This window comes from Chionomys nivalis, chromosome 14 (genome assembly GCF_950005125.1).
Source record: "Chionomys nivalis chromosome 14, mChiNiv1.1, whole genome shotgun sequence".
Taxonomy (NCBI): domain Eukaryota; kingdom Metazoa; phylum Chordata; class Mammalia; order Rodentia; family Cricetidae; genus Chionomys; species Chionomys nivalis.
This window is the reverse complement of record NC_080099.1, coordinates 15,697,693-15,819,588: the sequence shown is the minus strand read 5'-3', so window position 1 is coordinate 15,819,588 and position 121,896 is coordinate 15,697,693. Positions and strand designations below refer to the sequence as shown.

At 41.5% G+C, this 121,896-nt stretch overlaps 1 protein-coding gene across 2 annotated transcripts; it reads left to right on the top strand.

Moving 5' to 3' along the window:
- The first annotated feature begins 15,673 nt into the window (after positions 1–15,673).
- Mbd2 (methyl-CpG binding domain protein 2) lies at positions 15,674–68,929 on the top strand. Of its 2 annotated transcripts, XM_057789005.1 has the most exons (7): positions 15,706–16,367; positions 26,382–26,541; positions 39,529–39,666; positions 56,423–56,513; positions 57,773–57,950; positions 62,539–62,677; positions 65,558–68,929. In XM_057789005.1, the coding sequence occupies exons 1-6, from the start codon at positions 15,823–15,825 to the stop codon at positions 62,663–62,665; spliced, it is 1,239 nt and encodes a 412-aa protein (XP_057644988.1). In that variant the 5' UTR covers positions 15,706–15,822; the 3' UTR covers positions 62,666–62,677; positions 65,558–68,929. The 2 variants fall into 2 exon arrangements, with proteins under 2 accessions (XP_057644989.1, XP_057644988.1); XM_057789006.1 differs by lacking the exons at positions 56,423–56,513; positions 57,773–57,950; positions 62,539–62,677; positions 65,558–68,929 and adding an exon at positions 40,677–40,800 and having other exon boundaries at positions 15,674–16,367.
- Positions 68,930–121,896: the final 52,967 nt, after the last annotated feature.

Below are 121,896 nucleotides of genomic sequence, written 5' to 3'. Positions count from 1 at the left end.
ATAGTCTTTGATTGCAGGCTCGGCCTCCTCTCACGATTTAAAAAAAAATGAATGAGATGGAGAGACATAAAAAGTGAATGCCTTGCCTTTGGAGTAGAACAGAATTCCCTTTGATTATTAAAATGCTAAGGAGCATGTCTGCAAAGTGCCTCGTCTCCTCTCACAGCAGCGTGAAATGGAAGTAACCACAATGCATTGGATGTGACTCCAATTTTCATTTACTTTATCAAATAACGTAAGTTTTAATAATCAATTATACTTATATCTCATCTTAGAAATAGCAGTTGAAAAACCTAAAGTGAGGGGCTCCACATGATGGAGGTCAAAAACATACCCTGAAAATGACCGAGCCAAGAGTTCAATTGTTTTAAATTACCCTCTGTTGTTTTTAAATCAAATATTCTAGGCAGGTTTCCATTGGATTTCCACTAGATATACCTTCACTTGTTGATACATTTAGAGAGATGTATTGCCATTAAATAGGCAAAATAAGACACACAATAGCCCATTTTTCATTTGCAGCAAGGCCTTCAGTAACTCCTGGTCCAGGTCTAGCACTCACAGACCCGCCTCAGGTATCAAGCATAGCAACCATTAAACCTGGCATCAAATTGCAACTGAACCTTTTAACAACGAACACATGTCCTAAGAGGAAAGATACAAATGCAGAAGTGGCCTCTGTCATTTGGATCTAAAATGACCTCCGAAGGCTCATGTGCTGAAGGCTCGTGTCCCGTGTTTCCAATGGCCCCTGATGCTATCTTGAGGTAGAGGTAAGAGATGGTACCTTGCAGGAGAAGTTGGTTCATTGGAAGCATGGCCAGGAAGGAAACACTGGTACTTAGACCAGTTTCCTCACTCTGTCTGTTTCCCCGCTGCCCAAGCTAGGTGAATAGTCTACTCCAGCCTCCTGCCATGCTGCATTCTGTTGTCACAGGTCAGGTGACCACAGACTTAACCCACAAACCACCATAAATGTTCCAATGGAAGACGTAGACAAGCATTTTGCCACAGAAGCTGACTGGCTCAGAACATTTAACAAAAGAGGTGATGGGATTAAGCTGCATGGAACGATTTCTTTTGGTTGCCTTGATTTGTTAGAGACCGAAGTGGTTGGCTAGCTCCTTAGCCAAATTTTTAACAGGAGGAAATAGATTTTTTGAGAACCAAGTCTTTCCAGGTATTGATTTGAAATGAACTCTCTTCAACTTGGCAGGAACGTGGGCAAAATTTTAACAGATATTTAAATTTAAAAAAATGTACAAATGACGAATAAGCACACAGAAAAATTGTTGAACAACATTAGTAACCAGTGAAATATTTGAAGCCACAATGAGATAACACTACATACTTCAAAAAGGCTAAGTTTTGAAAAAAAAAACATGTGGAACAACTGGAATCTTTACCTATTCTTGGTAGAAATGAAAAATAATCCAGTGACTTTGGAATGCTACTCACCATTTCTTAAACAGTTCAACACACATCTGCCTGGAGAAAGTGAGAGGCTGGGTGGAGGACACAGTGCAATGGTAGAAGGCATGAATATAGCACATACAAAGCCCTGAGTTCGAGGCCCAGAACTACACAAAGAATCTCATGTTAAAGATCTGTGAAAGCAGGTTTCCTGCCTGAAGACATGCACTGAGGGTAAGCGATATGGCTCAGTGGTTAATGGAACCTACTGCCTAACCTGACGACCTGCGTTTGATTCCTGGAGCCATGTGACGGAAGGAGAACATCACAACTCGCACGGTCTGTCTTCTAACTTCCACATGCGTGCCATGGTGCGTCTATGACCAAATAAATAAATACACAACTTGAATATACTATCCACTTCGGGCTTTTACAATCTTATTATTATTATTTCTTTAAGTGGGTATGAGTGTTTTGACTGCCTGTGGGTCTGTATACCACTTGTCTGCCTGGCGCCTGTGGAGGCCAGAAGAGGATGTTAGATCCCCCAGAACTAGAGTTACAGATGGTTATGAGCTATCATGTGGGTGCTGGGAATTGAACATGGGACCTCTTGAAAAACAACCAGTGCTGTGAACCCCGAGCCATCTCTCCAATCCCATACCTCAGACTTACCCTAGAGAGATGCAAAACAAACATCTAGTCACCCCAGATAAGGCACCAATGACAGAGTAACCCCCAAATGATTACACCCTCATCTAGCTTAGTGGATTAGCAAGCCCACTGAGGTTACCTACAGGGGTATGGGTGAAAGATGCTTACAGAGCACAGGCGGTTCAAAGGCAGCTGTATCGGGGAAAACCCACTCCACTGTGGGCGCAGCTCAAGAGACGCCTCCCTGGAGCTCCTCCCTAACACCCCACCCTGCTCATGCTGTGGGCAGCCTCCTTTCTTGAGCAGTTATTACTGTTTATAAAACCCTCCCGGGGGAGGAGGTGTCCAGGAGTCTTTTAAGTCTCAGAAGTCTTCTGAGATTTACAAATTGGATTTACTTCATGAGTCTTATGAGCCCCTACCCCTTTAGAAGGCCATATGTCAATCTGGAGGAAATACAAAACAAAGACTGTCCACTGACTGGGTAGTCAGGTCATGCCACACTCATATGGTGGAATACTACTCGGCAATGGAAAAGGAACAGAGTATAGCTGTGTAACACTCAACCACGTGACGACCTGGCTTGAATAAGCCCACCAGCATCCACTCCCAGCATGGCCATTAAGCTCATGGAACTTAAAAGTGATTTAGAATCTAAAAAAGAAGTAGTAATAAGGAAGTTGAAGCTTTTTCAAGAGAAATGGAGTTACCTTCGTGGAAACTTCAGTCAAGACTCTTCCTAACATAGAGGACACAGTAATGCAGCTTCCTTGATTTATTGGGGGAAGAACAAGGACTCTGCTATCTCTCAGCTGGCTGCCACAGTAACGGAATACAATGGATTCTGATATTTGTGAGCGCAAAACCGGAACAAGAGTGGCTAAGGAATGAAGGGCTGGAGAAAGACGTATTCCTGGCAGCAGGCAAAAAAGATCATGGGAGTCATTTCCAAAACTATGAGACACACTGGGATCTTCCCTAAGCAGCTGATATATGTCCATATCAAAGCAAAGCAATTAGCACTATCGGCACGTGTCTGAACATGCTTGTATTAGTAGTACAGTCTGAGTATGCATATTTTAAGGTCATAGTTCAAGAAGTTAAGGCAGTAGACACATTTTTGGTCAGGCTTAGCTCAATATCCAGGTGAAAGTGGTTCAATGGGTGTGAGAGTCTGAGTTCAGATACGTATCACCCACCCAGAGCGCATCTGCAGCGCCAGTGCTGGGGACAGAGACAAGTGGACCCCAGAGATTCACTGGCCAGCCCGGAAGACGAAATTATAGGCTCCAGGTTCCGTGAAAGACCATGCTCCAAAATAAATAACTAAATAATAAATAAGGTGGAGAGCCATAGATGAAGACAGAGTCGGCATTGCTTCTCCTCCCCTGATCATCGTGCTATCAAATTTGACAAACACCAGCACACAGCCAGTACTAAGAAAACAAACAAATGAACAACAACAACAAGTCTGCAGTTCAGAGTTATGGCTGAGCATTATTCCCGAAACTACAATCCTTCAAAATGACACACCAGGGACTCTAAGGATGTTCTAAGTCACCAGCCAAAAAACGCTGAAATCAGGACCTAACAAGTTCATGGAGCCCATACAGGGAATAAACCGTTAACATGGGCAAAACGTGAAATTACACAGAAACAGAGGAAGGCTGTATTTCATGGGATGTGCAATCCAAAGAGCTCAGGCTTCAAAACCAGATGGACCCATGTGGCTTCTCTCCAGCTTTGTTATTAGCAGTTGTGCGGTCTCTCAGCGGTGATTTAACATCTGGTTACCTTCGTGTCTTTATCTGTAACCTGAGAAAAATGTCTTCTATACAGTGAGGTGAGAATTAAAAACAATGCATAAAAAGCGTCCAGTCCAAGGACAGTCATATAATAGGCGCTTGGGGAAAATGACAATTATCTTTATTTCATGCGGTTGTGAATGAGAGTACTACAAGATGAGTCACACTATCCACCCCTTCTCTTTCTCTCTCTCTTTCTGAGACAGATCATGAATCTTTGTCCTCTTGATCCCCCTGCCTTCCCTGCCTGCCTGCATTCTGGGATATTAGGCAGGTGTCTCCATACACACCACCCAATTATTGTACTTTTAGTAAAAATACTAGATGCTCATGCTTTTAGCGAGTTACATCTTCCCTAAGTCTAAGGAAAATATATGCTTCCTGGCCCAGCCCTCTGCCCACTCTCTAGGGGCAGCAACGACTGCTTCTTCAGCTGGGGTTTTTGTTGTTAAGTTTGCCTTCCTACTTTTTGGTTAAAACATTCAAATATTACCATGTATTGTAGAACACTCTAAAATTATAACCATGATTATAGTTATTTTCCTTTCGCCTGAAGTTAATGATGCCCTTTATTTTGTTTCTTAGTGTTCTTTGTAATTATCACTGATTCCCCCCACAAAACCTCTAAGAGCTTTTTTATATCATTTCCTGCCGCATCATTGAAATAGACAGTCAAATTTTCTTACTTAACTAAGTCTTCCTAGAAGCAAATGTGTCATTTATCCTCTTTTTTCTTCCTCCAAATGTGGTCCATGATTTTCTAGTCCCGCTTTCCAGCTAAACACTGGTCTGATCGAAGGATTTAATATCACATAATCTAAATTCAAATATCTTCTTTTGTTACATTTGATTGGTATGTGTGTCTCTGTGTGTTTAATGAGTGTGGTGTGTGTGTGTGTGTGTGTGTAGATCAGAAGACAACTTTTGGAAGTTGGTTCTGTTCTTCCACCATGTGGGACCTGGGGCTTGAACTCAGGTCATCAGACTTGTCTGCAGGCACCTTTATGTGCTAAACTATCTCACCAGCCCTAAAATATTATTTGTTTATTTATTTATTTTGACAATGAACAATTTCACATTGTCATGATTTTGTTGTTGGACTTTTTGTTGTTGTCTTTTTGTTTTTTTGACACAGGGTTCCTGTGTAGCCCTGACTGACCTAGAGCTCTCTCTGTAGACCAAGCTGGCCTTGAACTCAGAGATCAGCCTTCCTTTACCTCCACCTAATTTGTCATGATGATCATAAGAGGTTCATGTTTCAAGTTATATTTGGTTATTCTCAGTCTTTTTTTTTTTTTTTTTTTTTTTGAGACAGGGTTTCTCTGTAGCTTTGGAGCCTGTCCTGGAACTCCCTTTGTAGACCAGGCTGGCCTCGAACTCACAGAGATCCGCCTGCCTCTGCCTCCCAAGTGCTGGGATTAAAGACGTGCGCCACCACCGCCCGGCGGTTATTCTCAGTCTTAACCCATCTGAGTATTTTCCAGAGTTCTCACCCAAACATCCTTTAATACAAAATTTTGAAATGTAACATTCAAAGGGACACTTTTTTTTTTTTTTTTATTTTTATTTTTTTCAAAGGGACACTTTTCAGCTCCCATAGGTGACATGACTATTGTGGAAATGCCTTTCCACTCTTGCTCCGTGCTCTTTCTCTTCTTCATGCTCCTAGTGACTTGCAGCAATGAAGAGAGAGGGAATGGCGAATTCAGAAAAGAAAGTATCTTCGTACTTCATTCCCTTCTTATCTTTCTTTCTGATGTGCTTCCCTAACCCATTTGCTCTTTGATTATTCTAGACACTATAACTACAGTTAAGAGGGAGAAAGAGACTTTAGACAGTGTCCTAGCATCCTTGGAGACTTGGATAGTACTCATTGAGTGGGAGTGGGACCCGGCTATGGGGAACCTAGAACTGGACCATCTAATCAGTGCTGCCTAATCCTTGAGTTTATCAGAAGGCTCGAGTCAGTTCCTGCGAGGTTTAGTGAGGCGTTCTTTAGTTACGTTCCTATTGCTCTGCTAAAACACCACGACCAAAGGCCACTTATGGAAGAAAGAGTTTATTTGGGGCTTATGGTTTTAGCGATTAGTATCCCTGATGGAGAAGAGGATGTAGAAGGCAGCTGGTGTCTGACGCAGCAGCTGAGAGCTCATATCTTGCACTGCAAGTGGGAGTCAAGGATGATACACTGGGACTAGAATGGTCTTTTAAAGCCCCCAGACCCACCCATTGTGGCATATCTCCAACAAGGCTATACCTTATAATTCTTCCCAGGAAATGCTTCCGATTGGGCACCAAGCATTCAAACATGTGAGTTCACCAGAGTCCTTTCCATTCAAAACCAGCACAGAGTGACGGGACCAAGGAAAATGTGTGGAATGGGCAGAGACAGCTACAGCATGACCTGAGCTTAGGAGTGAAAATGCGGGCATACCTGGCACCTGACGGACTGTATTATGAAGACATGACAACAGTGAGGATGAGGACAAGGCTGAGGTGGGTGGCCTACTTGCCACCCAGGACCATGGTGCTGTTCAGGCCTGAGCTGCTGCCAAGGGCCATGTCTGCACCTGTGACCCTGTTGTAGCCATGGTCTGTGTTGATGTCCTTGGCTCCTGTTACTACTGAAGGCCAAGAGGACAGGGCTGCACAGAGGTGGATCTCTTCCTCACTGGCTCCAACCCAGGGAGAACTGGTCCCACCCCTTGCGGGCTGTATCACTGGAGAGAGTGAGCGGGTCCCTCACCTCACCTGGGCAGCATGGCAAAGCTGACCCAGTTGGCAGGGGCACAGGCCAACAGGCCCTGAGGGCATGAGAGTGGGAGGGCTCACACCAGGCCAAGGGCTCAGTGCAACGAACACTTGCAAGTAACAATATAAGGACGAAAGGACTGTGTGACTTACGGTGTCCTTCTACAGTTTCCACAGTGAGATTTTTTCTTTTCTTTTAAATTTTATTGTTTTATACCGGGGAAGGGGTATTGCAAGGGTAGAGGGTGGATGGGAAGAGACTGGGAGATGAGAGTGGAATTGAGATGCATGATGTGAAATTACAAAGAATCAATAGAAAGTTAAATTTGAAAAAAAAAGAATAAAAGTTCATGCACTTGAGAGAGAGCAAGGACCACATGGGAGGGAGGAAAGGGAAAGGGAAAATAATTTTATATTCTAATCTCAAAAGAGAAAAAGAAAAAAGAAAAAAATCAAAATATAGGGATCACAAGAGACAATTTCTTAGAACTCATTGAATGTGAAGGATTTGTAATTGTCTTTTTTCTCAAATTTGAAAAAGACATTACTTTTATAAGGAAAAACAATAAATTATTGAGGACCCCTTTTCTTAATTGTGTTAAATGATTATTCTCATGTTGTTTAAGTATGTGACATTATTTTTTTGTTGTTGTTTATGGCCCTTATTACTTATGTAAAGTCTGAAAAAAATTTATATAAAGTACAAGAAAAAAATCATATAAATATTTATCAAATTAAGGCAGTTTTCTGTTATGGAGGATTCCTCTCAGCAGAAGCCCATCACTTAGATGTCGATAACAGTCATCACCAGCGTAGGTACTGTCTTACAGATGACAGGGAGTTCCAGCTACCTGTGTTGGGGGGAAATAGCAGAGCTTATGTTCTGTGTACTCTGCCAAAACTTTACCATTCACATTTTATATGGCATCCGTTCCTTCTGTCAACATCACTCAGAGTATCCTGGCTTCTTGACAATTAGATTAAACTCGGGCAGTGATGGTGTGGAGGGGCCTTCTACACATGTGTTGCTTTTATTGGTTAGTGAATAAAGAAGCTGCTTTTGGCCAATGGCTTAACAGAATATTGCCAGACTGGAAAAGCTATAGAGAGAGAGTAGGTGGAGTCAGTGAGAAGCCATGTAACCGCCCACAGGAGACAAATGCACCAGAATCTTGCTGGTAAACCACAGCCACGTGGCAATACACAGATTAATTGAAATGGGTTAATTTAAGATATGAGTTAGCCAGAAATACACTTAAGCTATTGGTCAAACAATATTGCAGTTAATACAGATTTCTGTGTGATTATTTTGGGAGTCTGGGTGGCAGGAAAATGAACAAGCAGCCTTCCCCAACACAGTGAAACAGGGTAGTTACTGCTAAATAGGTCTATTGTGATTGCATACTATGGTTTTAAAAAGTGACATTATTGTTGAAAAGAAAAAATCATGTTAAAAATATTTCCAGGGGCTGAAGAGATGGCTCAGCAAGCAGTTAAGAGCACTGATTGTTCTACCAGACGACCTGGGTTCAGTTCCCAGCACCCATATTATGACTAATAGCTATCTGTAGCTCAGTCCCAGGGGACTCAACACCCTTACCCATACATACATGCAGACCAGTGTGTGTGTGTGTATGTGTGTGTGTATACTTAAAAAATTTTTAAATGTTTTGATAGAGAGTTGGAAAACTGAGTCTACTGTGTATTTCATTTGTAAAAACAATGATCATGGGGCTCTTTTGGTAGGCAGAGAAGAGGACAGTTGCTGTGATGTAATCAAGTTCAAAGGTCATATTTACCTTTTATTTATTTATTTATTTTTTGGTTTTTCGAGACAGGGTTTCTCTGTGGCTTTGGAGCCTGTCCTGGAACTAGCTCTGTAGACCAGGCTGGTCTCGAACTCACAGAGATCCGCCTGCCTCTGCCTCCCGAGTGCTGGGATTAAAGGCGTGCGCCACCATCGCCCGGCTCAAAGGTCATTTTTAGTACCATAATCTCTGAAGCTTGAGCTTTTTCAATGTACCAAACTGGAGATTAGAACCCAGACATAAATGGTCTATTGGAACAGTTTTTTGCTTCCACCAGGGGGTGACAGAAAATCCTTCCTGTAGACAGTGACTACATGTTGGTTTCGCAGCCACTCAGACCCAAATAATCACACAGAAGCTATATTAATTACAACACTGTTTAATTTATTATCTCAGTCTTCTTATTAACTAACTCTTACATTTTTTAAATGAATCCATTTCTATTCTTTTATATTTTAGCACAAGGCTCATGGCTTGCTACTTCTTGCTTCTTGGGCATCTGCCTAACTCCACCTTCTTTCTCTCTGCATTCAGTTTTGTTTTCCCGCTTAGCTCTATTCTGCCCTGTCATAGGCCAAAGCAGCTTCTTTATTAATCAGTGGTAATAAAGCATTCACAGCATTCGGAGGGGAATTCCACATCACCTTCCGGTTCTGCTAACACCTCTTAACCACCCTTCCCTCTCCTCCACCCAGTCCTCCCTGGCTGCCTCCTCTAATCTAGTAGTTCTGAACCCAGGAGCTCACACTACACTTGAGGACTGTCTGAACCATAGCATGGCTTGCGTGTTAGCAAATAAGGTGTTTGGTTGCATGTGCCCATGATCATAGCTCCCAGGTAACAAGAAGTCTGGAGATAACAGTTGCCAGACGTCATTCAGTAGCTTTATAATGTCACTGACTCTTCATCTTTGGTTCTGTTATTCTTCTATCATGGGTCTTTTATCTTTGTGTTCTTTGCTTCATAGTTGCAAAATGGCTGTCACACTATTCAGAAATCATATCTATTACTTTAGTAACATACGGAAGAGGGCAATGCCATCGTGTCTTCTCTTATTTTAAACAAAGAGGGAAATGCTTTAAGCCTTCCCACTTCTCTTCTGAGGAACTCATCTGAGCTACAGTGAGAAAGCAATTCACATTTTCTGGTTATCACAGTGGAGGTGGGCAAGGGAGCTAGAGTTTGATACTGAGTGCTCAGTGTTGCTCATTATTGTGTCTGCCACAGATAGGAACAGAAAAGGTGTTCTCCTCTTCCTCCCCGGGGGTGCAGAAGAAGGTGTGACAACAAATGATGCCTGGAGGCAAGCAACTGTGACCAACAAGTCTCCCACCAAAGAAGCTCTTCCAATCAAGAAACCAGTAACTTCCTCTGGGGCTAGAAGAAGAGTCTAATAGTAAAGTCGCCCAATACCTAAAATACATGTACTGTTTTGTATTTAGAATATTGGGAAGACAATGCACTTTTCATAATCCTAGGGAAATGCCTTTTACATCACTTATTAAAGAAGTCTACCACCATTGTGAGGCTGTGACCAAATTTTGAGATTTTTGCTTTTCTTTCAATGTCAAAGATCTTGCTGGTTTATATTAGGGGGAAAAACCATAGACCCAAGATTATGTATGAAATCTGGCCCATTTGTCAAACAATAGAGTTTTGCCGACCTCTGCTTTCCACTCCCCAGGTGGACAGGCAAGAACTAAAACACCAGCTGTCACCCTGAAAGACTATCCGCTCTTTCAAAACTGTTCTCTTTGTTTACCAAGAGGAGGTTAAGCCAATAGCAAAAAAAAAACTAATTAAAAAATACACTGTTGTTATATTTTATTACGAAAAAAATAGAACGATTCAGGGACCAAAACCTCACTGTTAGGAAGGGAGGCCTGGTTTGAGATCTGTGCTCTTCACTGACTAGCAGACACTCTCGAAGGGGTCTTCCGGAGTAACAAAATAACCAAAGAAGAACTAGAATATCGAAATGAGAGTATCTGTGTCAGTTGAGAACATCATTGCCCCTTTCCCCCCCCCCCCCCCGCTGCCTCCTGAGCTCAGAGGCTAAGGACTAGAAATTGTAAGACATTGCATAAGAGGGGAGAGCGACCAAAGAGGCGGCCTCCAGCTCTAATTAGCAGGTCTATGATTCACTGAGTTGGCACAACTACTGTTCACCTAATTTCCAACGAAAACAAAATGCTGCTGGCGAGGCCTGTCAAAGGCCTAATGACACTTTCAAGTACCCATGGCATAAATAAAGTTATTTTTTTTTAAACAACCATCCACTTGGAATGACTACAGAGCAATTTCTCCCTGAATAATTCCAACTAAGAAGAGTCAATTATCTGAAAAGCGGGTGAGAACAAGAAGGGGTGAATTTTGAACCGCAGAAAAATCATTTACGAAATGACTTACATATCTAAAATTTCTGCTGCCTGTAACATTATCCGTGAGCGCTCGTGGCTAATGCACAAGAGTATAAACGTACACACTGCCAGGAGACGAAAGTGGATCGTTAGGTGTAAGGACCATGAGGCAACACTTGATATGCCAAACTGTGGTTTTGAACCATTATCTGGCCTGCAAAACACCAGAATGTTCTGACACATGATCCACCTGAAATCATTCCTGGCAGAGACAAATGCTGAACACCTGTTATCAATGCAAGCCACCCCAAGATCTCTGAGGGCAGAAGCCCTTGAGCCCAGGGGTCCCAGTCAGTATAGTAAAAGTCTGTCTCAAACAACTAAAAAAGGAAACAGGGGCTGAAGAGGGAACATTGGGTAGAGTGGTAACATTGCGTCAGAGATTACATCTCAACAAGACAGAGTTCCTGCCTGCAACTGGCTCTCCCAGGGTCTCAGTGTCTCACATGAGAAAGTGCAGAAGCGGTCGCCGGATCCCGAGCTCAGAGCCTGGTTTGCTAGGCTGTCTAAACCCTCCCTGTTTTCCCTGGTTTCTTCACCTGCACACCTCTGCCACTCAAAGCTGCACTTTTCATCTAGCAGAACCGGTCTGCAACACCCCCATCCCATTTCTCTATAACCCCCGCTTTGTTCACAGAAACCGTCCTTACCGCGCCAGGTCTCCACATCCGCATAAACTCCCTACTTTTATCCCTTCTGCTACTCGGCCATAAAGGCGCGGCCCTCACCCACATGCTGGGCTTTATTGGGATCATTTAACTTTTTCTCTCATCGGCTCACACATTTCACGGTTCTTAGTTTCACTACGGTCTCCCTAGAGCCTGTTGCTGGGCCTTCCTGACACCTGCGAAGGGCTCGTCAGGTACCTGTTGCGTGCACTGGACGAATGCGCCTCATTTTAAAGTGTGTACTCTCAAGAGTAGCATGCCTACCATGCTATGGACTAGGAATAATAAAAGCAGTTAGCTGCCCTGGGAAACATGTAACACATATTTTATTTCATTAAAAACAGACCTCAAATTCAGTTTATAAACATTTCGGTGTATGACAATAACTTTTTTTTTTTTTTATGTAGTCCCTTCTCCAACAGCTTTGACTCAAAGTGTCCATCTTTCCCTATAAATGGTACAGGATAAATGTCATAAAATAGGTTCACGAAACTAGACTCTACTTCACAACTGTCCCTGAATTTAAATATCTGTATCTGTGTGTCTGCTCATTTGACTTCAGGTTATTTGACTCCTAACAGTCTCTAAAATTATATGCACACACATTTTTATTTTTATTTGGAATCAGGTATAGATTTCTTCTGGGAGTACTTTGCTTTATATTTGGCTAATTTATAATTTACCCCTAAACTGTGGCATTTTTTTTTTTTTTTTTTTTAGCATATCTTTTAAAAGCATCAGCCCGTGATTTGGACTGATGACCCTAGTACGGGAGCCATCTCTCTGTATTAGGGAGTAAATGACAATGTTGGTGGCACATGATAAGGTCCTGCCGTGAAAACTGCTGGTTGCTCACACTTGTTCTATGGAGAACAGAGGCTGGGGTTAGAAGGAAGATTAAAGACTAACATGGCGAAGGCTGAAACCCTGAGGAAGAAGTCTTAGAGTTGGATGTGAAACACCCAGACCAGACAGATAGGGGGACAAGGGCTCTAGGCCAGGGAGGCCGACCGCTGTCCCCTCCCACTTGGACCTGCCCTACTAGTTTCTTGTCAACTCGATACAAGTTTGAGTCATTTGAGGTGAGGGAACGCTACTGAGAAAATGTCACCAACAGACTTTTCTGTATGCAAGCCGGTGGGCCGTTTTATTGATTAAAAATTGATCTGGGAGGGCACAGCCCACTGGGTGGGGGGTAATGCCATCCCTGGGCAGGTGGTCCTGGGTGGTCTAAGAAAGCAGGCTGAGCAAGCGGTAAGAAGTAAGGCAGTAAGCAGCTTCTTCCATGGCCTTTGCTTCACTTCCTGCCTTAAGGTTCACACCTTGGGTTCCTGTCTCGGCTTCTGTCAATATTGTGACTCGGAATATGTGAGCCAAATAAACCTTTTTTCCTCTCCAACTTGCATTTGGTCATGATCTTCTATCACAGCACTAGAAACAGACTAAGACATCCCTCACACCCTCGAGAGCCATATGTACGCCACCATTGGTTTCTCTTATGTCCTGGCTTGTTACACAGCTAACTGTAATAGACTAAATTTTAAGAACTGCTTCTAACAAAAGACTTCCATCTCAGAAACTGCAGACTACCCTGTAGACAAGGAACTGAACATGACACAGCCAAGAAAGACTGAAGCTACATCTTGGTGGCTGTGATAGAGCTAGCTCTCTGCCCCAGGTAAACTAAAGGCTGGTCACGTAGTTGTGGGGACAAAGGAAGCTTAGTTTAATTAACAGCACTGGCAAGACACCTGCAAGGTCAGGCGATAGTAACACTGTCCAAGTGACTAAGAGTTATCAGTCAATAACTAACAAAGTTGGAATAAGAGATGGACAGAGGAGAGGGTCAGCCACCTCTAACTGGGTAAGCACCACATGAACAGCTCATGACCATCTTCCTGGCTGGGCAAGCACGGCATGCATATAGCTTGTGATTCTTACATTTTCTCAGCCCATGATAGCACAGATTAACCGATTTCAGTAGACATTCTCTCAGTCTTTGTCCAAATTCTGCCATTGCCCTATGAAAACCTCCCAACAAAGGAGTTCCAAGGCTTTTTTCTTCTCTTGAAGCCCTCCTTCTCAGGGAGATTTCTCTCACTTAATTGATTCCTTTTCTATCAATCTTCTCAATAAAGTTGAAGCTGCTTTGCACAGTTCCATGAGAGCCCACGTCTTTAAGTTTTATTCCTCCGAGACAAGGAAGTCTATTCAGCGTTTCAGAAAAGTCTTGCCTTTGGTCACTACGTAAGTGAATGGCCAACATCTCGGGTCCCTGGTTCATGCCAACTGGATTGTAAAAGGTCTCATAGCTCCCAACCCTGCATTAATCCAATTCTGAAACATTCCTAGATCTTATGAGCCTTTATATTTCTTCCAACTAGCTCAAGACCCCTCCCCCGTAAGTCTTAAGGGGCCTTTAAAAAGACTTGATGGGATTATAGTAGGAAAAGTCACATGTGACAATAAAGCTTCTGAAATCCCTAAATGTATTTTTCTTACTAGAGGAACACTAAATGGTATTTGCTGGAATTGAGTAAATTGAATATGGTAGAAGTTAAAATAATGTCCTTAAGTTCATGTGACTTACTCCATTAAAATGCATTTATAGGCATGACATAGGTACAAAACGGAAATGTAAAAGTTTCCAGAAGTATATATTTTCCCATTTATGGTCTCACTACTGCTTCCAAAGAGATTTTGCTCGTGTCTTTGTAGTGCTGGGGGTAAACCCAGGGCCTCATGTACGCTTGTTTAACACAGCGCTGAGCTGTATGCCTAGCTCGGCTGTCTCTTTCAGTTTCCACCCAGACCAATGACTTTGAAAGCATAGTTCCAGGACTGACCTCTCTGTGACCACCCAACTCTTTGCTGGCTATATTTCCAGATAGTTTACCTGCAGGGAGTTATTATTTAGTTTATCTTTAATCAACTACATTAGAAGTTTATGATTGGGCTCAAAGTGAGGTTTGTGTGTATGAGTTACTGTTTGCATGCCAGACAAACCAGTTTTAATTTTCTATTACATTACATTAAATACTCGTTTTTATATGTTAAAATTGGTCTTAAGTTTTAGGTTCTCTATGTTCAGAAACCCAACTTTATCCAGTCTGACATGGTATATTTCAGTCTTCCAAGTATTTCATAGCGCATCATCTTGGATTTCAATAGCACATCTCTGGAAAGAGTAGACAGTTATAAAAACCTAAAATTCTTTAAGCCTGTCTTGGAGTGGCATATACCACTGCAGTTCTAACTACGTGGGAGGCTGAGGCTGGAGGATCATTTGATTTCAAGAATTTAAGGCCAGTCTGGACAATACAGCAAGATCCACCTCTCAAATATGAGTAAAACATAACTTTCTAAAACTTAAATCATTCTTTAAATAGAGTTCCATTATCCTTTAAAATTACTCCAGAATAATGAGTTGGCTGACTTAGAAGAATTATACCCAGATTCCTGAAGGTGTAGTTTTGTGGATTAAATTGGACTTTCCACAAAAGATATATTGACCAAGTGAGAGGCGACGGATATTTTTATGTGAGACAAAGGTTTTAAATCAAGAAAAGACCCCCGACATGAGATCAATTCTAGATGAACTCAAGGATTTTAGACATTCTACGGAGAATCTAGAAGCCAAACCCTTACCACTGAAGAGAGTATTCCAAATTTTCCCCCTTCCTATACCCTGAAAACGTCCTAGGAGAAGTAGTGGCCCTGACCCCAAGCGCTGGAGGGCACTGACAACCGTTTCGTGGGGGAAACGGCTTCATTCGTGCAATCTGAAGTCCTTGGGGAAACCACGGTGGATAGGAGGCTATGGCGTTCCAAGAACAGCTGAGTTTGAAAATACAAAATGAGACCTGTTTTGTTTGTTTACCCCTTACTTGAGGGAGCAAACCCAGGTAAGCGCTCACGACGGCTACAGTTTAACCCTACTTGAAACAAAGTACCCGGGTCACCCAGGACACTGGCCAGCGCGATTCCACCCGACCAAGGTCCAGCACCCCGCGCGCGCGTCCAGTGGGGGTTGGGCCGGAAGGGCGCGGCGGGGGCGGAGCCGGTGGGCGCGGAGGGCGTGGCTCCGAGGAGGCGGAGACGACAACATGACCGGGCCTAGAGCTTGGAGGACCTAAGAGGCGAGGCCGGGGCCACGCCCCGGGCGGGAGGGCCGCTCTGTGCGCGCCCGCTCTATGATGCTTGCGCGCGTCCCCCGCGCGCCGCGCTGCGGGCGGGGCGGGTCTCCGGGATTCCAAGGGCTCGGTTACGGAAGAAGCGCAGAGCCGGCTGGGGAGGGGGCTGGATGCGCGCGCACCCGGGGGGAGGCCGCTGCTGCCCGGAGCAGGAGGAGGGGGAGAGCGCGGCGGGCGGCAGCGGCGCTGGCGGCGACTCCGCCATAGAGCAGGGGGGCCAGGGCAGCGCGCTCGCTCCGTCCCCGGTGAGCGGCGTGCGCAGGGAAGGCGCTCGGGGCGGCGGCCGTGGCCGGGGGCGGTGGAAGCAGGCGGCCCGGGGCGGCGGCGTCTGTGGCCGTGGCCGTGGCCGGGGTCGGGGCCGTGGCCGGGGCCGGGGCCGGGGCCGGGGCCGCGGCCGTCCCCAGAGTGGCGGCAGCGGCCTTGGCGGCGACGGCGGCGCGGGCGGCTGCGGCGTCGGCAGCGGTGGCGGCGTCGCCCCCCGGCGGGAGCCTGTCCCTTTCCCGTCGGGGAGCGCGGGGCCGGGGCCCAGGGGACCCCGGGCCACGGAAAGCGGGAAGAGGATGGACTGCCCGGCCCTCCCCCCCGGATGGAAGAAGGAGGAAGTGATCCGAAAATCAGGGCTCAGTGCTGGCAAGAGCGATGTCTACTACTTCAGGTACCTCTCTGAGGGTGTGGGGGTGGGGTGGGGGTGCAGGGTCAGGTAGGGGTCAGGGGTCACGAGCTGGCCTGGGCAGGGGTTGCAGGATTAGAGCAGAGTCCTGAAGGTATATGACAAGGACCGGGTGAGCTGGTATGGGGAGGGGGTGCTGAGGCCCTTGACAGAGGTTAGACCTCAGTGGAGTGAGGGGCACAAGTGTCTGAAAGGTGAAGAAGGCACGTTCTGCAGGAGACTTCCGGGAAAAATGGTTTGCGAACGAAGGGTTAATGGAAAGGATGGTTAGGCTATGAAAGGGTTAAAAGAAGGTGTAATTCATCGAAACTCTAAAACCCAGTCACTGTTGGCGCCTGTCCCAGCATGTCCTAGATTCATCATCAGAAGTGCGTTTAATCGTGCCCGTGTGGAAGAATTAGCCATCTACAGGAGGAAAGTTTCAGTTAACTTTGTAGGATCCAGGGAGGTCTCACGTAGAAGTCGGCATTTGTGACTCCAGGAGCCGTGTGGAATGCTTTGGCGTGGCAGTCTGTCCTCGTCGTTGGACAAAGGAAGTTGTCAGACTCCCAGACCAACATTTGTTTCCCCAGTGAACATGGGGCAGTGTCTGGAGACATTTCTGGATCTCACCTGGGGAGAAGGTGCTGTTGGCGTTGTGAGGGAAGGCCTGAGGTGCTGCGGTGCTGCAGTAATGAGCTTCCCCCAAGTGCGAGCCAGGAGTACAGCTGAGAAATAGAGCCGAAGTGCTTCAGGGTTTTTCACTTGAATGTCATCTTGCAGTACTGTGGTTACACTGTTGACGCCCTTCATTTGTGATGGGTGGCAAGCTCAGGAAAGGGTCAGTGGCCACAGATACCAGTGGGATTATGAACAAACTAAATGTTCCTCCACACTTTCCCATTTATCATTGAGTACAAACGTGTTATATTCAGTAGCTTGGAGGACCCTGGGTGGAATGGTTTTCAGGCAGTGTAATATATTTGAGTGTTTGGGAACTAGTTCTTAGTCGTTCAGAAGCTGGAATAACGTGAAAATTTTCCTATTGGTCATTCAACTGGCGCCGGGGAATATTGCTTGGGTATAGTAGTTCCAATTCATACATGTGAACAGCGTTTAAGGGGTTAAAAAGTTGTGTACAAGCATGCATCAAAATACATGAGTGTAGTTACTGCTGATGTACGCATAGATATGAGCATATTGTTTTCCCTTTCTCCTTGGTGGTGCTGGTCAAACCCAGGGCCTGGTCCATCTACAGACAAGTGTTCTGCCACTGAGGAGCATCGCCAGACCCTGAACACATTCTTGCCCGATGCTCAGATACAGGAATGATTAGCTTAGAAGTTAAAAAAAAAAAAGTGTTGCGTTCCAACTCATTCATTATGTTTGAGACAACTTATTTTTAGTGCTGGGGATTGAATTTATTCCTTGCACTCGCTGGGCGAATACTATAAACTGTGTTACGTCCTGTTCCCCTGCCCCCCTCTGAAAATTTTGTGGCAAGCGCCTCACCGAGTTTCTCAGCTGGACTTGAATTTGCCTGGAGCTGGTGATGCTCTTGCACAGCCCCCTGGGGTCGCTGGGATTACAGTTCTGTACCAGCAGGCCTGGCGTTCAGAAAGCTCCAAGTATGAAGGTGATTGTGTGGCTTTCAGTTTGTCCATCACTGCTCAGTGCAGTGCTATCATGTTGCTAAAAATAAAACAGTAGCTGCTAGCTAGATGTAGTGGCCCACGCCTTTAATTTCAGAACTCAGGAGGTGAGGCAGGCAGAGTTCCTAACCTGGTCTACAGAGCAAGTTCCCTGCCTAACAGCCAGGATTACACAGAGAAACCCTGTGTTGAAAAACAAAACAAGAAATTAAAAGCAGCTGCTGTTAGATACATTTGTTTCATTTAATGCTGCTTACAGTTCTTCTTTGCTTAGGGTTTGTTTTATTGTTACCTTTTCTAGTAGGCAGGCTGCACAGGCTTTGTGTGAACTGCTGCTGATGTCTTGGAGGCAGTTATATTCGACAGGAGTCTTTTGTATCTGGGATTGAATCTGTTCTCAGTTGAGCATTGTAGAATTTGTATTTCATTGCTTATGGAGCTTGTCTTACGATATAGTTTGCTTGGTTTTGGAATGTATTTATTCAAATGAACTTTGCATTATAGAAAAGCTTGTTTTTTTTTTTTTTTTCCTTTTTTGGATACATAGCTGGAAAAGAAATTCAAAAGTCAAACTGGGTGTGGTTGCGCATGCCTGTAGTGTCAGCTACTCAGGAAGTTGAGGGGACAGGATCACTTGAGCCCAGGAGATTTGATCCAGCCTGGTTAATGTAATGAGACTCTTGTTTCTAGAAGCACAACTTTAGAAGCTGGTGAGATGGTTTGGCAGGTACAGGTTCTTGCTGTCAAGCCTGATGACTGAGTTTGATCCCTGGAACCCACCCGGTGGAAGGAGACTGATCTTAGAGGGTGTTCTCTAGCCGCCTCCTCCTTGCCATCACTACACCCTGGCCACCACATATACACCAAGTATTAAATACACACACACACAGACACCAGCCGGAGCTTTGGACTGTTGTGCTTATTTAGGGCTAAAAGACTGTTGTCTGTGGTTTGTTGTCCTCTTGTGAGATGTTACTCTGTTGCCTGCTGTGACTCTCTTCAGAGGCTGTACTATGGACGCATAAAGTACAGCATGAAGCTTGTACCGCATTAGTTTCTTTACTTGTGATGGCAATTTTCTGTGATGGATTATGGTGATGGACCAGTGAAACTCAGTTCACACTACTTTTCGGCCTTAGTTTTACATATTGGTGTCTATGTGGTACCTGCCTTAAACCAGGAGCTCAGAATGTCTGCTAATGGTAGGTTGAGTGGGAACCCTCCTGCTGGTAATGTGAACACCGTCACCCAGCTGTTCACATAGATTCTAACATTACTAACCCCCGAATTAGCCTGCTCCTGGGGAGATTAATTTGAACTAAGCCATGCCTATTTACTGAGGGTGTGCCCAACACTTATTAATATTGGCTGACTTTAATGCACAGGGAAAGCCTCAGGTTTTGGTGGAATATGTTTTGGCTGCGTCTTGAAACTGTAATAGAAGCACTTCTGGTTGCCAGTTAAGCACTGTAATTACGCCTTCTGTCAGGATTACTGAGATAGTGCTGTGGCGGTTCATATATTATCATCCAAAGCATGTTTTCAAAAAGGGTGTGGTTTGTTAAACTACTGGGTCCACTGGTACAGGTTCTGAAAAAAATTCATTGCCACATTTGAACCCATAAAGCAGTAATTTTCTTATTGGCCTTGTGATCCTTCATTTCCAGGATTTGGCTTTTTGTGCAACACATACTGGTTTGTGTTTCTGAAATACTTTCCTCTTCATAGGGTTCCTTAGGACCTTGTTCTCTCTCGCCTTCTCCTTTCCCTCTGTGCAGCACTTGTTGGCCCTGGTACTAGGCATATAATCCCAGGCTGGCTTTGAAGTCGTGACAGTCCTATCTCCGTGCCTCCCAAATGCTAGAATTGCAGGCACACACTATCGTTCTTGGCTGGCTTCACTTTCTTGAACTAAAACGAGCAGGACTCAGGTGTTGCTGAGGTCCATAAAAATCACAAATGATCTAAATAGAAGTAGGAGTCTTCAGAGGAGGCAGCTGGGTATAAGATTAGATCTGGGCACGGTTCTCTACCTCCTGGGTCTAACAGTGGTGCACTGGGAACAAACCACAGTTTTCCCCATGCTCTTGTTTGTCCACTTATCTGATTATCTGATTGTCACACGAACCTCAGAATATTTGACACAAGGATTAATACTGTCCTTGCTCAGGTAACCAAATAGGCAACACATTCAGTAAGGAGATACCATTAAGTTTCTTTTTGCTCACAGTTCCAGAGGCTACAATTCATTGTGGCTGGGAAGGCCCAACCTTCAGTATTTGAAGCAAATTTAATACAGTATAATTTCATTCATAAAGAACTTCTTCAGTAAGTTGCTTGTGTCCGTAAGACTGAAACATGGAAATTTTATAACCACACATAGTTCAGTATTGCAAAACGAGAAGAAAAGTCAGCAGTCACATCACGATTACTCCTGCCACAGTGGTGCTCTCTCCATGGGTTCAGAGGAGGGAAACACATTTACTGTGAGGGATATGGGGTCTTCATGGCAGACAGAGGATGTTAGGTTTATAAAAGTAGGAGTCTCCAGAGGAGATCTTGGAGTTTGGAGTGTTGCATCATAGACCAGGTAAAAGATGGGCCATTCAGCTCATTCTTGACAGAATGAATTAACTAACATGGTTGGAACAAAGGTCATGGGGTAAGAGAAGTGGAAAGTAGGGTTGAAAGGTTGAAGGAGCCAGGTTACAGAGCCTCAGATGCAGTGCTAATGGGGAAAATCCACTGAACACTATCAGTTTTATATTTTAAATTTATTTTAAACTTACATAAAATATAAAATTATGTACTTATATATTCTAAAAACTAAGTCTACGTTGAAGGCTTTTAAAGAGTAGCTATGGTTCAAGTGCCCTGCTTTAGGATGGACATTAGGATACTTTAGAATGCAGAAGCTAGCAGATAGTCTGTCATGGCGACCTGAGGTGGTTAAGAACATGTTGACTGTAGCCTTGTGCAGGATGGGTTCAAAGGTGATTGGTAACCGATCAGACATGGAGAATAATATGAAAGTCGATAGCAGTCTACTGGGACATGCTGTGCTGCAGGGGCTTCTGAGTGTTCATTTTGGGGATGAGTGCGTGTGCAGGGGTGCAGAGGAGCTGTGAGGAATAGCTGAGTCAGTCTTCCTGTCACTGCACAGTGTTTTTGGAAGCAGGAGTATGCATTTTTAAAAAAATTATTTGGCAATTTTCTGACAATTAGGATTTATACTTAAGTACAAAAGATAATTCGAGGTTTACATTTTAGCTTCAGATAAAATTTGGTTTCTTGGGGAGTTGTTTTTTAATGTTACAGAAATCTTTTGCTTTGAATGTTTACTCAAGTTTGAACAAATTAAAGGGGTGGGGTAAAGAAACAACTTAGAAAGTTTAAGGGGTAGAGAGATGCTCAGTGGTTAAGAGCACTGGCTGCTCCTCCAGAGCCGAGCGTTTCCTTCCCAGCTCCACATGGTGACACTCAGCTGTCTGTAGCTACAGTTCCAGGAGCGACAAGGGCACTGCAGACATGTGGTACTCAGACGTACATGCAGGCAAAATGTCCATACATTTAAAAACATAAAAGTATTCTTTTAAAAACTTGAGGTTTTGGTTAATCTTTTCCAGTGTTAAAATATATAGAAGTTTTGTGTGTGAGAGGGTTTTCCTTAATTCCTTACAAAGTTCTTGATTGTGGTGGGTAGCCCTGTAGTTCTGAGCGCGTTCTTCGTCAGTGTCACTAGCCCTCTACCTCTGAGAGGCCCTGTGCCTTACAGACTGCTGTGTGTCAGTCATTCCACTGGAGAGACTGCCATGCCCGCAGCTCATCTGTCAGAAACGGCCTTGAAGATAGGGTTGTGTGGTCTTTGTAACAGCTACTAACGCTGTAGCTCACTTGTCATCAACATGTGTCCTGCTGTTAGCAGAGGGGCTTCCGAGGATGGGTTCAGTTGCACACTGCAGGTCTGTGGAGACGGTGGCACAGTAGAATGCAGTTGTCTGCTCAGGAGATGACGGTTCCCGGTGGGTTCACAATGTGACAGAAATGCAGATGCCACTAAGCATTCTGGTATCTCAGGTACAGTTTCTAGATTTTCTTTTACATAAAGTTTCTGGGTAGTTATATTTAAGAATCTCTAACATGGAGTTATGTTTAACAGTCACTTTAAGCAGTTTGACAGAAATTAAAGGAGTCTGGGTTCAAGTGATGAAATGTCTTCATATGAACTGAGATTCGACTCATAGTTTGATTTTTAATTAAATAGTGGATAACAAATTAAGTGCACGATTGCAAGTTAGTTCAGGAATGGGGTAGGTTAACAGGGAAATTTTCTTTGTGGTTGAAACTGAGATAGTATTCATTACTTTGGTCAGAGCAAACTGAAAATGACTAATCTATTCACCAATCTACTAGTGTTAAAAAAAGCAATACTGTAAACTTAAGTTATGAATTGATATTTCTAGAATAAGTAATTGACATCCTAGAATAAAAGCTTAGTCACTTTGCAATTCCTAGTATTTTTGTGATGTGGACGGGTAGCAGTCATCTTAGAGGGTGATGGGAATGTAGTCCCTGTCTGTGCTCAGCCGGGCACTCAGGGTCAGTGCTGCTGTGCAGCTGGTGTGAATCTCATGAACACATTTCCTACTTAACTGTTCTCTTGGGCCTTGTCCCTGTCTCCTACAGAGCAAGGTCCCTAGTGTTCAAATTCCCTGGGGCAGGCAGGTTTACTTTCTTGAAGCTTGTTTCTGAAAGGACAGTGGCTTGTCCTGAGTTTCTTCATGGCACAATCTACCAGATGCCCTGCAGAGTCTGTCTGTATGACAGGAGTGAAGCAGAACTTGGGAGGCACCACTTGATATTGCTGATCTTGCAAATTTCTGCATTTTACCCTTCTTGGATTGTAATTAGTGGAGTATGTGAGAGTTTCATCCTGGGCCTTGTGCTTGCTGGGCCAGCTCTGTACCCCTGAACTGTGTTTGCAACCCAGAATAGTCTTGAGAGTGAGTCCTGTCCTTGGGTATTTACATCTCTGGAGGCCGAGGCGAAGTGTCCAGAGTAACCTCCTTAGTGAGTTTTGCTCTGTGGAAGCCTTGACACTGAGGTACTGGCATATTTTTTTTAAGCAACTTTTAACATACAAGGAAACACCTCTTGCACATTCAACTTTGAAATTCATTGGTTCTTCCCAAAATGACTTTCTGTTTATCTCAGCCACATGCTAAGCAGTGTGGTGCTTATCTTTTTGGTAAAAGTTATACTGCCTGAATATTTTCAAGTTCTGAAAATAAGTCAGCTGAAAGAAGATCCACACTGGAGCTCAAGTTTTTATTGCATTAAAAGGATCTTTAGGCGGATATCTGATTAAGAATTGTCATTTTATTTTGTAGAAATATATTTTCTTGTTCTTTTTTATATACTGGAGATACTGAACCTAGGGCCTTGCAGATGCTAGATGAGCATCCTGCTACTGAGCTATATCCCTCTTTCCTTCTTAAAGCCACTAGGCTGGGCTTGGACACTCTCTTGTTCAGCATCTAAGTAGCTGAGATCACAGCATGCATTACTGGCTTAGCTTCCTTCCTCTCTCTCTCCCTCCTTCATTCCCTTATTCAGTACGTGTTAAAGATAGTTTATCAGGATGTTCTTTATCAGTTACATGACTATTTGATAACAAGGACTTCATGGGTATTCTAGCTTAATTAAAATTATAATCATATAGATGGCTGATAAATACAATAATTATAATTTTTTTAGATTAATTTGAGTGATTTAGTAAGATTTATGTAGTAAAACTGACTAAGGTGAAATTTTTATTTTTAATTTTAAGTATATGATTCATTCCAGCATTCCTGCAAAAGAAAACTACATTCTTTCTTACTCAATTGATAGGTTTCTTGCTCTCAGTTATTTTGTTCAATGGTTGCCTTTGTATAATGACTTTTGAGAGTTTATCAAAAGGGGTTTATAGCCAGGCGGTGGTGGCGCACGCCTTTAATCCCAGCACTTGGGAGGCAGAGGCAGGCGGATCTCTGTGAGTTCGAGACCAGCCTGGTCTACAAGAGCTAGTTCCAGGATAGGCTCCAAAACCACAGAGAAACCCTGTCTCGAAAAACCAAAAAAAAAAAGGGGGGGGGTTATAATATTTGATTGTTGGAAATATATAGGAATCAAGGAAACATACAAGAATTGTAATGAAATAAAATTTCAGAGGACTGCAATTGTTTTTCGTTTGGATTGGAGAATAACAAGGCACATGATGATTTAGGTGGGCTCGAAGGACATAATATCTCATTGACAGGTTCATTCCATCTGGAAAGATAGATAGACTGTACCTTTGGAATCAAAGGTACATGGCATACTTCAGTGACTGAGGTTGTAATTTAGGATACCAATGTCGACAGGATAAAGTCTGCAAACAGTAAATTTGATTGAGTTCTTTTGATGATGTACTAAGGAGGGGAAGGCATTTTGTCAACACTGGGGAATCTGAGAATTTGAATTTGGTGCTGGATGGGTGGCGGAGGAATATGGGAGATGAAGGTTGTTAGTGTTCATCCAGCTTGGAGGAGTAGATGCTACATGGGAAGTGATGCCACTGGCAAAGATTGGAAGCGTGTGGTTGATAGTGATGATTGAGCTTGAGGCAGTGTTGAAGTACCCTGATGGCTTCGCTTGTGGTGCTATGCCTGTTTTCCAGTGTAAAATGCAGTTGGATTTGAGATAGTCTGTGTGTGATCATATCTTCTTTCCCAGACTGGATTTTGGTTTTGGCTACTTTACTTACTCTCTTACGGTCTGGTTGGTGTTGGTTGTAATCTTCATCGTTAGTTGAATTATGTAACCTTTGAATTGTATTCCAAGAGTACTTAAGTCATGGGATTGTGAACAGCAAAGGTTAATAGGTCTTCTAGCCGTCCGGAGTCTGTGTTGACAGAATACCATGCAGTGTGACAGATGACATGCTTTGTTTCTTAGACCTGAGACTGAAGTTAGTTCTGTTCAGCATAATGTTGTGTTGTTTTGTTCCCCAGTGTTTTAAAGTTCTTTGTTGACTTATGTTTTACTTATTTTGACTAGTTAGTGCAAGGTTAAATTCTAGGTGTGGTATGCCAGCCTCTGTGAGATGCTTTCTGAAGTTCTAAGGGGTTTCTTCTGCAGAAACAGTCACAGTTTGTTCTAGCTATTTGGTTTATAAAAGTTTTTAGATAAGACTTTAGGGATATTGCCCCTAAAAAGCAATTTCTTACAGATTAATGACACAGAAATCCTTTTTAGGGAGTCTGTTCTCTGCAGTTCTGGCACTTTTACAGTTTTCCATCTTTGGCAGTTCTTGTTTATAAGAAGTAAATTACTTATTTATTTATTTATTTATTTATTTATTTATTTATTTATTTTTTTTTTGAGGCAAGGTCTCATAGCCCTGGCTAGACTAGAAGTACCCTTGTAGTTGAAGCTGACGTTTTGCCTCCATCTTAAGTGCTGGGATTACAGGCCAAACCTGTGCCATCACACCTGGCTAAAAAGAAATTATTTTTGATAGGCTTATTTTACTTATTTTTTTTCTTTCTTTAGATCTCTGTGCTTTTTAAAGTTTTGCTTTTGAGATTATAATATAATTGCAACCTATCTCCCCTTTCCTCCTTCCAAATCCTTCCATATATTCCTCTCAGCTCTCCTTAAAATCCATGGCCTCTTTTTTGGTTAGTTATTATTGCATGCATATATACATTTATATCCCTAAATATAACCTGCTCACTTGATATGCTTATTTTAGACAGTTTGTCAAACAAAAGTCATGTCAGAATTGTATAAATAGGTTCACAGATGTTCTTGTTTTTCTTTTTAGTTGTAGTTTTAGTAGAAGCATTTACACATCAAATTTTTTTTCTATTATAGATACCATAAGTTTATGCCAGATTATGTGGAGTCCAAATTCATATTTTAAACTAGCTACTGACTTTAACAGTTTCTGAGCTCTTGACATTGTGCATAAACCAGTGTTTTCAAAAGACAGTTTGGAAAGAAGTTGGTGGGAATGCAGACTCTTGTAGGGAGTGTGCTTCATGGGCTGTGCTCATCTCTCAGGCAGTTAGCTGGGTAATCTGTAGCAGTATGTGCAGTGTGCTCCAGCGTGCACCAGGGAGAGCTGTATTGAATGATACACTTTCTCTCTGCAGAAAGTTAAGACGTTCCTTCAAGACTTATAGTAATTCCAAAATGAAACTCAACACATGTAATTGTAATTTGTAACAATCAGGAACAGAAATTACTGTTAAAAAAGGTTATGTAGGAATGTATCTTTAAAAGGCTATATAGAGGCTATTAATATTTCCTTTTGTACAAATAAACTTTTTTTTTCTTTTAGCCCGAGTGGTAAGAAGTTCAGAAGTAAACCTCAGCTGGCAAGGTATTTGGGAAATGCCGTTGACCTCAGCAGTTTTGACTTCAGAACTGGCAAAATGATGCCTAGTAAATTACAGAAGAACAAGCAGAGACTGCGGAATGATCCTCTAAATCAGAACAAGGTTGGTGACTGTACTCTAGCATAGAGGTGCGCTTCCCAAGCTCTCCAGACCTGTTTCCTGTGCCATCGAGATCTCCCTTGTCTGAGTTTCTCTCCCCACTACAGAGTATTTTAAAACTTACAAGTGGGGTGTATTTTTCTGTATTTGGAAGTGCTTGAACAGAGAAAGTGTGATTGTACACAGTAGAGAACAACGTTTCAGTGTGTCGATAGACTACCAGCCTGTACTATACATCGTGGTTTTTAAAAAGCATATTTCTTCTGTTTCCTAAAAAGAGGCAGCATTACCACATCGTGTGTAACTGCATAGTAATTTGGAAGTTCAGAGTCTCAGGAGGGCAGTGCGACACTGACTTTGATGTTGACGATACCGACTCAGACATTACTGTTTTCATCCTCAGAGATTTGTTTCCCTAGCCCTTAATTCTCTGGAACTGCTTGGTTGATTATTATATAGCAGTATAAACAAGTCATATTTGGATATATTAATTTAATTTGATTAAAGCTTTAGTGTCTTAAAAAAAAGGTTCTATTCTTCCAAGAACAACTGGCCTTGTATGACCCACAGACAACTCATTACATGGTTCCTCTAAGTAGTGACCACCCATAGTGCTGAGTTGGGAGTTGAGGGGGACATCACCACTCCTGATGCCTACACCAGTGGTTTTAATGACTTTGTTATCAGTTAGTTGTTAAAGGTTTTCATTCCTATGTATTTTAGGAGCCTGTGTCTGTGCGTCACCATCTCCACTTTCTCAGGACAGTCTTGTAAAATAGAGTGAAAGCAGAGTCATTTCATACATAGGATTTGACTGATGTAACCCTGCCGGACCCTCAGGAGTGCAGCATTCAGACAGGAACCAGACTTTGCACTCCGGCAGGCATGGGCTTGGTGAGCTGGCTGTGCTCCGTGTTAGCTGATACAATCTATCATAGTGTAATATCTGATACAGATAAACAACTTTCTGAGGTTGAAGCCTCTGAAGGCCTGAGACCTTTTGGAGAGGGTAATAAAACTTCTCCCATAGTGTTATTGTGAAAATGAAGTGGGGGTTTACATAAAAACATTTAGCAAAATATTGACCTCTGCTATTTCCTTTTTCCCCCTCCTAAATTGTCCTTTCCCTAAACTGCAGCCAGCTTTCTGAGCAGCACGCTACCCTGCTTAGCATAGTGTTCAGTTTAGGAAGCTTTCTGACGCAAGCCCTTTTCCTTTCCTCAAGCATATACACACACTAGTGTACGTGTGTATACACGACAGTTAAGATTTTCTAAAACTGCCCTTTTAAACTCTAGCACAGTAACACTTGTGTACCTACAGAAGGATCTAATTGTTTATGAAATGACGAGAATGCTTGTAAATTTTCCTTTTGTTCCTAGAGTCACATTTTAGCCTCATTTAATGCAATTTAAAGCTTTACTTCCTGACAGTTGTGGTTCATTAAAAACCAAATGCTAATTTGTCTCTAGTTTGTGTGCATCTCTCTGCTCTAGCTGCTCTGGACCGCTCATCACCGCAGCATGGCATGCGCTTTCAGGACCTGCTTGCTTCTGTGCAGCTCCCTCTGCTTGGAATGTGCTTCCCCTCCCCCTCCATCTGGCGAACTCCTCAGCTGAGGCTCTCTGCTCCATTGCCTGCATCTCTGAGAATCCTGTCCCTTCTTCCCTGGTGACTGCTGTGCTTGGCCCTTGCATTTGTGCCTGTGCTTCAGCTAGACTGTGAGCTCTTTGGGAGCAAGGACTCTGGTTGGTTTTGTTCTGTACAGTAGCCCCAAACCTTGCACATAATAGCCTGTTAAATAAACACTTGATGTTTGATTCACTAGCCACCTGATTCTAGAAGTTTATAGTGGTAATAAATGTTATTTAATAAATTCGTGTAACACAAGTTTGAGGTGCCTTTCATTTTCATTGTTTTTGACATTCTGTGTGAAGTTTGTGGTGCCTGGTCTTGCCTTGATCTGAGTTTTAGGTAACTACAGTGGGAGTTGTTATAATTTGAAAAGCAGACTGCCTTTGGAGTAGCACTATTATTACAGGCAGAAAACATATTTGTGGTGTAGTTAGCTGAATGCTGTTGTTTTTAGTGATAGTACCGTATAAAGAAAGCTACTGGGAAATGTAGCTGACAGGAGTCTCTATATGCGATTTAGCTTGGCTAAAGTATATTACTCATTTTTTTTTAAGTTTAAAGAAAATTAAAACTGGGGATATAGTCAGTGAAGTAAGGTTTTAAATAGGATTGACCAACCACAAACTGTGATCTTGACATATGTCTTCTATATTAAAGAGCTTATTGCTAATGGGTATTTTCAAGTGTGATTGGAAAGACTGCTTGGAGGACCTTTGCAGAGTGGGTTTAATTACGTTCCAGCGGGCAAGTAGGGTGGAGTAGTGGGCATTGACTTTGGGTTCATACGCACTGCAGCTCTTGTACTTGTCTCTGCTTTTCTCAAATTTTTTCTTAACCCCCCCCATTGATTGCATTCTTGGTTTCATTGTTCTTTATTGATTTTTCTTGCCACTGCTGTAATTATTTGTAGGCATCCCCATCTCTCAAGGTGATAAAATAATTGAAATACCAAGTAGATTACTGAAGATGTCTCTGGAGCTAATGGGGGCAGGTAGCTCACAGTAGTGTGAAAGTGACCAACTGGCATGTGGTGAAGTGATGGCAGTGTTCTCACAGTGGAGCATGCTGGGATGTAATTGTTAGCTATAGCCACACATGTGGCTTATGTATGGTTACATGTGCTTCGTGCTTACCCTGTTGGACAACACACTTTAGAATGAAAAGACGAAATCTTAGCTTTACATGTAAAATACTTTGTGCGTACACACACACACACACACACACACTTAGACACACACTTTCAAAGATACCTCAAAGTTTCAGAGATGGCTTTGAACATTTTAAGGAGACAGTCGTGACAAGGTGGTAATTTTGGGTGAGTGAGATGGCTGAGCAGGTAAAGACCCTGGTGCCAAGCCTGACGATCTGAGTTCCATGTCCAGGACCCACATAGAGGTGGGAGAAGAGGGTGTGTGTGTGTGTGTGTGTGTGTGTGCGCGCGCACAGCAGGGAGAGGGAAGTGGGAGAAGAGGGTGTGTGTGTGTGCACGTGCGCGCATACAGCAGGGAGAGGAAAGATAGGGAAAATAAATATTAAACATTTAAGACAAGATAATTTCTAAAATTTAGTTGGATTTATCCTGGGATGCACTACATTAGGTTGTGAATGCAAAGCATATTTAGGGAATTTAGGGAGCTTGCTTCTGTTCAGTTCTACATTAGACTAAATTCTTTATGTTTCGTTGTTTAATGCTGTAATATAAATGTTTTAGAAATGAAGTGCAAATAACCTGGTGTTAATATGACCTATGATAAATTTTGCATATTCCTTACAATAATTACTGTTTGGAACAAGTCCATTTCCAAGTTTAACTTAATAGCATGCCACTACCTTGGAAGGACACAGTTCTTTCATTGCCTTCTTATGCTTTTTCAGACGTGGTACTTTGAAAAATAGAAATAGAAGCTTCCAATTTTATTTAATTTTTAAATTATTTTTTGGGAGAGGTCAATTCTGTGTCAGATCCACTGTCTTGAATTCCTCATGAATTATCTTGGGTGGTAAGAATAGTAAGTTATTGTGATTTATAGGCATAGGCTTGGAACTGTATGACTGTACTCTAGATCCCCAGACACACCGAGAAGACACTTGCTTCAGTTATTCTCACAAAGTTATCAGACATATAGTTTATAGCTCAGTAGTGTCGCTCAGGGCAGCAGCTGTAAGGTTTAAAAAAGCTTATAAGTTAGTGGGTAGTTGCACTTCAGTTTAGACTTGTGTGCAGTTTGGAGGATGGATTGGAAAGGCCTGAAGCTGGACGTAGGCAAGCTAACTGGGCCGTTTTAGTCTAAAAAATTAGTGGACCTAAATTAATGCCTTGACCTGAGGTGTAGAAAGAGGAGAATCAAGAAATCAGTAGGTTTAGGTGCCTGCTGGTCACAGGGAGAGAGAATCAACACTTTCTAAAATCGTGACTTTGGTCACTGCTGTGTTCTGGTCATAGTTTGTCTCCTAGAGGTTCTTGTCTGGAGACTTGGCCTGCAGTACTTTGGTTCTGAGGTGGAAGAACTGTTGACAGGGTGGAAAGTAAGTAATACGGTTCCACTTTTATAATGGATTAATGGCCAGGGTTCTGGAACATTGTAGATTTTGTAGGCATTCGTATTGCAATGGGTTCTTCCCAAGCCTAGCCCTTCCCTGTCCGCTTGCTTCTCTGTACAAGCTCCTTATACTTGCAGACCGCTACTCTGACCTGTTGTTATGGCCAGAGGCTCACACCAGGGTGCTGGCACCATGCTTCGGATTCTCCAGGAAATAAGATTGTGAGCTAAATTAACCCTTTTTAAGTTGCCTTATCCCAGGGTATTTTGTTATGTGCATGCATGTGTGAAGTTATCCATGGGATGGTTGGTGACAAGGGAGAACCTGTGGGTTGGGATGAAGCTGATGGAGTTACAGTAGCTGTGTTTCTTGGGCTCTCATAACTTCATGTGAAGATTCCTACCCTAGTTTGTCATTTGTCATTTATTGTACTCAGTGTTTAGACAAATAGGAAAGGTACTTTTTCATATTGCAGAATGCAAATGAGATGAATAAAAAATATCCTGTGGAAAAATGACAAGAACTTTCCCAAAGGTAAGAACAAAGTCAGGAAAATGTAGTATTACAGAAGCATGGGGAAATCAAGGAAGGTAAAGACTACATCAGAATTGGAATGGACCTGGTGACCTTTATAGAGCCAATTTCCAGGGACTGGAAGGGTTAGAAAGCAGGTTTTATGCCATGTCTTTGAAAGTTTTATAATTTGGATTTATTGTTAGCTGAAATAGCGTGGGTAAATAGTGAAAGGCTAGCCAGCGCAGAGTGTTGCCCTCCTGCTAATGTGTTTCAGCTCCTGGCTCTGTTTGTTTTTGTTGTTCTTCCTCTTTGTATGTTCTTTTAGGTCATATGCAAATATAAACATACTATATTTGTATGTTATTATATGTGCATATTTTAACTTCCCTATAAAATGGTTAGAATGACTTTTCCTAAATATTGAAAGACAGCTTGGAAGGAAGCAGAACGAGGATGGAGGGTTGTAGCTTGAGGATGCATGCCTTAGAAACTTCCAGGATCCTTTGGATTCAATGCCATAATTTTTTTTGGGGGGGGAGTGTTTCTCCTACAGAAATTTTATCTCCATCAGAATTTCAAAGGGATCTGTACCTGAAAAACTTATCCATTGGTTTGTTTGTGTTAAAGAAGGAAGGAGAGCAAGGTGTGAGGGGGAAAAGAGGGGCCAGGCCTTTGATGTGGTTCAGAATAACCATTTGCTTGATTATGGACTTCTCAGTTATTGAGTAAATGTCTGAGGGTTCTATGGTCAATTCGTCATCATAACCATACTTTGTATCACCATACAAATACTGTGGTAAGAACTACCCTTTAGGTTCAATATTCCTAGAATTTCCACTCTAGTTGAATACAAAGAGAATATGTCTCCTGACCTGTAAAACTCCACCCACTGGTTCTGTTCCATGCTCTGCTCGTTACGTGCTATGGGAACTAGGCTGAGAATTTAAAAACATACACAGATAGACGGGGACACAGGTCATCCTTGATACAAGAATGCCCACTTTATTGTACTCAGGGGCAGCTTATATAGGGCTCTGGCTATGCCCCAGCTCTTGGGATCTTTCGCTGCAGACTCATCAGAACCCACTCCACTGTCGTCAGGGTCTCCTGCTCAGAGCAGCTGCAGGCTGCTCAGAGCAGAGGAAAACAAGTTGTTTACAGGAAATTCAGGGTCTGGTAGTCCGCAGTCCCCAACACTGACCTATAGAGAAAGTGACTGAAGTCTCTTACAAAGATCCCTGTGCTCTGTATTTCTTGCTGGTTTGAGTGTCTTAGTGCCTGTAGGAGTATAGAGACTGAATGAGTACTCCACAGGTGATAGAATTAGTAAGACAGGGAAGTCTTTGCAAGGAGTTACTAGTGTTTATATTAAGTGTGGGTCCATATCGAATATAGAGCACTGTTAATTTGATATGAAATGGAGAAAAGTGGAAGTGAGGAAATAGTTTTGTCTAGTGAGGAATGGCCAAGGCTTGGGAGACGTGTGATGCTGAACACAATGGAATTATTAATGGGATTTGCTAGCAGATTGGATGTGGAGACTAACAGAAGACTTGAGGTGAACCCTTGCATTTAAATGGAGGGGGTACTGAAAGCACCCTAGGGGAAAATAAGGCTGGATAGAAGTGAACTGATAATGTCAGTTTGAGGTTCCTGGAATACTTAGATGCAGATGCTGTGTGTAGTGGGCACACTGCTAGAACAAAGGTAAGCTGGAAAGTCACTGGCACACGTGATATTCCCAGTAATGAGACTGGTGAGTCCCAGATACAGGCAGGGATCCAGCCCTGAGAAGCTCTGGAGTTTGGCTAAGGTTGATGGAATCAGCAAAAATGGGTAGTAAAAAAGATTACTAGTTAGTAAGGTGGGGCAAGAGAAAAGAAAGGGAGAGCAGAAACCTGCTTCCTGGTCCTTAACACACTGTTTGGAGGGGCCCGGGAGGGCTAGAGATGGCTCGAGGGTGAGTACTTGCTTTCTCTGTAAGCCCAGTGATCTGAGTTAGATCTCTGTAACTTATATAAGCATGAAAGGAGAGAACTGGTTCTCTTCTGACCCCTACTCATGTGCCATGGCACAAGCACCCCTCCAATAATAATGCAAATGATTTAAAAAATTAATAAGAGAGGTTAACATGTAGTTCAGTGATATAATGAGTTTAGGGATTGTTTCTTTTATATTCTAAGTTGGAACAGACAATGCTTCTTATAACAATTTTGCGGCAGATCTTATAGGTTACATTTAATTATATTTTCCTTTAGTACTTTCAGGTTCAAGACAGAAAACGACTACTTAGACTGGAGCTGTACAGTAGGACCAAATGTGTGGTGGCATTTTGCCTCTAGTTAGCTTATTGTATGCAATTTTCAAAGTCTGGGCAAGCATGAGTCTCAGTTTGGAAATACTGTAGAGGAAGTCTCAGGTGGTTATATTTGAGTGGGATGGTAAGTCACTCATAAAATACTAACTATGCAGTGAGCTAAGTAATGCAAAGGTGACTGGGTGATATTTTAGGCTGAGTGATGAGAACAGGTTTCTCTGCTGGTAATTTTCAGACTGAGCTCTGGGTTACAAGTGGCCATTCTTCAGAAGTTGAGAGGGAAGTATTCTGTACAGAGGAAAGAGCCAGTGCTAAATTGTTAAGAAAAGATGCCCCAGTATGTAAGGGCAGAAAGAAGGTCAAGATGCTGGAGTTGAGTGAGTAGAGAGGTACCCAGCTGAGGGTAGAGAAGCAGACGGGTCTACTGGGGCTTTATGCCGGCACAGGAATGGTGAAGAGTGCTGTGTGGAGGTCCTGGTGGAAGCTGACGGTGTAGGAAACTGCATTGGTGTCATCACATACCGTTCTATTTGACCTGTAGATGAATCTTTTGTAATAATTATCCTCATTAACCGATAAGGAAATTGACCTTAGTGGTACTGAATCTTTGTTTCCCAACTGGGATGTAAATATCTCTCTGGAACATGTGTATTAACAGCTACAGAATTAAAGTGGCACGTGAATGATACTTTGCAATGTCAGTTGTATATGTATATTGGGTAAGTAGAGCAAAAATTTTCACCCTACAATAAGGTGAATTTTTTTTTTTTTTTTTTTTTTTTTTTTTTTTTTTTGTTTTTCGAGACAGGGTTTCTCTGTGGTTTTGGAGTCTGTCCTGGAACTAGCTCTGTAGACCAGGCTGGTCTCGAACTCACAGAGATCCGCCTGCCTCTGCCTCCCAAGTGCTGGGATTAAAGGCGTGCGCCACCACCGCCCGGCTTAAGGTGAATTTTTAAAAGTGAAAAACTAACAATTGGAAAGTAAAGTCTCAATGCTTTGGTTATAGAATCTGCACAGTGTCTTTTATATAGCTTTTCTCAAAAAACGGACAAGACTGGAGTTGGCGCTAGGTTTAAGAGAACCTCCTGCTCTTGCAGTGGACCAGGGTTCAGTTCCTTGCACCAACAAGGAGACCTGATCTCTCTTTAGGCCTTTGTGGACACTATACCCATGTGATGCATGTATATTCATTCAGGCAAATACACTCGGACACACGAAACAAATCTTTAATAATAATAATAAATCTAGCCAAGGAATGTGATATTTAGAGTTCAGTCACTGTGCTATATGATATGTAAGTTTTACATGATATCTGTCTGAAGACGTGGTGTTGGAGGTCAAACCCAGGGCAGCTCCCTTGTTTGCAGTGTTACAGTGGCTCTAAATGGTACACTTTCCACAGAGGGGCAGTTGGAAATACTGAGTTGAGAAATGAATACTTGAAATGAATATTGAGAAGTGAATCTCTTGATAGCTTCTTCCACAAATAAAATCCTGTTCTTTTAATAAAATGCAGGAAACTTTGTGTATCTGTCTACTGATTATTAAAGGTTTGTTTCACTGATATTGTAGCACAAACTCTTTTAAAAGCAATTTCAGGAAGGTCTGAGTCACATAAGATGACTTTCCCTGCCACCTCACTATTGAAAAGGGAATAAGAATAGAAGTGATGCTCGCGATTAGTAAGACTTATAATCCAGTCACTGGGAAAGGTGGGGCAGGAGTTGGGAGGCCAGCTTAGGCAATATAGCAAGAATCTATTTCCATAGCAAGAGGAACAGAAGACCCCCCACCCCTTTCTTTTGAGCTCTTTTTCATATCTGAAGTTATCATTTATGTTTAGTAATTATGTTAAAATTATAAGACACCATCTTTGGTAAACCAGAGAGTTTATTTTTTAACATCATTGAGAACTTTATGTGATAATGGGAAGTGGAAAAAACCCACTAAATATCTGTATCAATATGGATAAGATTGTTTATTAATATTAATACTGGTAAAATATCAGTAAAGTTCAAGTATGAAATTGGAAATAACTTTAAAATGGAAGATTTGATTGAAAAGGAGTATATGAAATGTAGACCGCTGAAGTGTTGGCTCATAGGTTGCTAGCAATCGATCAGTTTGTTACAATGTAACTAAGGATAACTTGTGATAGTTGCATTTGTAATTATCTACATTAGATAAAATACAAACTGATGTCATCTTCACAGTGCAGTGAGCTGCATGTATTCTTACAGTCCTAAGGGGGTCAGGATGCAAACAGTAGGAGATACTGGTTTATGAAGTCCTCTTCGTCACGCTCTGTACAGGGTGGGTCACTAAAGTGTTCCATGGTATTGAGACCCCATTGTTCCATCCCCTCCACAGTCACCTTTATTGCATACTTCTCTTTCTGTTGTTTTTCTTTTCAAGACGGTTTCTCTGTGTAACAACACTGGTTGTCCTGAAACTCTCTTTGTAGACCAGGCTGGCATCCAACTGACAGAGAACCACCTGCCTCTGCCTCCTAAGTGCTGGGATTAAAGGCGTGCGCCACCACTGCCTAGCTATTGCCTAAGTCTTACATTACAGGCTTTTGTGGAAGGTCATTGAATGTAAAAGAAAAAAGAAATCTGCTTGCAGATTGTGTTATTTAGTACCACAATTACTTCTAGATTGAAATGGGACATCTTTTTAGAATTTTGAAGTTTGTGAGCTAGGCTGTTTACAATTTTGCAGTGAATTTGCTGGTTTAGTTTGTAATGTAAAGGAACTTCACTTTTTTATATTTAAAGAGATGATTTTGATTTTGTGAACAGCTATAATCATGCTTCAAGCCAAGGTGATTGTTCTAATGTCGAAGCTTATGGCAGAGTGTCAGTGGTTTAGGACAACTTGGGTAACAGGTGGTCAGGAATTAAGTCACTCTGGCAGTCCTTAGGGGAGACTGGTAATGCAACCGGTTTACTGGTTCTGTAAGCTTCCGGGAAGCTGGTCAGTCTACTTTGCAGATTGCTCAAGAGAATGTTTTAAATACAAAATTGTAAAAAATGTTAGCCAGTCAAAAGTAAAAGAAATGTTTAAAAATGTTTGAGAAGAGAAGAATGATGAGGTACATTCTTAGTGTTCCTTACTCTATGCAGTTGTCTTCCTTAGGAATTAGGCTAGGGTTCTTTAAGATAGAACAGAGTGAACCATCTAAATTAGACAGTGGAATCTAACAATGTATCTTATCTTAGCAGGTTCTTCTAATTTTTCTTTATTGGTCCAAGAGCATGCACACACACACACACACACACACACACTCACACACACTCACTCACCAACCTTAGTGTTTGTTTCGTTTGGTTGTTAGGTCTTTTGTTTTTGTTTTGTAATGGTGTCCTGAAACTCCTCTGTAGACCAGGCTGGTCTCATACTCAGAGAGATCTGTCTGCCCCTACCTCTTGAGTGCTCGGTTTAAAGGTGTGTGCCACCTCTATCCTGCCAACCTTAGCATTTTTAACACTGCTAATTTCAAATGTTCCATACTTTCAGTCTTTGTGGATTTAAGATTCATAGTTAATTATAGTGAAGAGTAGGCCCAGCTTTATCCTTTCTAGAATGAGTCTTGACTTGGATACGCTTGTGTATACAAACAGTCACAGTTAACTTCTGTATCTGCTCATGCCGTATTTGATCTAGTACCAGCAAAGCATATTGTTTTTTATTAAAGAACATAAATGTTAACCAAACATGATACTGTTTAGTGATGTATCTGATCATCTTAATGACAGCAGGTTGTCATCCGTAAGAATTAGGTTAGGATTCCTGAAGACTGAACATTGGCCTTAGGTTGGATGACTTTGTTGTTTAGGACCTTGGTGTTCTAAATGTTGTTGGCCAGAAATGCTTGATTCCCTGTATGTACCCCAGAATTACTTCAGCAGTTTTAAAAAGTGCACACCCCTAGACTCCACAAAAAAGCACCAAGCCTGTTCCCCACCTGTAACTCCAGTGCTAGAGAGGCATACAGGAGGATCCCTGGCTCTTTCTGGCCAGTCGGTCTAATCAAATTGGTAAGCGTCAGGTTCAGTGAGACATCTTGTCTATAAAAGTAAGGTAAAGAGAGGAGGACTCTTGACACCAACTTTTTACATCTTTTGTCAGTATCAAAATAGCAATAGTTTTTGTCCCGTCCTTTTTGTTATCATTCCATTGGGTTTTGCAAATGAAGTTAAGAGCAGTTCTGTTTTACAGTTTGACTTTACTAAAACGTGTCTGACATTTTATTTACTGGATGATCCAAATTTGAATAACCTGTCACATGGCTTTCCAAAGCTTTGATTTTAAGTCTTCCCAAAAGCACGAAGTGTGACACATAGCAGAACTAAGGACTGGCTGTCAGGCTGGCTGTGTGCTTGTCACAGGCAGCCTGAGCTCCGTAATGAGTTTCTGTTCAAGCCTGGGATATGTAGTGAGAGATTGTTTCAATAAACTAAACAGGAATACAGGACAATTATTCCTTATACAGAATACTCCCGCCAGACTTTTTTAGACTGTGGAGTATTTCCACATATGTAAGTGGGTAGGCTCACATTATGGTCAGACCCAAGTTGGTAATGCAGTCTGTTGGTTTTCTTATACATGCACCAATTGCGTGTGCAGAGGGCAAGCTAATATTAGCACTTTCTGGAATCTTTGCTTGTTTGCACCCAATTGTATGAGATCACATGTGAAATTTCCATTTTTATTAGCAGTGCTCAAATTTTGATGTTTTAATTTGGCCATGTCTTATTTTATCAACATTTTCTAGAATGAATTCTGTTTACTGGAATCAATAATTTAATGTTATTTTTTTATGTTAAGTCTGGTCTCATTGCTAGTCAATCAAGTTAGGTTTTAATGCTTAAATATTTAAGGCTAGTATTTGTCCTACTCTTAGAATATAGAAATAACTGTTATCCTGTTTGCTATTTTAAAGTTCTTATTCTTTCTCAGATATATTAATGTCCTTAGTATTCTGATAATTAGATAATTAATATTATACAAAGAATTAAAAGTATACCTTAATTATGAAAAAAATACATAATAAAGCGCTTAAAATGAACTTTTAGAGGAACTGGAGGGATGACCCAGCAGTTAAGAACCCATATTGCTCTTTCAGAGGACCCCAGTTGAGTTCTCAGTACCCACACAGGGTCTCATAACTGTTTGTGACTCTAATTCCAGGGCATCCTAACATTGCTTCTGACCTTTTCATGCTCTTGCATGCACATGGTTCACATACATACACACAGGCTCATACACATACAAAATTGTTGGCGGAGGCTGCTTGTTTGCTTCCTAGCCATCCAGACCCAAAATAACCACACCGAAACTGTATTAATTAAAACACTGCTTGGCCTATTATCTTAGACATATTTCTGACTAACTCTTATATCTTAAATTAACCCATTTCTGTTAATCTGTATATCGCCACATGGTTGTGGAACGTAAGTTTCCATCCGGCGTCTGGCATCCCTCTTCTGCATGGCCTCTCTCTGACTCCGCCTACTCTCTCCTCTATCTGGTTGGAATTCTACTTTGCCCTATTCTGTGCTGCAATAGGCCCAAAGCAGCATCTTTATTAACCAGTGGTATTCATTGCATACAAAGGGGAATCCCACATCATAAAATAAGTATTTTTCTTTAAATGTACCTTTAAAATATTCAAAGTGCTGCCAGGCGGTGGTGGTGCATGCCTTTAATCCTAGCACTCCGGAGATAGAGGTAGGTGGATCTCTGTGAGTTCAAGGCCAGCCTGGTCTACAAGAGCTAGTTCCAGAACAGGCTCCAAAGCTGTAGAGAAACCCTGCCTCGAAAATTAATCAATCAAACAAACAAAAAAGTACTGACACAGACCAAGAGTTGGAATAATTGTTATATATATTTTTTTTTAATTATGGATGTTGAGTTTAAAAAGGTATTGATCCAATTTTCTTTACATATTGTATTAATGAAAACATTTCTATTTACAGGGTAAACCAGACTTGAACACAACATTGCCAATTAGACAAACTGCATCAATTTTCAAGCAACCAGTCACCAAAGTCACAAACCACCCCAACAATAAAGTGAAGTCAGACCCACAACGGATGAATGAACAACCACGTCAGGTAAGGGGCTAATTTGTCCTCTAATCATAATTTCCAGAAAATGCTGGTATTTTTATCAAGCATAATTCAAATAAATTCTGATTATATTAGAATACATTTGAAAAAGCTTTATGTCTATAGAGAATAACCATAATAATATAAGATTTAATAAAATACTCTAGAAGTTAATTAAAGTGAATCTAACCAATATTATTGGCAACAGTTTTAATGCTCTCTGTGTTAGAATATTCCTGAGACTTGGTTGTACTAATCTTAGCTTTTTAAAGATGATTTTTCTAGGAATAGTGTTTCCTAGAAAGATGAATCATGTAGCTCTTGTGTTTGGCTTGAAAACATTTTCTATTATTTGGAAATTGCTTCTTCTCCCCTTCGTTTCTGGTTTCTAATTTCAAGGAATCTGTCCCAAATCTTTTGAAAAACAGAATCAGATATAATTTGCTAGTATGGGTATATCACCGTGATTTTCGTTTTTATATAAGTTCAGTGCATTTTTCTCTTTCATTATTTCTTCAACTTATATCCACCAGAAACTTTTCTTAGACAAGGGTATTATCTGAAAGGCCTCCCTGCTGCTTGACAAGGTCGCACAGCCAGGGATGAGACTGGACCAAATGCTTAACAAGGTCGCACAGCCAGGGATGAGACTGGACCAAATGCTCAGCCTCCCGGTTGTTCTACTGACTCCTCCCTCATGTGGTCAGAGGTTAGGTGCTCCATGAATTTCAGTCACAACTGGGGAGGAGGTGGAGGAGAAACACTGCATTTTCTCTTTTTTTCTATTTCCTCCCACTTAGTGGGTTAGAAACACTGATTGGCCTACAATGAGTAGCTTTTGCTGAAATATTCTCCACTCCATCTTTTCATTTGAAATTATTTTTCACTAGTCCTTCAAGTGTTTCATCTCCAGACTTCACAAAGGACAGGGCCAAATCTCTCAGACAGTTGCTCTAGAAGAAACTACAGAAAGAAATTCAGTTCCCACATCCTCTGTAGTGTTTTTTCCTCTTCAGGTGAGCCAGGAAAACAGAAGATGTTTGGAGCCACATTGGATCAGCATCTTGCTATAGATGTCTCAAGATTTGAAGTTCTAAACTTGCTTTACTGTTGGTCCCCAAGAGATTCAACAGGGGCCATGTAAGTGTATCACATCAAGTATAAAAGATGCGTACCTGCATGTGCCATTAGGTTCTTGTCAACACATAGGTTTTCTTTGGGCCATTCAGCTTTCTGTGTGAGGCTTTCCCCTCTGTTTTAGTACCATGTGCAGGATAAAAACAAAATGGATGGTGGTTTTAGTGTTTTCAGTTCAGTTCAACAAGAAAGGGATTCTGCCATCTTGAACTCTGCCTGTCTTATCAAGCTATTCTCTGGTTGTATTCTTTTGTAGATGAGGTATGCAGTCTTGAATATCTGTCCTTTGGCTTTTTGGTAACTTAAAATTGTTTCCTTACTAAATTCTTATTATTTGAAAGTTTTGTGTTTATAACTGATTAAAATGCTTCCCAAATCCCAAAAGACAGAGGTAGAATGTAACCTTTAATGAGATCGTGGAAATTTGAGTTGTCCTGTGAGAACAGGTATTATTTAATAGATTTTTATCCTCTCTCTCTCTCTCTCTCTCTCTCTCTCTCTCTCTCTCTCTCTCTCTCTCTCTCTTTGGTTTTTCAAGACAGGAGTTTCTCTGTAGCTTTGGAGCCTGTCCTGGCACTAGCTCCTGTAGACCAGGGTGGCCTTAAACTCACAGAGATCCACCTGCCTCTGTCTCCCAAGTGCTGGGATTAAAGGTGTGTGCCACCACTGCCTGGCTTATCCTTATTTTTTCTTTGCCAGACCTCACACTATAAACCTGTGTGCTTTATTTAAAGATCAGTTGATTGACAAATTCTGATCATTTTAGCAGTGATTTGCCTGGACCTGAGCCCAGCTTTACACTATAAAAGTTGTGGTGCAGGACGGTTAGCTGTCTACGGAGATCAGTAATGGAGAAACTTAAAGCTGACATGAACAGAATGGTATCTCTCCTTCTTTGCTTTGTTGAATAGCTTTGAATTTTCTCTCTTTTATTATGGTTTATAGAATTACTCTCATGACAAGTGTGTGGTTCCTTTCCCCCCATCTCTTGTCAGAGAATTTTAGCATCGTTCTAACAGAGATCTTTTGAAGGTTCTTTCTTTGAGCTAGTATAGGCAGGTGGTATTGTAATAATTTAGCAGGTTACTTCTGCATACCTGGATGTTTTTCTTGGTATTCTCATGTAACTTGAGAATAACCTAATCTTTAGGATTTTTTGGTTACACCAAGACAGTTATCTTTTCTTCTTCATTTCTTCAACGTAGTAGTTGAAGAGACAATTTGAGTGTGGTGTCACCAATGTGAAGATAGTAAAGAGGGAATTTTAAAGTTGTGTCATCTTAAAAGTCTAGTTTAGAAACAGGTTTGTTAATAAAACAATGCTGGTTTTAATTATATTTTGGTATCTGTATGACTACTTCACCATTGTTGGGTAGATAATTGACAAAAATGTATGAAGACAAAAATAATTCTAATTTTGCTACTCATTTGGATCCAGTAAAATAGGTCAGCAGTATAAATTACCCATTACTCAACCTGGCAAAGTTATTTTTATTAGACAGTGAATGAATGAGATTTGTATTTCTTAAGTTCCCATAGGGAACATATATTTTTTTCTTTAAATATATAATTCTCTTTTAAGGTATTTAAGTTAGTGGTATGAGCACTGAATTTTAGGCCTAGAATAATAAGATTTGTGTATGTTAATTCAGGTTTTACTCTCAGTAGGTGTGAAGTAATAGGTGAGAAGAAGAAAAATCAGCAGAAGTATTTTATGCTGAGGTCATTATATAATTGTCCATATAAACTATGAATTCATATGCATTGACTCTTTAAATGCTTTGTCTTTAAATATGCAAACTAGTGTATTTAAAGAATGCATTAAAACAGAATTTAATAGAAAACAAAGTAGTTATTTGTGCATAAATTAAGATCATAAAGTAGAAATGGGAGGTATTGACTCTGGTTATAATGGGGGTAAGTGGCAGTCATTTTTGTATGTAGTAGCTGCACATTTATCATTTCATAGCTGGAGAAGATGGACGGAAGGGTTCTCTCAGACATCTGGATATATAAGACACATTCATGTTTTTAAAAAAATTTAATTGAATTGCAGTTTTATTAAGGTTGTCTTTTCTGTTTACTTCTTTGAATATGTGGGCAACTCACTGTTTTGAGTCTTTTTTTTCTTTAATACTCTTACCTTTGATGCTTTCTGGTCTCATGTATTTCTTTTATCTTCAAATTGAAGTTTCGTTTTTGAGTTTTTATTTCCTTTTGAAATAATTGTGAAATTATCAGGGCTGAGCCACTTTTAGTGTTTTTCTTAAAGAGTAATCATGGTTTTCTTTAGGAGTTAATATTTGAAGCAAGTGAAGATGTACACTTGAGTATCCTACTCAGTCTATTTTGTCTTTTGTTCTTCTAGTCCTTCTTTGAAATGATATGTGGCTTTCCCTTCCTCTCTCCTGGGAGTCTGCCCCCCTCTTCTGTTAGAATAAGGGGTTAAATTATATTAGACAAAACTCCCAGATGAAAGAAATTTATTTTATTTTATTTTATTTTATTTTATTTTATTTTATTTTATTTTATTTTTTGGTTTTTCGAGACAGGGTTTCTCCGTAGCTTTTGGTTCCTGTCCTGGAACTAGCTCTTGTAGACCAGGCTGGCCTCGAACTCACTGAGATCCGCCTGCCTCTGCCTCCCGCGTGCTGGGATTAAAGGCGTGCGCCACCACCGCCCGGCTATGAAAGAAATTTAAAACCAAGTGCATGTACAGTTGTATATGAAAGGCTTATGAGGCGATCCAGTGTGTGTTTAGTTGTTATATTCCAGAAATGACCCTTCATTGCGGGCATTCAAGCCGTCTTCTCCTCTGTAGCGTCAACAGTTCCTTCTAGAATGGCTTTATGACTGAGCCCTTTAAGTATATTATATTCCTTTTGTCTCCTCCAGATAGAAAAGCTGGCTGCTTGGGCAGATAATATGAATTTCAAGTGTTCCTCTAAGGAATTCTGGGAAGATGTCTTATACAGAGTGCTAGATAAATAAGTAGACTGGTGCTGTGTGTCGGGAAGAGCAGGGCTACTGTTGCTGGGAAATTTGGGGTGAGCTTTGAAAATGCTAGAGGGCTGAAGATTTAGAAGGACAGCCAGCAGAGCAAGGGGATGCTGCACTGGGGAGAGCAGCTTTTGTAAAACTGCTTTGGGAAATAGGCAAAGACCAAGTCGAAAAGTTAGAAATGAGGGTTTTAATTGGGAATAATAGAAACTGAAAGCAGTTCATGTTGCTGAAGATTCCTTAAATGCTGACCTTTAGAAGTTTAAACTACATTGTTGCTTGTTTTCTATAAGAAAAAGAAATTTGGAGTAGACAAAGAAAAAATTACTCATAATTTCTTTTTCCTAGTCAAAACATTTTTAAGCATTTAAAATACTTTCTTTTAGTATTTTAGTGCATTTTGAAAAGCATAATGGTGGTAGATGTCTTTGCGCTTTAAAGAGTTCCATGTAACCCTACACTCATAATTGTTTCGTTTGATATGTTCCTGTCATTTGTTAACTAGACTGTACGTTGTGCTAACAATTGAAAGTCACACTTGCCTGCGGCTTCCCTAGCTACTCATCAGTGTAAGATAGTGTCTGGAGAATTTTTGGTTACATATTAAGTCTCTTCTATATGTTACAATGATTTCCTGGGCTAAGTTCTCAGAAATGTAATTAGCATGAGTTCATGATTTTGATACCTGCCATCAAATTGATCTTCACTCAGTTGTAACAAGTTAAAAGACTATCCATTAGTAAGTTAAGGAGCTCAGTTTCATTTTGTCTTCTGTGACATGCTATTTACAAATGTGTTCCGTTTCAGACTCCTGTCTTTTCTACTATATAAACTGGCTTCTATTCCAAAGCATTTAAATGTATTCAAGTTGTTCAGGAAAAACGTTCACTTTACCGCGTATGCACTTTTATTATTTATTCTCCTTTTTCTCTTTGGCCAAATTTCTGTGTGTTTTCTGTATACTTGCATTATACCTACTTAGTTTTTGCAACTCTAAAACAAAGCTTTTATTCTTGCTCTGCCACTAGAACTGCTCTTACCATGCTTACTGAAGTTGTTTGTTAAAGGATAAAACACTCTCCTTAAATCGCCCCTGTTCTGCTCTAGTATTAGGCGCTGTTACTGTTTCTGTCTTTGCCTTCTCCCCCATTACCCTGTGTGTGCGCGCGTTGGTATTTGTCTGTTTTCATTCCCTCCCCTCCTTTCTCCTGTTCTGACTGTTGAGCTCCCAGGCATTCGGTGCGTCCTCCCATGTGAGTAACCTCCATGGATTTCCCCACCGTTCCCGCCTCCCGTGCTAAGGGTCTCCAGATCTGTCTTTTTCCAGAGCTTCAGTTGTTTGGCTCTGTCCATATGGAAGTGTCATAAGCCCCTCTGAGTCAACTTGTTTAACTCTGTCCTGTCAAACCAGCTAGTTCCTGTTTGTGCAGGATTCCATTAAAACACCACTGTTCATCTTGTCCTGGGAAGCCAGAGGCCTGCGTGTGTCCTGCTACTCTTAGATCTCCCCCAACCATCTAGTTAGCCTCGCTGGCCTCACCCTAACACTCCCCTTTAGAAAAATTCTTTGTAAGTTTTATTTTATCACTCTTATCGGCACACACCAGGAAGCTTCAGTGGTTCATTGCTTGGTGAGTCAGTTTACGACAAAACTGAACACACCAGTTGTGTTTGCAGAGACATTTCAGTAGACGTTCACAGCACAGCTGAAGGCATGGCCCACTTTCCCGCTGGAAGACAGTCTTCTGCTTCTCAGCAAGAAAATGGAAGTTTGAAAGGCTGAGATGGAAATCAAGAATTTAGGGATTTGGAAAAAGAACCTCTTGGCTAAGCTTGGTGACACACTCTTTTAAGGCAGAGGCAGGTGGATCTCTGAGTTTAAAGCAAGCCTGATCTACATGTGAGTTCCAGGACAGCCAGGGCTACATAGTCTCAAAGAACTAAAACTGGAGCCATAAAACCGCAGCAAACAAAAAGAGAACTTTTTAGTACTAAAGTACATCTGTCCACTTTCATTGTCCCACTTAAAAGAAACCAGCAAACAAACCCAAACACTAAGGTGTCATGGAGAACAGAGACCAACGGTTATTGAGACATGGAGTAGGAATGTCACAGGCCTTTACTTGCTGTGCGCTGTGGTAAACCAACAGGAAATGATCCCTTCTCTATTCCTGTACTACATAGTTACTGTTTATCTCGCCTCTGCTTTCTGTCTTATTCTTTCAGTTTATTCCTCATACTTATCTTAGTTAGGTTTTTTTTTTCCTGTGATAAAACACCATGACCTTAATGACTAAAAGTAATTTGGGGAGGAAAGTGTTTGTATATTTCAGCTTGTACTTCCACATCACAGTTGATCATGAAGGAAGTCAGGGCAGGAAATCAAGGCAGGAGGCAGGAGCTGATGCAGAGGCCATGGAGGACGCTGCTTACTAGCTTGTTTCTCATGGTTTGTTCCTCATGGCTTGCTCAGGCTGCTTTCTTGTATAACTCAAGATCACGTGCCCAGGGATGGCACCACTCACAGGGAGCTGGACCTTCCTACGTTAATCATTAAACAAGAAAATGCTTGACAGACTTGCTCATAGCCCAATCTTATGGAGGCACTTTCTCAATAGAGAGTCCCGCTTCCCAAATGCCCCTAGCTTGGTCATTTTTTGAGACATTAATTTGTGCTAGGCATTTTTCTAAACAACAAGGATATTGCAGTGGACAACACAGGTCCCTGCTGTACTGGGGCTGATTATCTGGTGTGATAGAGTTAGGTAGATGAATACTTACATAGTTTACCATGTTGTGAGTAAATGGGATGAGCAACAGGAGTGAGAGAGTGCATAGTCTTTAAAAGTAAGGCTGGAGAGATGGGTTAGTGCTTAGGAGCACTTGCTGCCCCTTCAGAGGAACAGCATTCGATTCTCAGTACCCACTCAGCAGCTCGAAACCACCAGTAACTAGTCCCAGGGAATCTAGTGCTCTCTTTGGTACTCAGAGGGCTCTAGGCATAAAAGTGGTGCATAAACATGCATGCAGGCATATACCCGTGCACATTCAATTACAAAAATTAAAGTAGAGGAATATTAGGAAAACATTCTAGACAGAGCCTGTGTTTTCAGTTCCCGTCCTTCCCTTTAGAGCTACCTCTGTGTTTAGAATTAAAGCACTTACAGGTGGTGCTTTTACAGTTAATTCTTGGTACTTTTGTTTGAGTTCCTCTGGTGGCAGATGATGCAGTTCCCTCTCTGCTGCTGTGCTCCCAACATGACTGTATCACAGCTTTAGGAACTGGTTGAATTAATAGTCGTGGTTTACGTTCTTAGGACCAAAAACATTCATAGGTGGGGCAAGCCATGTAATTCGTGTTTTGTAACCTTCACGGTAGTAGGCTAGACTTTCTACATAATGGTAATCTTCAGAACTTCTGACACATGCCTGTCAGTAAGTCTTTCTGTTTCTTGTTGGATTTTTCGGAGTTGTCTTTGTTCTGCTGCAGCTGGGTTAGTCCCTGGAATTTGCTGTGCAGCTGGAGCCCTGGGCTGTCTTCTGCTGAGCTTCTGTGCCCAAGTTTGTTTCTGCATTTCTGTCTTTATTTTAGGATGCTTCTCAAGTTTGTAATCAAGCCTAAGAAAGTTGCTAAGGAAGCCGGGTGGTGGTGAGGCACGCCTTTAATCCCAGCACTCGAAAGGCAGAGGCAGGCAGATTTCTGTTAATTCGAGGACAGCCTGGTCGGTCTACAAGAGCTAGTTCAGGACAGGGTCCAAAGTTACAGAGAAACCTTGTCTCAAAAACAAACAAACAAACAAAAGAAAAGGTTGCTAGGGAAATATGATGGGAGATGAAGTCTTTGAAAACTTGCATATTAGAAATGACTTTATTCGGATACACTCATTTTTCTGCTGATGAGAGCTTAGATTGGGAAAAAAATCATTTTCTCAGCTTTCTAAGGGCTTTGCCTCATAATCCTCCAACTTCAAGATTTCTGGTGGAGAGATTTGCACTTGCTTTTTTTTTTTTAATTGAAAAAAAAATTTCCGCCTTCTCCCAGCCTCCCATTTCCCTCTCCCTCCTCCCACTCCTCTCCCCCTCCCCCCACTCCTTTCCTCCTCCCCCCACTCCTTTCCCCCCTCCTTCTCCAGTTCAAAGAGCAGTCAGGGTTCCCTGCACTGTGGAAAGTCCAAGGTCCTCCCCCCTCCATCCAGGTCTAGGAAGGTGAGCATCCAAATTGGCTAGGCTCCCACAAAGCCAGAACGTGAAGTAGGATCAAAACCCAGTGCCATTGTCCTTGGCTTCTCATCAGCCCTCATTGTCAGCCGTGTTCAGAGAGTCCGGTTTTATCCCATGCTTTTTCAGTTCCAGTCCAGCTGGCCTTGGTGAGCTCCCAATAGATCAGTTCCTCTGTCTCAGTGGGTGGATGCACCCCTCGCAGCACCGGAATAAGCTCCCAAGGTCCCAATGAGGAGCAGAAGGAGGGAGAACATGCACTTGCTTTTATAGCTTGCATGCTTTTCTAACTTTTTATATGCGGATTTTAAGGAATTCACTCAAAAAGTAAGTATACGTACACACACACACACACACACACACGTGTTTTATTTAAAAGGTGGAGAGACGGAGATAGGCAGGCATGGGGTACATGCCTGTAATCTCAGCACTCAGGAGACTAATGCAGGAATATAGAAACTCTAAGGCCAGTTTGGGCTGTGTGAAGACTCTATCTTCAAAAGCAGAACAAAGGAAAATATCCCTGTGTGTTTCTAAGGTTTTTTCACTTAATCTGGGCCTGAGTAGGAGACAGGTGATTCCTGCCGTTTGTTGGGGACATTTCTTCTATCTTACCTTTCAGAATTTCCTTCTCTCTTGAATCTCCCAAGTTCTTATCTTTCTATGTGAAAGTTGGCTTCTCAGAATTTTCCTCTAATTTGCCTGTGTTTTTGCTTTTATATTCTTTATTTTGTTGTTTATTTTCTGAACTATTCTCTTGATTTTTAATTTCTAGGCCTTCACAGCTTATATTTTGATGATCATGTTTTTTATTTTTCATGACTTTTTTGTTGTCATTTGCTCTTCTTTTTCCTTGGATCAAATCTTTACTCCTAACTTTCTTAGCATTTTAATTATAAGGATGCTTTCATTTGATTGTTGCTAGTTTTTTTTTTTTTCTGTATTGGCTTGTTTTGTTTGTTCATCTTATTTTTTTTATTTTATTTTTATTTTTATTTTTTTTTGGTTTTTTGAGACAGGGTTTCTCTGTGGTTTTGGAGCCTGCCTGGAACTAGCTCTTGTAGACCAGGCTGGTCTCGAACTCACAGAGATCCGTTGTTTGTTCATCTTAGATTCTATTTTTTTCCTTTTCCTTTTTTTTTTTTTTTTAATAAAAACTGCTGTTTCTTAATACTGCTTCAAGTGAATACTCTACTGTGGTTTTTAATTGTGGGTTTAGACCCAGAGTAGAGCTGTTGGGTCATAGAGTGTATGTTCAGTTTGCTCAGCGGTTGTACATACCTACATGTTCATCAGAAATATAACTTGCACTTCAAGTCTTTGTTGGCACTTAGTGTCATTAGTTCTAGGAATTGTAAATGTTTCAGTGTGTACTCAGTGGTCTCTTATGGATCTTATGTGCGTGCATTTTTTTTGATAAGTAGTGGCTAATAACCAGTTTATGGTTTGATCATGTAGATAATCTCTTCTGATGTAGTACCTCTTCAAGGCTTCTCATTTGTTTATTACTTTATTCTTTGTGTGTGTGAGGGTCATGCCATCTGATTGCTGTGGGGGTCAAAGGGCAGTGCCAGACTCAGAGCTCTCCTTCCATTGTGTGAGTGTGGGGATTGAACTAAGGTCACTATTAGCTTGGCAGAACATTCCTTTACCCACTGAGATGTCTCATTGATACCTTTGCAAGTTTTTATTTGTTAGTATTATGGATTATGTTTTCCCATTGGTTAAAAGAGTTTTTATATATGTTTTGATATAAATCCTAATGTTTACTTGTATTTCTAGGTTACTGCTTTCTTCTTCCTTTTTTTTTTTTTTTTTGGTTTTTTGAGACAGAGTTTCTCTGTAGCTTTAGAGCCTGTCCTAGAACTAGCTAGCTCTTGTAGACCAGACTGGCCTTGAACTCACAGAAATCCACCTGCCTCTGCCTCTCCATTGCTGGGATTAAAAGTGTGCGCCACTACTGCCCAGCTTACTGCTTTACTCTTCTAATACCGTCTTTTGAGAAATATGTGCTCATAGCTTTAAGGACCTTGAGAGGTGGCTGAGGCTAGGAGGGCACAGAGACCTGGGTGCTGATAATGCCCTTTCTTTTGACCTGGTAGCAGTTACACAGTGTGTGTTTGTTAAACCTCAATCACTTCTTTCTCTTCTTAACTATTGGCTCACTTGAAGGTTATCGGCGTGACCCTGTGGGTTATCTTCTGAGAGCTTGCTTTACATTTAGTTCTCTGTTCACCAATCTTGACCTTGTGTTTGACTTAAGGTGGATTTGCTTCTTACTTTAAGGACATCCAACTGACACAGCACTTTTATTTTTTTTTAATATTTTTCCATTGCTCTGCTTTGTCATTTTTGTTGTAGATGAAATGCTGACGTAGGTGGAAGGCAGCATTTGAGCTTCCTTGTTTATTCATCATGCCTAGGATTTTTGCATGGGGATCTAAATCAAGTCTTTGTGCTTTCCCGGCAAGCATTTACTGACTGAGCCATCTCCCAGCCCTTGGATTCCTTTGTTCTGTTCGTTTGATATGTTTGTACAGATGGATCTATTTCGGGCTATCTGCTCTATTCTGCTTCTTTGTCTGTTCCTTTCTGATGCTGCAGTACCATAATTACTAGCGTCACAAAACCTCTTGATTTATGGCAGTGCAAGTTTTACTATTTTGGTTCAAGATGATCTTTACGTATCTTTCTTCCTTCCGCTCTTCTTCTCTTTCCTCCTATGTTGTGGATTAAACTTAGTGGGAGTAGCATCTGAAATGTTAGTGCTGTGGATGGTGGTCTCATTTCATAGGCATCTTAGGATGATCTTAGTCTTTCAGACATTTGGTGAATATATCGTGCTATGTGTAGATTAGAGAGTAGTCAGCAAAATGTAAAGAAACCACTATAGCAGGTAGTTTCTATTCCTTCATTTTTCATCAGCCTTGCATTTTCCTTTCTGTTTGTTCTTGATCTTTCTTTAGACCAAATGGTTATTTTTTATTTAGCCTTAACATGATATCATATTATTTTTTTTCTTTTGCAACCACACAAATCAAGCTTTACCTTGTTTGTGTGATAAGTTTCTCATCATTATATAGTCCCTTCTTCCTAGGACACACCTTGAGAAAATACAGAGTGGCTTATGTTTGTCCTTTGGTTTCTACATGTCATTGTATTTAAGCTGCCTTTGCTGGCTATAACCAGGGAGCTCAGATGTTAAATGGAACTGACTTTAAATAGAGCAGTTTAAACATTGAACAATGATTTTTTTTTTAGGCAGAAACATCATTGCCTGTATAATTGTAACCTAGTATCTTATGTGTTTAACTTTTCAAAAGTTGGTGGGTGTAAAGTGCACATTTTCTGGGTTTTGCTTTAGTTTATAATTATGTGACAAGACCTTTTTATTTTTTTTCTCCCTCCTTTATTTTGTTGGGTGGAATTCAGAGTCAAACACAGAGTTTTGTAAATTCAAATTCACTTTCTACCACCGAACTACATGTGTACTTCTAGAGAGTACTCTACCACTGAGCGTGAAAACTTATGATAGAAGTCACAATTACTAGTGTTTTTAGTGAACGAGTGAAAATACATCTAAGAGAGACTCTCCCCAAGATAACCCACGTGTTGAGCGCTGGACCAGGATTAAACATTTAGCTGCCAAGCTAGCACTCTTTCTGTCATCCTGTCCTTTGATTGGACGTCCACCGGTGTTTGTATGCCAGCTTTGCTACCTTGCTACTCTTGACCAAGTTAAAGACTGCAGCTTAGAGCTATTCAAAAATGACATTCTAAAGCATCTCATTTCTTTTGTGTGATAAAGGGTTAGCACTTTTCTTCCTGCATGCTTTAAAAGTTACACCATTTCCTATGCATTTGAGTATTTTGTTGGAAGACTACTTACAGTCCTTTTTTTCTTTGGTACTGACTTTTAGGTGTTTTAATAAGCTACTTAATCATAGTAGAGCATGCTGGGGCTAACAGAGAACCATCTTAAAGGTAGACTTCCCTGACAGCGGGTACAGGTGACAGTGGAGTTGGGCAGAGAGGTCTTGAGACAAAATTGGAATTAGAAAATTGTGTGATCTTAAGCAGTGCTAATATGATAGCAGGTAGGGGGGCAGAGTCTCGGAGAAGGAAACGAAGGAATGGCAGGTCAGGAAGTAAGACGGCCTTCTCTTCTGGGAGTAAAGAGGTGCTTTGAGAGAGGAGCAGCATGAACCAGGATGTGCTTTAGGTGGTCAGAGTTCAAGTGAGCCTGTTCTTTTAAAGAAAGAAACCCAAGCAGAGGAAGGGAGATGAGAGCAAATGTGGGAATTGGGTAAGGCAGCCTAGGAGGAGACAGTAGAGACCAGGAGCCTGGGTGTGGAGCTAGCTCAGCAAGGCAGCTGGACACTGTTTGCTTTGGAGGGGACACCTGAGGTGCGAGGACTTCACAGAGGCTCAGTGTCTGGCGCTTGTAGTCGGCCATGGGATCAAGTCTCATGGGCCCATTGGCTTAGGTGTTAATATAGAGCTCATGGTGTTGAAAATAAACAGAAAGAGGTAGAGTTTCGAGGTAGTTTTAAAAAACTTCTGCGTAGTTTCACTCCTGAACTTCAACACGCTTCTGAGTGTTGAGTTTATTCTTTTTCCAATGGAGACTATATTACAAAAGGGAAACTGCATTTCATGATGATTTGTGAGGGTCAAAATACCTTTTTTCTTCTGCATTGCTGAGTTTGAGGAGATGCTTTCGCTGTGGGTTTTTAGCAAGCTCGAGGCTACTGATAGCTGTACACTAGGATTTACGTAAAGCGTCGTGTCCACTAGTGGCTCTGCTATTCTGCTCTGTTGCTGTGTCTGTCCTTGAGCACCAGAAGTCACTCTGGTAGGAGTCTCGCCTTTCCAGTTGTCATCTGCGTCAGACTGCTGCATGTTCCTTCTAAATTCTGTGCATGTATTTACATTCCGATGTATGTCATGTCTGTAGATGGTTCGGACATTTGGAACTCCACATCTTCCAAAATCAACAATCTTGGAATGGTTCTAGTACTAAAGAATAGCCCACAGAACATGACTTATCCAGTATGTTTGAGTTATTAATAAGTGGTAATAATTAATAATTGCTGTGTATAGCCAAAGTTTTAGTTAGAATTTAACTGAATTTCAACTTTAAAAATGTTTTTATTAATGTTTTTCATGCACTATATTTTGATCATGTCTTTCCCTCCTCAAATTCTCCTCAGATCCTCACCATCTCCCTACCAGTCTAACATTATGTTCTTCCTTTCTCTCTCTCCAAACAGACAAACAAACCAGGAAACAAAAACAAATACAAAAAGTCCACAAGAAACACAAAAACAAAATCTAAACAAATGGACAAAAGACTAATAGGAGAAAAGCTGTCAAAGCAAAATAAAACAAAAAGTCCAGAAAATACCATCAAGCTTGTCACTTGCATTCTGTGTTGTCTTACTCATGCCGGCTGGCTTTCTGATCATTGCCTAGTTGTTTGGCAGTGCACAAAGATGCAGCCTGCTCAGGTGGTTAGGTGGGTATGATAGGCCCAGAAAGGGCGAGATGGAGCAGGGATCCCCTCAGAGTAGAGGGTTTAGCTGCTCTAGCTATCAGTTCAGAGATCTGGGTCCCCTAGTGGTAAATGTCCAGCCTCTCTGTCTCTCTCTGTTGATCAGAACTTTGCATCCTAAGCCAATTTGTTTCTTTCTCTTCCTCTCTGGCAACCTGGATGCCTGGAAAGGTTCTGACATTTTTTGGGTTGTTGGAAATGGCATGGTGTGTCAGACACCCAAAGGCTGCTAAAGATGCTCTGGAATTGTCAGAAAGCCAGGCTGGGAAGCCCTTCTGCTTTAGACCCTTGTGGCTAGGGAGGTCTTTGCTTTCCAAACTTGTTGATGATTTTAGCACAGAAACTGTCTGCTCCCTGCTTCTCTCTTGCCTGCTGTTCTGGACACAAGCTCAGCTCTCCTGAGGTTTCTCTGAGAGTTTACCATCATCACAGTGTAGAAATAGACAGACTAGATATAATAAGAAATTACAGTTTGGGGATCTCTTAATTAAAAGCTGCCCATGCCATCCACTGGACTTGAAGTAGAACAGGATTTTGAGTTTCTTGTAGGCTTCATTTTGTTCAGAAAATTGATAGGCTGCTTGGTGCGTCTTAGAAGGTCACAGTGACAACCAGCACCTGTGCTGCAGTAGCAAGAAGTTTGCAAAGCCAAGCCACCCACCACCAGCCACAGTGTCTAAAGCAGGGCTTGTCAAGACCAGGTGCTGAGACAGTTCCCGTGGAGCTTTAGCTTCTTGATGGTTTACACCCTTCAGGACCCATGGCACCATCCCATTCCCAACAACCTAAATATGTCTCTGCTCAACACATGTGTCCTAGGCTTTCCCTTTCCTGCTCACGTGGCTTTGCTGTGCAGAGCCTTGACAGCGGCCCCTTTACACTGTTCCTTCCAACATGGCGCTACAGTGAGAAAAACTCCTTGGGTTATTTTCATCAGGAACTTGGAGGTGGGAACTTTTTACTGTATAGTTCAGGCAGAATGATTTTCTGTTGTTCTTTTGAAAATTTTACAGGATGAAATCATGTTACAACATGTCCCCAAATACTGCCGCCCCTGCATAGATTTCTCCTTTCTCTTCCATCCTGTCCCCTGCTGCCCCATACCACTAACCTACCAGCTCCGAGTGCAGCTTTTGAGAGCCCTGGATTGGGAAGAGCTCCTTATTAGATGAAAGAGCCCTGTGCCTGGTTTGAGGTTGTGCTCTTGGTGCCTTGGAAGTCTTAACCCTTTTAAAGTAAGGGGTTTTGTGTTTCCATTTTGTAGTAGCTTTGCATATTAGGTAGTAGGTACTGCTTCTCAAGTATTCCCAACAACACCAAGCCCAATTGGGAGGAAGTCTGCATGAATGAGAGGGAGAGGAAGAAGAATCTAAAGATACTTGAAGTAGCAGAAATCCCCAGCAGGAAAGTTGGGAGAGAAGGACAGATTCTCATGCATGTGCTCAGGCTCAATTTTTTTTTTTTTTTCGAGACAGGGTTTCTCTGTAGCTTTGGTGCCTGTCCTGGAACTAGCTCTTGTAGACCAGACTGGCCTCGAACTCACAGAGATCCGCCTGTCTCTGCCTCCCGAGTGCTGGGATTAAAGGCGTGCGCCACCACCGCCCGGCTGGAGTCTACTCTTGCTGCTAGTTTTGAGGTTATTATAAATATAGCATATTATTATTCTGCCATAAGGAGAATTATACTACCACATCTTCTGGTTTATCTGACAGGTGGCTATCTAATACTTTATTTATTAAGTTTCCCAAGGCCCTCAAAGTAGCTAAATCTTGTTCAAAGTAAATGTAGTAAGTTTTATGACTGCTGTATTATAGGTGCTTGACATATATTACCTCACTGACTCTCCACAGTAATCTTGTGTGATAGCCATCACTTCCACGTCTGTAAAAGGGAATGAAAGCTTTTGAAGAAATAAAACATGGCCAGCGCTGTCCACCTCACAGGTGGTGGATCTGGAATTTCCACATGGGCTCATGTGTCTTTCACAACCTTAATTCTGTTGCCTCCATGGTTTCTCATTACAGAAATTGTTTTTCAGTAGCAACTATGCAATATGTGCTGTTATCTATGATTAAAGGAAGGGAGTCCTATAGAATTCTGTTTCTCCTTGTCTGCAGTAAATATGATAGAGATTTTAAAAGAAGGAGGATAAGCACCATTGCTGATTATGCATCTGAAGACAAGCATAGTATGTGATAGGAACTCAGAGACTATGCTACATGGATGGACACATTCAGTGAGACATAAGAATAAAATCTGGAAAGTATGTGGACTCCCTGGGGTAGGGAGTGCTCACTAAGGGCAGAACAGTCTTCTGGGACCACTGAGTGGTTTGGTGACTCAGGTACTTGTGCGACAGGGAGAAAGTGACTCATGACTGGTATTAAGATATTTGGGAAAAATTTATATTAACAATAAGTATAGTATTTTTCCCCTTAAGTGTATTAAAAGACTACATTTAAATGTTTTAGAAAAATCATGTTTCCATAAAGATGTTGCATATTTTTATTTGTTTTCTTTTTCTGGTAAATTTTAACATTGACATTTTATGATAAATTAATTTTCAAAAATTCAAATTATGACATTCTTTTGAAGATACCTTATGAGAATTATGTATAGCTTATAATGTACAACAACCTGTAATATTGTAACAGTTGAGTTTGCATAATCAAAACAACTCTTTTTGAGTAATTTCATCAGAAGGAGTTAGGATGTGCTGAAAGAGTTCTTGTTTGAAGTTTCATTTAGCATGCTGTAAGGAAAAAAAAATCAGAAAACTGGAATGACTTACACTGTGCTGTTCAGCAGCATCAATGTCTCCGTGTCTACTAATGGTGGAATTTTGCCTTACAGCTTTTCTGGGAGAAGAGACTGCAAGGACTTAGTGCATCAGATGTAACAGAACAAATTATAAAAACCATGGAGCTACCCAAAGGCCTTCAAGGTATCATCTAAGTTTAGTTGAATAGATATTTATTAGGTGCCTACTGTGTTGCAGGCACTGTAATTAGGTAGTGTGCATCTATAATTGGCCTGAACCAGTGCATCTATAATTGGGGGACATGCGCTTTGCTGGATGACATTCCTCTTGTGCTAGAAACCAAGGGAAACCATAGATGAGTAATGTGTCATAGGGATGCTTCTGTATATTATGTCACCTGGGATTTCTTTTTCTTCTGTGTGAAATGTTTGGCTTCAGGTTGGCCATGTCATCTCCCTTAACTCGTGTGCTGCTTTTAGCCTTAACTACAGATGAACAAAGGGTTCCCCAAGTTTCCTGCTTCCTAAGTAGCAGCATTCCACCCCAACACTTTCTTTTTCTTATCTTCTTACACTAAAAGAACTACTGCAAGACCTCCTATGTCTCTACAAACTGCTGCTGTAAGTTGCAGTAGGAATATGCACTTTGATCTTGATGTTGCCTAGTGGATTCTGGGGTAGGGGCCTCAGTGGCCAGTCTACTTGTCATTTCGTATGGTTATGCCTCATTTAAGAGTGGCATTATTTTTCAAGGACTAGAATTTCGGTCCTCAGTCTTGACTTAGTGTAGATTTTTCAAAAGACTTCCAAATGTATAGTTGTGCTATTATCTCATTCTTGTATTTTGTAGGAATTATTGCTTTAAATTATTTACTTAAATTTTGCTGTGGAGAGAGGTTCCTAAAAGCATGAAGGTATGCAGTTATTTCTAGGAATCTGAACTTTTTTTGGTCATCTGAAAAAACTGATTAAGTTTGGGTATGCCATGCTTGCATTGACATTCCCTGAAGTCTCAGGATAACAATAAGAATAGAGATCCTTTTGGAAATTGATATTAAAGCTAGAGGAAGAAATTGATCTAGGCTATGTTAATAGGGATGCTTGAATATAGCATAGTGCTTTTATAGGGGTTTTAAGGTATTTAAATAGTTGACCCTTCTTGAGAAAATGCACAGAACTTTTCCGAAGTTTAGGGCCTTCGGAAATGTGTTTTAAAGTTGAAGTTTTGTTTAAAGTACTTAACTGTTTTGTCGTTGTTTAATGTCAATCATTTGGTGCATAGTAGCTGTTAAATGGGTAAGTATTGTTCTTGGTTGCATTGTCAGGTGTCAGGTTTACCTGTATGACCATACATGAGCATAAGAATACTGGTTCTGTGAGGCAGTGGCCGGCGCACTGGCACAGGGATGCTTTCCTTTCAGCAGTGCTGCTTTCGCATTGCAGGAGTCGGTCCGGGTAGCAATGACGAGACCCTTCTGTCTGCTGTAGCCAGTGCTTTGCACACAAGCTCTGCACCAATCACAGGACAAGTCTCTGCGGCCGTGGAAAAGAACCCTGCTGTATGGCTTAACACATCCCAACCCCTCTGCAAAGCTTTCATTGTCACAGATGAAGACATTAGGTAAGGCACTGTAATTTAACTTTAAACACCTGAGTTTTGCTGCCAGATAAATTTTAGCAAAGCCTTACGCTCAGTGTCACAGTGGGCACACTTGATCATCCTGTATTCAAAACTTAAAACTAAGTTCAACATCTCAGGCTTTTGAGGTGTATAAACTCTATGTGAAGTATAAGTGAATTTTAAGTGAATTTTGTGTTCAGGCTTAGGTCCCATACCCAAGATAACTCTCTGTGTATGCAAATCCCCCCCCCAAAAAAAAGGGGGGGGGAAGAAATTTTTCTTTGGTTCTAAGCCTTTTAGATGGAAAAAAGAATAAGGGATGAATCTATCAGAAATCATACTTTGGGTTTCACAGAGTGTGTTGGCTAGCTTTATGTTGACTTAATACAAGCTAGAGTCATCTGAAAGGGAGGGTATCTCAGTTCAGAAAATGCCTTTGTAAGACCACGCTGTGTGCAGCCCTGTAGAGCAGCTACTGATGTGAGAGGGCTCAGCTCACTGTGGGCGGTGCCATCCCTGGGCTGGAGGTTCTAGGTTCTATAAGAAATCAGGCTGAGTAACCCATGAGAAGCAAGCCGGTAAGCAGCACCCTCCATGGCCTTCTTATCAGCTCCTGACTTCCCTCAGGGATGAACTGTGATATGAAAGTGTATGAATAAACTCTTTTCTCCCCAAGTTGCTTTTGGTCATGATGTTTCATCACAGCAATAGAAATTCTAAGACAGAGCTTCTCGGAAATGAATGGAATGTGATAAAGATCTTTGTAAGAAAAATATTCTTGAAAATAGGCTTTGAATGAGAGTGACCATCACAAGGATGGGTGTCATCACCAGATGAGTCACTCTCTCAAGGCAGCAGCTTGACAGCCTTGCCTCTGGAACTCTGCTCTAATGAGCCCTTTCATCCATCTGGCCTTCTATGCCAGTTCTTTTTAGTTTTGATTTGCCTCGTATAGTGCTTGAAATTGAAACCCAGGCCTCTAGCATTCAAGGCAGGTGTTCTATTCCCAAACCACACCATTTACTTTTTCCACCATGCTTTTATGATTCTTTGTGCATTGGTTTGTCTGCAAACCGGCCTTTCTTTAAAGCAGGTGGGAGCCTGCTGCCTTACAACATTTTAAAGTTTTATTTAGTTATCATGAATATATTTATTTCATTCAAGCTCAGTTTAGAGGTTTGTTTATAACTGCTTTATTGTTACATGTGAAGATTCAAATTGTTCCAGAGACATAACCCATCCATGCACACACACACACATAAATACATAAGCACCCCCCCACACAAGCACACACACATGCACCCACACATACACATGCGTATACACATATACATACTCTTATAGTAGAGCAGGGTGGGAAGCAAATGATAAAGACACAGCAAAGAGGTAAACAGAGTCAGGATGAAGAGAGGACATAGTTACCGCTATAAATATCTTTCAGTCTTTTTAGGACTGGGCCACAAAGCAGGTGTTTAGCAACTACAGTAAAAGAAAACCTGATTTGGACTGGCAGCACCCTGAAGTATAAGCCAGCTATTATTTCAGAGAAGTAACATACGGAATAGTGAGATCATGAGGAAGTTACTTTCTGAGACTTTGGGGTTTTGTACCATTACTTTATAGTGATGATAGTGATTACTTGGCATATTATGTTGTACGGTGTGTACGTGTGCTTCACTGTTTCTATGTGAAGTCAGTTTTCCTGGACTGTCATTCCTCAATGAAACCAGCAGATGGCAGTTTGGAATCATCCAATTTGAAATAGTTTTCTGTTTGTATTTGTTTCCATCTAAATCTATAAAGGTTGATATGGAAATGTTCCTAAATGTATGAGCCTATAATTGGAAAATGATCCTTTGACTTTAAAATAATATTTTTTGAAAAGAAAGAAAAAAATTCAAGTTTGTATTCATATTCTTTGGTTTCCTGAAATTGCAATCAACTTTACTTTTGAAGATTTTTAAAAAAGAAAATATAAAAAAGCAAGAGATGAGGTTGCTCTATGGATCATTGTGACTTTGAGGAAGATAATTATCTGGGAAACAAAGTATTTTTTCCTTTTTGGTATGATCCTATAGCGATCAGGATTTTCACTGAGGTGTTATGGGTTTGGACTGGGGTACTGGGAATACGAATGGCTTCAAGATTAGACCTTTTCATAGTAGAGGAATCTTAAAACCAGGCTTGGATTTGGGTTGTCTAACAAATCATTTGCTATAACTGGTGGAACAGGAATTATTAAGCAGCTTTCCTTGTTGAATTGGCGCAGCTTCAGAAGAGACCATGAGCAGAATTGCTGCTCTTCTTCTCGCTGCATCCGGCGGGCGTTTGTGCATCTGGCAGGCATTTGTTCTGTGAAGTTCTAACTAAAGAGCTCGCTCTTGCACGGGAGCCTGCTAATCCTCTCTGTTATTCTAGTTGTAGTGTATGCTTTCTGTGTGAGCACTTGGTTAAACATCTCAGCATTGAGTATACCTCTTCAGCATACTTGACTATATTTTCAGTCATGGGTATAATTGTTTTCTGATACTTAGTAACATTCTTGTGAGTCACAGCTTCAGTGGTTTACAAGCTTACAGTTTTGTGGTTGGACAGCCTGTGCTCTGCTCAGCCCCACTAGGCTGAAATCAGGGATATCTGGACCATCTTCCCTTCTGGAGCATGGGGTCTTTTGTTAAGTTCAGACACCTGATAGGAAATTCACAGTGTGCTCCGGGGCCAAGACTCCTGTTTGCTTGTTGACTGCTGGAAAGGGCTGCTCTGTACTGTTGAAGGTACCTGCAGTTCCCCACTATGTGGCTTCTCTATACCCTCACAGTTTTCTTTCAGGACACTTTGTATTGGGTTAGGTTCACTAGATTCAGCTTTCTCATGATTAATTAATGATTCTGTGATTAGTAACCAACTATAGAGTGATATCTCACCATGTCAACAAACGTCCCCCACCCGTACTGGGAGAAATTGCCCAAGGAGTACATATGGGATGTGGGAGATTCCTAGAGAACGTCATAGGATTCTATCTACCCCGACAGCAAGCCTGTTTGTTGTCATGGTTAAAGTAAAAGAAACTCAGCGACAGACATTAGAGCTCGAGATAGCCTTCTTACAAGATTCAGTGTGCCCCACCCCATCTTCCTTGATGCGTCATTCTGGCATCTCTCCTGTTCCGGCTTTAGGGATGAGACTGCCAACGTGACTTATATGTCATTTGGCATAAATTACAAGTTACTGGGCCAGAGAGGAGACAAACTATGTTAAGAAATGAACAATTTTTTTTTTTGGAGCCTGCTCCATTACATGAGCATTTGCTGAACTCCAGTTTCATTTGATGTGAAGAAACTACAGAGGTCAGATTGACCCGTACTGCCTTCCTCCTGCCTGCCCGATCTAAAGCTTCACTCAGGAACTGGAAGTCTGTTCTTAGAAATCCTTTGTGCTAGTTGTTTTAATAAAGAAATGTAGAGCATTTTCATAGCTGGAAGGTGCGTGCTTATTACTCCTTACCTTGGATGCAGTGTCATTCAGTCCTGGGCGTTAGAACCGAAGGGATTGCACAGCTGGCTAATCTCAGAGATTTGATGGAGTCCTCAAAACATGTTTCCTCTCCCTGTCAGCTCTCCCAGGTTTGCACACTGCTGCCATCTGTCTGCCTTATTGGAGGAAACCACTTGGTTCCCCCACCTCCAGTACAGTCCCTGGTTTTCCTTGTTCCTGCAGCGTCTTCTCCTGTTCTGCATCCATCCGACCATTCCTGGTCTCCTTACACAGGAGGGCACGACCTGCTCTCTGTGGAGCTGGTCCGCTCACTGCTTCCTCTGCCTCCTTATTTTTCACCCTGGCTTCCTAGCTTGCTTCTGGATTTCTTTTTCCTTACTCTCCCAGGAAACTGCATCATTCCCTGCCCGCTGTACTTCATAGAGCTACAGAGCATTCTAATAGCCTCTTATCCTGGGTTTTGTTTTTCTTCTAATGGTTTAGGACCTTCTTTATGATGTGTAGGTATTGTCACTTTGAGATCACCTTGCTGTCACCAGGCTAGGGAAGGTCATGATAATAGTCTTGGCCTACTAGGCTCCTCTCAGAAGAGATTGTCTCTGTCCCCAGTCATAGCCTTCAGTGGGTCTGACTCTTCTGTGTGGACCTGGCTTCCCAGTACTGCACTCTCCTGACTCAGCCCGGCCTGCTGTGCCTCTGGTACGTCTCTGTTGATGCTTCGCCTAAGAAGTTGTTCTCCTTTCTTTTCTGTGTTATCGTCCTCTCATATCTCTGCTTCCAAGTTATTTCTACTTATTTTTAACTCATCACTCCAAATCTTCACACACTTGAAAATCGTGAGGTTGAGGAAAAGGCCACTGAAGTTCACCTGTTCCTTCCAGACTCTCTTGAGACGAGATCACCACCCTTGGACAGCTAGCTGTTCTTTAATTTTTTTTTTCTGGAGAAACTTGCAGTGTTTGGTTTGTATGTGTAGAGGTAGACTTGGGAGTCTAAGCAAGTGTGCTTTTCTAAGTGATTCGGGGGTGCTCAGGGTAGTTTCATTTTATTACTTTCCAAATTTTCAGTTTCATTTCCTTCTGATTTTGAAAAGGAAACAGGAAGAGCGAGTCCAACAAGTACGCAAGAAATTGGAAGAAGCACTGATGGCAGACATCCTGTCCCGGGCTGCTGACACGGAGGAGGTAGACATCGATATGGACAGTGGAGATGACGCTTAAGAATATGACCAGGTCAGCAAACACAGGTGCAGAGACCACCGGCCGTTTCCCTTCGTAGCTTGCTCAACACTCTAGTGTAGTTTGTTCCCCTCATGGGTCCTCCACGTGTCCCCCTCTGTATTTAAGGACCCATAAGTTATTACATCTGTCCTGATTCTCTGAGGACATTCTTGCCACAGTGGCTACCTACAAGGGATCTTTGGTGTACTTCATATGGTTTTGATCAGTGGTGAAAAAATGCTGATGATGTTCTGAGAGAAAGCAGAGGAAAGAGGAAGGTCGGACTCTTGGGTTCAGAGGAATGGCTGGCCCCACTCGCCTACAGAGGGATGGCATGCTCTCCTTAGAATTATAGCAATAAGATGATCAAAATGTTTCCCGTTAGGTAGATCCTTCATACCACACGTTAGGTACAGAACAGACAGAACGGTGACAAGTATAACATGAATTTTCCTTAAAGATGCATATGTAGGCTCTGTTTGTGTGTTCTGTTTTGTTGAGTGCTCACACTCTGTGGCTTTGATCTTGCTTTCCAGCCCCCTCTTGTGTTTTGGCAAGATCTGTTTTAATTCTTGCCATCCTTATGCCAATGACTTGTTCCCTCTGAACCCAAATCTCAGAGGGAGAGACAGCAGAGCAGAACATGATGCCAAGGCTCAGCAAAGTTACTCTGAGGAAGGATCTTTTACCTTGGTCCTAAAGGGCGAGTAGAATTGAGTCTTGAGGAACATAGGTGGAAAGTGGCTTGCTTAGAGGGTTAACAGAGAGAAGGTTTGTTTCTTCAGAGAGAAGATGAGAGGTTGGAATGTCGAGAGTGGGGGAGGGCAATGTGTGGGCAGCAGGTCTAATCAGGAAGGCCTGGGAGTCAGTCAGGACTTCTTGCAGAAGGTATGATCATATTTGCTTATTTCGCAAGAGAAAACTTGGAGGCAAGGAGAGCAGTTGAGATGTTGCTATGGTAATCCAGTAAGGAACAGTGGCAGCTTTCTGAAGGTGATGGGAGACACAAGCAGGGAAGGGTAGATTTGAGATATGTATTTGCTGGTAGAATCAGCCTGATTGGTGGCTGATTGGAAGTGAGCTTGAGACAGCAGTGGAGAGAATCAGGCTTCCACTGGAGCAGCTGCCTGGGAGTCCTGTTCGCCAGAGTTGAGAGAAGATGGGTGTAATTGTTAGCGTCCCCTTCCCTTTCCTTGAGTGCCTCTCCTTATTTTAATAGTGTCCAGTACTGTGCTGACACTGCAACAAGGAGTCCAGGGCAGCAAACATCAGTCACATCATTTCCTGACCAGAAGTTTAGTTTAGATCCAGTTTAGTCCAGTTTTAAATGTTTTATGTCCTTACTAGGAGAATCTGGTTCAGTCATATTTTAAACTGTTTATTTACTCACTGAGGCTAGGAAGACACTGTGGAGACAGTTCACACTTTGTTTTCCAGGCTGAAAGGTCACACTGTAGGAATCTGATGTGTTCATTCAGTGTGTGTTATATCTCTCAGAGAGGGAAATCTGGAGCAGGCTCCTGTGCTCTGCGGCCCTAGCCACAATGTCCCTGCAGCCAGTGAGGGAGTCTGCGTGAGTGCTGTACCCATGATATAGTTTATGCCATCATGGCAAGATGTAATCTGGGGTGGCACATCTCTTCTGTCAGTTTGGCTTTTGTATGTTTGTTTTGTTTTCCTCTCTTTTGTAATTTACTCCTGAAATCAACACGGACAGGCAGAGCCCTGTAGCTAAGACATAACTAGACCTCTGCTTCCTTGGTGATTGTCTTCTAGATTGCTCTGTAGGCAGCACTCAGACTGCTCATATTATCAGCAGGTGTTAAGGCGCCCTCCGTGGACAGGAGCTGGCACCCGTTCATTGCCTCATACAGTGTGCATCTCTCACTAGTAACTAAGTACTGAAGAATGATTGAATTTTAATTAAGCCTTAAAAAATGACCATTATTTTATATATTCAATAACCATAGACTTATGTATATTATATTCTGACCTCAAGAAGACATTGTTAGACCAGACCATTAGACTTGTAGCTTGTTGAAAACTTAGAATACTTCTTAAACATTAAAATTACATTCACATGACCTACTTGTTTAGTCTATATGCATACAAAGTTCTTAAGAACCTGGATTACACAACCTGTTTAGATGTTCATCCTTATGTGTAGAAGCGGTGGGGCTCTAGCTTATAGCAAGATAACAGGCAAAGCTGGCTAGCTTCACTTGGCTATAACAGATGAAGTCTTCTAAGATTTGGTTTCCTGGGCATGCTAGCCTTCTCATGTTGGTGCTCTCCCTAATATTCTATACATGCAAGAATGACACACATTTGTGTACTTAGGTTATTTATGTAGTTAAGCAACATGCCAGGATCTTCTGTATTACTTACATTGTGTACTTATAGATAGGTCCCCAGGTTATCAGACATTTTAGGAGCGATTGTGGAAAAGAGACAGTGACAAGCATGGCTGAAACATGCGGCTGTGAGTTTATAGCTGCACAGTCATCTCAGGCACGGCCACAAATGCTGTAAAGTCAAGTCAACCACTTGGAAGCACAAGAAATCATTATTAGGTAGAATTTTCTCAGAAATATGTTTGGGTTTGGCTGATATCTGCTAGGATGTTTTATTTATGTGCCCCGTAAGTTTCCTTTCTATGCTGGTTTTGCTAATTGTAGACCAGAAATATTGTATAAGCAGTAATATGTATGGTAGTGAACTGGGTATAAAGTCACCAGGATGACATACTGGAGTATAAAGGATCCGGTGACTTCCGGTCTCCAGCCATCCCCATCCAGTCCTGGAGCTCAGTCTCAGGACTGCACAGATGGGATTCTCAGTGAGTCTTACTGACCTTTCGCCTAAGAAATCTTTGTTCTTCTGTCTCCACAGGTAACTTTCAACTGACCGTCCCCAAGAGCAAATTGCTAGAAACGGAATGAAAACATTTCCACCGGGTTTCGCCTGTAAGAAAACAGTGTACCTGAGCACATAGAGCTTTTTAATAGCACTAACCAATGCCTTTTTAGATGTATTTTTGATGTATATATCTATTATTCCAAATGATGTTTATTTTGAGTCCTAGGACTTAAAATTAGTCTTTTATAATAGCACGCAGGACCCTTAAAATGAAGTGGAGCTTCTGATGCCAGGTGCAATCTACTGGAAATGTAGCACTTACGTGAGATATTTGTTTCCCCCACAGTTTTAATATAAACAGATCAGGAGTACCAAATAAGTTTCCCAATTAAAGATTATTATGACTTCACTGTATATAAGCAGATTTTATACTTTATTGAAAGAAGATACCTGTACATTCTTCCATCATCACTGTAAAGACAAATAAATGATTATATTCACAGACTGATTGGAACTTTTTCTGTTAAAGAATACACATTATAATAGCCCCTGGATAGCACTCCTCCTGATCCATGCTCAACTTTGACCCTCGCCTTAGCTTGGAAATGGAGGTGGTAGGAAGTAGCTGGTGTATTGCAGTGCGCCTACAGGCTTCTCTCTGTAGGGATTGTCTCGCCAGAAGCTTCACATTGTCTCCTGCCATCCAGTTTTCTTCTTTTCTTCTCTTGCCTGTGACTAGGACTTTGAATAGTGTTACAAAAGTAAGGCTCGTTCTTCCTGTGACACAAGTTAGCGATACAAGGCCCCCTATGGGTGCTGCCCGATAGCTTCCTGAGTCTGCAGAGCACTTCAGATCCTTTGCGCAATGAGCCGGAGTGTGAAGCTTTACTAATCAGTATCTGACCAAAGTATTAATTATTTTCTTTTGTTTGAAGCCTGACTTTATTACCACTGAAATAGCTTGATATTTATTTATTAAAACTGGCATTAAATTATTCAGTGAGTTTTTAAATTAAAACATACTTAAATTGATCTGAGCCAAAGACAAGAGGGAGTGGCTATAAGGAAATTGTAAAAAATGGAGGCACAATAATGTTGCTTTATAGGGATAGTTGATGTATTTGTGTATCGGACCTATGCTGTATTTATGTTCACTTTAAACGAGCACTCATGTTAAGCATGCATGAGACCCTACGTTCAGATCCCAGCACCAAAAAACCACCACCACCAAAAAACAATAAAATTAGACCTGAAGTAATGTAGTCAAGGTGTGACCACCTGTGCACCTGTGTCACCTGCACCCTTTATTACCAGAACCTCCAACACCCTTTCCTCCCCAGGGGAGAATGGAGCAGCAGGATTGCCAAAGCTTTCCAACTGGGTGTTTGGGCTGCTCTGGTTTTGGAACTTTATTGCCAAAGTGTAACAATACTTCTTGGAATTTCTGGTTACTAAATTTATATGTCTGGGCCTTAGGCCCCATTTTCTGGAAACATCCCTGCTGGTAGATGAATGGCAGACTTGCCAGCTCTGGGAGGATTGTAGCCAGAGGATCCCGCCTAGCGGCCATCAGAGTGACTCAGGCTAAGAATGTTGGAGTTAACACTGATATTTCTTAAAGAGCTAGTGTTACTATTGGAATGGCTTTCCAAAAGTTGTTCTTCTCCTACCCAAACCTCAACTCTTTACATACAGCTATGTCTTGAGATCACGTTTTGGCAATCATATATTCTTTTTACAACAGAATCTAGCCCACCATGCAAACTTGTGTAAAGAGACTTTTGAAGCCAACTGACAGTGACCATACCACAAAGCTTCAGTAGTTATTCCCTGTGTCCTTCGCTCAGGTAGACACAAGGTGTAAAAGCCATTATAAAGCGGTGTCTTAGTGACCATCGCATGAGGCTGAGATGTTTCCAGTATACCCACAGGACTTGTCTGAAATTAAATTCATCATTTTATCACCACAACCTGCCATCATCTTGGATTCTTCAACTTGGCTCAAAATCAACTTCAGCTGGACAAGACAGAGATACAGGGACGATGTTGGATGTTGCTCATTCCCCTGCTTGCAACATCTTAGTCCTGTTACAAGTGCTGAGGTAGCCACACCCCTCACATCCTTCCCTCCAGAACCACTAAGTTCACAGGAACCTTCTTCCCTCCCTTTGGACTTTTGAATAGCTTTCCCCTTTTCCAGGTGTTCCCCGTCCTTTCTTCTATTTCCCCGCTTTTGTCTCCTGAGATAGTCTCCAAAGAAGCAGAGGTGATCACGTCCCTTCCCTGCTTAGAGTTCCTCATGCCTTTAAATGCAGGTTCAAGTGTCAGAACAGGAACTTTGCAGTTAGAGAGCCCGTCAGGGCCCTCAGTCTCCTTGAGTTCTTCCCTCCTCGGTGATACAGGAATAACAATACCTACCTCATAGAGTTGAGAGGATTCCGCCAGATGCTGTTGGCCAGGTGCTTGGTACAGCGCCTGGCACTTAGCGGGCACACTCAGGAGAATGCTGTCACCGTCCTCCCTGTTACTTTCAAGAGGCGTTTGTCAGTAACCCTGACTGTCTTCGTCGCTCTGTTTTCAGTACCCCATTTCTCTGTAGAGAATTCTGAAACCTGTTTGATTTGTTGATTCTGTGTCTCTTTAGTAGAATGTAAGCTCCAGGAGAGCAAGGCTGTTTCCTGGTACAGCCCCAGCCCTTTGCCTGTTGCACGTAGTTGGCCTCGCCCTGTTGCTGTCCCCATTGCCTTTCCCTTCAAGAAAAGCCACATCACTTCTCCCTTGAAGTTCTACTGGGCCTCAGTGTCTGTACCCGTTACTCCTGCCTACCTGTCTAACATGGCAAGTCCCTGCTCGCGGACCAGTGTCAGCTCAGTGGCGACCTCCTGCTGCTGCCCAGATTTCTCCAGGCAGATGCTCTTCTTCTTATCTGAGTTTTCACTGTATTTTGTAAATACCTTCGCGGAGGCACTTTATTGTATTGTAAAAAATGTTATGCATGTCTGTCTCTAGTATGATCTGTAATCAAAGTAAAAGCAGAGCTGGTGTCTTTCCATCTTAAGCCCCCCAGGGCCTTGGACAATGCCTGGAATGTGCTTGTCAGTAAGGATTTGTTGACTGAGTTTGTGTGTGAATAAAAGACTCATGCAGGTAGAAAACAAGTTTTATCAAGACAGAGTGCCCAATGGCTTCCGGAAATTTTTCCTTTACAAAGCATTATATAATCTCTTTGAATGTTATAATGTTTAAATTTTAAAAATAATACAAGTTTAATATAGATCTTCATAAATGATTGCAAAAGATATCAAAAGCTTTGTGATCTTTCAAATGCTATAGAGTTCAAAATAAATATTTGCACTATTTCCGTAGTGAATGCTATGAGGAAATGTACAGCAATAAATTTTGAAGCTTTAAAAAAATATTTGTGTAAATTATCGTCAATAACTTAATCCATGAAGGACAGCTGTGGCTCCTGGACACGAAGGACTTTAGACTGGGTTGCAGGGCCTGAGAGCTTTCAGAGCTCCACTGCTGAAGCAACTAGTTGCTCAGTCCTTCTGCTGTGCCTGGGAGCTCAAAGCACTATCTGGGGCCCCCTAGGGGCAGAAGAGAATACTGTGACCTAAGGAGACCCCTGCCTCCTAACTTCAGCAGGGCTGTCCAGTTCACTTCCACCTCTGGGATGGGTGTGTGTGTGTGTGTGTACATGCATGCGTATGTGTGTGTACATATGTGTATACAAATATGGATACGTATAATAATCTATCCACCGCATACCCCCCCTCCCAAATACATTTCAGTTGCTAGAGTCCACAGGAGGGAACAGGTGTCAGTTTATCCAGGGTGTGCCCTGCAGAGTTGGGACTTGGAATCGAGGTGATTAACCTGTATGTTGCACAGTCTGAAACATGAAAAACATTTTAAATTGTACAGAGTATATGTTCTTTTGTAATAATTATCTTTTAGTTTACTTTTTAAAGAGGTGATAAGTAGAAACTATTTTATTTCTTACATTTATATAACTTTTTACAACTTAACACTTTCACCACCATCTTTGAAGTTTTAACTGTATATTTTTATTTTCTTTTAAGAGTTAAGCAATCTAAGACCCAGACTCATAGATGGTTTATGGAAATTAACATGAGGGGACGCAGTGGATTTGAATAGAGCAGTCCGTTTCTAGAAGCATCCAGCCTCCACATTGTCTCTGCTCAGGCCTCCAGCTCTCTGACAAAGAGCAACGCATTGTGGGTACTGTACGCCTGAAAGCTGGTGCCAGGTAGAGGGATTCTGCAGCTCCTGGATGTGACTAGCCTCTCGTTGATAAATCTTTGCAAGGATGATTTCTCACCTAAGCATAGTTTTTCCAGCACAGAATGTTGGTGGTTATTTTTATGTGGGGTTTAGAGTAATATTGCTGATATTTTCAGTTTTTGCCAATTCTCTAAGTTCCGTGGCTGTATGTAAGTGAACCATAAACCCCAATGAAAGAGCGATGGAAGAATATTTAGGTTGGGTATGTGTATAGGACATGTACTGACTCATTCATCGAGAGCAGGAATACTGTACTCCATATTTTCATCTCATCTGTTGGGGATTTTCTATGTGTGTTTTCCTATGCACATGTCAGCAAAGAGGCTCACATGTACAAGTTGTGAATAAACCTAAGCTTGGGGTATATGCTTTTATCTTGAAAGGATATTAAAGGGATTTGAGGGCACTATTTCCATGGAGAGCTTCATTTTGTTTCTGGAGTCAAGGAGGCTGCCAGTGTGTTGCCAGCGTGTACTTTTATGATTGTCCTTCTGAGGCAATTTCTGTCCTCTGGGAAATTCTCAGCGGGGAATAAAACACAATGAGCCGTCAAGGGTTGGGTCTGGGAACCATCGGGGTTGGGCCAGGGATTTCACTGTCTCATAGTCAAGCGCATTTGTATCTTAATTTCTGCCTTCATTCAGTGGACGAATACTGCAAGCTTATCTCATGTCCCATACTTGCGAAAATACTTTATGAATGGTACCAACTTCTTCCTTCTAAACAACAAAACAAAACAAAGCCCATGTAAATTAAAGCCGAAGACCCAACAGCCCCGAGAGATTTTCAAGGGCCAGGACTGCTTTTGGGGAGAGATTGCTTTTTTACTTTGATTTTTATCGACTGGGTGTATAGTCCTTTCACTGAGCGAGAACATGAAGTCGGGGTTTGTATATGATTTAAGGAGTTGTTAAAGTGATAGTAAGGCACGGTGTGACATAAAAAAAGACCGCAGTCCCAATAAGTCGTATGAAAGTGGAGTCGTTAGAAACTTGTGAGAAACCCGACAGTTGACACACGGTGGAATGTGCAATTGATTATGAGGATGATTTCATTTTAAAGAATCTAATGTGTGTGTGTGGGTAATGTGCGCCCGTGGGCTCTGACTTCTAACCAATAAACTTGGTTATAATTGATACCTAATTAGTTTTCTTCAATAGAGTCTCACTGGGTGTGTTAACTACACTTCAGGGTAGGCCCCACGCCCAGCAGTAGAACCACGAAATAAAATCGGTGATGTTTTTGTATTTTCTACACTTTGTGTCTCCAATTGCTTTGGTTAGGCCTATTTTGGTTTTCTGGCTTTTTATTTCTATATTTTGGTTTCAGTTGGGGGGGTGTATATGTACTGTTTCTCTTTATCTGTTTGGATCTTTTGTTTGAAAAAGGGTGTGGCCAAGTGGTGTAGGTCCCTGTCTTTAATCCCAGCGTTTGGCAGGCAGAGGCAGGTGGATCTCCATGAGTTCAAGGTCAGCCCTGCCTACAGAGTGAGTTTGAGGACAGCCAACACAGAGAAAACCTGTCTTGAAAAACCAAGAGAGAGAGAAAAGGTGTGGAAGTGGGTGAATGAGGAAGTAGGCAGGATCTGGGAAGACCTGGGGGAGGAGAAAAAGCATGATCAGAATATATTAGATGAAAAACATTTTTTTTTCCAATAAAAAGGTCAAATTTGTGTGTGTTTCTGTATCTCTCTGTGTTTGTGTGTTCAGGGACCTATGCTTCTGCATGCATATCATGGTATACGTGAAGATGTCAGAGGACAACTCTTAGGATTTGGTTCTCTGCTTCCTTGATGGCATCTGGGAATTGAATTCAGATCATTAGCCTTGTTTGGTTGAAGCTCTTACTTGCTGGTCGTCCCTCCCACCTTTTAAAGCTCCTTTCTTTCCCCCTCTGCCCTCCCCAATTATAGGGTGACTTAATATAATGTTGAACATGAGGAACCAGTATTGTGACTATGATTAGAAGGGGGAAAAACCGACCCACAAATGTGACTTTATGGAACAAACTAGAAGGTTGCCAGTGCTGTGAGAAGGGGATAAATTAGTCACCTAATACTGAGATGCAAACTCCTGAAAGAAAGAGTATTACTCAGTGAGTTAAAAACAAGCTCAGCCCTCCTGAGAGTCACTCAGTGAAGCGTCACTGGGTCACCTTCCCACCGGGGTGACAGAATACCTGAGGTAATCAGTTTGCAAACAGCAGGGGTTTGCTTGGACTTGCCAACCTTGTCCTGCAGGTCTTAGCTCTTGGGCCTTTGTTGTTAGTACATGTTTGTATGGTGGGGGATAAGTGGTGAGGAGACAAAAGGGGGTCAGGATTCAGGGGTCCCCTTCAAGGGCGACATCCCCAGTGACTGGCTTGTAGGCCTCTGAAGTACTGCCTGCCCCAGCAGCCCTGTGGGCTGGTGAGTGAGATTTGGGGAAGACATAAAATCAAACTGTAGCAGTAACAATCTTTGATTTCTTAGAAAATTAATCTCCTTATAATTTGTTACCATAGTCTTAACATCAACACACAAGAAGAAACAAGCCAGTTTTGAAGAAGGACGATAATTCTAGCTACTCGGAGAATTTCCCTGATTCAGAATCTCAGAGATTTAGGGAAGAAAAATGTACACTCAATAACTAAGGGTTTTAAAAACACAACATGATTACTTGGTATTCTTTGTTTCAAATGCGCATACTAAACTTAGCTTCTATCCCCAAATAAAAACAAAAACTTCTTATCTTTTCTGTGTGACCAAAACCAAGAAACGAGTATAAAAGGTCAGCAGGAGCCCATGTTCCCAATGATCCTTTTAAGTCCTCGCTCCAATCCTAACACCATTTCGCAAACTGCTTGGTAAATAACTGTTGTGTAAATAACTGTTGCACGAGTCCTTGCCTTTAGGCCTAAGAAAACAAGCGCTAACTGTCACGGGAATTTAAGGCACAGTTTTGAACTCTAATCGGCATAGGAAATCTAATTGTCAGGACTTCACAGCTGTGCACAGCTGCTGCTCACATGCAGGGCCTTGTTAACCTCTTCCTGCCTGGACTGCAGTGATGACATTATCTGCACTCTGCCTCCAGTTTTTCTTCTGTCTCTCTGTCTCTCTCTGTCTGTCTCTCTCTCTTCTCTATTTAGCCATGGCTGTTTTAGAAGTCACTCTGTAGATCAGGCTAGCCTTGATCTCACAGAGATCTACCTGTTTCTGCCCCCCCCCCCCCCAGCGCTGGGATTAAAGGCGTGTCCACCACTGCTGGACTAGCCTCCCGATTTTCCAGCCTTCATTCCAGTCTATGTTTTCTCACCAGATCTTTCTCATATGCTCTTTCCGGTGTCTACTCTCCTGGCTCATACTTACAGCTTTTATCCTTATGTGGCAGCACTGAATTCCTCAAACACTTTGCCTGTCCCCACACCTTTATATCTCATTGGCTAGAATTGGGTAACATGCCCACTGCTAAGTGAGTCACTGAGAAAGGGGTTTGGAATTACCCTGATGGCTGAGATTAATCACGGGTGTGATATGGCGGTTGGGGAGGCAACCACAGCACCTGTTTCCATCTTCTCTTTTGAGCTGCCTAACAGTTCTCCTGGGCCACATTTTCCTCACCACGGTGCCGCTATATTTCATCATTTATTGGTAGAAGTACCTCTCTTTTTTTCAGTCTGCCCCAGCCCTCCATTTTCTTTAAGCCCAAGGGCACTGTCTTTCTTTCTCAAATAGTTTGTAAAGGCCTCCCCCACCTTTCCCATCTGTCCCTTCTCAGCAGCGTGGGTCTTCCCGTCACATTGTGACTGCATTTGCCAGACCTCCAAGTGTTTCTCATATGAGCAACACTGTAAATTCCTATAGGACTTGTCGTTTGAAAACTTGAAGGTACAGGCCTGCAGAAGACCGTCTTCCCCTTGCCACCAATTTTAAGTCTAACTCGCTCTGACAATTTGCTGCAGGGATTGAGAATATTCCACCAAAAGCTGTGATGTTTCTTGTTGCAGTGTATTACTGAGAGCTAGTGTGTGTGGACACCCACCAAAGAGACACATCGGGGAGCATCTGTAAGGGTTTGGGCACCCTCCACTAGCCTCTGTGAGAATTACCACTAACCTGGTCCTGGAGAGATCCACGTGGGACAGTGTGGACCAGTACTGGCCACTTGATCTGTGGCCTGTAGTGTTTTCTCACTGCGGCTTCACCGTGTGGGCATCGTGAAGTGTGGGACCGATGCGTCATGTGGTTGAGTTTTGTCTCCAGATTGACTATTACTGTGTAGCTCAGAACCTCACCATAAGCCGGGTAGTTTGTTTTTCTCAAGTGGCTGATGACTACATGGTTACTCTGACGTACGGTTAGCTAATTGTAAAATTCACTGTGATCAGGCCCTACCCCCCCCCAAATATAGTGTCATTAGACAGGCGCTAGGAGCATTGCTCCTTCCCGCCAAAAAGCCAACTATGAAAGCCAGTCCTCTCTTTGGGCAAGGCATGTTTTTAGACTGAGTATTTTGTGATATAGGTTTTGGTAGCAGATGCTAACTTGGCTATTCCTAGGGGCTTCAACAAGACACTGTTGATAATCAAGCTAATATTTAAATATTATGGCAAAGCCATACTTAAAGAAAAATTGGCATCTAGTACTATTCCACCAAAGCTTTCGCTGTCAGTTCCGCTCTTCCAATACAGGAATATATCTTCTCAGCGATTCCAAAAACAACAACAAAAAAAGGATGTTTTGCTCTTTCATGAATTATATCAAATAATTAAGATGCAATCATTTTATTTTTTTCTTAATCTGGAACAAAGGAATGGTTTGATACTAAGTATCAAGGGCAGAGTATCTTATGCACTCTTCACCCCCTGGTAAAGAGCAACAAAAATCCCCATTTAACTTCAGCACTAATACTTCATAATCACAGCAATTAGAGACACAGGTATTTCCTCTTCGTCACCTTTTAAATCCAACCAACTTCCATATTGCATTAGCATTTTCTTGATTCTAGTCTTATGACTACTTAACGAGACAAGGGCTTCAGAATAGGAGGACAGATGTTCACAAACATTATTTCTACAGTGGAGTCATTTTATCCGGGAAGGCCTGGGGTTCCAAAGTCAGCATAAAAGTCAGAATCAATCTCTTACCCCTCTCTCTTTCCTACCTACTGTCCTAGAAAATTCTCTAATTTCCTTTAAAGCATACAGTGCAGTTTGGCACCTCTAACTACAAAATACTCCCAAATTTTAGTCTAAAATAGTGATTCTTAATCTAGGGCACTTGCTCCCTCCCTCTGAGGGGAGGTTGGGCAACACCCAAACATTTTTGGTTATTACAGTTGGGGAGGAAGGGTGAGGCTGTTTATTACCCCATCGAGCAGACCGAGGCCAGGCGGGCAAGTTGTTAAGAATTCTACAATGCCTGGTAAATGTCAATTAAGATGAACCCCATCTCAGAGTGTTTCTTTTAAAGGCTACATGGAAATGTCTGAGCATCTGTATAAATGTTAACCTCTGGAAGTATATAGGGGTATGTGGGTGCAGAGTTTTAAAGTCCTCTTGGATACCTGAGGGGGCAAAATACCATTCTGGCTTGAAAAATGCATACTTACTTTTAAAATGACAGACGAAGATTTGGGGGGGATTGCTGCTCAGTTCTGAGTGCTGCATTTCTTGTCCGCTGTGCCTACACACCAGTGCTCACCTCCCCAGCATCTCCTCATGCTATTTTATCTACCTACTTCCTGCCTCAGGGACTTGTCCAGCTTCCTGTTGTACTTCCCTCGGCATGTCATTTGAATAGAATCAGGCTGTGTAAATATATACGTATTATTCTACTCACCACGATGTATTGGAGAATAGTGTGTTAGAAGTTCACTCCATGCATCTGTTGAAAGTCATTATTCTGCTCTCACCATAACTAATATCAATACATTCTTGAAGGTTTATTTATTGCTAAGAGGATCAAACAAAGGAAGAGCTTGGTGCTCTATGCATAGCAAAGCCCCAGATTCACTCTAAGTCAAATCCACACAGAGGTAACTTAGCCATATCACATTTTGCTTTACTGTGTTTATTCACCTTAATTTATGCTGAGAATTGTGTTAGAGACAGTCATGAAAACAGGAAGTGACTATAAACAAAAGCCACTTCTCAGCATCATGGCCAGGGACCATCAGGAGATGTCACCCAGCTACTGAGTGAAAGGACTTAGTGATAGGGCCATTTCTCAGAGACGTAGACAGTGTCTGAACCAAATTCTGGTTAGACATCCAGAGGTCAGATACTCCAGTCAACTGGGCAAGCATGATTGGTACGTCCAGGGGATGGGGCATAGTGTGTGGTTGGGAGGGCGGGGAGGAGACAGGCATGCTAGGTGACCACAACTTGGAGGGCTCCTCTTTTCTCTTCCAATCCTTTCCATCTGCTCTGACCTTTCTCCTTTCCTTGTCTCAGATTCTTCCTCGTTCTGTTTTCCTGAAATACAATACTCCAAGATATTCCCAAGAGTGATATTGCTGGGTCCAGGGGTAGGTTGATCCCGATTTTCCTGAGAAACCGCCACACTGCTTTCCAAAGTGGTTGCACAAGTTTGCATTCCCACCAGCAATGGATGAGTGTACCCCTTTCTCCACAACCTCTCCAGCAAAGGCTATCATTGGTGTTTTTGATTTTAGCCATTCTGACAGGTGTAAGAGATGCCCTATCATACAACAAAAATATATGCTCAACTATGTTCATAGCAGCATTGTTTGTAATAGCCAGAACCTGGAAACAACCGAGATGCCCTTCAATGGAAGAATGGATGAAAAAAGTATGGAATATATACATATTAGAGTACTACTCAGCAGTAAAAAACAATGACTTCTTGAATTTTGCATGCAAATGGACAGAAATAGAAAACACTATCCTGAGTGAGGTAAACCAGACCCAAAAAGAGGAACATGGGATATACTCACTCATATTTGGTTTCTAGCCATAAATAAAGGACATTGAGCCTATAATTCGTGATTCTAGAGAAGCTAAATAAGAAGGTGAACCCAAAGAAAAACATATAGACATCCTCCTGGATATTAACCTTCATCAGGCGATGAAAGGAGACAGAGACAGAGTCCCACATTGGAGCACCGGACTACAACCCCAAGGTCCAAACCAGGAGCAGAAGGAGAGAGAGCACGAGCAAGGAACTCAGGGCCATGAGGGGTGCACCCACATACGGAGACAATGGGGATGTTCTTTCGGGAACTCACCAAGGCCAGCTGGACTGGGTCTGAAAAAGCATGGGATAATACCGGACTCACTGAACATAGCGGACAATGAGGACTGCTGAGAAGTCAAGAACAATTGCACTGGGTTTTGATCCTACTGCACATACTGGCTTTGTGGGAGCCTAGGCTGTTTGCATGTTCACCTTAATAGACCTGGAAGGAGGAGGGAGGTCCTTGGACTCCCCACAGGGCAGGGAACCCTGATTGCTCTTAGGGCTGATGAGAGAGGGGGAGTTGATTGGGGGAGGGGGAGGGATATGGGAGGCGGTGGCGGGGAAGAGACAGAAATCTTTAATAAATAAATAAATTAATAAAAAATTATTTTCATAACAAAAAATACCAGTACTCCGAGATATGCTGTGCAACCATTTCACCATTAAAGTCTGATCCCTTCTGACCTTTGCATCTCATGTCGCTAATGCCCTGTAACTAAGATCTGGGCATTAATTACAATAATTTTGAGGCAGGTATTTGCTCCAGTTTGCTTTCGATGGCTCTGATAGATGCCATGACCAGATGCAACTTGGGGAGGAGATGCTTTCTTTAAATTTACAGGTCCATTGTCAAAGGAAGCCAAGGCAGGAACTCAAATCATGAACCCAGAGCCAAAACCACAGAGGAATGGGGCTTGCTCAGGGATGGCGCTGCCCGTAGTGGGATGGAACCTATGAAGACAATTCCTTGGAGACAAGGCCACAGGTCAGTTCAATCTGGGCAGTCTCCCCACTGAGACACTCCCCACTCCGCCAAAGGCTTGGGCTCTGTTAAGTCGATTGTGATAACTAAGAAGAACAAATTCTGTGCAATTTTATTCCACCCTGTCTCGTTTTCACATGAGCCAACAAATATTTATTCTCTGGAGTTCCTTTTATGAGTCAGGATCATGGTTATGTAGTGTAGGCTGCCCTTGAACTCACAGGCAATCCTTCCCTCTGTTTCACCTCCACAGTGCTAAGACTGCAGTTATATAGTGTATACTATGCCTAAATCAACCCCAAGTTTTCAACCCAGAAATGTACAGTAAGTAGCTATTTGAATTTTCATGTGAGTGGCAGGCAAGCAAGTATTATCAAAAAGTCTTATCTCCTCCTTTTTGAATGATACTTTAAAAGTTGTGTTGGATAAAATAAGCAAGTCATAAAAGTACAACTATCTCATGAATACCTTGACCTGTTAAATGATAAAGAACGTTGGATGGTGACTGTTAGGGGCAGAGGGAAAGCGGTACTAGGGAGTTACTGCTTAATAAATATCAAGTATTAGCTTGGGAAAATAAGAGAGTCTAGGATAGAGAATGGTAATTGATGGTTGTCTTCTACAGTAGGGATATAGTGTATCCTTCCCAGGCCAAATGTTAGTGTTAGAGGTTTAGTCCCCTGAGGGTGATATGGTGGAGAACTGGCAGGAGCGGTCTGGTCTGTGGGGCCTAGGAGAAGGCTGTATGTCATGGGGCGGGGCTGTGCTTAAAGGGGATAGTGGGAGCCATCCTCCTCTCTGTTTCTCAGCCATCATAATGTGCAGCTTGCTTCAGCATCCCTATCTTGCTATGCTACCCTGCCGTAAGGACAAAAGCAAGGGAGCCAGAACCTAAAATAAAGCCGTTCTCCCCATCAGTTGAGTTATCTCTAGCATTTGTTAGCAACACAGTCGCACAGCACTGCGAATGTTCCTAGGCCTGGTGACGTGCATGTGCACCACAGTGATGAAAACAGTGACCTTTATTTATACATGCTTCCCCATGATCATAAAAACGAAAAGAGCTGGATCAGAGACATAGGAGCATTGTCCCTAGACTAATTCAGCATAACACGAGAATACTGTTTCCTAATTAGTCAGGACCACTCTGGGCCAGAGAGGAGGGTAATAAAATGTCTCAGTGCAGATATAACTTGATCCTGGTATTTGATTTCACATTTCCTTAATTGAGCATCTTCAAGTGATGTTTTCTTTTTTTTAAATATATTTGTTTCTTTTACATCCTGCCTCAGTTTCCCCTTCTCCCATCCCCCCCCCATGTTCCCACCTTCCAACTAATATTTCCTGTGTTTCAGTTTAGGAAAGGGCAGGTCTGCCATGAGTGTCAACAAAACATGGCAAATCAAGTTGCAATAAGATTCAGTACCTCCCCATGTGTTAAGGCCGGGCAAAGTGACCCAGATTGAGCAGAAAGGTCCCAAAAGCTTGTAAAAAAAAGAAAAAAAAATCGGAGACAGTCCCTGTTCCCACCGTTAGGAGTTAGTTCCACAAGAGGGCCAAGCTACACAACTGTTAACATGTGCAGAGGGCCTAGGTCAGTCCCATGCAGGCTCCCTGGTTGTCGGTTCAGCCTCTGTGAGCCCCTATGAGCCCAGGTTTGTTGATTCTGTGAGTTTGCTTGTGGTGTCCTTGACCGCTCTGGCTCTTATAAGCCTCTCTCCTTCTTAAGCAGGGTTCTCTGAACTCTGCCTGATGTCTGGCTGTGGGTCTGTGTCTGTTTCCGTCAGTTTCTGGATGAAGTCTCTCTGATGACAACTGGGGCTAGGCACCAATATGATCACAGGAGAGAGCCAGTTCAGGTGACGTATTTGCTATTGCTGGGGGGGGGGGGTCTAAGCTAGCCTCTTCCTAGTAGGTTCCTGGAAGATTCCCTGCAAGAGGTTTTTACCTGACTCCAAATAACCCCCCTTTCCAGCAGTCCTTTTCAGTACTCTCCCTGTCTACCCCCACCCCTCAAAGTGAACTTTTCCTTATCTAGGGGCTTCATAGGTTGTGTTTAGCATTTCTTGGTGATTGAGAATTAAATAGGGGTAGGCTTAGCCATCTGCTATACCACAGACAGCTGATCTGACATTTTCTAAATGAATTGAGAAAGGGTGTGTGGCCTTTCTCATTTTACGTTCACTCTCTAGAGAGATCTGGCTTACGGTTGTCAAATGTGGAACTTACAAGTCCTGAGAGAACATTCCTTACTACATACATTTCAGTCATAATTTTCTAATTCTTTTGTGACAACCAACTAGTTTCTTTGCCTTCTGGGATGGTTTGGGGTGTGGTTTGTGGTTAAGGCATAAGGAAAAAACAATGCTGAAGTTTGATTGTTTTCTCTATGGTGATTCTAAATAATGGAAAATTGTCAATTTGGTCTAAAAAATAAAATATAACAAAATTTAATGCAGGTTTGTTTTTTTTTTTTTAAAGAGATAGCTAATTTGAGAACTTCGTATGAAGCTACAGATGAAAGAAAGGTGCATAAATAGTAAAGGGTCGCCACTGTGATGTCATTAAAACATGTACTGATAAGGGCAGTGATGTCTGCAGTGACGTCTGCAGTGACGTCGGCAGTGACGGGGCCTTCCTGTCTGGAAAGTGACACAGATCAAATGCATCCAGGCTCGACATCGCTCTCTTTCCTCTTTCTGCTCCAGTGAGTGTCTGTTTCCAGGGTGCGGGAAGTTCCAGAGACTTGCTCATGATACGCTAACAGTGCCAAACATCTGTATATTCTCAGCGTAAACTCACAGCGACCCAACAGAGTTCCTGCTTTCTGGTTTTCCCAGAGGAAGACACCGCGCCCTGGCAGGCACACAGCTGACAGGCAGAGTGGCAAGGGTTTGAACAGTGTGGTACCAGGAGCCATTTCCATCTTTCTGTTCGCTCTCTCGAAGTCAGAGAAACCTCATCCCAAAACAACCACCGGGGAGTCGCTATAGTCTTAGAGAAAAATGGGTTGTGTTCAAGTGATAAAAAATGGGGACTTGGCATGGAAATATTTTTTTTATTTATTTTTCAGAGTTTCATATGATGTAGTGTATTGTGACCATACCCACCCTGAATTCCCCTACTCCATCCAACTCCTTTAGGAAAACCCAACTCATCTTTATCCTAACTTATTCTCTGTCTCTCTCTGTGTCTCTCTCTCTCTTAAACACACACACACACACACACACACACACATACACACACACACACACACACACACACACACACCCTCACTGTGTCCATTTAGCCTGGATGCACTTGAGTGTGGAGCCATCTACTGGAGCCTGGGCACCCTGGCGACAAGCCCACGGAATGACTCTCCCTCTCCTAGCTGCCATCAATAGCCAGTGGCTTCTCAGCTTTTATCATCTAGTTATTTAAAAGATAATAAAATGATACGTGTAAACAAAGACTTGGGTCCAAGCTTGAAAGAAAACAGGGGCAACAGTTCCATGATGCAATGCACTGTGTTTAGGTAACTTGGGAGATAGGATGTTCTTTGCATGTGTCTTTGCTACAGTGCCTCTTTTTATTTCTTTGGTGCTTCACTTTTTCTGGTCTGGTCAGAGAAAAAAAATCATTATCTTTTCTTTCTTTTTTCCTTCCTCCCTTCCTTCCTTCCTTCCTTCCTCCCTCCCTCTCTCCCTCCCTCCCTCCCTCCCTCCCTCCCTCCCTCCCTCCCTCCCTCCCTCCCTTTCTTCTCTCTCTCTCTTCTTTTTTTCCTCAGCTGTCAGATAAGTCAGGTTTAGATGGGCCAAGCTGAGGTAATGACCCAGGCAGGACAAATGGGAAACTTCCCAGACTCCTGAGAATAAGTCATTAATTTCATATCTTCCCTGGATGCTGGATGTTGTATTCTTTCTAAGAATAATATTAAAAAGTAAAAGCAAGCTAGTTTCTGAATTGGTTTTTTATGGAGGAGAATTTAAGGTGAGCATTGCAAGCTCATCCATCAACGTCCACTAACTACTTAAAAAGAAATATGTTTCATGAATCAGGGGGAATGTCGCCATTCACTTTCTAACACAACCTTTTTGTGGATCTGTTGAATTGTAGCACTCGTTCAGACAGCCTGCCCTGGATCTCTAGTCTTCACAGGAGGCTCTTGCCTATAATGGTGCATCGGGGGCCACTCTCTCTCTATTCCCCTCTCATCTTCTTCCTCTTTTTCCCCTGTTAGCTCTGCAAGATGTGCTCTCAAACAGGGAAAACAGCAAGGCTTACTCGGAGAACTGAGCTCAATGCCCTGAACCAATGTCCTGTTAACATTGGTGTTTCATCTATACTACCCCTGCCTTCCCTTATGTATGGCGACTGCACAGACATTGTGTAGGGAACACACAGCTTCTGCTTCTTGCCCACCGTGGCTAGTATTTTGACATAGGGCAGCTGCAGTTTGTCCCATACATAAGTACCTACATCTATGTTACTCATGCTTGTGAACTCTGGCCTATGAAAAATTTCCCTTATACAGTTGTATGACATCTGGTTACAAAAAGGTCTCTATTTATTACTAGCTCACTGGGGTACTTATAAGTATCATGCTATGATATTTCTGGTACTTCAAAGGATGTAGTATTTTAAAAGAAAGTTTTGAAGTAGAATTCATGATAGCACTTGGTAGAATCCACTGTTTTCTGATAGCCTGACATCAAGTACAAGCAAAGGTCTCATCTCATTTGCTGCTATTCCAAAAATGCAGCGGCTGTGCCCATTGTCTCTGTTACTCTATGTACCAATTGTCTGGACCTGTTGTGAGAGAGGCTTGTATCACAGGCACTTGTCTCCACATGGTTCTGAGTGCTGGAGGTTCAAGTTTCCTGGGTCAGTGGGATAGCTCTGAGACCTTGCCCTGGATTGCAGGTGGTCTTCTCCTTTGTGGTGGTTTGAAAGAAAATGGCCCCAAAGGGAGTGGCATTGTTAGGAGGTGTGGCTTTGTTGGAGTAGATATGGCTTCATTGGAGGAAGTGTATCACTGTGGAGGCGGGCTTTGAGGTCTCATATATGCTCAAGCCATGCCCAGTGTCTCAGTTCATTTCCTGTTGCCTTGTATCAAGATTTAAGGACTCTCTGCTCCAGCACCATGTGTGCCTAACATGCTGCCTTGCATCCTGTTGTGATGATAATGGACTGAACCTCTGAACTATAAGCAAGCCCAGCTCCAATTAAATGTTTTAAGAGTTACTGTGGTCATGGTGTGCCTTCGTACCCTAGAACATCCTGCGTGTGCTTTCTCGCATGGTCTTTGCTCATGCTATCTGTGTCTTAAGTGCTTTTCTGCTAAGGACGGAGGTCAGGTTAATGCTCTTCAGTGACTTCATTTGTACTTCTTTGAAATTTATATCTCTCAATTCAGATGGAGGTTTAAAACCTCAGAGCTTTCAGTTGTGGCAGTGTACCCTAGCTTTTAATATCCTAGTATGCAATACCGTATCTTAGTTGGCGACATTGTTGGAATTTGCATTACAGTCCATTGTGTTATCGTATTTTGACTGTACCTATAATTTCAATTTAATGCAAAGACTTTTTAATCTACAGTCAATGAACTATTTGAATTCCATGAACATACTAAAAGCACATGTTAGGACTTAATGTGTTCTACATTGTGCCCACATTTCTACCACACTCTTTCAGGGTGTTTAATTGACTCTTTCAGGTCGATTGCCAGGGCTTGAATATGGTTTGGCTCCTCAGACATTTCAGTGAAGTTTAATCCTAATTGTGAGGCATTAACAGGGTGTAAAGAGAAACTGGTTATGGTGAGATCCTTGGCAGTCCCTTGAGATTGGATAAAGTCATCAGGATGGAGGCCCATTTATGGAAAGACAGAAATAAGATGACACACACATACACATTACCATCTCCTCTCGAGCACAGATCTCTTCCATGATGCCATCAGCTACGATGTAATGAACCCAAAGTATGTTTACAAAAGAAACACTTTTCTTTGTAAATTGTCAGCTTAAGGTATTTTGTTATAGCAACAGAAGGTTTAATAATACATTTATATATATATATATTTGTTGTTGTTCATGTCACCATGTCTTCCATATAGAAGAATATACTTGCTGTACATGCATGAGGAAAATTCAGTCCTCAGAATCATGTAAAAATCAAGTTGTAGTGGTCCTTGTTTATAATCTCAACCCCAGGTTGTTAGAGAGAGGAAGATGGCCAGGGTCCTGTGGCTGCTGAGCAGAGCTACCTCTATGAACTTCAGGTGGGTGAGGAACCCTATTTTAAAAAACAAGGTAGATGGTTCCTGGAGTCATTCTTTGACTTCAACATGCATGTCAAGACATGTGCATACATGTCCATACACATAAGTTAGCGTTCACTGTCTCTGATTTCAACACACTTATATAAAGCACTGCACAGATCTTCCAATGCATCAGCTACTACTTTACATATTTTTCCAGTACGAACTTACTGCTCATAGGGCAGCGGTGGAGAGGTGATATTTATAGAGAGGAATGAGTGCACACTTAAATAACTTAGCAAAGTTTGTAAATGACGGAGACAGAACCCTAACTTCTAATCTCCACCAACTCTTCCTTTCTCATCTCACTTATGAGAACTTAGCCATGTTATTTGCATCCATGAAATCAATGATCTTCATGGTTGTTGATATACCATGTTATACACATGTTGATATACCATGTTATACACATGTTGATATACCATGTTATACACATGTTGATATATCATGTTATACACATGTTGATATACCATGTTATACACATGTTGATATACCATGTTATACACATGTTGATATACCATGTTATACACATATTGATATATCATGTTATACACATGTTGATATACCATGTTATACACATGTTGATATACCATGTTATACACATGTTGATATACCATGTTATACACATGAGAAGCGATGTGCAAGCCTTGGCAGTAGAGGCATATCACTTCTGTTCTTAGTGTGACTACCGCCCACCTCCCCTCTGTCAATAACATTGTTTTGTATAATTACACTCCTTAAATTAAACCTTCTGTCTGACTAGAGAGTATGGAAAATGGTAATTGCCTCTGAACTGAATACAAATCATTAATACTTCAGCAATACAGATAACAATCTTTTACACTTTGTCAGGTTTTCCACTATGCCAGAACCATTTTATATTGACCCAATATTTTGAAAGGGATGAAAAAAAAACCCATTCTTGGGCAATTTACTTTCTCTCAATCTTTGGAAGATCATTGCCTCTCTGTATCTGTACTTTTGTGTCTGTGGGTTTACCAAAGAATCATGTTTTTGCTACAGCCATTTTTCATGTCATGATTCCATAAATAATATATTAAGACACTACCTATGTTATGTTTGCATTGCATTGGGTTGGGTATTATAAGTAATCTAGAGATAACAGCTCACTGGGAATGTATGCAGACTTATGGAAATATTCAGCCCTATGTAAGGGGCTCAAGCATCCTTAGAGTTTGGTATCTTTGGGGTTCCTGGATCCAAACTTCCTTGGATGCTGACAGATTGCAGAACTGTTGTAAGCCTTCTTTAAATATAACCTTCTGTCACTTCTAGATCAAAGGACTACATTAAAGGAGTAATTTTACCTGCAGCGAGCTGGGCTGGGGACACTTGCTCATGCACCCTTCTTTGTGCCTCTCTCTATTTGCTCTTGCTTTTATCTGCTAAGACCAGGCAGAGCAAGCAGTGTCTTCATCCCCTGAACAAAGGGTGCTTAACTAATGACACACAAGCCAAAAGCACGTCCAAATGGATTATTTCTGGAAATCATTAATACTTCAGTTTGTTTTCTACAAGTTTTTCAAGAATTTATACATGTAGCCAGTTTTGTAATCAGTGTTTAATTTGATGTTTAAAAAGTCTACATATGTGGATGAAATAGATGTTCTTTAAGGCATAAGTATTACATTTCTGTCTACCTAGAGACTGTAGCAAGGCTCCTTAAGTCAGCGGAAATGGGAGTGCCTTCAAGGGAAGGTTACCAACAGTGAGGTGGATCGTTCGACAGGGCTTATATATTTATGGATTTCTTTTGCTTGGGTTCTTCGCACGCTTTCTGAATGACAACTGCGGATGGAAATTGGAATATTTTGTAAATAATTGCGGTGTTCTTTGAACCTGACATCCTAATGGGCACAAGATGGTGTGTGAGTGAACTTACCTGCGGAAATTGTCAATCCAATTATTTCAGCTAACTCATCCATTAAGTCAGATCGCTCCCTCAATCAATGGTTAGATCATTAGTGGTAAGGATGGCCTGAACTTCCTGATAAGTAATGCTTGGGTCAATGTCAAAGACACAGCTGTGATTTCCACGAAGTAGGCGACAACTGGCTAAGCACAGTTCTCTAATTACATCTTATGTTTTAATTTTTTTGGTATCAAATCGAATGTCTACATTATCTATAACACTTTCTCTTTGTGGGCACTTATATTTGGCCATTGCAGATACAGCTTTAAAAGTGCTTCATACAGAGTTCACAGGGATAAAGAGATTTGCCTGAGATTTATTTCTCAGGTTCAAAAATTTTCAATAAATTCAGTGTCTTCCTCTGCAGAGTCTAGCTGCATCTGAGATGCTAATGATTACCACTGTGGAGGAGAACACTTCAGAGCAGCTCTCTTCCAGGGGAGACTATTGCTAACTACTCAGAGAGAAATTGATTAGGAGTCTCATTGGCCCTCTTTCATGATCAGACAGACAGTCTGGGAGGGAAGAACCCAGACACCATCTGCTTCTCCCATTGACCTATAAACTCTTTATGGCACCTTGGCCTTTCTTTGAGGAGTACCATCTACCTCACTCCAATTAGATGTCCTTAAGCCAGGGGCCAGAGGCACAAACAAAGTCACTTTAAAGCTAGATGTGTCTTGAAAGAACAGGACTTTCTTAGGGAGGTGGGGGATGCTTAAGAATAAAAGTGCCTGTGTGTGATATCTGAGGGGTATGGTGCTCTTGTCTTTGAGATATTTATTTCCTCCAAAGACTAGATATGCGTCTACATCATTCTTTATCCAGACAGCAAGACTGTAGCTTCTCTGCAACAGATGTGGAAGGTTGGAATTTGAGAGCCTGTGCTCCAAACCTTTTTGGATCCTTTATTGCTCTACATGAAGCTCAAACTCTCAGAATAACCTTAAAAAAGTAATCCCATTATATAGGATTGTTCCCATGTCTCTGTAGTACAGGGGGAGTCTCACCGAACTCAGTGCTGCATATGTGTGGTTTCCTCTCTGTTCTCTTTGCATGGGTGGCCTGTGAGTTCAAAATTAAGAGTTTACTTGTTCCATTAAGATTCTTGGGAAGTCTTGGTGTGACCCCTCCCCACACAACACCCTCAGATACAGTTTGATTGCCTGCACAGTGGTATGTTTAAACTGTGATACCTGGGCATTTTGGTGACTCTGTGCCCCCCTTGTCCAAAAAATTCAGTCAAGGTGACAGATGACAAGGCAATGTGCTTCAGATAGGACCATAGCTTCCCACTGCCTTCTCAGTATTGGGAAGGGTCTGAGTGCCTGGCAGCTGGCCAGAGGTCTCAGCTGTCACAGAGGGCTGGAAATCAAAGAAACACATTTAAAATGCAGGTGCTCGTTTCAATCTGTCTGATTAATACTGCAGTAAGCTTAACTGCTGGTTTTCAGGGCATGAGAAATTCACAAAATTTACTTCTGTTTAACTTGGTTTTAATTGCTAACCCTCAGTGAGATAGGGTTTCGCTCCATTTTCTACTCTTCACACTCACTTTGATTGCAGGAGAGCAAAGCAACCCTATTCATTATTCTATTTTTCTCGTTTCTCCTCTCCCGAGTGCCATAGTACATTGCAAATGAAAGAAAGGCCTCTAGGGGTCAGTGCAGTGTAAAAAATGGCAACACTGGGGTGTTGAGGCCTGGATCCTTAAGGTACCCATCATAGCTTTGTCCCTGTTTCATTCTAATGAGGGAACTGTCCTGTTGCTGCATGCTGAGTTTGGCTTCAGAAGCAATCCCCTTGATGCCCATTTCCCTTTAATATAAGTTTAAACATTTGCAATCAAAGGCAGCTCTAATTTGAAACTTAGGACCTGCAGTGATGTTTTCAAATACGATGCTTTCCCCCTTTTCTGTCTGAACCTAGAAGGTTGTCCCCTCCCACGATTCTTTCAAAGCTTCATGGTTGGGTGAGGGGGAGAAGCCTGCTGTCACGTCAGTCACCTCCCTTTATCTGCCTCCCCCTTCTATTTCTTTTAGAGAATAAAATCCCTGGTTTGAGGCTGCACCCATCCTTTTGATTGCATTGTGCCCTTCAGCCTTTGTCTTTCAATTTTGAAATTTCCCTAACTTCTTTCATGATGCTATCAAAGATCAATTAAGATTGAAGCCTGATGGGGCCAGAGTGGAGAATGTACGAAAGAGGGAGAAAAAGTCCAGCACACACTAAGAAGGCAGGATGTCAGGATCTCTGGGAGACTATGGCAACATGTTGGATAACACATTGGGAATACCTCAAGGGCACTGTCTGCCCTCCTTGTGCTCATTTTAACTGCTCTCCTTTATCCCATTTCCCCTCAGAGGTGCTCATGCCTACCAGTGAGACAACCCTTAGTAATATCGCAGATGCTCCAGGGCCGGCATCCCGTTTCAGATCTTCTGTGAGTCTGGCACCTGTGTGATATTTCTTTGTGAGCTGCTGCTGCATTGCTGCCTCTTGTTGCCCTGTTTTCTGGGCAACCCTATACCTCTGGGAGGTCACATCTTCCATTCTCCTGGCTAACAGCCTCATGACCTAGTCTGACATCTTAGAAGTAGTCCTGGAATCTTGCTTTGGGGTTTTGAGCAGACACATCAATTGATGAGAGTTGACAAGATGTCTCATGCCTCCTTTTAGCCTAGTGCTGATTAGTTTTTTGTACTCTTGACACAAGCCAGAGTCGTCTGGGAAGAGGAATTATATTGGAGTCTGATGGCACACCTTTTTCAGGGATGTCAATTTGTTTTTAAGATTTTATATATCACTTAGCATATAAAACAATATATCATAGCATATTTTATACATCACCTTACATATAAAATATATGTATGTATGTATGTATGTATGTATGTATGTATCTATCTATCTATCTATCTATCTATCTATCTATCTATCTATCTATCTATCATCTATCATATTAGGGCTATTTCCTGCCTAACATCTTTGACATCCCAGTAGTCAAATATGTTCAGGGCTCCACAACAGCCAGACAAGACATTCTCATTTCTCTTTCTTTCAGAACATATCCTGACACATCCTGTCAGACACTGTGATGGTGTCTTACTGCTGCTGTTGCCCATGACGATTGGTACCAATATTTGTCCTTGCCATCCTAGCTCTTTAGCACCCTGAAGTTATTGCCCTGCTCTAAAACAATAAGACTGCCAGAACGACTTCATGTCTGGGTTCCTGGATGTGACACTACCATGCTGTATTGGAAAATGATATAAAGGCCATCATCCCCCGAGCTGTAGGTCACATATCCTTGGTTCCAGGGCAGTTTCTTTTGCTCCTAAAGCAACATTGAAAATAAATCATCTAGTTTTCATAGGTAGCCCTTAGCTTTGTAGGTCCTTAAGACTACCTGGGATGGAAAGCACTCTGGATGAATTAAGCCCTCATTCTTTAAAATGACTTGATTAAGACCAGCAGTTCTCAACCTGTGCTTCACAACCCACGGCACTCACTGTGTATTCCGTGTATCAGAATGATGTGGGAGGTCCTTCTGTATATGGGTTGCTTTTATTGGTTAATGAATAAAACTGCTTTAGCCTATGGCAGGGCAGAATATAGCCAGGCTGGAAGATATATTTATAGAGAGAATGGGCCAAGTTAGAGACGCCATGTAGCTGCCAAAGGAGAAAGACACCCACTGGAACTTTACCAGTAGACCAGAGCCTCATGGTGATAAATAGATGAATGGAAATGGGTTAATTTAAGGTGTAAGAGTTAGTTAGAAATATGCCTGAGTCATTGGTCAAACAGTTTTGTAATTAATGAAGTTTTTGTGTGATTATTTGGGTCTGGGCAACTGGGAAATGAGCAAGCAGTCTCTGCTTACTTCAGATATCTACATTATGATTTATAACAGGAGCAAAATTGCAATTATGAAAAAGCAGCAAAAATAATTTAATGCTTGGGGATTATCACAACATGAGAAACTGCATTAAACAGTTGTAGTATTAGGAAGGCTGAGAACCACTGATCTAGACTATTCTAAGACACTGTCGTGAGACAATTTGAGCCCAAGGATTTTCCATTTCTTCCATCTTTCCTTTCTTCCGACTGCCCACCTGCCCTGAAAGACATACCTAGATGCGACTTTCCAGAATGAACATGGCATCAAGGAAGATGGGATCATAATCCTTTTCTAGTTCCATAAAGATGGGCCTCAAGTTGAGGGCACATTTCTGTTATGAGAAGTAGATAAGCAAACCTGAAATGCCAATCCCTTCCTTCCACCAAAGAGTGGATACTCATATTGTTCATAACATTTGTAGATTATGTATTATACAAAGGGAATGATGATAATAAAATTTATCTGAAAACTGTTATCCCTGTGTCTTTCTCTAGTATTTGGAAGCACATAGAGCATATTAATACATAGTGCCAGTATTTAACTTAAACACATAAGCGTATTATTATAGTAACCTTACTTGCACTTTCCTTTAAAGAGGTTATATGGATTCAAAGAAAGTATTTAGGACTAAGAACAGTTTTAGGGAGAGGAGGAACAGTCTGATATGAGAGACCTGTATTGACTCCTGAAGCCATGGTGACATTCGGACTTGTGCTGCCTCCGAGGAACGTGTCTGGGTCCATGGCCCTTCTGCAGCAGGAGTCTGTGATGATGTCAGTGAATGGTGTCACAACCAAAGACCATGTGGACCTCCTTGGTCTGAGCTGCCCTTTGAGGTCATGTGTATGCCCGAGTTCTGCGCTGAGCTAGACCAATCCCTTATCAGCTATGACATGATGGTTCTGGTGGTGATGTGGGTGCAGGACAGAGGGTCTCACCACCTTGCTGGATGCACCACTTAGGATTCTTCCGCTTGAGTTGGTTGATCAACTCAGCTACCATCCAAACCCAGACCCAGGGCTTTGAGCTGGCTCACCCAAACACCTACCCAATCTATAAACTGCTGGAACACACAACTGCTTCCAGAGGGAGATTTTATTTTATTTTTTTAATTTTCTACTTTCTTAAGTGGGGAGGTTACAAGGGTGGATGACAGATACAGAAGGACTGGAGAATGAGTGGGATTGGAGTACATGATGAAAAATTTACAAAGACTCAGTTAAACATGGGAAAAAAAGAATGGTTGTAGGTGCTTTAGTTTTATGTATAAAATGGTTATAAGAAAAAAAATTAAGAAGAAACATACACAGGATTATTTTACAGGAATATCATACTTTGGTGTGATGTATCTCTGGAACAAGAATTCTTATACATAGACTTTTTTTTCCACTTCAGGAGTTTTTTTTTTTTTTTTCCTTTTTTTTTTCCTAGCTTGCAGAAGAGCTTTCTGCATTTGCAAGCAGCAATATTTTGATGCCGAGTTTCCTTTTGCTGACTGATTTCTATTGATTGGACGCTAAATCCTGGTGAACATGGGTGATTTGTGGTTTTAAAGGACTTCTCTGAATCACCGGAGAGGGAAATCTTAAAATAGCAACGTGAGGTACCAATATTACAGACTACTCTTTCCCTATTGAGAAACTCAAGGTATAGCGCTTTATCCTACAGCCCAGATAAAAAGAAGGTCTTTTTTATGCTTTTGTTTGTACTGTGGCTTTAAATAAATTGTGCACTGGCATTTCTAAAATTTTCTAGTAAGCATGTGTTTCTAAAAATATAGAACTAGGTCTCATAGTTTCAAAGTCACTAGCGGGCTTAGAGCTTGGGTCTCCTGGGGCTTATGTACTCCCCTAGCCTCAGTTCAAAGGGGAACTTTATATTCTAGCACCTCAGCATTGTTCCAGGTCCATCTCAAAAGAAGGGGAGTCGGAGTCCTGCATTAATGTTGTTGAAAGTGGGAGCATGTTGCGGCTCAGTGCAGGAATGATCCTGGACGATATCAAAGATAAACCTTTGACAATTTCCCACATGGAAACATAAAGTCTAAGCCAGAAATGGCATGGTAAGTGATTTTTTTTTCTTCTCTGAACAGAGCCTCCTCAGAAAAGAGCAGAATGAGAAACCCAGCGAAGCTCCCATTCTTTATCCGGCTTTTCTTTTCATTGGTAAGGTTTGGCTATTTAACACTATGTGCCTGGCTGCTCAAGTTGCTGCTAAGCTACACAATGCACACGTTCGAATCTATTTCAGCAACTTACCTTAGGTATTTGATGCTCACAGTACAATTCATGGGCCAGAGTCTTATGCTTCAGTTACTGGGAACTTCTAGATACATGGAACTCCATGCTTCCCTGACCACTCAAATCCAGGTGTGCAGTTTAACGAAATTCACGTGTTGTTTAACATGATCTAGAAAAATTAGGCTTTTCTAGAGCAGACTTGGCCCCTTTCCTTATCTAGTTATTTCTGAAGTACTAGTTTATTCAGTATAAGTTTACCCAAAACTAGAACTATGGCTCTCTTGAGTGTAGTGACTAAACTGCATAGGAAACAGGCCAGGATACTGTGGTTTCTCAACTACTACTCTGGCTTTTAAAACATAAAATATGATATGCAGTTTGCCTTTTATTGGTCAAACATGATAAAACCCTAACTTACAAGCTATAAAGTGAGGACATTATTATTCACATTATGAAAGAGTGTCTGCTTTACAGGAAAATTTTCTAAATAATTTCTTTAAATTGCCTTGGGGTACATTTGAAATAGAATTTGACTCAAATGTTGATTCACAATCCAATTTTTGAGATGGCATATAATACATAAATTGAGACACGACTGCAGAGATAGTAGTTTTGGGCCCATTATTAATACATTCCTGAAAGAGCTCTTGACCATCCTCATTTATTTCTCCTATTTTATTCTAATTTCTCTAAGCCTACAATCTAGAATCACTTCTTTCTGTTCATCCGCCAACATATATAACTCTATAGTTTCACATCACCATGAAACCAAAGACTTCATGGAGATTGGATTAATGGAGGAAATGCCTAAGGATAAAAAAATCAAGAAAAATTACCCTTCGGCCTACAGTAACAATGGTGCTATTATGTTTGGTTTGAGCTATAACCATCATTGTAGATAGTGGAACTCGGTTAAAGAAAGTGGATCTATTCCTGCAGAAGTCTGGGCAACAACAGCACATAAGTGGTTCTGGAGTCCCCAGACAGCAGCTAGGACTGATGAACCACAGCAGAAGATCTGCTTGGTTCACCGGCTTCTCTGAACTCTTAGGCTTCTGTTCATATATTTATTTGATACATGCATTTCTTTAGTGTACACCGCCTTTTTATTGCTCCCCTAAGGGTCGTGGAAGGCAAGACATTTTACGCACTTTGTGCCTAGCTAGCACTTCATAGGATTCTACATAAGCTTGATGTAAGCCCTTTTATTTTTTATTTATTTATTTATTTTTTGTTTTTCGAGACAGGGTTTCTCTGTGGCTTTGGAGCCTGTCCTGGAACTAGCTCTGTAGACCAGGCTGGTCTCGAACTCACAGAGATCCGCTTGATTCTGCCTCCCGAGTGCCCCAGAAACTTATGTTTGAGCAAACCAGCTACAGAAGCCCAGCCAGACATAGAAACCTATGACCTCGTTTCACAGATGGAGCAGTTTATCTACACTATTGGATAATCAAAAGTGGTATACGTTTTACCTGTGAAAGTGTGGCTGCATGGGAACATTAACAACTGAAGCACTGCAAGTGCGGAGAGGGAAGGAGGGAGACGAGGGAGGTCAGAGATGAGGAGACCAGAACTATGGCTGATCCATGAGAAGGCTTTGTCACCAAGGCCGACTCCATTTATGAAGCATTGGGCTAGTAGAAAGAAACTTGCTTGCTCTTATAACAGATCCGGTATGAAAAGTTGGCCTTCCCCCATATGTTTTGTTCTGAAACAAGAATCAGGACCACATCTTTGTCATTAAAGTACTAAGGTCCATGCGGAGTTCTCTCGGATGGTTGAAAACCTGCCAGCACAATATTAGGAGGTGGGTGAACTTCTAGAGTCCCGTTTGCTATGTAGCTAGCTGGTCTTTTCCCTCGAGGCTGTGGCTTCCTGAAGATGGAGTGCTTTGTGCTGAGCATATCTGTAAGCCTCCTCCATGCTATCTGGAGACAGCCTTTAATTCAGAAACTCATGGAGATAATACTAGCGCATAATGTCTGAACTCATGTATCAGGATGAAAACCACACGTGTTTGTTCTAACCAGTGGTGATAAGGTAGGTCCTGTCTGAAACCTCTAATTCTTTCTAAGAAAATGGGGAGTAAAAATGAAGAGAAATGTTTCTGTCTGGTCAGGACACATTTTCTTCCATGACATAAAGTATGGTCATCCTTTTCAGAGCTTAAACCCTTAACCCTTAGTTGTGTCTAGAGGAGTGGTTCTCAACCTGTGGGTGGCGGCCCACTTGGCAAACCTCTAGATCCATAATAGTCACATTATGATTCATAAGAGTAGCAACATTATAGCTATGGAGTAGCAACAAAACTCATTTCATGGCTGGGGGTCACTGCAACATGAGGGACTGTATTAAAAGGTCACACATTAGGAAGTTTGAGAATCACTGCGGTCTACATTTGCTTCTGTCATATGCTCAGCACACAGAAAGACTAATTTTTATTTTTGTAAAGAAGACACATTTTCTTTTATGTATAACTTTTATTCAGCACATTCTCGATGGGGTCAGTACCTCCACAGACTCTGAGAACTGTCTGCTCATGATCATTAGCCCAAGAGTGGGACACCAGCTGTTTGTTCTTAGCTCTTCCACTCCTACACCAATTGATCTCAAAGCTTTGGACTACTGCCTTTCTTTGTTCTCATAATACACCATTTATTTTTTTCTACTGTTGACATAAATGTAGCTTTCTGATTAGCATTAGACTGAGATGAATCCCCCATAAGAAGGAGCCATGGACGCCTGAATGCCTCTGTTGAAATATCATTATAAAGCTCCCACTTACAGCAGCTAATTAGTTACAAGAAGTTATAACTTCTTTTTAAAAAAGACCACACCTCACACCCTGGGGCTTTAAAAGTAATGTTAGTGACCAGAAGAATTTGAAAAGACATAATATAGAAGAAAATAAAATATCATGCATTGAGCTAGCGTAGACAATGGCCAGTGAGTGCCAGATTACTTATGAATGGGACAGGATATGAATGGAATTTTATAACAAGCACTGCCCCCTCTTCCACCTTAGAAGTGTCTGGGTGTATAAAACTTGCTTGAACTATTCAATTTATTCTAGCTTCTATTTTTTAAATTTTAAGAATTTACATATATATATATATATATATGTATATATACACATAATTCAGCACTCGAGAGGTAAAATACAAACTGGGTTGATTCCCCAGAGTCCCTTTGTGCTCAGAAAAAAACACACGGGTAGTTTATGATTGGATACACTTTAATCTGAAATTGGAAAGGGAAAGGGAGCTTTTGACAGAGACAACTGGGTCCTTGGCCTACTTCATTTACTCTAAGGCTTTCTAGGCTTCTGGATGATGCCTTGGACATGTGATGCCTTGCCAAAGGTGGTACCCCAGGGTACCTTGATATGTAGCTACTGCAGGTGTGACTAAAATAAGTATGAAATGTAGCTGAAGCAGCTGACATGGAATAAAGCTGCGGATCTCCAATCCTTTATTGGCTGTTTTAATGCTATAAGCACACTCTTGAAGGGCATAGGAAGCAAAGGTATTGATTTTTGCTCCATTTGGGGTAGGTTAGACGTTAGTTGTATTGACAACTGCTTGTCCCCAGGGAGCTTGTTTGAAGGAATAAACACATCTCTTTTCTGGGTTAGACAGGCCTTCCTCCAGAGGGTTGCCTGTTAGAGCGAACATGGGAGGATTTCCCAGGCTCATGCTTTCCGCTTGAAAAGGTTACTACTAGTCCTCTGAGGATGTTACTATGATTTCTTCTGCACTACAGGGCTGAGAGTCATTGGATCACCCAGTAACTGAGGCTCATCAATTCAAATCATCTACAGATTGGAGTCTCTTGGAGAAAGAGATAGGAAGAAACTATTAATGATGGTCCTTCAGCGACTACCAGCTGGTATAAAATTATTGCATCAGCCTATAATTGTTAGATTATACGTTCAGATTGTTTCCAGCCAGTTTGCTGATTAGCAGACAGAGGGACCATCTTAGAAATATTGGTCGGAGGAAAATCATGATAGAATATTGGAGGACATATAGATAGGTTTGATTTGTGGAAAAGTAGAGAAGGAGGCAAAATTCAGTGTTGGTCCATTGGCTGAGCAAGTACCCATGGAGTAAGATGCTGTGCAACACATGGCGTAGCTGAGGCATATGGTGGATCTCGTTTTCATCTTTTTGAGAATACTCCACACTGCTCTCTAGAGTGGTTAGGCCAGTTTGTACTCCCATCAACAGTGAATGAGGATTCACTCCCCTGCTCAAGTTGTAAGGAATTTTATTTTTTATATTTACATTACTTTTGAGTTAATTTTTATATATGAGTTGTAGGTGGAGATCAAAATCTTTTACTTTGAGCATCTAGTTTCAGCACTGTTTGTTGACAGGAATGTTCCTTCCCCATTTAGTTGTCTTTCATTCTTGTTACAAATTCTTTGGCTATAATTTAAGGTCTCCATTCTGGACCCTAAACCCTCTCCTGCTGGTAAAATGCGTGCACATGTATGTAAACATGTAGGCATGCAATAATATCAGTTTTAACTAGAACTACTCTGTTTGCTAATGCTGGCTTTGAATTAAGTCTTGTGATTGGAAAGTATTAGTCATTTGGAGTTTTTCCCTCTTTTGTTCAAGACTGTTTTAGGTGTTATCTTAAAATATTTATTGGGTGAGTGTGTGTCTGTGTGTGTGTGTGTGTGTGTACACATGTGGAAATCAACAGACAATTAATGGGAATTAGCTTTCTCCTTCCATTATGCATGTCTGGAGCATCGAAATCAAAATTGTCAGACTTGGGACAAGTTCCAATATCTCTGGAGCCATCTCTTCAACCCCTCTTTCAGCTGCTCTTTATCCATTATTTAATTGACTTAGTATCTCTATCTTGGATTGCCTTCTTGTGAAACAAAAATGTCTTCTGGTTTGAGAGAACGATATGAAATAAACTTGTGATTTAGGATCTATTACTCGTCTTTTATTGACTTTCATGTGAAAAGTAATCAAGACAAGATTGTGCAGAAAAAAAGGAGATTTTAATACTGCAGGGAGATAGTGATGGCCACCACAGACTGCCTCAATAGAAAGGGTGAATGGGGGTTGGGAAAACGGCCTGGTGGTTAAAAGCACTTGTTCTTGCTGAAGATGCAGGTTCGATTCCCAGCCCCCATATGGTGGCTCACAATCATCCATAACTTCATTCCAAGGGGATCAATATTTTGTGGTCTCCAGGGTACTGCCTTCACGTGGTGCATAGAAAACACCCATATACAAAATAATAAAACAGAATTTAAGAAAAGGGTGAGTGTACCTCAGGGAGTGCAGCACTTCTTTGAGATACGCAAAAGGAAATAAAAACGTATTTTGAGTAAGGATGAATTTATTAAACATTAAAAGAAAATACAGCCAAGTATAATAGAATTTCTAATGTGTACTTCAAGATTGAATCTTAGAATCAGAATGAATTGGCTGTTTGACTATCAGCTTCTTCTTCTGTGAAATGACCCTGTTTACAAAATTTTACAACAAAATATGTGAAACATGCACAAATATAACAAAACATTACCAAGAGCAGGATGAGTGAGATGCCTTCAGTCAAGCACAGCTCCTTGAAACAGGTAAATAAGAAAGGGCGTTGGATGGTAGTCAGAGTTCTGTATCCTGAACCTGCAGCCTTGCTAGCAGGCACCATTCTCACGGTGCCCCCATCCACCCTTGAGGAGCTTCTCCATGGGATTTGCAGATCCTTCTTTCGCATCTCATGGGATCATTCCTCATTTTCCTCTCTAGTTAAAGTGTATTTCTCTAGGGGAAAAATGATCTTTTATAGGCACCTACTTACTTTTAAACTGATTGCATCCCATTAATATATATCTATTTTGTGGAAATGGCTAACAGTGTTCATAATATATTAGAACAGTGATATATACATGTCTGATAAAAATGTCTATTAGGAATGTATGCTCAACTCTAACTGAAAGAAAAGCACAAACCCCAAGCCAGCCACAGAGCTTTTAATCAACAATGGCATCCATATTGTAAGAGATCGTAGGGTAGTAGTGTCACAAAGCTGTGGGAACGACCTACAAATGTCTGATTTGACCTAAGGCCCGCTGCATGAGTGCCTTTAGGAACCTATAACCGACACTGCTTGGGTGGCCAAGAACAAGGGACTGCATAGCTCAGGAATCTAGAGTAAAACCAAATACTACTGGTTTAAAAAGAAAAAAAATGATAAAATGACTTCTAATGATGCTTTACTCAGATCAGTGCTTTGCTCAGGCATCATCAGAGAAGCTTCATCCTGCAGCAGATGGGTACAAATAAAAAAAATCCACAGACAGACAATTTGCAGAGAGTGAGAGGCCTTGGAACACTCAGTTTTAAATAGGACATCTCTATCAAATCCCACTCTTTAGAGTTCAGGGAACCCTAAGGAAAAGGAGGCAGAAAGAGTATAAGAGCCAGAAGAGATGGAAGGCACCAAGAAAATAAGGCCCTTTAAATCAATGTCATCAAAGCTTATATATAGGAACTCACAGAGATTGAGGCAGCATGCATAGGGTTTGCATGGGTCTTTAATGATTATAGAAGAAGTTATGTGTATATATCATGGCTTCCAGCGTAGTTTTTATGGAATTCTTGAGTGTGCGAATGAGCAGTCTCTGACTCTTGTGTCATCTCTCGGGTCTCTTGTCCTTTTGTTTGCTTGTATTGTCCAATTCCAGTGTGATAGTTTTTGTTTTATCTTACTATAATTTATTTGTTGATTATGTCATTCTTTTCCAATGAGAGACAGAAAGGGCATGGATCCAGAAGGGATAGGAAGGTGGGAGGAACTGGGAGGAGTAGTGGAGGGGAAGATGTAATCAAGACACATTACGTGAGAAAAAAAAAAAAGGAGAAAGAAAGATAGAAATACATGCTCCAATGTACTTCCCTGGAAGTGGGAACAGGGAACAATGGGTTCCATCTGTCTCGGGTTGTTTCCTCTTGGGTTTTCTTGTGCAATACTCTCTACATTTCCATGCACATCTTGATACCTACATCACTTTCTGATAGTCTTAATCCAGAAAGCCTATAAGAGCCAGAACAGGATGCTTGCTGCTGAGAGACAGTATCTTCTGAATAGGACAGGGTTGTTACACCCATGAAAGCTTAGTTATATAAACAAGATCTGCTTAAAGACCACACTAGTTAACATGCCAATGAGAAAGGGGGAAAATTTCCAAGACCCATAACTCCATGAAGAGCTATAGGCAATCAGTGGCTGTTGTGAGAGAGAGATCAGTTTTATTCCCTCTAGGGACTATCCTCCTGATTGACAGGTTATCTCAAGTGGTCAATACTAAATGAACATGAACAATATTGAATAAACTCACGAGATTTTTTTTCTGTGTGTCTGTACATTTATGCAACAATAATGATGATAGAAGCGGTCATGAATTTGAGAGGAAGTGGGACACGGGAGGAGTTGGAAGGGAGAGAAAGAGGGGTGAAAGTGATGTAAATAGAGTACCCATGTGTGAACATCTCAAAAAACAAAAATTTAAATAAGAAATACATGAATAGCCACTTTCAAAAGAGTAAATTTGAACAGGTAATAAGCTTATGAGGAACATTCAACTTTGTTAGCTGCTAGTGAAATTGCAATTTGAAATCACAGTGAGCTGGTCCTGCTTTTTTTGTAAGAACAGAAGGCCTTGCCTTGCCAATTTCAAAAATATTTTTTTGAGTTCATGCACTTAAACCCAGTAATTAAACCATAGGAATTTATCAGAGATGAACCATTCTGAAATGTTAACTGTGCCTATTGAAAAAAAAGCAAGTCTTATTTCCCAACTTTCATAATTATCTGTAATGAGACCTCTTAAAGTAGAAATTGCCAAGTATTGTTGAAAAAAGTATGTGCTGCAGAGCCCACCACTAGGAAATACCTAGTACCCAGTCAGCAATGAGTTCACTCAATACCACCATCAGCCCATATGTCCGAGTTGTTGACTGATTTTTATAATATCTACATGTGATGGTTAATACTTGATGAACGAGACAAGAGTGAAACTAGTCTCTGGGCATGCCTGTGAAGGAATATCTAGATTACGTTCATTGAAGTATGAAGACCCTCCCTAAATGGATAAAGTGAGAAAATTAGCTGATGGCAAGCATTTACTTTTCTCTCATTCACTTTTCACTTATTCTGGTGGCACCAGCAACTGGCTGCTTGGAGCTCCTGCTGTCAGCACTTCCCTACCAGGGTGGATTGTATTCTCAAACCATGAGGCAAAACAAACACTTTCTCCCTGAAGTCACTGTAGCCAGCACTGCCTGCTCTTCCAAAGGTCCTGAGTGCAGTTCCCAGCAACCACATGGTGGCTCACAATCATCTGTAATGAGACCTGGTGTTCTCTTGAGGAAGAGACCTGGTTGGGTCGTCCTCATCAACTTAGACTCTGAAACTCAATATGGACAAGTTCAACAGAATCTCCATATATGGGCTCCCCCCCCACATCCCCCTCAATAAAATAAAAGGAAAATGTAACTAAGAAGATGTCCTTAGACCAAAGACATACTTCACTTTTGCCCTCTGTCTACTGGAGATTTTAAACAGCAAACATTTAGTGAACATCTATCCTGCATGTAGCAGATACAATTCTAAGTAGTGGAGCTAGAGCAGACAGAAATCTTCCACTGTTTAGAGCTTACCTGCTATTTTATCCACTAGCCAACAAAATTAAGTGAGCTAAGACATGCAAGGTCCTTAGAACAATGACTGGCATAAGTAAGGAATTCAGAAATATGAACTATTGTTATTGTTATGAATGCTGAAAATCTTGAACTTCCTATATTTGCAGGAAAGATATTGGTTAAATCAGAATCTACTTTTATTGGATATATATTGGTGCCTAATTTATGCAATGTTTTTTGACATATTAATCTAGTTATAGTGTAGGAGGGTCTTCTTTCTATATGTTGCTTTCATTGGTTGAATAAAGAAAACTGCCTTGGCCTTTTGATAGGGCAGCAGCTTAAATAGGCAGAGTAGACAGAACAGAATGCTAGGAAAAAGGAGGAAGAGACAGAGAGCTGCCCACCATGAAGCTGCCAGGTCAGACATGCTGAATCTTTCCCAGTAAGCCACGAGCTCGTGGTGATACACATATTTAATAGAAATGGGTTAAACTAATATGTGAGAGTTAGCCAATAAGGGGCTGGAGATAATGGGCCAGGCAGTGTTTAAATGAATACAGTTTCTGTGTTGTTATTTCGGGTGTAAGCTAGCGGGGTGGTGGAGCCAGGGGGGATGCAGCCCGCTCCTCTTGCAACATAGTTATTTTGTCATCTGCACACCAGTGAAAGGTTGAGCATTGTAGTGGGCCATTCTTTCCTCAGGTTGTAACATAAACTCAGTGGGTTGGAGCATTTCAGTGGAAACTCTTCCTAAATCTCATGCTGGTGCCATTGGATTCTAATCAAATCCATTCTGTCCACACTCTCCTTACACTTTCGATGACATCTGTTTCATTTTATTATTGCATAAATGTGGAATGCCTCAGGGGAGAGAAATCTCCTAAGAAATACAATGGCTCACAGACTTGCCCTAGGGAATAAACCAAAACAAAAATAAACATGTCTGTCTTTGAAACGCCTGTCAGCATGCATTTTCCTATGTGCTGGCTACTGCTGTAGAGGATTTATCTTCAGAAATATGAGCATAAATATTTTCTTGCAGGTTCAGAGTTAAGTTTAAGTATTGTTGGAGTAAGGCCGCTAGTTAGTTCCTGACTGCTTAGCCCAGAAATAATCACACAGAAACTGTATTAATTAAAACACTGCTTGGCCCATTAGCTCTAGCTTCTTATTGGCTAACACTTACATATTAATTTAACCCATTTCTATTAATCTGTGTATTGCCATGTGGCTGTGGCTTATCGGCTAAAGTTCCAGCGTCTGTCTGGGGAGGGGGGGAGCTCCATGGCTTCTCCCTGACTCTGCCCTTCTTTCTCCCAGCATTCTGTTTATTTTCCCCCACCTACCTAAGTTCTGCCTTGCTATAGGTCCAAAGCAGTTTCTTTATTAATCAATGGTAATCACAACACACAGAGGGGACTCCCACATCAAAGTATTTTGAAGCTCCCTGTACAATTACTTGTTAAATATTTAAGGAAGAAGGAGGTGGGGGAGGAAAAGAAAACCATCATTCTTTTTTCTTCTCTTTGGCAACTTTTTCTAGCACACAGATAATTGAAAATATTAGATTCTTTAGTTTGTTTATCTTCCCCCCTTTGACTCAAATCTCTTGAAAGAATTCTATGCAATTTAAAAGCAATTTGAACCTTGACGATCATGCTGCTGTTATTTAGGATAGATCTTATCAGTTGTGGGTGCAGTCATCATCATAGTTGAAGTAAGGATTTCTTTTTTTTTAAAAAAAAAAACAACCCAAGCTCTGCCTACAAGAGAATTAGATCATAAAGAAGCAAATGGGACCACGGGTGTGGTTTATCAGCAAGGCCTTCTTAAGACACACCTTCTTTAATAAACATTCACAGCTTCCGGCTATATTCCCTTCTGTCATATTTAGTGAGGAAATTTACAAGACAAACAGCCAAGCATCTTGGTGTTTTGCCTCAGGCTCCCCATCTGTCTGATCCAGAGCTCGACAAAGGTCAGCATTACTATTTAGCTTAAAATTTTGTTTAAGATTATGAATGGAGTGACTGAAAACACATCTTTAAATGAGCCCAAGGCAGGAGTGCGCTGCTTGCAAAGGTGGGAGGCCAGTGTAAGTTTGGTTCTGGAGAACTGTTTAAGTACAGAAAAATCAATAATGAGCTGGGAACTGCACTGTAATTGCAGTACTGCTGCTAACTATGCTACTTTGCTACTTGGACTTCAGTGTCCTCCATATGATATGAGGGCATTGGTTGCACCAATGACCTTTATTTTTAATGGCTATAACTCACAGTAAGACATTTCATATTATAACCCACTGTGCATATTAATATACATCATATGCATATATAGGCATATTCACACAGAAATAGATCTCAAAGCCATGAATAAATATTTCAGGAGATAATTATTTTCTCTGTATCCAATGCTCTGATATTTTTTTTTTTTACTTATTTATTTATTTTTATTCTTTTTTAATTAAAATTTCCACCTGCTCCCCATTTCCCATTTCCCTCCCCTCCTCCCAAATATTGCCCTCCCCCCACTTCCCTCCCCCTATCCCCACTCCTCTTCTCCTCCCCCCACTCCATTCCCCCTCCCTCTCGATACTGAAGAGCAGTCCAAATTCCCTGCCCTGCGGGAAGACCAAGGTCCTTCTATCTACGTCCAGAAAGGTGAGCGTCCAAACAGGCTAAGCTCCTACAAAGCCAGTTCATGTATTAGGATCGAAACCTAGTGCCATTGTCCTTGGCTTCTCATCAGTCTTCATTGACCGCCATGCTCAGAGAGTCCGGAATCAACCCATGCTTATTCAGTCCCAGACCAGCTGGCCTATCTGTCTCATTTAGAGGGAAATGTTGGCTGAGTGATACTGATTTGATTTCATTCATAGGTTGCAAACTATAGTTGTGAGGTCCTTTATTAGGTACAGAATTCCTTATGTAGATTAGTGAAACATTTCTCAGTTGCTATTGAAAGAATACCCCATGCTTTATGAGACTTGCCAATGTACTTGTGAACTCAGCCCCATAGTCCCCAATGAGGACACAATCTTCACCACCTGAGCAGGCTGAGAGCTCTTCTAACTCCTGGGCTCCAGGGCCTTCTGGCTGTTTCATTGGCCACCAGGCTAGCTTCAGTGAAACCAGAAAAGAGGGTGTTTCTGTCCATATACCCCCACCTCTTTGCCAAGGCTTCCACATCCAGGCACTGTACCATTGTGTGGACTATAGTGCAGATTGGTGTGGGCTACACATGAGCTTGGGGGAGCCAGCAGGGTTCTCAGCTTGCTTGTATTAATGGTTTTTGCATAAACGAAAAGGAAAAGTCATGTTTAATGTTTGTCTTTGTTCTTTTTCTATTACTGTGACCAAGGCAACTTATCAAAGAAAGCACTTAATTTTAAGACTTGTTTACAGTCTCAGATGGTGAGTTCATAGACACACCTCCTTCAACAAGACCACACCTCTCAATCCTACCAAAATAGTTCCACTATCTGGTGACCAAGCATTGAAGTATATGAGCCATTGGGGGCCATTCTCATTCAAACCACCATAATGCTTGAGGACAAAGAGTATACTGACTAGTTTTGTATGTCAAAACTGGGTACAAGCAAGAGCCATCAGTTGAGGCAGTCCTCAACTGAAGAATTGCCTCCATGAGATCCAGCTATAAGGCATTTTCTTAATTAGTAATCAATGGGGGAGGGCTCAGTCCATGGTGGGTGGTGCCATCCCTCGGCTGGTAGTCCTGGTTTCTATAATAAAGCAGGCTGAGCAAGTTGGGTGGAACAAGCCAGTAAGCAGCACCCCTCCATGGCCTCTGCATCAGCTCTTGCTTCCAGGATCCCACCCTGTTTGAGTTCCTGTCCTGACTTCCTTCAAAATGAATAGCAATATGGAAGTATAAGCCAAATAATCACTTCCCTTCCTGACTTGGCATTTGGTCATGGTGTTTTGGCGAAGAAGCAAAAGAAGTCCTAATTCAGACAAACAGTATCAGTTCATCCAGGACAGCATCAATCCCTTTATCTCAACCTTTCTGAACACTCCTACTTCTTCCCTGCTCTTTCCCCCCTGAATTCCCTGGAGCTGTCTTTTTGTTCCTCATGTAGTTTCGGCCACTTAACTTGGGTTCAAGCATTCCTAGTGTGAGTAAGGGTCCCTTGAGGATTGCAGTTCCTAAAGCACCACGTGGCCTCTGTGACCAATATGTGAAAACTTTCCCTGCAGGCTAGAGGAGCTGTTTGAAAGTGTATCATTGCTTGTCAGAGTTCTACAGTCAGTAGTGTACTTTGATGCAAGCAGCCAACGAGGTTGAGACATTGCAGAGGAAAGGTCTCAACACTGCTAAAGCTGTGACTCCTCATTGAAGAATTTGTATGTAGAGTCTTCCGTACTCACCCGCTAACAAAGGTTTTCACTGCCACCAGCCAGGAAGCCCAGTGAGGGCAGGAAACTTTGGCTTTGCTTTGAGCATTGCTGAATCATGTAAAATACTTAACTATAATACGTGATCATTAGAATAAATAAGTTGGAAGGTAGTTGGGTGTGAAAATGATTCACATGCTAAAAAGAAAAGAAGGATCTACGTATTCAACAGTGGGGCATATGGTCCAGAGGTGAAACCTCCTCTTTCTGTTTTCCTTCATCTGTTGTCTTACTTTCTGGAAAGTGGCTGGAAAATTCACTAATTTCAGAAAATTAATTAGTGATTCACTCCTCAGTTGATAGACATCCAGGCTGATCCCACTTACTAGCTATTGCGAATAGAACAGAATAATCATGTGAAATGGGTATCTCTTGTAGTAGGATGCAGAGTAATTAGGGAATATGCTCAGAAGAGGTAGAGATGGGCGATGTGGTAACTCTACTAGATTTATGAGGATGCTCCACACTGATTTCCATAGTAGCAGAGCCAGTTCGCATCCCACCAGCAGCGAATAAGGTTCCCTTTTCCCCCATACTCGCGCCAGCATTTTGTATCATTTATTCTACTGATATTGGCCATTCTGATTGGGGCATGATGAAATCTCAAAGTAGTTCTCATTTGCACTTCCCTGACGAATAAGGATGTTGAACAACTTTTAAGTATTTTATAACCATTTCTATCTCTTCTTTTGAGAACATCCTTTTCAGTGCCATCACCATTTTTAGGTAGGGATGCTTGTTTTCTTGTGTGTGTGTGTTTTAAAGGTCTTTGAGTTCTTTGTATATTCCAGACACTAATTTTGCATCAGACATATATCTGGCAAAGATTCTTTTCCACTCTTTGTGCTGCCTCTTCATGGGGTTGATTGTTCCTTTTGTTGTACAGAAGCATTTTCGTTTCATGAGATCTTGTTTGCGGATGTTTGATCTGATTTCCCGCGCGACTGGAGTCTATTCAGAAACTCCTTACCTGTGCCTGTGTGTGGAAGAGTACGCCCAAGGTTTTCCTTTAACAGTCTCAGAATGGATAAAATATGGAGAATACACACAATGGAGTTTTATAAAGAAAAAAATAAAATTTGCAAGAAAATGAATTTGAAACAGATCATGCTGGGTAAGATATGTAACCAAGACTCAAGACAGCTAGAAGGCTCATGTTCTCGCGCATGCATGGGTCCTAACTTTAAATCTTTAAATTTGTAGGCTTAATTTGGAGTGCCTATAGAAGCCAGAAAACTACTTTAGGAGAAAAGAATGATTTCTCAGGGAGGAATGGTGGCTTGTAGAACACAGGTGGTATGAAGGAACAAAAGTTTAAGTGAGGAGAGGGATGGGAAGATAGGACTGAAGAGGATATTTACACACTAAGGGTGTTTAAAAATGCAATACAGAACCTGCCATTTATAAGCTTCCATATATATGTATATATACGGAACAGAATGACCCTATTTTGGGGGATTATGCTTCTCTCACATACTATAACTTATCAAACAAAAAGTCCAGTGAAAGATGTGGGCTACTTTTTTTTTTTTTGAGTTATTTGATCAGGGGATCCAACAGAATCCTAAAACAACACAGCCTATCAACATAGCTCCTGATTGACCACCAGAACTTGATGCTAAACTCTATTGCTCAAACAGCACAAACTTGGACCACAGGGCCAAATGAAATTGGCACTAACCTGAAGGTACAGCTTTTGCTGTACCAGAAAATGCTGTGCACAATACTGGGATAGAAAACACACTAATAGTCATACAGAATTGTGAATTCTGTGAGCTGTAATAACAAACAGCTTGGTAAGCTATGCCCATTGTTGAAATAGTGGGCATGAATGTTGTGAAGATACCCAGCTGTTTCCTGATTCTACAGGATGGAACTTGTGCCTGGTATTGAAAATCTGGCCAAGAATCTGTGGCTAAGAAAGTCATAAGAACCTATTACTACTATCTACTAAATGGACACAGTATCAAACTATCTTCTAAATACTTACCTTGATACCCATCCCATAGGTAGTTAAAACTCAGTTTAATATAATTTAATGAATTCTTTGAGAACTTCAAACAATACATTTTGAGTGTATTCATGCTCTTCAACTTTTCTCCTTACCATCCTCTCAACATTTTCATCCCTTTCTAACCAACTTTGAGACTGCTTCTTCCTTATTTTCCTTCTTTTCTCTATGAAGTTCAATTTGTGTTGCTCAGTAAGTCTTGGGATTGGGGCCTGCTCTTGCATATGGGCAGTCTACCAGAGATCATATCTCTTGGAAAATATTGCTGGTTAGTTTATATCTAGAGGTTGCAGCCTCCCCATGACCGGGCAGCTTATTCCACGAAGCTCAAAATGGAGATCTCTTCAGACAGCATAGCTTCCTGCCCTCGCCCTGCCCTTATCTGGAGAATGTCCCTGGGCATGGAGGACTGACCTTATCTGAAAAATGTCTCTAAATCAGATGCCTGATTCATCTTTAGCTTGACCCTTGGCACAGATCCTTGCTAAAGAGACTTCTAGGAGCTTTGCTATAGGACCCTACCGCCACATACTCAGCCTTGTGATAGGAGCATGACACTTAACACAAACTAAGGTTTGTCCCCAGACTCCCCAGTTCTTTATATTCCTTATACTCTGAAATATAATTGAACCAAGTCACCAAAATCTGTCTCCCAGAGGGTATCTCTGTTCATGCTTATGGGCCACCAAAACTTTCTGTTGCCCCCATCTGCCAACAGGCCAGAGGGAAAGAAGACCCCCCTACATATCATTAAAACAAACAAACAAACAAACAAAAAAGAAATAATTCTGGCAATATCTTTGCTTTGTAAATCTCCTGTCTAACCAAAAGGCCAAACTCGGAGTCTCCTGTCTCCGTTTAAGCTGTTTAAAGTGTAACCTGGAGTTGGGACCTAAGAGATGTAAGGGCGGCAGCAGATATGAATGCATAAGCCTAACTGTATATAAGTTAGCAAAATCTCCTACTCAAGGCCGCCTCCCGTCTGAGCCTCAGCCAGAGCTGCATATGCACTATTAAAGAGCCTTTTCTTGATTTTAAACAAACAAACAAACAAACAAACAAACAAACAAACAAACAAACAAACAGCAAGAACAAACGCAGTAGCCATCAAATGCTAAAACTTCCTCAGACAGTAGTGGGATTACTTATCTACCCTCTACCTCCATGTTTTGACTTTTGTTTAGCTAGAGCTTGCATAGGCCTTGTTTATGCTGTTGCAGTCAACATAAATTCAAAAGTGCTCCTGCCATGTTGTGCCTGGAAAACATTTTGCTTAAAGGAACCCGTCTTCTCCGGTTGTTGTCAACTTTTAGCATCCTCTTCTACGAAGGTTCCTGGCCCTCGGGATGAGATATAGAATCCTGATTCAGGACTGAGCCCTCTCTAATCTTTTGTTCTTTGCATGTTGACCATATTTTTTGGGGGGTGGCCTCTGTGTTAATTGCTTTCTATTACAAGAAGAAGCTAGAGAATCTTTTGCTTTACAGTGGATATCAGTTTATACAGACCCTCACGACAGGTCAAAGTATGGAGAATAGTGGCGTGGTGGTCAGCTTTAAATGGAACATCTTTTTTTTTTTTTTTTTTTTTTTTAAAGATTTTTTTATGTATACAGTGTTCTGCCTGCATGTATACCTGCATATCAGAAGAGGGCACCAGATCTTATTACAGATGGCTGTGAATCACCATGTGGTTGTTGGGAATTGAGCTCAGGACCTCTGGAAGAGCAATCAGTGCTCTTAACCTCTGAGCCATCTCTCTGGCACCTTAAGTAGACTGTCTGAATCACACACTTTCTTCTCAAGGCTCAGGGAGCACAGCAGAACAGGGAATGAAAGACTGTATAAACCAGAGGTTGTGGAGGACTTCTGCCAAATAGTGTCTTATGAACATGACAGGGCTCCTTCACTGATGACCTCACAGTAGCCTGAACATGACCTGGAAAAGATTACACCAGCCGAGGCACTCATGAAAATCCACTCAGCTAAAGGATTATTGATAGCTGAAGGTTGTTGGGTAGGGAAGGTCAATTTTCTTTGGGAGTATGGCCCCTGACAGGTTGTCCAAGCTGTAGTGGGTGAACCTATACCCATATCATAAGGGCATTATTAAGTGGACTCTGTCATATAAAAAATTATGAAGAAGTTATGAGGGAAACATGGTGTTGGGTTAGGAGTTGGATGGTGGGGAATGGAGGATGCATGCAGGCAAAATACGTTCGATATGTGCTTGATGTTATCAGGGAATAAACAAAAATATATCAAAAAAGAAGAGTTGAATGACATACAATGTCTCAGGTTCTCTCTTTCAAATTGGGAAGAGCAGTCCTTTCTAATGTCAACCAAAGGGATTCTTCCATTTAGAGTAACAGGCTGATTAGACCAGAAGAGTCTTGTGCAAGGGCTGCTAACTTATCCTGGAAAAAGGGCTCTTTTGTCAGGAGGGGCACAAAGACTAAATGTTCAGGTGAAACTGTGGCTGCAAGTCAGTGTAACCCATTTGCTATCACAGGGACCACAGTAGGGATTACTTTTAAATTAATATTTTAAGTTTTGGTATCAATCTCCTCAAATAAGAGTGGTCTGTACCAATGTTGAAAGCTAGAATATATAATTATAATAATAGTAAAATTTGTAAGTTACAATCCAACAGTTGTATATGTGTATACACACACATTTACATGCACAGACATATACTGTATATACAATCCTGTACCTTATAAAGATGTTTTAGTTAATGATGGGTTATATATAGGATGGTCGCCTACATGGTAACATTGCATAGTGCTGCCATAATAGGACTAGTTTGTGTAGGTATATTCTATTATGTTTTTACAATAATAAACTGACCTAAAATGAACTCTTCAGAATGTATCCCTATTGTTACATGATGCTCAATGCGTGCATATTTCCATTTATGTATGCATACATTTATGTACTTAGGAGTACAGTACCTTTTATACAGTTATATTTAGTTTGTATATGAAATAGATACGATTCTTATTTTAGAAGTAAGTCTACTGAGCCTTGTTTAATACAGCTTGCCCATTCATTGGACCCTGGGATTTGGAATTGTTAGAATAGTGTCATCTTTAGCTAAATCTCTGGTTGATGCTGTAGTTGAGTCTGAGCTATCTGTTTTCTATATCTTTTCACATTTGATAATTTTAATTGGCATATTGCATGTATAATGTATAGGGGAAAGTGTGCCTAATATGAAATTTCACAAAGAGAGCACAGTTAAGACGCTAACACCCTGAACATACACACGGTGCCTTAGAGACACATTCTTGTTCCTTTCCAGGCATTGGATGCCCTAGTCTCTTCCTGCAGGGACAGCCACTGGGGACAAGTCAGGAAGTTCTGCTACCATGGATTATACTCCAATGATTTTGAACATATGTGACTGAGACGATAAAGTTTGTAAATTGTTCAGTTTTTTAAAAAAATGAAATATTAATAGATCATCAGCATTTCTTGAGTGGATGCAATGTCAACATCTGATCATTTTGAATTGACTTTCTCAGACAGGCTGGTTTGTTTCTCTTTGATGGGTCGAGAAGGGTGGCTTTGAGATTAAGATGAATACACCCGTGTCACCTGATCTGGAGCTCTGTTTGAACAGGTTAATTAATCAGCTTGTAGTGACAAAATACTGCTACTTTCAGGAATCATTGCAGGTGGTGCTAAATTATAGTCTTGTCCTGATGTTTATGAATAACTCATAATAAATAAATAGGCTTAGCGTTTTTACAGAGTGACTAATAGAGTTTGGCTTATTCCTGCGGGCTGATTTAATGTATTCCATCAGCTGCCAGAAAGCAGTGCCAGGGGAAGTGCTGCAAGCAAGCAGTGGGAAAGAGGTGTTTCTGTTGGGGGGAAGTGGGGTTTTGTTCCTAAAACATAAAACCCCTCAGACCGTGTGGATAATTCACACATAGACTTCATTGACCTGGGCAAGTCACCTTGTCTTCTCACCCATTTACTTAGCCACAGGCAACTTGACATTTTAATGATCCCATCATCAAGAGGAAGACTCAAAAGACTGTGTTATGAAATGGGGACATTGGTAAGAACTCACAGGACTATTGCGATGTTTAATCGGAATAACTCATCTAAAGTATTTGGACTAGAACTTGGCACATATTAAGGTCTAAATGTTTGTGCATGTTGAGCACCTATTGATAAAGGGATGTACAGGTAGTACAGTTGACTGGTTGTGCCTGATGCCAAGCCCACCACAGGCAATGCTGGAATCTTCTATGTGATGCGGTGGCACTGTGAAGTAGGGCTCTGAAGATAGGTAGGTCACGAGGTTGGAGTCCTCATAAATGGGATTAGTGCTTGTATAAAGGAATCACAAGGACAATTCTCATCTTTTTGGCATGTGAGCTTACTTGAGACAATGGTCATCTGTGACCCAGGCAAAAAATCTTACCAGAACCTAAGCATGTGGACTCTAGTTTCACTTACAGCTTCTAGAACTCCAAGGAATACACTTCCTTCATATATTAGCACTCAATCTACAGTGCTTGCTATAGCAGTCCAAACTGACTAAGTCATCTAGTGTAATTGGCTGCCACTGTGTGTTCTTTGGAAGATCTGAGTTATATCTTCAAAAAAATTCAGAAAGATCCGTAATATTTTTATTTATTTACTTATTTATTTTTAAATACAGGGTCTCAGTTCAGAAGGCAAAGACATCATCATATCAACCAGCTGAGTCTCCTTCCATCTCCTCTATTATTTCTAGCTTCCTGTATCTTTTCATTTTTGTCTCACCCTAGAAAGGCTGTTAATGCTGACAGTTTGCAGTATTAGTATATTTTCTGGCTCTCCATAAACATGTTTACAATTCCCTATAAAGGAACTACAATGGAATATTCTATAGACACTTCAATTTGGAAATGTCCAGATCTCATCATCCTCTGTCTTCTATCTAGAATAGTTCTCATGCAAGCATCATAAATCTAAAATGCCACCCAGTACAAACACCAGAATAAATACCGAATGAATGAATGAACAAAAGAGTCCGAGGTTCTCCCTAATCTTCAGGAGGGAAAGCAGAGGTGTTACAGGGTAAAGTAACTGTGTCTATGTTTATCTGAAGAGTAAAGGACAGAGGCGGATTCACTTTGTGCATCTGCCCAGCTTTCCCAACCATCCTGCGATGCGCACCCACTGCAGCTCACTCCTTCTTACTCCATTGCTGTTGCCACGCAGCTTGCCTCACTCCGGCCTGCCTTTCCAGACATACCAGCAGTCCCTGGGCCTTCCAGACAGTCTCCTCCCAACTCTAGGATAAGATTTCTACAAAACAGCTTTAACTGTCTAACCCGTTCTGTGCACAGGTTCAAGCTCAGAACTCTTTCTTATTTTGCCATCTCTGACCTGTCATTGCTTCATGGTCTGTGAGCCTCTGAGTACTATTCTTGTAGCTTTGCCCATCATTCCCTAGTTCCATCTCAAGGATCCTCCAAATTCACCATGGTTCTTTTGCATTTCTGGATCTGCAAAGAGTTTCTTCCTTTATGTCTAAATTCTCTCTCTCTCTCTCTCTCTCTCTCTCTCTCTCTCTCTCTCTCTCTCTCTCTCTCTCTCTCTCTCTCTCCTTGCATTTACTTCTGCCTTTCTACTTCTACTCCCCACTCTTCCAAGTCTGTGTGAAGGGCTTTGCCCCAGGCTCTCACAGCAGACTCTATACAGATCTCTGACAGTTTCTACCTATCAAGTCATTGCCTGCACCCTAATGAATGTTCTTTTCTTTCTGCTTCACTAGACAGTGAATTCTCAGTGGGCAAGTATGGTCCCTATTTATTTTTTGCCTCTTGAGTTCATTGCCTGGCTCCAGAGCTATTCTCTGGAAATGATTGATGAAAGAATAAATGAAATGATGTCTTATATAGAGAGGAAAACTTTGAGGCAATGAGACTGAAAATAGCTAGGGCATGCTGATGGAGGGAGAGGGTGTGTGAAGTGGCAGAACAGAAAACCTTTGCTAGAAGTAGGAAGGATTTAGCCCAGGGGAGGACATAGCTATATATCATCAAGTGGAGTGACCCAGGGCTCTAGAGACCCCATCATTTGTGTTTTGAATTTCAGAGTCCGTATCAGATATGAACACAACCCCATGACACTATCTATGGCGGTTTATATTAAAAATACCAGTTATTAAGTTTTCTTTCCTTCTCTTAGCTTTTAAAATTAAAAGTGCTCTAAATACACAAAATGTAGTCTTATTATAATAAACAACAAACTAACCCAAATCTGGAAAGTATTATTGTATTTGTTTGCCAAGATGTGCTGACAAAGATACCACAAAGTTGATGATGTAAACCCACGGGCATTGGTTTTCTCACAGCCATTGGGGACTACTAGCTCAAAATCAAGAGATCCCATGGGAGCCTGCAGGGGAGAATGCTTTGCTTCGTTTCACCAGGTGTCAATAGTCTTCCATGGCTCTCGTCTTTGCCTCTGTCACCACCATCTTTGCCCTGAATGTCTGTGTCTTCCCATGGCAATTTCTCTTCATGTTTTTCTCTTCTTCCCATGAGAAGGACAGTTGTCATATCAGAGTCAGGGCCACTGCATGCCAGCATCTTAATGAATCCAGTCTGAGACAATCTGGCTTCCATTATGAGGTACTGGGATTTAGGATTTTAATATCTTTTTTTTTGGGGGGGGGACACATTTATAAACAAAATATGTTTTTTTCTACCACTCAGAAATAAGCACTGGTTTACCTTCATAAAGGAAAGCCTCCACTGTCTATTTTTCAGCTTTCAGCTCTGTTTTTAGTAATATGTGCATAATTATGCATTTTTAAATAAATGTGTCGCCACTGTGTGCTGTTATGAATGGCTGCTGTTCTTTAGTTCATGCTCTAAAATTATTAACTTTTGCTTTCTTTTGTTACATTTTCAATTTTTGTTTTCTTCCTTTTTTACTGTCATTTTAGCTATTATATTTTAAATGTGATCTGGTAATGCTATTTCGAATTGCAGAGCATATTTTCTGATTATTAAGGGAACTTACTTTGTTCCCCGTGGAGACAGAAAGTAGGAAATAAAAGAGATCTAAAAACCCCATTTCATTATGCATAATCCATGTAAGCATGTCTTATGGACGTTTCTGCTCTAATTGATATTCAGAGACCAGAGCCAGGCTGAGTTCCTACCATCTGCCCCAGTGGAAGAGGGCTGAGGTCAAGTGTGACCTCTCCAATTTGAATCCCCGATTAGAATCAATGAGCTGTGTGTCTAATGAAAGGTTCCGTCTACAAGCTCATTTGTTCAGAGGAACTTTTCCTTAACCTTCCTTCCCCCAACCTAATACAAATGTCTGTGAGGGGCTGCCGAAAAGGGGAGCTCTGCTTCTTATGCGTAATCTAGATAATCGTGCAGGTGAGCTGAAGTAAATGAGACATAGAGCAAGAGCGAGGCTGTGATCTAATCTTTGTTTTTCATCTCTTCCTTTCTCTTTCCTTTTCCCTGTGGGTTTCCTTTAAGGAAGACTGAAGCAGATCCTTGGACTTTCAGAAACGGGAACCTTGTTTGGGGCCTTAAAGAATGGCATTCATGTTTATGGTGGGAAGAATGCCTGAATAGGACTGGCCCAACTGAGCTAATGGAAAATTGATCCCCTAGTGATCAGGTGTATAATCCTTTTGCAGCAGGGGTTCTGCTCTGAATGTTTTACAGAAAGAAAGTGACACTCTCTAAAGCAGGAGGATTTGTGAAATATCAGCCCTGGACATTTTGCCACAAATACTTCTTTTTCCTGCTACCCACCTAGATGTCTGATATCATGACATTATACAGTTATAGAAGGGACGCTACTGAAGGACATGTATAAAACACAAGGTTTTTCTGTACTTGTTATACACAAGGTCACCATCTTCAGCCAGATAAAACCCATGCCAGTAGTCAGCTAGCAAAGAACAGGCCAGAAGGTGTAAAGTGCTACTGGGGGGCAGGGACCAAGAGCAAGAGGGCATTTAACTCCAAACATCTCCAGATGAGTGAGCATCCCAAGGCAAGCAAGAGTTGATGGGCTTAGAATACAGATGAAAGAGAAGATGTAGCTTCAAGAAAGCAGGCATAATGCTACAAAGAAAAGCTAAGGCACAAGACACGGAAGTTCAAATCTGAACTCAAACCTCTTATAAAGTAGGAGCCATTAGGTTACTTTCTTTGTCTATGAAGTGGGGTGATGGAAGAACCAAAGAGTTTCTGAGATCATATAATAATGAACATGATATATTTAACACTGACCTTGGGGGTGTAGTCCTTGCTCTAGAATAAATTCAAGGGAATAGTCTCAGCACTGGCCTAGAAATGTTTGACAGCATTGTAACACTGAGTTCTCTTCACAGATATCCCAGGCATCTAATACAAAGACACAGCCCATTCATGAGGGCTTCGTCTCATGACCTAATCTATTTCCAAAGACTCCACTCTGGAGTTGTGGATTTAAACTTACAAACTCTGGGGAGACTCAAACATTCAGCCCACACCAGGTGCCAGTCACAAAACTGCATTCATATAACTAAGTCAGTGAGCACAGCGTAAAGTCAGCTGCGTTACTTGAGGATACTTGTGTCTTGTAGAGACAGCATCGTGTTGGAATCAGAGTCCTAATCAGAAAAACATTCTCATTTTCATTCTACACAAGAGACAACACATAATGAGAGAATAAAATGTGAAGCATTGTCAAAATAATTTTAAACAAATCTGGAGAAGGAAGGTGTGGAAGCAAAGATCAAGGGTTACCTTTCTCTGAATTTCAGATCACTCACGACAGTCTACACAGTCTTAAGGAGACATGCCCATGGAGAAGGTGACCATACTACATATACTTTGAGACAGGTGAGATTTCTTAGGGGACTCATAAATATCTCCATCAGTAGCTGGTGAAGAGAACTTGGGTGCATATAGTGCCAGCCTTAAATGCCAAAAGGTCTTGGATGAGAGTGGTGCCTAAGCCAAAACCCCAGCTGGAAATCTTCAATGCCCTTGCTGCTTAAGCTTCACTCTGTTTGTGAAACAGGTGTCTTGGCTATAAAATATGCAGGCCCTCTCTGCTTCCAAACTTGATTCTGTTTGGTTGGCATTCATGTTGGACACCGCTATGGCACAGCTTTTACTCAAATTAGATGTGACACTCCCCGTGAGCATCACCTGTGATAAATGATGACTTTATTGCTTATTCTTTGTGTTTTACTTGGAAACAGAAATCAATAGAAAGCTTTGAGAAATTGGCTTTAAATAACATATGTTTCAGTAGGGATGGATAGTCATGGTGTAGAAACATTCTAAGCTGGGAAAGTGAGAAAGGCCAAGAGATTTACTGGACCCTTTGCTGGGGTTCAGGACCCTCTATCATCAACCCAGATAGGCAAGAATGAGTATGGACAGCCACTTGATGGCACTATGACTGAATTCAGAGCAAACATGTGACTTAAATGGTGGCTTTTCCTCATAAGCCTAGGGGCACAGCCCTACACATCTGGCTTACTAGTGGACTTCAGAAGCTGCACTTCATTAATGACCATAGTACCAACCTCATGCTTGAATTTTTTGTACTTCATCATGGCTCTGTGCTTGTTAATGTTTATATCTCACTGAGCCAGATGAGTTTCTTGGGTACACTGATCTGTGGTGGTTATGAAAATTCTTCTCTAGAAGAGCCAACAAGAGCCCCTGGGTACCCAGTTCATAGAGCTGTAGTAGAGGAGAAATAGACACTTGTAAACAAGAGTGTGAACAGTCTGGTGGTCTAGGGTCCAGGTTTCTGTGATATATTCTCCCAGTTAAAATATACTTAGTCTGTTTCTATTATCACTAATTAAATGACAGGTATTAAAACAGTGTTCACTTACATACCAAATACGATTTTAGAGAAAAAAATATACTCTATAAAGTGGGTCATTCTGTACTCTGCATAGCCTGCCCCAAGCTGAACAAAGACAGCACTTTACTTATGTCTACGTTCTGTGGGTTCCTCTATGACACAACTCCTGCAATGCTTTGCCAACTACTTTGGCTATAAGAACAATCTGTGAGCTCAACATAAAAACAGGCCTAGCTTCCCAAATACCAGGGATTCCTTATCATCTGCAAGGGGTATGGACTGGGAAAGCAAACAGTTCAGGTTCATCCTCCTAGAGTGCTCTTGGTGTACTTAGGAGCCTGGGACGTAGGAAGGTACTGATTGGTGTAACACCCTCTTCCGCCATCTCTTAGCTTACCCTGTAACAACACATTGAAAGAATCAGATGAGATCAATTGTAACACATTGCATATAAAATGGAATTTATAGGAAAGAAAACATACTCGATATGATTTGCTTTATACTTCCATACAGAATTCCTTTTAAACACACACACACTCACACACACACACGTAAACTTTGTTGGTATAGTTCCCATAGATTTATGTAAAAGCTGTACTCTTACAAGGGAAAAAATTTCATTAGAACTCAGAACAAAATTCCCACTGTCAGTGTTTAATAATGGCCACAACAGAAGGGAGCAAATGATTTGTTAATTACTAGTGGGAGACAAATGGCTCATTATTGCCTTCCATGAAAAACTGAAAACACCCCCCAAAGAAAAACTCAATACAGGAGCCATTACTAGTGGCTTAAAGAGAACATTATCAAAGCTCACTGCATCTATCAAACAAGTATCAGTAACCTGATTAAATGTATTAGGCTGAAATAGAGAGGCCAAGAAGCTTAATTGTATTTCAAAGCAGGACCAGGGCCCCTATGTTTGGACACCTGGGATCTGGCAGGTGAGTTCCAGAATACTGATACCAGCCCTAGAGAAAGCCCACGACTCACTTCCCATGCTTCGGAATATTAATTTCCATTGTGTTCTTACTAGAGCAGAACCTGGAATTGAGGATTCAGGGAGGATGTGTGTTCACAAGCTGTACACAGCATCAGAGGACCCAGATGCCACAGGAAAATCCTGGCCAGGTGATATTAAGGGTCAGATTCTTCAAGAACATCAAACTGGGAAGCACTTCAACTTCCTGACGAGAAAATTGAGACCCAGATAAGAGTAATGGGTTCATCGAAGAGTCTGATGGAGGAAGTGAGCAGAGATGAAATCGTATTAATTGTTCCTAACCACAGCCTTCAGGCACGCTTGGCAGCGCCTTCCATTTCTATTGCTCTGTGGCTTCTCAGGTTTACCCCATCACTTCCCAGTCACTTTCAGTTACGAACAATGCCAGTTTGAATCTTCAGTCTTCTTTCAGCTAAATGGCTGAGCAGCTCTCTGTGACTTTTCTTTATCTCTTCCAGGTAAATAGGGCTTATTAATCAGTCTGTAGGTACATGGATATTATACCAGGAAACCAATACTGTACTTGCTTTCTGAAAGTACAGTGAGCTTTCTGGCTCCAGTCTTCCCCACATGTCCTGTTACTCTTGGGACTTTCTTCTTCTCCTACCTCCTGACCTTGTTGCTAGGCAGACTGCTGTCCAACACCCCTAGGAATGCCATTCCAGGACCTAGAAGGAAAAAACAAATGAAAGGAAACAGAAATGTGCCAAGTTAAAATGAGTTACGACTTCTTAGTTGTATGACTATTGTCTCGATCTAACTTTGCGCTTAGTCTTGCCAGTGCATCTGTTTCAGAGGTCAGATTTCTCTGCACTGCATAGTGATTTTTACTCTGGGTAATAGATGCATTGCAGCAAGGAACACAATATAAGGCACTGTGTTGGCAAACAGCATGGTCATGACTGTTCCGCTTAACGTTTTCTAATATTCTATGCGATGGTCTCTGACTAGACCAGGAGCTTTAATTTCAGTTTACAGGATGCACTAGATGCCTCTTGAATCTCTGTATGTAAAACTGTCCCAAACAGCACATTTTCTCATAGATGTGAAAACTCATTTGCTAATTGTATAAAACTCAAAAGTATCTCCCAGTTTCTAGGCCAAGAAAACATGCAATTTCCTATTTTTTTAAAAATGAATCCTTAGGAAGAATTTGGCAAACAGATAATCTGTTTACACCCAACATCATCAAATATTTTGAAGGAATAGTTGTGAAACATCCTCTCAGAAAATGTAGAATTTATGATGAGGATTTATACAAAATTGTATTGTGTTTTATTTTCAATTTGGGTTTTTAATTTTAAATTGACCTTTTAACTTAACCTTAAGTGATTTTCTCTGAAGTCTAAATTGAAACAAAAATCCGTAGGACTTGGATATAGCAATGTTTAAAGTAGACTCTGCCAATTATTGACAGAGGCTACCTAATTAACCTCTGGTACCCTCAGCCTTCTCCTCTGTAAAATGTACATCATAGCACCGCACCACCTTGTAGAATACTTTGGAAGTCATCCAGGAAGCCACAAGATGCCTAGGACAGAGGAAACACTCAGCACGTCATCCATCCATCCCACACATCTGGAATAGACCAAGCTGCCATGCTCACTCCTCACTTGCCCCATATTTGTGCTCTTCGCCTTTTCTACCACTACAGTGCTAGAATCCATGGCCGCCTCCTAGTCCACTGCAGTCATGTGATTGACATAGGCAAATGGGATATTCATGTAGACTGGGAAAGGCACACCTCTTTTCTTATTCTTTCTAGAGCCTCTCTTGCTTTCCTCCATGAGAACCGCAAGGAGCCAGGCTGCACTGTGATCCCATCAGAAATCCACATCCTAGAATAGCTGAACTGCGACTGATCCCAGCTTGGACAAGCTTACCCCACTCATTGGGACATTTGCAAGTTATTTCTGACTTTCCTTAGTGGTGCATCTTGGATTTGTTTAGGAGGCAGCTCTGTGCATCAACAAATGACACTGTGGCTATGAATAAGTTTTTGATTGAGTTCTTTGACTTCCAGTGAATATACCCTATCTTTCTAGCTTGAGTTCCTCCATAAGGCCCTCAACAAATGCTTCCTAGCAAATCATAGTGTACTTTTCCATTAACAGAATGAACTAGAAACTTTCATCACACATGTTTGGATTTTATTATCAATTTTTAATTTTCAAATTTATTCTTTGAAAATTTCATGCACTGTGGTTAAGTTGGCTTTAATGTCAACTTGCTACAAATTAGAATCACTTGAAGATGGAGCCACATCTTAAGAGCCATCCTGATTGCCTTAATTAGTAAAGGAAGATCTAGTCCCATTGTGAGCAGCACCTTCAGGAGGTTCAGAGGAAAGGCATGGCCGAAGGAAGATCAACATCTGCTACTGGCTTCTCTGCTCTTAACAGAATGAGTCTTTCCAGGCTTCCATGGAGGATTGAGGACCAGGGCTCTCCAAGACCCTCCTAGTTTTCCATCTTTATTCTTCTCTCACACATTGCCTCCTGACTGCTGATTCCCCTCCCTGACCTGTTCCTCCTCTGCTTCTCTTGAAACAAAAGCAAAACCAAAAATCTCTGTGGGATGTCCCCCAAACATGACCTGACAAGGTACCATAAGACCAGGCACAAATGCTCATATCCCGGCTGGAAGAGGCAACTGAGTAGGGTAAAGGGTTTCAAGTGAGGCGAAAGAAACATAGACAACCCCCAATCCCACTGCTGGAAGTCCCCCAAGAACAGCAAACTCTACAACCATAGGGTATACACATAGGATCTAGGAAAGACCCTTATAGGGTCCTTGTTTGTTGCTTCAGTGTCTGTGAGCCCCTCTGAGCCCTACTTAGTTGATTCTGTAGGTCATGTTCTTGTGGTGTCCTCAATATCTCTGGCTACTGTTGTCCTTCCTTCCCTTCTAATGCTGTGTTCTCTTGGCTCTGCCTGTTGTCTGTGGATCTCTGCGTCTGCTCCCATCAGTTGCTGTATGATGCCTCTCTGATGACAATTGGGTTAGGCAGTGGTATAGCAAAATATCATTAAGAAACATTTAATTGACTTTTTTTTTTTGCCAGTCCCATTTCCTGGGTCCCTGGGCTATGAAATGATCACTCTGTATTGTTATTTAGTGTCCATGACTTTCTATATTTTCAGTTGTTTCTATTGCTGTTGATATTTAGCACTAATTCATTGTGTTCAGTTAGAACATGGTCTGTTATTTTAAGTTTTCTGTATTTGTTGAGAGTTTCTTTGTGTTCTAATATGTGGTCAATTTTGGATAAAGTTCTTAGAGCTATGGAGAAGAGTGGGCATTCTTCAGTGTCTGGATGGAATGTTCTCTAGATGTCTGTTATGTCCATTTGATTTATGATTTCATTTAATTCTAGTGGTTTTTGTTTAGTTTCGGTTGTGATAACCTGTCTGTTGGTGAGACTGGGGCGTTGAAGTCACCCACTAAAAACTGTATTAGGATTAATATGTTGTTTCAGATCTAGTAATATTTCTTTTATAAATAGGTATTGCCAGGGTGACAGTACTCCACTAAAGGAATTTAGCTGTCCGAGCAGATCTGAAGCTGCTTGGTTTCAAGCATGCGCGGAACTGACTGCTAGCTGTTTTCCTTTCATACTTTCTGCGAGTGTTCCCATTAGTGTCTTTTCTGCCTCGCATGAATATTTATTCTCTTTTTTCACCTTTCAAGTTCTTAAGCTTGAATTTCTCCTCTAGGCACCAAGTATCAGTACCTCACTCTCCTTACGTACAGTGTAAATAAATATATTTAATGTTTATGAAGTCCTT

Excerpts from the sequence above, each read along its gene's own strand:
- Mbd2 (XM_057789005.1), top strand. The coding sequence starts at position 15,823 with ATGCGCGCGCACCCGGGGGGAGGCCGCTGCTGCCCGGAGCAGGAGGAG. Across the intron at positions 16,368-26,381 it reads AGCGATGTCTACTACTTCAG|CCCGAGTGGTAAGAAGTTCA; the intron begins GTACCTCTCTGA and ends TTTTTCTTTTAG. Across the intron at positions 39,667-56,422 it reads TGAATGAACAACCACGTCAG|CTTTTCTGGGAGAAGAGACT; the intron begins GTAAGGGGCTAA and ends TTTGCCTTACAG.